The 144,179-nt window shown below is 46.2% G+C and overlaps 1 protein-coding gene across 1 annotated transcript; it reads left to right on the top strand.

Moving 5' to 3' along the window:
• Positions 1-28,485: 28,485 nt before the first annotated feature.
• Positions 28,486-84,954, top strand: LOC147663019 (uncharacterized). The gene is given in 4 exon segments (XM_086950730.1): positions 28,486-28,555; positions 54,852-56,127; positions 56,129-56,720; positions 81,984-84,954. Coding segments are annotated over 3 exon segments (3,435 nt in total). The 5' UTR covers positions 28,486-28,555; positions 54,852-54,882; the 3' UTR covers positions 83,582-84,954.
• The last annotated feature ends 59,225 nt before the right edge of the window (positions 84,955-144,179 follow it).

The following is a 144,179-nucleotide window of genomic DNA, read 5'->3' as shown; positions in this document are numbered from 1 at the left end:
TTATTCAAGACCTATGTAACTCTACATAGTATTTGCCAAATCTCTCGTCTATATGGTGCGGCTCATGTAGGGGTTTGTCATCTTCATCTAACTCTTCCAACAGAGCCACTACCTCTCTCCTAGGGCGCGCCAATGCCTCTAGCGTTGCCCCTGGGTGTTCCCCTTCTCGGTATGCTCTGGCTGCCGCATACTGTCCCCTATGCTGAAACTCCTGGGCTGCTATTTCATTGTACTCTTCTAGTCTAACCTTAACGTTTGTTTATCTCCCAATCATTGATCCGTTTCTAGTTCCGATATTTCTTTTTCTAGGAGTGTTCACCTACTCTGGAGGGATTTCAGTACCCCTGAGTGCTTTGATATAACCATACCCCCGATATAAACTTTGAATGTGTCCCAGACCATAGCAAATGTAGCCACCGAGCCTACATTGTCTGAGAAAATCTCAATTATTAGCTGGCTCAATTCCACTTTAAAGGCTGAGTCTAGGAGAGAGTACGGTGGGAATCGCCAAGTAAAGGCAGAGGTCTGGCATTGTCAGAGCTCCATGGTCAATATTACTGGCGAGTGATCCGAATATGTACGGGGGAGAGGTTCACGTTGGGTAACCCTAGGCACGAGGCTCTTAAAGATTAACCAATATTCTATCATAGTGGATATGTCATGTATGGTGGAATAGAGCATATACCCCCCCTTTTTTTTTTTTAGCAATGTCTCCATATATCCACCATTGCCAAACAGTCCATTATATCGGTGATGGTTTGTGCACCTGCTGCCGGTCTGCGGGTCGGGTCCATTGATCTATTCTTAGCAGGGTCCAGGAGGCAATTAAAGTAGCCCCCCCCCCCAAATCTGAGGCAGGCCATCGTCCTGGTGCAGGTAGGTGCCGAGTGTGTCGTGAAACTGCGGGTCATCATAGTTAGGACCGGAGAGTCCAACTGGCAGGACTGCTACGCCTTCCTTATAACAACGGGCCTCCACAATTCTACCGCTTGGGTCAATGCGTACATTTTTTATCGTCACACCTGCCTTATTGTCAGCTCAGATAAGGACCCCTCTAGGATGTGAGGTAAATCCAGATGTTGTCGTTTCGCCCCGTTTCTCATTCGCTCAAAGTCTGGTTGAACAAGGGTACCGCTCTAAATAGAGAGATCCTAAGGGATTGTATGGCTCTGGACCATGCCCACTACATTCCTTGGTTAAAATACATCCGGGATGGATATAAGAGTCTTGGTAGGGCGGATCTCTATAGTAATCCAAATTCAATAGAAAGAAAAGATCTTCTTAGGGCCAAGGAGACTTTTTTTGGACAGCGGCTGGTGAACAGGGAAGAGCGTGAGTTAATGAAGCCAAGTGTACGTAAATATACTATTCTTAAGACGTACCCACAATTGAACCGTATCTCCTAGGGCTTCCCAAAACGCATGACCGTTTTTTATTAACAAGATTCCGTTTGGATTTATTTCACCTTCTCCTCGCCCACCCGCGGGGGAGTCGAAAATGCGAGACTGTTGCCATGCAGTTGTGATGGCAAATCTGCTCAGGATATGACTTATTTTTTAATGTTTTGTAGGTATCATGAGGTGCCGAGGGAAATGTTTGTAATCCCCGTTTTAAAACAAAAAACTTTACGCAAGTGTGCCCTGCTTCTATCTCTTTGGCCATGCTTTCAGGGTCCACTTTATGGCACGTTCTTAGCTGCTTAAAGGTTGCAGTTAGGCTTAGATCTAGCTGCGTTTAAATTTCATGTATGAAGTAGTCCTGAAAGTGTGATCATTCTTGATTTTTATATATGATGTAGATACGTTTTAATGCCTGTTTTTTTTATCTACTTTATAATGAATTAAAATTATTTATTCAATGACATTCATGGACGGGATCTGTCCGCTACAATGTAACTTGAACTTTTATGGTTTTTATACAAAAGCTGAATAAAGTATTTTGATTGATTGAGAAGGGGTGGGAGCACACTGCTGACCTCCCAGCACAGTTCGCCCCTTAGCATTATGGTAAATGCAGTTTGCAGTGCGCGCTTACTTGGTATTTTGCTGGAGTGTTCCATCAAAGTTGGTGCAGATTAGTGTACTGTGACCTGTGAGGAACTTGGCGGCATTTCCATTAACCCCAGATGATTTTGAAGTAAGTTTGAACTGTGTACTGCATTTACCAGGATGCAGAGGGGTGACCTGTGCTGGGACTGTGAGGCAGTGTGCTCCCAAACCCCATTCTATTTTGATTCATTGATTGACTTTGCAGTCTACGTTGCGTCAATTCATCACTATTGGGGGCCGGTGCATCTCCTGTAATATTGCTCCATCTACACTGTAGCGTTTGAGATATTCTATCACCTTCCGTATTCTCCTACAGTCGTTCAACCCTCTAACATTCCTTGTGAGGAGTCTAATCTGCGGCTTTGTGTGTGGATCAATCATTCCTTTTCTTGTATCTTCAATGATCTCAGTGCTTTGTGTGCGGTGCAGTTACCAGGAGCCAAACTGTCAACATACACACTTCTACCGAACAAAACTAAAAAGATCATACAACCCCGTTATGGATCCCACCCACGCTATACATTCCCAAACTTTGCATAGCATCTCTGTGACCCCCACCGCCATATGTCCCTCCCAGTTACTTAAAAGTACTGTAAACTATACAAGGTGGTGCACACATGAGGGCGGGTGTTGCTCCGTCGGCACTCTTCCCTAATCCCAGCGTTCATTTAGACGCTATCTCTCAGGGGTCTTAACTTTCTGTGCACAAACAACATTGCTTGGTTCCACTTGTCAGCTAAGCATTAAGAACATCAAGGGCCAGTTTGGATAATCGAGTCCTCTCCCTTCAGAGGAGCTCTATCCCTGCCTCCCCGTCTCCATTGCACGCAAGTATGTCCATGCTCAGCATCTACATGTTCCGTACCATTTTACCAATAATCCATACGTGTAACTGCATAAGAAGGTCCAATCTTCTCCTCCCCACCAGGTGAACACTTTCACAGCCGTCTCTCAGCAAAGGATAAAACCATGGTGTGCTTACGATGTTTGCAGTGCGCTTAGCGCAGCTCCACATGCTGATCTCATATCCCCAATGTAGCAGGGGAGTTGGGGTGAGCTCTGATGATAACAACACCTTATTGCTCCTCTAGGTCCGGAGTGTCCTCATCTTCGTTCAAATTACCTTTGGGGAGGTCACTTTTGTCTTTAACTTTTCCTTTTTGCTTAAGGAACTGGAGTGCTGTCTTGGTATCAGTAAAAAAGAGAGTCATCCCTTCATTTACATTTCTGAGCTCAGAGGGATACATCATGCTGTATTCCAGCTTTAACTCTCGCAGCTTTCTCTTCACTGGCACAAACTGGCGGCAAGGTTCCTGCACTTGCGGCGTGAAGTCGGGATAAATGGATTACTTCATGTCCTCATGGCGCAGAGTCCGAATCTCTCTGGCCTTCTGCAGTGCACCATCCCGGTCCCTCTAACTTAAAAGTTTGGCAATTATTTGCGAGGGGCGGACCCCAGGACCGGCTTCAGGGACAAGGCACTGTGAGCCCGCTCCATACCAAAGATCTCTGGAAAAGTGTCTCTGCCCATTATGCTCACCAGTGTGCTTTCCACTAACTGCTCTATATTCATTATTTTAGCTGTTTCTGCAACTCCCACTATACGTATAGAGCACCGCCTAGAGTGTGCTTCTAGATCGTCTGTCTTTGCTTGCAGGGTGCAGAGTATTCCATCCATTACCTTGTTCCTAGTCACTCCTTCGTATCTTCCATGTCAGAGACTCTTCTTTCTACAGTGTCAAGTCTCTCTGCATGTTTGTCTAGTCTTTCCACCATTCTGTCCATATGGTTAGTAAGCGTGCCTATTTTCCCATCTATTTTTGTTGAACTGTGTTGCATGGCTACCAATATTTGTTTGAGATCAGCATCCACAGGAGGTCACTAACTTCAGGCCCGGAGTCAGCATCATCAGGTTCGGTGTCTCTGCTTTTTAGACGTTCGTGGCTCAAATTGTAACTTGGCCTGTGCCTTATCTGCTTTCCCCAGGCTGTTCCTCTGCCAATGGGCGTATGCTTGCTCAATCCACAGATCAGAAATTCTTGGCTGCAATTCTGAATTCTCCACGCACCTATGCAGTGCCCTGTGCAGAGGCACCGCACTCTCCAGTTTTTCCCACCTTGTACTTATCAGCCGCAGCGTTTTGCTCGTGGAGGGGCCAACTGCTCAATTCACTAAGCTTATGTCTGTCGTGTAGGTCTATTTTTTTGTTGTTGAAACTTTATTGATTTTCAACGACCTGTAATCACTACATCAGAATCAAACATAGACCGACATATCAATTTGGATCATCAGATATTAGTCAATACATTCAAAAGCGTTGCATAGGGAAAAAGGAAAAGGTCATGTTCATCATGTTGTTTTTTCTGGGCTCCCTCAAATACATCAAGCATTACATCCTACAAACCTCAGTGTTCACAATCCTTGGGCACATAAAGGGGAGGCAGTTAGTGCTCGCATAATACAGGTCTATGATCCAGTAGACATATATCTACTCTTATGTAGTCACCCATAGGCATATGGAAGGCCAGGATGACACTGTGTTACACCCTATTCCAAGGGGAATTACACCCACAGGTCTTCCTAGGGATCCATGTCTCTGTTTCCACACTTGTGTCTTCAGGAGTGTCTGAGGGCTGGTCAGCAAGGTAGGCCTTTAAATGATCCCAAATGCCTCTGGGGCGGGATGAAAATGGAAGTAGTTCAGCATAAGAACACAATTTTCTTGAGAATATGTGAGATCAGAGAGCCAGTCCTTAAACTTTGACGCTCTGCCCCTGCCCCGTCTGCAAGCGATACAGCGTTTAGCCATCAGCAAAGCAAGTGATATGAAGCGACGGTGGGGCTTCGCCACCAGTGCAGTGTAGCCCAGTAGTGCCGTCAGTGGAGCGGACTCTAAAGGATGGGCTGTCATCTGTGCTAGGGCCTCAAAAACCTGCCTTCAATACTCATTTACCCCTGAGCAATCCCAGGCCAGATGAAAGAAAATCTGCTCCTGCACATCTGCATCTGTCACAGCGGTCCGATTCCTTCAATTTATATTTATACATTTTGACTGGGGTATAATAGAGTCGGTTTAAACATTTTAAATGTGTAATACGCAGCCTGCTACTGGCCGAGATTTGCTCTGTTTGTAAACAACAATAATCCCACTGTTCATCTGTGAGCTCTAATCCTAGTTCTGTGTTCCAATGTGTATGAGCGGAGCAAGGGGCTGTTTCTCGTTGAATATGAATGGTATGATAAAGTCTGGAGACAACATGTCCCGGTGAAGCAGCTGCAAAACCATGTGCAGCGGGGCGAGCGTGGGAAGCTGGGAAATGTGTTGCACACCCTGCCTGAGCCACAAATAAAGGAATATGTCTAAGGGGGATGGACGATTATCAAGAAACATTTGCTCCTGCGAGTTAAACTTCCCATTGGAGTATGGGTCTCCCCAAGTTGCAATGTTCAGGCGTGTGAGTAGTTTGGGAAATCCCATCTCCTCTAATAGTAGCAAGAGTGGGTGATATACTAGGGGGAGTAAAGGTGAATAGAGCACTGTTCCACCGTGCATTGCAAGAATGCGGTGCCAGGCCTCTACCGTGCCTGTGAGCGTTGTGGACGTTTTGTCTCTGGGTTTTAGCATGGAATAAATCATGCCCTCGAGAGGGACAGGGTCAGCCAGCCAATGCTCTGCTACAACCTGCGGCATGTACGCAGGGGGATGGAACCAAAAATAAGCATAGTGTGCTTGTGCGCAGGTGTGGTATAATTCGAAATCAGGGACGTAAAAGCCCCCCTCTGCACTGGGCCTAATGAGTACATTCCATTGCAAGCGCAGCTGCTTGCCCCCACCCCGCCAAACCAGTCTGATCATTTCTGACTGCAGTGCCCTAAATAAATGCCTGCCTGGGTGGTATGGAACATTAAGAAATAAATATAGCAGTCGTGGGAGTACTATCATCTTTATCAGGGAGAGGCGACCAGCCATAGAAAGGGGCAGTGAGATCCATCTAGTCACGTTGCTACCAATGCGGTCGTGGGCAGTGCCGAAATTAAGTCGGTTTAATTCCTTACGATCTCTGGAGATATGTATCCCCAAGTACCTCAAATCCGAGTCGCACCACTCCAATGGGAAGTCCAAAGGGAATCGCATGGCAGCGGATGTGAGAGGGAAGACATCCGACCTTCCCCAGTTGATTTGTACCCCAGAAAGATCCCAAATACAAAAAATTCTCACAGAAGTGGATTTAAGTTGTTTTGGGGGTCTCCAACATATAGGGTGACATAGTCGGCATAGAGGGATATCAGTGTTTGCTGCAAGTTGCAACGTAACGCCTTGTCCTGATGAGGTTGCCGAAGCTTAGCAGCCAGGGGCTCAATTGCAAGGGGGGAAAAAGGAGGGAAAGAGGGCATCCCTGTCTGGTCCCCCTGGTTAAATAGAAAGCCATAGATATGTGGCCATTGATCATAACCCTGGCGGAAGAGAAATTATATAACAAGCAGATCCACAAGAGAAACAATGGACCGAAGCCCATGCTTTGCAGAACCTCCAATAAATAGTCAAAACGCCTTGGTGGCCGACAGAGCCAGATCATGGTCCACATTATGTAATATAGAAAAGAGTTAATGTAAGTTATATGTGGTTGAGCACCCTGGGATAAATCCCGACTGATCGGGGAGAACCAGCTTTTCCATGAGCGAGCTCAGGCGATTGGCAATGACTTTAGCGAGAATTTTCGCATTACAATTAATAAGTGACAGAGGTCTGTATGAGTCACAAGAAGCGGGCTACATTCCAGGATTAAGTAATGAGATAATGAGAGCCTCTCTCATGGAGGGGGGGAGCCTACCTTGCCCCAGGGCATCCTCAAATACCTCCTGGAGAATGGGAGCGAGGAGATAATGTACGCTTTGTAGAATTCAATGGGGAGCCCATCCGTGAGAAAGTGCCATCTTTCTTGCATAGGTATGCCCCCACTTTTCTCTGAACTGCTAATGTACTTTGACTGAGTGTGCCCTGGGTTCCTGCCAACCAGGTACCCAGGGCCTGTGTTCCTTCCCTAAAACTATGCTGAAACAAAAGACCCAATCGGCATCTCTGGCCACCTGTCAGCCCCTAGTAAATGGTACCCTAGGTACCCAGGGCATGGTGACCAGGGAAGACCACTGAGGGCCGCAGAACTTATTGTGCCACCCTCAGGGGCCCTGTACCCTGGCACCCACACACTGCCTTTGCAGGCTGAGTGCCTAAGTACAGAACTAAAACAAGAGTCAACATGGCACATGCCCACAGAACCCACTGCCCTGGCATACTTCAGGCACCCCTCTAGCTGGGTGCCCTATGCCAGAGGTGAGGGTACAGGTGCATGAGCCCTGTGCTCCTACAGTACCCAGGGCCATTCCTGGGCACTGTAAGTGCAGTGATGCCATTAAGAGTATATGGTGCTGGAAGGTCGACATTACGAACTCCACAACACCATAATGGCTACACTGAAGCCTGACAAGTTTGGTACCAAACTTCTCAGCACATTAAACCCGCACTGGTGCCAGTGTGGGATGTAATGTACAATACATCAGAGAGCATCTTAGAGATGCCCTCCAAAACGCGAACCTACAATCCACGTCTGGGCTGAGTGGCTGCAGAGGCTGCCACCCAGCAGACATGTTGCTGGACCCCTGGGTGGAGCGCCCCTCGCTCTCCTGGGCCTGCAACAATGCACATCCTGGGTGAGGTGCTATGTTTCCTCCCCCAGGATGGACAGGGGGAAGCTTCAAAGGCATGCCGCCTCTGAGAGCTTCTCCAGACCATTTGCTGTACCCAGCAACTGGCCCCCACCAGTGCTGCCCCCACACTGGCGTGAAAAACTACGTCAGGAAGAAGGGGGTGCCAACCGTTGCCAACTCCACCCCTCAGGTGGAGGAGACGAGGTGAAGCACGACCACGCGCTCCGGCCATCTTGTAGATGGGGAGCCCTGCCCAATCCCAGCTAGGCTCCTGCCCCCTCCCACAGGAGAGGAGCAGGCTAGGGGGTGTACTCACCCCAGGACAGGGACCCATTGGTCCCTGCCCTTGCCCTATCTGTGACACCCCTAAATTTAGTATTGAGGGGCTCCCTGAACCTTCCTTGCTCAGATCCCGATACAAAAAGAAGAAAGAAGATCAAGAAGAAGAAGACCTGCCGTGCAGCTGATAACAATAGGACGACAACAACTGACTTGGCCCCAGCCCTACCGGCCTATCAATCCTGGAACCTGCTCCTGCCTAATCCCGGCGACCTGCGCGGACAGCAACCTTGGGACACCCAGAGAACCTGCCCGCCTTGACCCTCTTAAAGACTGGGACTCCCATCAGCAGAGGCTCTGCTGCAACAACCCACCTGGTGCCAGCCAGGAAGCTCCGGACCAGCCCACTCTGCACCTGCCGAGCCCTGGCCGGGCCCAACCGAACCAAGACCACGAGGACGTACCCCCGACGACTGGGACCCGAAGTCCAGTGCCCAAAGACCCTCCTCGACTAACCAGGCGACGCCTGCAGACCTACAAGACCTGAAGATTCTGTGGCCTGAAAACCTAAGTCCAAGATCTGTGTAAGAGGACCCAATAAATCTAGTACTTTATCCTGGCAGGAATGCCATGCTCTGTCAATTCCTTTCTTTGGGTCCTTAGCATACTTCTTAAGGTACGTGACCATGGTAGGGTCAACCTCCGGGGTGTCAGCCAAATTGTCGGCCAGATCAGGACGAGGGCACTCAGACCTTAGATGAGCTCTGAAATTTTTTTCAAAGGGCCGGCGAAGGGCAGTCTCGGCGAGGACACTCAACATCCTGTGATTCTGGGCAAATCACTTAATCTCCCCGTGCCTAACAAAAATGAATGTGTCCATCTGTAAAGAAACTGGTGCTCATGTAAAGCGCTCTGATACCCGATGTCGCGGGTCAAGTTCGCGCTATATAAAACTCTAAAAAAAAAAAAAAATCCACGACAGCCGGGGACGGTAGCCATGAAGACAAGTTTGGATGAATGATGTCTGAAGGCTCAAAAGTGAGAAGGGGAGGATGCATTGGAGCATCAACATAATGTTCCTTACGAGCCTTCTTGGAGGGCAGAGGATCAACCTGATCCGAGGATGAAGAGGAATGGGCATCATCAGTGTCAGTATCATGAACCTGGGACGTGGAAGCCTGCACTGAGGACTTGGCAGATGACTGCTCAGAAGACAAGGATCTCGCCAACCTTTGAAAATCTGATTTATGGGGGTTTGAGGGAGACTTGGACGAAACACGGGAAGTTGGCAACCAACCCTGCTGCTGGGGGTACTTGGACAAATGACGCTTCAATGGAGTTATTGCTCGAACCAGCGCCTTATTAACTGACTGTTGGACCCCCTAAACCAGAGCCTCAACCAAATTGTGCTCAATAGAGCCAGAGGCGTCATCCTCATAATAATAGTCATCCTCCTCATAATATTCAGCCATAGTCGCACCAAAACTGCGACAATAATGCCCACAGAGGAGACTGAAAAACCTTGGTGGCCAAAGGCACAATGCAGGGGGAGTGGAAAACCCCAAAGCAAGCCAAGAAACACACACAGGCAAAACCTGTCTAACATTGCAGAATAAAACGTGGAGGGAGGGCTTGCTCAGACTAGCCACTCTAGGCAAAGCCTATAATGGTTAAACAGCCCAAACCTGATATTTTCTGGGTAGGGCGTAAATTAGGGCAAGCTGCAGGCTGTGGGCTCTTGTGGGGGTGAACGCCGTGTCAAAATATTTTCCGGTGCCGACAAAAGCCGAAATAAACACCGGAAAATGGTCACCGCGCATGCGCGGTCTTGCCGCCTGTCAGCACACAAAAGGAAAAGCACTTGCGCACCGTGCGCGAGCTCCCCTGCCCCGGTATCTCCCGCTCCACACAAAACAAGGAAATGTGGGCGCGTAGCGCCTGCACCTAGGAGGCGAACACACGCTCCCAAAGCAGTACAACTACAAAGAACCAAAACTACCCGCCGAAGGAAAAAGGCGAAAGTCGGCAGAAGCAGCAGTAATAAAGCGCCAGCAAGGCGGTAACAAAGCACGCTGAAAACTCAGCAAAATACAGGTACAATGGCAAATCTAACAACCACATAGAAGAATGATAAATGTAGAAAGGCACTTAACTGGCTGCCGAGCAGCAAAGAAAGAGGATTTGGTATTCTCTATGGCACCTTTTATACCAGTGACTCTATGATATGTCATGTGATACCCAAAGATTCATGGGTATTGTACTTTTATTTTTTATATGCTGTTTTTCTATTGGCTGCTGAGCATTTCTAATAAAGAAATGAGAAAGCATAATCGGAGCCTCCTGTCCTGACATAGAATTGGAAAATCCAGGCTTCCGTAAGGTCTCTGCCAAAGCCTTGACCGGTCTCTCTTCCTCACCGTAGCGTCAAGCCACCCAATACTTTCCCCTGAATTTTGTCTCCCTGTCTGCTGTGTCTGCGTAGTCCGAGAGTTTATCCCGTAGTTCACTCTGTGTTCTGCCATCAGCGCCCTGTAAAAGTCTAGTCTCTACGCCCTTAAGGTCCCTATCCAATGTCTGTAAAAGTCAGTTATTTCTTGACCTAATTCATCAGGAAACACTGCATTGAGCAGCGTGAGAGGCGACAACCTCCAGCTTGTGCGTGGAAGGTCCCCCCCAGAGGGGAGATCGTCATTCTTACAGGAGAGTGGTCAGATAAGGTGCGGGTCAATTGCGTGACTGAGAGCAGTGCAGGTACAAGGCCTCGAGATATGAGACAATACTCCAGTCAAGCCCAGGAGGCAGAGTGTGCTGTGAAATGTGTGCTATTATTTATTGAGGACTTTTTGTGCTCTAGTATAGTGATGATGTGCGGGATTAGACCTATCTCTGACAGGATTCAGAGCAACGTTGAAACCCCCACCCCATATTATGTGAGTGGAGCCTATTTCTTCCCCACAGCACGGTAAAGAAGTCTGGGGCATCAATGTTAGGGCCATAACAGCACGCCAGGGTGACCAAATAGGGCCCAGTCTTACCCATACTATGCAGTAGCGTCCCTGTTGATCGCTTGCCCTGCCAGCGACTACAAAAGGGTTGTTCTTCTTTATGAGTATGGCCGACCCCCTAGACTATGAGGAGTAGCATGAAAATGTTCGGTGATCCGCCCATTTGGATGCAAAGGTGTGGTTGTGGTGAGGGTTGAGATGGGTTTCTTGGAGCATGACAATTTGTGTCTGATGGCGGTTTAAATATGACAAAACCCTCCGGCACTTTCTCGGGTCACTCAGCCCCCTAACATTCCAGGTAAGGATTTTTAGACCTTGGTGATGCAATGAATTAGCCATTCAAAAACGTAAAAATGAATGTTCGTCGCATTGAGAATCTAAACTTTATCTCTCTGATATGGCATGTCTCTAGAAGAACCCCTATTAACAACCCTTTTCCCCCCTCCCAAGAAAGCATCCAAAACATGCCAGTAAGTACATTTCCTCCCCCCTCCCAATATGACATAACTTCTGCAGATTAATCTGTGACAAGAGCCAACGGGGGTACACCCTTTATGGGGAACTTCCAGGGGCAAGCACGATTCCTCCCCGCCCTCAGAGAGGTAGGACGATGGAGCGATCATGTCTCTCGAGGGCGAGGGTACTCGGTTTGTGGAGTAGCTTGCCCTTGTACCATGTAAGCCTGAGAATTCCCATCAGGTGGGCAATTCTTCCTGTGCAGTTCATCCGGTTCATCAGTTATAGCAGGAGGGTTCAGTTCCCCGGGAGTCATGAGAACTTTGGTTACGTGTCACTCCTAGCAGTTAGCCTGTGTCTTCAGGATTTTTGCTAGGAGACATGTCCGGCGTAGAGGAAGTGTTATTTTGTTGTTTCAATCGTTTCAGGAAGTCATATACCTGCTGCGGATTGGTGAAAAAGGATTGCGTGCCCTGGTGTGTGACTCGTAGCTCCGCAGAGTAGTGAAGAGCATATTCTATCTTGGCCTGGCACAACTTCTGTTTTGGCGGGATTAAACTTGCTTCGTTCCTCCTGCACTGCACTCATGAAATCTGGGTAGATCGTAAATTTGTTACCTTCTTAAACAAGTTAGCACTTTTCCCGTGCTATTTTAAGGACAACATTTTAGGGTGTGGGGTGCCTCCCGGTGGCGGCCTGGGGCCGAGGGTTCGATGCACCCTTTCGACGATAAAATGGGAGGATAAGAATGTAGAACAATTGTGTTTGTCAGCAGCCTCTCAATGTACACTTCCATTCTGCCCGTGTTTGTACTCTCTGGAATTCCCAGGACGCGTATATTATTCTTGGGACTGCGCGCCTCCAGGTCCTCATTCTTTGCAGCAATTATCTTGAGTAATGTATCCATCTGCGCCACATGGGTTTACATACTGGAGGTACTGTCTTCCACATCTGAAACTCGGCGCTCAGTTTCTTTAATGCCTTCATCGTGTCCTTCCAGCTTGTGGATAATTGCAAAAACAACAGTTGATGGACAGAATGCAGAACAATGTCATACATTCACCCCAGTACAGAGATCTGGGCCTAAATCCATCGTTTTTTTACTCACCACCCCAGTTCAGACATGGCCATATGCAAATCAGCCATGACCCTGTGCCTCATGGGAACAGTCCTGCCCGAACTGCCAAGCCTTGACCCTGTGCCTCATGTCCAGCCCGAACTGCCAAGCCGTGTCTTCCCTGGACCGGAATCAAGCATCCTAGGACCGGGTTTCTGACTATCAGCCATCTTCAGCCAGGATAGCTTGACTCCAGTGGCGTGGAGAGCACAGTACTCGCGTCTGAGCATACCCGTCCCACTCGGGGTCACAAATACAAAAACAACAGTTGATGGACAGAATGCAGAACAATGTCATACATTCACCCCAGTACAGAGATCTGGGCCTAAATCCATTGTTTTTTGCTTACCACACCACCCCAGTTCAGACATGGCCATATGCAAATCAGCCTTGACCCTGTGCCTCATGGGAACAGTCCAGCCCGAACTGCCAAGCCATGTGTTCCCTGACCAGAATCAAGCATCCTAGGTTTGCTTACGCGCTCCGTCCATCATCCCCTTTAGTATCGCTTTGTTTGCCCTAAGTTGGCAGGGTATTTCCAGACGTGGGTTCCATGCTTACTCTACTACTTGATTCAAGATAGCCTGGCTGATGAGGATTATGAATCCGAAACCGGTCCCAGGATGCTTGTTTCCGGTCCAGGGAAGACATGGCTTGGCAGTTCGGGATGGACTGTTCCCATGAGGCACAGGGTCAGACTGATTCGCATATGGCCATGTCTGAACTGGGGTGGTGGAGTGAGCTAAAGAATGGTGATGGATTAAACCAATGTCAGTTGACGGGGGTGAGTGTTTGATTTGCTCAAGCGCTCCGTCCATCATCCCCTTTGGTATCAGCTTGTGGACAAGAGCATCCATACGACTAGTCATGGCATCCATTTTGCCTGCAAATGGTGGTGAGGCTCTGGCACACCTCTATTAGCAAAGATTTCATATCGTCCTCCGGTGGGGAGGGCGCTCTCTGCGCGGCTTCCTCCGTACTCCCCCTGACATGTTCCTGCTGAGTACGACCCACCTTTTTAGCTTCAAAAGTCAGGCGGGGTTGCCTGGTGTCTGCCTTCCCCACTTGTATCATTCATTATCTCTGTGTAATCCGTTTTTGTGATGTAAAGTGCTCTGAGATCCTACGTTAGTATAAATAGCGCTATAAAAGAAAGTAGAAAATGCCCTTACATTCTTCTAATGGGACATAATAGGTAACTGGAGAGCTGAGACCGCTGCCTTAACCTTAGTATACCGAACTCAATGTCTTCGCTTCTTTGTGTCCTTAAGTCCTATGCATTATTAATCGTTGAACAGATCAGATCCCGGGATTGTTGCGGGTGGGGGGATGTTAAAGTACACGGTTGTTCTAATGTCAATATGAAAATGAGACTGCTGTTATCTTTTATATTCACAATGCAGGACACATATTTATCATTTTGTTGAATTGAGACGCTGCCGGACCTTAGGTTGTCGGCTGGAAGGCTGAGTTAAAGTACTTAGCTGTATATACCTTGGACTACTCCGCGGCCGGCCCTTTAGGGTTGTAGGCCTACTGCTGTGTTCTTGCAATTTGGTACAATAAAGGTCTTAAAAAAAAAAAAAGGTCTACCATCCCAGTCTACCAGATAATTGGAAAATCCATTCTTGGCATATGCCATATTTCATTTTACCACGTGAAGTGAAGTGAAAAATAACCACAGTCTTGACAAATTCCTAGATTTACAGATTCACGTAAATCTGGGAATGCATCAAAACCCATGGGAACACCCACTGCAGCGCCCATGGAACGCCCCCCTGACGCAGTGTAAGGAAACGCAGCGTCTTGCGCTGCCCTACACCATACCCACTAGACCATGGAAAGCCACGGAGAGTGCCTTTGCGTAGCCTCACAGATATGGGTCTGGACTCTGCGCTGCCAGAGCGTCACGAAAAGTGGCTTTGCGTAGCCTCGCAGATATGGGTCTGCACTCTACGCTGCCAGAGCATCATGAAATGTGGCTCTGCGTAGCCTGGCAGATATGGGTCCACACTCTACGCTGCCATAGCGTCATGAAAAGAGCCTTTGCGTAGCCTTTCAGATATGGATCCGCACTCTGCACTGCCGGACCGTCACGAAAAGTGGCTTTAGGTAACCTGGCAGATATGGGTCTGCACTCTGTGCTGCCAGAGCATCATGAAAAGTGGCTCTGCGTAGCCTCGCAGATATGGGTCTGCACTCTGCGCTGCGAGAGCATCATGAAAAGTGGCTCTGCGTAGCCTGGCAGATATGGGTCCACACTCTACGCTGCCATAGCGTCATGAAAAGAGCCTTTGCGTAGCCTTTCAGATTGGATCCGCACTCTGCACTGCCGGACCGTCACGAAAAGTGGCTTTGCGTAGCCTGGCAGATATGGGTCTGCACTCTGTGCTGCCAGAGCATCATGAAAAGTGGCTCTGCGTAGCCTCGCAGATATGGGTCTGCACTCTGCGCTGCGAGAGCATCATGAAAAGTGGCTCTGCGTAGCCTGGCAGATATGGGTCTGCACTCTGCGCTGCCAGAGCATCATGTAAAGTGGCTTTGCGTAGCCTGGCAGATATGGGTCTGCCCTCTACGCTGCAGGAGCGTCATGAAAGGTGGCTTTGCGTAGCCTCGCAGATATGGGTCTGCACTCTGCGCTGCCAGAGCATCATGTAAAGTGGCTTTGCATAGCCTGGCAGATATGGGTCTGCCCTCTACGCTGCAGGAGCGTCATGAAAGGTGGCTTTGCGTAGCCTCGCAGATATGGGTTTGCACTCTGCGCTGCCAGAGCATCATGTAAAGTGGCTTTGCGTAGCCTGGCAGATATGGGTCTGCCCTCTACGCTGCAGGAGCGTCATGAAAGGTGGCTTTGCGTAGCCTCGCAGATATGGGTCTGCACTCTGCGCTGCCGGAGCGTCATGAAAAGTGGCTTTGTGTAGCGTCGCAGATATGGGTCTGCACTCTGCACTGCCAGAGCATCATGAAAAGTGGCTTTGCGTAACCTGGCAGATATGGGCCTGCACTCTGCGCTGCCAGAGCATCATGTAAAGTGGCTTTGCGTAGCCTGGCAGATATGGGTCTGCACTCTGCGCTGCCAGAGCATCATGTAAAGTGGCTTTGCGTAGCCTGGCAGATATGGGTTTGCACTCTGCGCTGCCGGAGCGTCATGAAAGTTGGCTTTGCGTAGCCTGGCAGATATGGGTCTGCACTCTGTGCTGCCAGAGTGTCATGTAAAGTGGCTTTGCGTAGCCTCGCAGATATGGGTCTGCACTCTGCGCTGCCGGACCACAATGAAAAGTGGCTTTGCATAGCCTCGCAGATATGGGTTTGCACTCTGCGCTGCCAGAGCATCATGTAAAGTGGCTTTGCGTAGCTTGGCAGATATGGGTCTGCACTCTGCGCTGCCGGACCACAATGAAAAGTGGCTTTGCGTCGCCTCGCAGATATGGGTTTGCACTCTGCGCTGCCAGAGCGTCATGAAAAGTGGCTCTGCGTAGCCTCGCAGATATGGGTTTGCACTCTGCGCTGCCAGAGCATCATGTAAAGTGGCTTTGCGTAGCTTGGCAGATATGGGTCTGCACTCTGCGCTGCCGGACCACAATGAAAAGTGGCTTTGCATAGCCTCGCAGATATGGGTTTGCACTCTGCGCTGCCAGAGCATCATGAAAAGTGGCTCTGCGTAGCCTCGCAGATATGGGTCTGCACTCTGCACTGCCAGAGCATCATGAAAGGTGGCTTTGCGTAGCCTGGCAGATATGGGTCTGCACTCTGCGCTGCCAGAGCATCATGAAAGGTGGCTTTGCGTAGCCTGGCAGATATGGGTCTGCACTCTGCACTGCCAGAGCATCATGAAAGGTGGCTTTGCGTAGCCTGGCAGATATGGGTCTGCACTCTGCGCTGCCGGACTACCATGAAAAGTGGATTACGTAGCCTGGCAAATTTGGGTCTGCAATCTGCGATGCCGGAGCGTCATGAAAGGTGGCTTTGCATAGCCCCACAGATATGGGTCTGCACTCTGCGCTGCGGGAGCGTCATGAAAGGTGGCTTTGCGTAGCCTCGCAGATGTGGGTGTGCACTCTGCGCTGCCAGACACGAACGCCTGTAAAAGCTTTGAAGGACAGGACTCTCTGTCTTGCTCATCATAAACACCCAACCACAGTCTGAGCTCACCCAGACCTGAGGGGGACAGCTTCACAATTTGTAATACATTAGAGTCATATGCTGTATGACAATAAAGACACTGAAACACATCATCTGAAAAGACTAAATTCTCTTAGAAAATACAAGATGGATGAAAGCATGTGAAATGTGAACGCTGGCGGCCTGCTGATTCTGAAGCTTCCAAAGTCAGTGGGTCAGTCTCCAATGCCACATCCTCTGCCATCAGTTAAGAGAGTGACACCTGAACTCAATGTACTGACTGGCCTTCTTCCAGTGAAGGATGGGCCGCAGCCCATGAGGAAGTGTCCTGTCTGAGGCAGCAGCAGAACAATCTTGATTTCTCCCACAATTCTTATTCACCCATAACGGAAAATACTGGGTCTTGACAAACAGCAAGGGGCAGCGGATGGACATGAGCTACTGTAAAAGCTTTGATGGACATGAGCTCCTGTAAATGCTTTGATGGACATGAGCGCCTATAATAGCTTTGATTGAAATAAACTCCTGTAAAAGCTTTAATGGACATGAGCTCCTGTAAAAGCTTTGATGGACATGAACTCCTGTAAATGCTTTGATGGACATGAGCGCCTGTAAAAGCTTTGATGGACTTGTGCTCCTGTAAATGTTTTGATGGACATGAGCTCCTGTAAAAGCTTTGATGCACATGACCTCCTCTAAAAGCTTTGATGGAAATGAGCTCCTGTAAAAGCTTTGATAGACATAAACTCCTGTAAAAGCTTTGATGGACATGAGCGCCTGTAAAAGCTTTGATGGACATTAGCTCCTGTAAAAGCTTTGATGGACCTGAGCTCCTGTAAAAGCTTTGATGGGCGTGAGCTCCTGTAAAAGCTTTGATGGGCATGAGCGCCTGTAAATGTTTTGATGGACCTGAGCTCCTGTAAAAGCTTTGATGGACGTGAGCTCCTGTAAAAGCTTTGATGGACATGAGCGCCTGTAAAAGCGTTGATGGACATGAGCTCCTGTAAAAGCTTTGATGGACATGAGCGCTTGTTAAAGCTTTGATGAACATGAGCTCCTGTAAAAGCTTTGATGGACATGAGATCCTGTAAAAGCTTTGATGGACATGAGCTCCTGTAAAAGCTTTGATGGACATGTGATCCTGTAAAAGCTTTGATGAACATGAGGTCCTGTAAAAGCTTTGATGGACATAAGCTCCTGTAAAAGCTTTGATGGACATGAGCGCTTGTTAAGCTTTGATGGACATGAGGTCCTGTAAAAGCTTTGATGGACATGAGCTCCTGTAAAAGCTTTGCTGGACATGAGGTCCTGTAAAAGCTTTGATGGACATGAGCTCCTGTAAAAGCTTTGATGGACATGAGCTCCTGTAAAAGCTTTGATGGACATGAGGTCCTGTAAAAGCTTTGATGGACATGAGCTCCTGTAAAAGCTTTGATGGACATGTGATCCTGTAAAAGCTTTGATGAACATGAGCTCCTGTAAAAGCTTTGATAGACATGAGCGCTTGTTAAAGCTTTGATGGACATGAGGTCCTGTAAAAGCTTTGATGGACATGAGCTCCTGTAAAAGCTTTGCTGGACATGAGGTCCTGTAAAAGCTTTGATGGACATGAGCTCCTGTAAAAGCTTTGATGGAAATGAGCTCCTGTCAAGCTTTGATGGGCATGAGCGCTTGTTAAAGCTTTGATGGACATGAGCTCTTGTAAAAGCTTTGATGTACATGAGCGCCTGTAAAAGCTTTGATGGACATGAGCGTCTGTAAAAGCTTTGATGGACATGAGCTCCTGTAAAAGCTTTGATGGACATAAGCACCTGTAAAAGCTTTGATGAACCTGAACGCCTGTAAAAGCTTTGATGGACATGAGCTCCTGTAAAAGCTTTGATGGACATAAGCACCTGTAAAAGCTTTGATGGACATGAGCGTCTGTAAAGCTTTGATGGACATGAGCTTCTGTAAAAGCTTTGATGGACATGAGCTTCTGTGAAAGCTTTGATGGACATGAGCTCCTGTAAAAGCTTTGATGGACATGAGCTCCTGTGAAAGCTTCGATGGACATGAGCGCCTGTAAAGCTTTGATGGACATGAGCGCCTGTAAAAGCTTTGATGGACATGAGCGCCTGTAAAAGCTTTGATGGACATGAGCGCCTGTAAAAGCTTTGATGGACATGAGCTCCTGTAAAAGCTTTACCGCTTCAGGGCTCAGAGAGCACCCCAAGACTGAGGGCGGTCTGCCAGATAACACATCTGTCTTCGAATTGGAGGGGGTCACAATTATTAAGGTATGCAGGGGATGCTGAAACACTCCAAGGGATACAGGTAATGCGCTGGTGATTCGACCTTTGGGTGCTATACAAATTATGGACTGTGTGATGATTTCAGGAAAATCCACAGTACAAAAATGGCCCACCAGTCCTTGAAACAGGCTCACAAGCAGAAAGGTAGAGGTACAGCTGAAGGGGTTACGAGACCTGGACGTCAGAACAGAGGTCCGACTACCTGTCAGGTGGCAACACCCGGATGCCTCCAGATAATTGTAGAAGTATTTCCAGCGAGACAGGCAGGCAACACCTCCATGTGTTTTGCGCAATGTAGCTGGCACGCCTGGGGCTTTCTCAAGGCAATGAGAGAAACGATGAATAGTCTGGTTCATAGTACACATCACACAAAGGAATCTAAATAACATTCTCTGTAATCATTCCATATACTGCATGTCTCTTGCTTGAATTACTCTCATAAGCAGCCAACACCATGGATCTCATATTGACCTGCGGGACCAGCCCTGGCGCTGCCGCACTGTCCTACAGGCCGGTCCATCCCTTGACTAGAGGTGTGAACACAGCATGTGCTCAGGGTCAGAGACACTTTGATTATTGTTTTTGGACATGTGCGCCAGAACCAATGCACATATATTGTTACAAGCTGGGCCCTGAAGACGTTTCCAATGCAACCCAGCCACCTCTATGGGCCTAGCTCAGACTGCAATAGGATTAAACAAATGAGCGCTGGCTGCACTCAAGCCTCAATGAAAGCAAAGCACCTTCAGAAATGCTAAAAAAGTGTGACACATGGATTTTAGTTCAGGAATGTGGTGAGATGCACTAAAATGTGCTACACTAAATTTAATTTACCCTCGGGTACTGGGACCCTCGCCAAGCCGTTTTAACTCACACTTCATTTTACACCTCACACTGCACTCTCAGTAAAATACCAGCTCCGCTGTAATCAGGCGTCGCAGCACACCCGGGACACATTAGGTGTCACTGGGTGGGCCCGATGATGAAGCATGCCACCAACCAGGTTGGTGGGTGAGGGCTTCATGAACTCACCAACGAGGTGCCCATGACAAATCTAATCAGAGTCCTAACAATATTGGTCATATTTAAGCTAGTCTTTTTTGATAACACTAATAAAGATTCTTGACATAGAATATTCTGTCAACGGTTTATTCAGTGAAGAATAATATAATTTTTTTTATAATTGAGCTCTGTGTGTGGCTTGATCATTTATATGTACCCAGGCTGGGGAGGAGGCTACTACTGGTGACAAGACAGGGGATACATAACCCGAAGAACAAGCGTGCTCCCCCAGAGAGTTTGCCGAGGTTAGCAAACTGCTTATGCGTGCCACCCATGACTCAGTCGAATAGAAGATCGACGATTGGCGGATGTAGAGTCAAAGGGCCGCTCCAGCCAGAGCAAAGCTGTCGAAGGAGACAAAGGAAATTTAGATATCCTCGGCCAGACACCTGCTCTTAAGGCTGTGAAAGAGATACCGCACACAAATGCATAAGTCCTTTGAACATTAACTCTAAATGCAGCAGTAACCACGTACAGAGAAGCCGAAAAAGCAACAGCAGTCCAGTGCTGGGAAGCGCTAGCAGAGTGTGACGGGGTGGCGGACGCTGGGGATGTTGATGATATTGTACCAGCGAACTGGTGGTCTACTCTGCCACTGACCCCCCTCTCTGTTGTCCCTGCACAGACTAATGCCTCTGCTGACGTACCACGGACTGGTGGACTGCCATGCAACGGACTCCTCCTCCTGTTGTACAAACGCTCGAAGAGAGACAGGGTGAATGGGATGCGACGGAGGCCGACAGCATTTGGAACTTTACCCCGATAAAAGAACGCGGTCCCTTTAACCCGGGACCTCGAGCCGGCGAGGCCACGCCCCCTTCGAGCGTGGAAGAGTCAAAACCAGGAAGTGAGAGGGAGAGGACGGACGGCGTTTCCCTGGAGGCGGAAGGAGTTTTGGAGTGGAGACGGAGAGTAGTGGAGTCGAGTAGCCGAAGAAGAGAAGAGGACGGGGAGAGCCCAGCTGACCTCGTCAAGCCAGGAGGCCACCGATTTGGCGCACCGCCCTGCCACGGTCCCACGGGAGGAGCGTGGCTGGACAAGGTACGGGGTGCAGTGGCGGGCTGGGTGGGGCGGAGTGACCCGACGAAACCTCGAGACCCAGTGTAAATTTGTACAGTCTGATAGTCCCTCCCCTCACGAGCACTACGGACGGCTGTAAATAAATGAGCACTTGGTTTCCCTCACTCCCTGGTCCCCTGCAAGTCCAACACGGACGCCCCAGTGACTGTTCCTTTCTCTCTTTCTTTTGCCGGGATATCTCTGGACGAGGTCACGAGTCAGCACTACAGGGAGACGACATCCTATACCCCATACCGGAGAGGGAGCTACTCGACCAGTCCTCGGCCCGCTTCATTCTGGATAACTCAGTCTTCACAAGAGGTGTCAGGACGGAGACCTCTGAATTCGCAAGACTGAGAGCGACCACCAAAAGGCGCAAAGCTTATCTGAAAATAAAACCTTCCCTTAGAGCATTATTCCCTGACTCTGTCTCTTTGGATCCGACCCCCATTGTTTTTGACACACCCTCCCCTGGGCTCCCCGACACTGCCCCTTTACACAGAGAAAATAGTCACACATTGAGAATCGCTAAAGGAAGCGACAACCAGGACAAGGAAGCGCTAAAAGACAAATAGCCAGATACTGAGAAAACGGTAAAGGCAGTGGAAACCAAGTTAAATGCAGAAAACTGAGAATGCAGTGGCGTAACACAGGGCCCCCACGCTCCAGGGGCCCCTCTCACTTTATCAAGGAGAATCACCGACTGAGATTCCTCCGGGACTAAAGCCCTCATGCGCAGGGTGTCGGCGGCCTACTCAGTGGAAGGGAGACGTTTCTTCTGTTCCGGGATTCCAGGGGTTAACAGGAGGTGGATGGAGTTCAGGCTGGGCGAGGTGAGATCAGTATTGCTCGGAAGTGCACCCTTTCTACCCCAGAACACTGGGGAAGAAACCTGTAGGATATCCGAAAAACTCGTGCAGAATCAAAAATTAGCTAGCATTCGCGCCAAGAATTTTCAATTCTATTAAGGACACGGAGGCAAGGATTATGCTTCTCTTTCTTATATTTGCTACTCACAGCAGCCAATGAAAAACGTTTTGTATGCAAATAAAACTACATTTCCCATGATGCTTGTACATACATCACATCCTGTATTGCCCAATTGTACCCTGTGTCTCCTCCTCTTTCTTTGCTCGAACTTATATAGTCCACACATTAATAAATCCAGTCCAATCCACGGAATAAGAGTCTCAATAAACATCCTTCAACATGGAAGAACCATCTTCGACTGGAAAGATTACGTCTTCTAAGCCAGAAGAACACCTGCTCCTTCATCTTTACTCGAAGCTGAAAGAAATGAGAAAGGAAAAAAAAAACGTAACTTCTGCTGATACAGAGTATGAAGGACATGCGGGTGGGTAATTATTACCAATAATGTAATAAACCGGGTGGGATAATCCTCACCTCCGTGTCCTTAATAGAATTGAAAATTCTTGGCGCGAATGCTAGCTAATTTTTGATTCTATTACAGGACCGGGGGCTTCGTATTATGCTAGTTTAACACTTATAATACACAATAACCTTTATATCACCCACCGATGTGTAATAATTGGTGAAACAGAAAATCAGAAATCGAGACCTTGAGGCGTTTGAACAATCAGAAATAATCATATAACATTGCAAACCATGACATCATGGGCAGAATGACCAGACATTTGGTATGAAATTATGCCCTGGCCTAATCGTCCTCAATCATGTGGTTAGTATAGTCGCTGGCACATGTTAAAAGATTTTTGGTCACACAACCAACCATTAATATATCTTGGATCCTGAAGCAACTAGAACAGAATGTGCCCCAAACATTTAGTGTAGAAATCCCTGCTGCCTTTATATCAGACTTCAGCCAGTGGCTATTGAGACCGCAGTAACAGGTTATAAGTAGGACCTCTTGAAAATTTTAAAAACAATAAACCCATAATTTGTAGCTGGAAAGCTTGCTATGTAGTAGAGCCTGATAAGTTGTGATCCTGGTATAAAGTGAAATGAAAAACCTTGTTTGAAATGATTACCGTACCTGCAAGAATCCAGTGGTGTTACCTGCTGCCAGAACTGCGACAGGTAGAAAGGCCTAGAGTCACCGCATGACCCGGAATCTAAACCTGGGAGTATGTATGAATAGGCCCTTATAAATAAGGGAAGCTAGAGAAAAAACCCATCCCCTAGAGTAATATTCTGATCTGGGAGGGAGGTAATGGAATACCTGACGAGAAAGATTGGAAAACACTAGCCGAAAATAAACGATCCAACGGCTGTTGTAAGGTAGAGCGAAAACCAATATGTACAACATTTTTTGGTAGAAGATCCGCCGTCATGCGGGGAAAAATAACCCCACAGTAGAGTCACGTGTGATGTATCTATCTGCTAACATGGCCTTTCCACGTTGAAAAAATCGCAAAGGACAGAAGAACCTGGAGTTATAAGAGAGTGCCTGCAACGCAGGTAAGCGCCTGGCAAGTTTCTGTCATTATCGGGAAACCTTGAAGCCAAAAGGAGATTACTTACTTGATGGCGGACATGCAAGAAGCCCCAGTAATCTCGTGAAAAGATACAAAGCACCCGAGCAGGACACAACCCTTGGCCCTGGGTGTTGAAGTCAGCATGGAGGTCTTCACACATCAGAAATGCTAGGATCCGTTTCTGCTGACAGTGAAGGTGTAATAATAATAATTCACATTTGAAAAACGCGAACGATCACTCGTAAGGGTCTCGAAATGTAGGGGTCGTCAGGAAGATTAAGCAAGCTATTGCCCCGAGTCACATGGTGCCGGGCTAATCTGGCGCCGAGGACCGAACCGTGATCCCCAGATTCCAGCGTCAGTCGGATTGGCGCCACACCCCTTGCCAGTGTAAGGCATTGGAAGGGTGTCTGAGGGAATAGGAGTTGGCCCCTCAATTAGTAGGAAGATCAGGCACCTTTAATTCGGTGGTAGTTCCGGTTACAAATACATTGTGAAAATGTCAGAAAACTAATGAAAACGAACTTAATAATACCAGTACATCAACAAGTCCCCGAAGGGCTCTTGCACGGAGAGCTCCTGAGTGCGCTCCAAGGGGGATACATGAAGGATTGCACCATCAGAGAGTGCCAGATAACGAGGTACCGTTTGGAGGACGAACCTCCTGAGGCAACGGGGAACTGAAGTGGAGCTGGAACCAGCCATGATATTGTGCACTCCCGAAAAGGGACAGAAAGCTGAAAATCCCTGAAGCAGAAGGGATTATAGTCGAAAATGGTCATAAGAAAGTGCAAAAGTAAAGGACTGTTATTATGACGTATCCTTGTGAATCCAGGGGAATGCTAAAGCTGCCCATATACACTAGACACTTTTGTAACAAACCTAATGGTGAACTACCACCCATTTGACATGGTGAAATTATCTACTTACAGAGAAAAATGATTTGCATCTCTTGGAGATGGGGCGAAAAAAGAACCCAAAAAACGTATTGTGTTCACTGCAACCCGCGGAGCCACCGGGGAGACTAAACCAGCTAGCACGAATGTTCTGGAAAAATCCTTCTCATAAAGATCTAGAATCAGGAGGGAGTGGATGTCAACGGTAGGAAGACCAACCTTGGCATTAGAAGAAAAGAAAAAGATAAAAAATAAAAGAAAAACGAAATAAGAAACAAGAAACAAGACAAAAAACAACGCCCAAAGAATATGCGTAAATAATAATGATGGGCGGTCATGGGGCTTACTACCCCGTGCTGGGGACTGAATACCTGGGGCCCTGGTGACCGACACTGGGACGGAAAATCCCGATTGGCACCGAGTGCATTCTGGGGCGAACGCTCCCTTATGTACGTTTCATCCTCCTTGTATCTCACCCTGCCTGTGTATGGGTGTCTGAATGTAATATTGTAGTGCAAGGCACCAGTCACGGAGGAGTAAGAGGGGGAGCGAACCCTTTGCACACTAGAAGTGAAATAATAAAATATATCTGGCTCCTCAGCAAAGCTGTAGTCCAATTTATTCCAGCCCCCAAGGGCGTCAGAGCCATGTCAAGTTATAAGGAGCGTGTGCGCAGTCCGAGAGCCCTCCTGTTGTTACAGCCTGGAAGGCGTAAGTCAAAATCGCTCCGTCTGAACATGAGGCATTAGGAGCCTAGGAGCAAGTTGGGAACGCGTGCGAAGGGTGTAATCCAAACTGATATGAAGTGAAGGTCAGTGGATTACGCCCCCCGGAGCGTCATGTAAATGTAAATGTAAATGTACATGTATTTATATAGCGCAAATCGCCCACATCGCAGGCATCTATGCGCTTGCTTAGGGAACCCGTCTTGGTATTCCCCTGTGAGATACCCCGGCAGGGTATCCACAAGGTGAAAGCCAGGCATCCCGCCGCGAGGGGCCATTGTGGAGATTAAGCAAGCTATTGCCCAGAGTCGCAGAGTGTGAACCCGTGAGTCGAGTAGGCACCGGAGCGAGAATTATCGAGTCCGTGGAATTATTTTTTTTAATTTTTTTTTTTAAAACCTTTATTGGTAGGACGCACATTACACAGCGTCTGCCTACAACCCATTCGGGCCGGCCGCTATGACACAAGGATAAAGAGAAAACAAGAGGGCAGTACGCCTTCGAAGCAATCAAGGAGCGTGCATTATCATACTGTACATGATACCATGGATAAAAGGATAAGAGAGGTTTAATTTTATAATTTTGTCGAGTGCGATTATACGAAACAATAAGGAGAGTTAGAGCTAATCACTGACCAGGGGAGCCATCATCAGACCCATAGCGCCTGGAGGGAAGCATGAAGGAGGAAGGCATATATCAAAAACACAGTTTCTCCTCCTCGAGGTAACAGAACAAGCCACTATGCCAAGCTAAGTTACAATATAATAAACTCCCCGCTAGCATCAAACCCCGACCCCAAAATAGAAGAAACGGAGTTTAGGAAAAGGAAAAGAGAGAGAAGAAAGAGAAAGAGGGCCATAGAGACAAAGAAGAAACATAAAACACAACCCATCCCCCCACCCTGCATACCAGCGGAAGGCCACGGCCCACCCCCCCCCATTAGGCATGCCTGTCGCCCCAAGAGACCCCCAAGTGGGAAAAAGCGGAGAGAGTCCGTGGAATTATTGAGCCCAACCCCCGTCGGGGCAGGGAATTGAACCCTGGTCCAGGGCCGATCTCAGCTTCCGGGTCTGCCGCCTCTAACCCCTGAGCCACACTTCTCCACTTCTCATTGCCTCTATTCCGCACTCAGCCACTAGGGAAGGCTTTTGGCGGGTAAACGCGAAACTGCGCCATCACAGGAAGTATTCCCTGAAATACACATGGACATATATGTGAAATTACTAGTTTGGAACCATATAGTACATACCTGCATACCTGGTATTAGTAAGATACCTAACCACTACCCGACAGTGGCTTAGTAGTAACGCTGGAACTCCAGCTCGGTGCCTTGCTCTCTTGGATTGCGTGCGCAGTTGGGCCAATACATGTAGAGTCAATATATACGGTGAGAGCACGCCATCTCCACTCCCACGGGAGCGTCTACAGGCTGTGTGACCGGAAGGGTTAACCGTTTCGTGTTAGGACACATAATCATCTATTAGGCAGTTGCCAAATGAAGCATATAATGTAAACTGCGCAGGTATTGCAACCTGATGCGCACATTGCTAAAACCCAACCGGTCAAGGAACATTTCAATCACCTCGCCTGCGGGCGAAAACAATTCCTAGCTGGAACGCTTAATAACCGTGAGCAACTAAGCGAACAGTAAATACCACAATAAACTACAAGATCCTTACTAGAAGAGTTGGAAATAAATATGAATACATATAACAGATCCGTCCTGCCTTTATTGCAAAAGGTATAATACATATGAATAATAGAATAAGTCCTCAAGAGAGGATCTCTTGCTGAGCAAGCGCAATCGTAATATGAAAGCAGAGACATCGACACCCGAAGCACTGTACATCCAATTCTAAAGGAGGCAGAGCTAGCCTTCATACCACGTGCTTCCAAAGGAAGTCGACTAGATGGCCGTGTAGACCACAGTGAGAGAATACGTAACCCGCCTAGCGGGGCGCGGACAAGCAACACCTGAACACTGAAAAAACATGCCGCCAAAGACAGCGCAATATCACAAGATCACGGAAGGCTTTGTAATATTTTATGAGGCTGGAAGTTCTAAAACATGAATAGCGCCCGCCAGAGGCGGGAGAAGGGGCTTCTCGCTCTCGCCCGAGCGTCCCAAAACAAGTCGGCACAGCCACCTTAAAATAAATACTTTATAAGGGGGACAATTAAGGGCCCTAGCGCAACTGGCAGGAAGCATACGAGTTCAGCGGGGGAATTATTATGAGCGCGGGGGCCGCCCGCATGACACCTTAGCTCCGCTCTCCGCGAGAGCCTCCTGAGGTAATCGCTCCCGGCTGGAGCTCATCAGCATGCCCAAAGCCGAAGGCCAACAGGAAATCAGCGTTATGCACACGTTACACTCGCAACAGCAGAATGTTGAAACACAGTGCGATGCTGCGCTAGCGTAAAACAGTATCAGTGGATATTATTGCCAATGAAGCAGTAGCGCGCCACGCGCGGCTCAACCAGAATTACTAGCAAAGTGCGCTTACAAACACATAACAGCAGAGTTTAAAAAGTAGCATTATCTACGTGTAAGCATAGGCATACAACATAATCATCACATCTCAATGAACAATTAAGTAAGGCAAAATCATATTATAGTCGAGCACTTAACTTTCTGCGTGAGCAGCAAAGAAAGAGGAGGAGACACAGGGTACAACAGCTCTTATTGGGCTATACAGGATGTGATGTATGTACAAGCATCATGGGAAATGTAGTTTTATTTGCATACAAAACGTTTTTCATTGGCTGCTGTGAGTAGCAAATATAAGAAAGAGAAGCATAATACGAAGCCTCCGGTCCTGTAATAGAATCAGTGAAGGCTGGGCCTGGCAGGACTCACTGCTGATGCTGACTCTGCCACCAATGACCCAGAGACTATTCCCACTCACAGGAAGAGAAGAGCTCCGCAGCCTCTGCTGCTTGTGCTGTCGCTGCCGCCGCTGACCCGGAGACTATTCACACTCTTAGGAAGAAGCCCTGCAGCCTCCGCTGCTCGTGCTGGCGCTGCCGCCGCTGACCCGGATGTTCTTATCTACAACGGCCATGGAGAGGCTCAGTCTGCTGCAGGTGTTGACTTTGACACAGGTGACCCGGACACAATCACGCTGACAGGAAGAGAGGAATCAGCCTCCACTGCTGGTGCTGACTTTGCCACAAATGACCCCACTCTGTCACACCCACAGACCTGAGGAGAGCTCATCAGTCGCTGCCGCCGCTCACCCGGAAGTAGATATTTCTGAGAGGGCTCGGCAGCATCGGCTCTGACCCGGAAGTGAAGGCGATCGTGAACTCTCTTCAGGATGAGAAGAGAAGGTGAGACTGCGGGGGGGGGGGCGAGAGGAGGGGTGAAGAGGGGGCAGAGAAGAGGCAAGGGGAAGGTGACAGAGGAGGGGGCAGAAGAAGGGGGATGAGGAAGGAGGGGGAGGGGGTCAGAGGAAGGAGGGGGAGGGGGGCAGAGGGCAGTGGAGGTGGATGGGGGGCAGAAGAGAAGGATGAGAGGCGGCAGAGGGGGGCAGAGAGGAGGGGGCAAGGGGGGCGAGCAGGATGCAGAGAGGAGGGGGGCAAGAGGGGGGTCAGAGAGGAGGGGGTCAGAGGAGGGGAATGAGGGGGCGAGGGGAGGGGTGAGGGAGGGAGGGGGCAGAGGAGGGAGGGGGACAGAGGAGGGGGCAGAGGAAGGGGGCAAGGAGGAGAGGGGGAGGGTGGAGGGGGCAAGGAGGAGAGGGGGAGGGTGGAGGGGAGGGGGGCAAGGAGGAGAGGGGAGGGTGGAGGGGACGGGGGCAAGGGGAGAGGGCAGAGTAGGAGGGCGAGGAGGGGGAGGGGACAGAGGAGGCGGGGCGAGTGGAGTGAGGGGGCAGAGGAGAGGGGGCGAGGGGAGGGGGCAGAGGAGGAGAGGGAGGGGAAAGGGGTAGAGGAGGAGGGGTCATAGGAAGAGGGTGAGGAGGAGGAGGGGCAGGGGAGGGGGCAGAAGAGGGGGGTGAGGAGGGGGGCAGAGGACAGGGCAGGGGGCAGAGGGGATAGGAGCGAGGGGAGGGGGCAGAAGAGCGGGGAGGGGGAAGAGAGAGGGGGGCAGAGGAAAAGGGTGAGGAGGGGGAGGGGAGGGGGCAGAAGCGGGGGGAGGAGGGGGCAGAGGAGAGGGGAGAGGAGCGAGGGGAGGGGGGCAGAGGGGAGGGGGCAGAGGAGAGGGGGACGAGGGGAGGGGGCAGAAGAGATGGGGTGCAGGGGGAGGGGGGCGAGGGTAGGGGGCAGAGGAGAAAGGGGCAAGGGGAGGGGGCAGAGGAGATGGGTTGCAGGGGGAGGGGGGCGAGGGTAGGGGGCAGAGGAGAAAGGGGCAAGGGGAGGGGGCAGAGGAGAGGGGGAGCGAGGGAAGGGGGCAGAGGAGAGGGGGAACACGGGGAGGGGGGCAGAGGAGAGGGGGGCAGAGGAGAGGGGGGCGAGGGGAGGGGGGCACAGGAGGGGGGTGAGGGTGGGGGCTGAAGAGAGGAGGTCTGGTGGGGAGGAGGAGGTCGAGAGGAGGGGGCAGAGGAGGGTGGAGGAAGGGGTGGCAGAGCTGTGGGGAGCAGAGAAGGAAGAGGGGGCGAGGGGTAGAGGAGGAGAAGAGAGGGCCCACGGCTGAGGCTGCGAAGAAGAGAGGGCAAAGGAAGAGAGCTGGTCAGTCTCAGACGTGCCGCGAAGCCTTGGCCTCCATCGTCCATCAGCGTCACCTAGAGCCCTGACTCTACAGGCCTCCTGCCTCCTTCTTGCTCTCTTCCATCGCTTCTCTTTGCCTCTCTGCTCACAGCTGGGCCCTCCCTTGTTGTATTTGTCTCTCTAGTGTCTCTTCCTCCCATGCTTCTCTTGGCCTCGCTGCTCACAGCTGGGCCCTCCCTTGTTGTATTTGTCTCTCGTGTCTCTTCCATCACTTCTCTTGGCCTCTCTGCTCACAACTGGACACTCCTTGTTGCATTTGTCTCTCTAATGTCTGTTCTTCGGCTCACCTGGTGCTTTGATCAGAATCCATTGATGCTTTCAGGAGGATGTGAGAAGGGATGGCTGTGTCTTTGTGGAAGCAGTTAATGGCAGGGTTGAAGGCTTCACCTTTCTGCACAACTCTCTGTGCCAGTCATGGTGTACGAGCTCTAACTCCTCAAAACAGCTCTCCCAGGTTAGGATTTCTGGGGTGGGGGGGCTGCTCTCACTGTATGTCCTATCAAGAGTGATTGCAGCTGTAAGTTCAGTTTGATGCACCTGGAAACTTCACAACCCTAGAACAGTTGGACAATCCTTGGAACAAGCATTGCTGTTATCCTTGGAGTCGCACATATCGGGTAGTACTGCAAGCTGACAGAAATGATATTGGATTCAACCCAGATCTGTGACTGGGGGTGAGTGACTGAAAAGTTTCAGCGCTCGGTCCATCATCTCCTTGTGTTTTATTAGTTCGACCTAAGTTGGCAGGGTATGCCCAGACGTGGGTCCCTTGCTCACTTTGGCACTGGATTCAAGCTAGACTGGCTGATGAAGGGTGATACCCAGAAACCGGTCCCAGGATGCTTGTTTCCGGTTCAGGGAAGACCTGGCTTGGCAGTTCGGTCTGGACTGTTCCCATCCATAAGGCATAGGGTCAAGACTGATTTGCATATATCTGGGTGTGAACTGGGGTGCCGAAGTGAGCTAAAGAATGATGATGGATTCAACCCAGATCTCCGACTGGGGGTGAGTGTCTGAAAAGTTTACTCTTTAATCACGCGCACGCTTTGTTTGGGGCGGAAATGAACTAGCAATCTGCACCATTTTGGCCTTGATTACATTATTTGCTGCCCTTACTCAGAGCCCAAGGGAGCGGCAGACAGAGCCCTATTGTGAGTGGAGGACTCTTGTCATTTTGTGCCCAACTCACTTGGTTATGTGATGTTTAATAATTGTTATATATGTTATATATGACTCCCTTCAGTTAGCCATGGGTCGTTAAATAACAGCACATTGCTTTATATTTTTGCACCTATACTAACAGTGCTTAAACCCAAACTAAACCCAAACTACACGTCCCAGAATGCTATGTTTCCTTGCTGAAATTTAGGACTTTACGGTGCACTGTGCAATGGGGTCACTTTGTGACCTTGTTATAGTACATCAAAGATTCAATCTGGTCTCAGTGTGTGGGTTTAAACTCCTTTATATTGGGAAAGGATCCAGAAATATCTCATTTGCGGTTCTTACTTGTTTTCACAAATACATGTTCAGACCTTGTACTTCAATTCTTTTTTTTTAATTTGGGGGAGATTATCACTTTAATGGATTAACAGTTGTGCTAGAAGGAAACAAAAGCGTATTTTTACAGAAAAATATTAGTTTCATCTTTTTAATACATTTCTAAGCGCTTTTGCTCACAGTTATATACATTGAAATCTTTGATTTCCAAACTTTGTTCTCCAAAGTATTGTGAGGGTTTTATCGAAGCACATTTATAAAGCACAGCTAATTTCCCAATAGGGTATCCAGGCACTGGTAGCCATGCTGCTCGGGTGAATTAATTCAACAACCAGGCCTTGAGTCCCTCCCTGAATGGAGGTTGAGGTCGGAGGTGGAGGGGGAGGCTGTTCTAGGACTTCGCCGCGAGGTAGGAGAAGGAGCGTCCTCTATTGTTGCTTCAGCAGACGCGGAGTGGTGTGAGACAGGGAGATGGAACGCAGATGTCTGAAGGGTTGATGGAACCTTAGGTGGTGGTTGATATAAGCTGGTCCTTGGTTTTGCACAGCTTTGTAGTTGGGGGTCAGCGTCCTGATTTGGCACCTTTTGTGGACGAGGAGCCAGTGGAGATTCTTGAGCTGTGGGGTAATGTGGGTATGTCTGGGGAGGTAGATGCTGAGCTTAGCCGCTGAGTTCTGTATGGTCTGCAATCCATCAATCAATCAATCATAGCACTTGTATAGCGCACTACTCACCCAGAAGGGTCTCAAGGCGCTTGGGGGAGGGGATCTGCTACTGCTCGAACTGCCACATCTTGAGTTGTCTCCTGAAGGCGAGGTGGTCCTGGGTCAGCCGAAGGTGGATGAGGAGGGAGTTCCATGTCTTGGCCGCCAGGTAGGAGAAGGATCTGCCTCTGCCGGTGGCTCTTCGGATGCGTGGTACGGCGGCGAGGACAAGGCTGGTAGACCGTAGCTAGCGGGTGGGCGTGTAGAAAGTCAGGCGGTCGTTGAGGTACTTGGGGCCCAGGTCATGGAGAGACTTGTGTGCGTGGGTGAGGAGCCTGAACGTGATCCTCTTGTTGACGGGGAGCCAGTGCAGGTCCCTCAGGTGGCCGGAGATGTGGCTGCGTCGGGGGATGTCCAGAATGAGTCGGCCGGAGGCGTTCTGGATGCGTTGGAGTCTTTTCCGTAGCTTGGCCGTGGTTCCGGCGTAGAGGGTGTTTCCGTAGTCCAGTCGGCTTGTGACGAGGGCCTGGGTGACCGTCTTCCTGGTTTCGGTCGGGATCCATCGGAAGATCTTGCGAAGGGTGTGAACGCATGATGAGGAGACGGCATTGACTTGTCTGGTCATCGAGAGGGAGGAGTCCAGGATGAAGCCTAGGTTGCGTGCGTGGTCTGTTGGCTTGGGAGCGGTGCCCAGGGGCCACCAGGAGTCGTCCCAGGCGGAGGGCGATGGTCCCAGGATGAGGACTTCCGTCTTGTCTGAGTTCAGTTTCAGGCGGCTGTTCTTCATCCACTCGGCGACGTCTTTCATCCCTTCGTGTAGGCTGGTTCTGGCGGTGTCGGGGTCTCTGGTGAGGGAGAGGATCAGCTGGGTGTCGTCGGCGTAGGAGATGATGTTGAGGTTGTGTTGGCGTGCAATGGCAGCAAGAGGTCTCATGTAGACGTTTAAGAGGGTGGGACTGAGTGATGATCCTTGCGGGACGCCGCAGATGACTTCGGTGGCCTCGGATCGAAATGGGGGGAGGCAGTCTCTCTGTGTCTGCAGTCTCTTCAGGGTGTGTGTGGTAATTCCTGCATAGGGTGTTGCCGTAGTCCAGGCAGCTAGTAACGAGGGGTTGAGTGATAGTGCGTCTGGTGCTGATTGGGAGACATTGGAAGATCTTTCATAGCATGCAAAGAGTGAAGTAGCAGGCGGAGGAGACTGCGTTTATGTGGTTTTTTTGGGTGAGTTTGTCCAGGAGGATGTAGAGGTTCCGGGCATGGGTGAGGCTCCTAGTTCAGCAAACCACCCAAGAGTCGTTCCATGAGTAGGTGTTGTTCTTGAAGATCAGTTCTTCTGTTTTTTTTGTGTTGAGTTTGATGCAGTTGTTTTGCATTCAGTTGGCGACGTTTGTTAAAACTAGCATATGAAACTATACCTTACCGTTCATTGAGATATTAAGGGTTTGTAGAACCCCGGGCAACATATTTGGGGATCCCTATTTGGAATACATTTGAATTTATTACCACTTTTAGGTTCAATTGAAGTCCCTATGATGCCAAAAAAAGATTGAATCATGTTAAACCTTCGAACCCGGGCCGGCAAAAGCATCTAAAAGCCCAAGCTGGCTATAGTCCACCAGCCAAGTACTATCAAAAGAAGCTTGAACAAATATTAATAAAGATATATTTATTTTTGAGTTTGGTTCTAGATCTTTTACTTGCAAAAACATTTTAAGTGGATATCCAGCCAGCTTGTTATTCCCATTGCAGGGAAACCTGCTACGTTTAGTGGACTAGTGCATAATATTACAATAAAAAGACATATGCATGTAGCACTTGAAATTGTAGCTTTAGTTGCAGAAAATGTGTTACCGTAAATATTGCCCTTTCACCATTGCATTCCTGCTGCAGCAGCGAAAAATCAAAGCACTGCTCTGAGGATTTTCACAGTCCCATCTAATAACTTTCTCTTTATTTCTCTTCCACTGCATTGTCCAACTTCACTTCTATATATGTGTAAACCTCTCCAGCTCGTCAGGTACCTGTGAGCCTCCTGAGTAAGATAATGGGACCGGCCAGGATACAAGAGATGCACTGAGACTTAAAGAGAACAGTTGAGCGAGAGACATGAAGTAGAGGTGGAAGGGAGAGACTGAAATGATGTAGAAAGATATGTCAGGTGGAGAGAGGAAAAGAATATAGAAAAATGGTGAGGTAGCCGGAAGGAAAGATGAAGAGTGATGGATGGAGGAAGATGTGAAAGAGAGGTAGAGAAATAGGTAGAGTTTAGAGTGAGGTAAGGAGAAGGTAATGTAGAGAGGCAGAAGAGGACAATATTCCAAGGGGGGGAGGTGATGAGAGAGAGAGGTAATGTAGATAAAAGGTGAATTAGAGAGAGGTAAAAGCAGCAAGAAGTGGACGATGCACGATATAGAGTGCAAAATGGAAAGGGGTAGAGCACAACATTTCAGGTAAGGACAGTAGAAAGGGGTGAAGTGTCGAGAGAGGAATCCTCTGTAGAGCGAATCGAGGAATTTGAAAACGTATATGAACTAGAGAAAGAGAGGTAATGTTAACAAGCATTAGAAATGCAATAGGTCTCGGATTTATTTGAGTTAGAGGTAATGGCATTGTAAATGGCAATGTCTTTTATCCATGTGTTATGGAGTGTATGCATGTGGTGTGTAGTAGAAATATGTGGGTTGGATTGGAATTGTATCAATGGTGGCATGCTGCCCTTTAGATGAATATGTTTAAAAGTGAAGTGCACCATACTGCGATTGCTACAATAGTTTATTGTGGATGCGTTAACAATTGATGTGTGCACTGATGGCTGTTGGTGTGTGTTGCTGTAGAAATTGTTCACTGATGGCTGGTGGTGTGTGTGCTTGGTGGAAGTGTGCACTGCTGGCTGGAGGTGTGTGTGCTTGGTGGAAGCGTGCACTGACGGCTGGTGGTGTGTGTGCCTGGTAAAAGCGTGCACTGACGGCTGGTGGTGTGTGTGCCTGGTAAAAGCGTGCACTGACAGCTAGTGGTAAGTGCGCCTGGTGAAAGTGTGCACTGATGGCTGGTGGTATGTGTGTGATTGATGAAAGCGTGCACTGATGTTTGGTGTTGTGTGCCTGGTGGAAGCCTGCACTGACGCCGGGTGGTGTTTGTGCCCGGTGAAAGCATGCACTGATGGCTGGTGGTGTTTGTGTCTGGTGAAAGCGTGCACTGATGGCTGGTGGTGTGTGGTTGTGTGTGTGTGGTGAGTGTGTGGTGGTGAGTGTGTGGTGTCTGCACTCAACAGCACTGCACTCAACAGCACTGCACTCAACAGCACTGCACTCAGCAGCACACAGCACTCAACAGCACACAGCACTCAACAGCACACAGCACTCTGCACTCAACAGCACACAGCACTCTGCACTCAACAGCACACATAACTCTGCTCTCAACAGCACCCTGCACTCTGCTCTCAACAGCACTCTGCACTCACTCTGCACGCACTCTGCACGCATTCACTCACACTCTGCAGTGTAAATCTTCCGGGCTTTTGAGGGTTGGCAAAGTGAGTGCCATAACACTGGATAATAAATACAATAACTGTGGTTAGAAGCAGCATGTGTGTGGAACGAGGCGCTACACAAAAATAAACTATTTATTGCAAGTATATAAACAATAACATTTTGACTGTCAGTGTAAGTCTCTTGCTGGAACTACAGTCCCAACAAAAAATAAACCTTTCGGCAGTTAAAAGTCTCATCTGCGTCTAGCTTGCTTTCTTTGACCAGACACACGTTTTTCAGACACACGTTTTTTGGATCCTATTGAGTTATCCCCTCTGCTCGTGAACATTGTAAATTGTACCCTCTCTTCTCTGAGTGCTACTATGTCCTGTATTTTTCTTCTTCATAAATGTCTTTATTGTTATCACTGTGCTGCTCTCTGCAAATGTATAAAGCGCTCTGATACCCGTCAAGTTTGCGCTATTAAAAAACTATCAAATAAATAAATACTTGCATGAAGCCATGTTTTAAATCTAGTGTCCGAGATATATTTTGTTAAGTTAATTTCGGGAAAAACATTACGAGTCATTGCCTGTGGGAGTTCTTTTAATCTTGGCGAAGCAAAGCTGCACCATGCCACATCTTGAGAGACGGGAGTGACATGCAGCATACGTTATGTTGTTATGTTAGTATGAATTTGTAGAGCGCACGTTCACCCTGGGGTTTCTTGGTGCTGTGTACCGCTAGGGAACCCGTCCTGGCTTTCCCTGTGAGATGGTCCCTATTGGGCATCCCCAAGGTGAAGCCAGGCATCCCCGGCAGCGAGGGGTCCGTTGTGGAGATTAAGCAAGCTATTGCCCAGAGTTGCAGCGTGGGACCCATGGTTAGAGAGGCACCAAGGCGAGATTTATCGAGCCCGCTGACATTGGTTCCGTACCCTGCCGCGTCACGAATTGAACCCTGGTCCCGGGCCGACCTCTGCTTCTGGGTCTGCCGCCTCTAACCGGTGAGCCACACTTCTCCACATACAAACTATATACTGTGGTTTAACTAAGCAAAGGACGGGTGCTGGGGGTGAAATGTGCTGAGAGATTTTTATTATGACGAAAAGAAAGGACAAGACATTAGGAAACATCTGGACAATTTATCTTGCAAATCTAGGCCGATACACTAATGGTCTGTAACGTTACTCAAAGCTCCAGTACAAACAAGAATGTTCCACTCATAAGCCAGCTCTTCAAAGGCCAACACTTACACATGAAAGGATGCAGACGAACGCGCGCCCACCAAACTCACTGCAGACTGGTGTACGCGCCCCGACCATCTGGATTCTATTACCGCGGCACCCTGACAGCTCGTAATTGAAAACGTATTACACTCCCCTGCGCATAACCGCACAGAATATGCAGGAAGTGCCGAACCTGAAATCCATATGGCCTATTGCGTGAAGGCTACTACAAACACAGCACCGCGAGGACCAATTACCATGCAGATGGCAAAAAAAAGTACTGAAAAATCTCGCGCACTGAGGAATTTTTACTACACTATTCTGAGCCCCTTAACAAAACGGCTCGGAGCTTCACCCCACTTCTGACGAAGTGGTGACGTAGGCCGAGCCCTAAAAAGGCAATATCGAGTTTTGGGAAAATTAAAGAGGAAGAGACAGTTAGGTAGAGCGATCCCTATAGATAACGTTTGAGAGAGATAGTTGAGATGGAGGGAGTGAGGTGAAATGGAGAAGGAGGTCCAGAGAATGATGTGTGTTTGAGTGAAAGAGCGAGTGAGTGAGGGAGAGAGAAAGAGAGAAAAGTTAATGGTTTTGAGGTAGCGCAATTGAGGTAGCCAGAAACAAGTAATATATTTAGAGAGGTGAAGGAAAGGGAACAGAGGTAGAGGGTGAGAAAGAAAGGTGGAGATAGAAGGCAGTGAACTAATAATGAGTTACATTTAAAATGTATGTTTAGTGAGTGAGGGATTGGTGGGGCAGAGAGAGGTGAGGCAGAGAGAAATGAGCTAGAAAGGAGAGGAGAATTGTGAGGCACAGAAAGGTATGAGAGAGAAGGTAGGATAGGTTAGGTAAAAGGACGTGAAGAGAGGATGGAGGTAAGGTAAAGCCAGAGATGAGTTTGTGTGAGAAGGGAAATAGAAGGAGGAGAGATATAGGGATGTAATAGAGAAACAAAATAAGTGTGGTACAGAGATAGGGATGAGGAAGAGGGAAATGAGTAAGAGAGCAGGGTTAAGAGTGATAGATAAATATGTAGGTACAGAAACTGAAAGAGAGGCAAGGGCATGAGAGAGAGGTATAGAAAGATGGACCAGAGTGAGGTATAGTGGATGAGAGGTGAGGTAGAGGAAGCTGAGGTAAAGAGATCAGAGATAAAAGAGAGGGTGGAGGTACATAGAGAAGTAGAGATAGGTTAAGTGGGACAGTGAGGTGAAGTGCGGAGAGCGTGATGAAACACACTCATTGTAATTGCCACCAGCTGACGGAGAATGTGAGGGTTAAGACTAGGCAGACCATGCATGCACAAGAGAAAGTGAGGGTTGAAGCTGGGTAGACCAAGCATGTACAAGAGAATGTGAGGGTTGAAGCTGGGCATACCAAGCATGCACATGAGAATGTGAGGGTTGAAGCTGGGCATACCAAGCATGCACAATAGAATGTGAGGGTTAAGGATGGGCAGACCACGCATGCACTCGTACGGAGCAGATTTATTATTTTTTAGTGCACCGCAGTGCAGCAGTTAGGTTCAGCGCTGTGACGTGCGAGGGGGAGAAAGTAGCGCTGAGCCAGATTTATGAAATACAGCACGCTGCTGCTCACTACCCCTGCACTAGTACGCAGTCTACCTAGTGCCACACAAAACTTTTACACCATAGGCCAGAGGTGTGTGTGCTGTGTAGCGTAGAATTTGTACTGGAAACACACTTACAGTACAAAATCCTATACATAGAGTAATCCTTAAACACTCCAGAGTTTGTGTTTGTGCTGTGAAGTGCAGGGCAGGTGGTGTTTGTGCTGTAAAGTGCTGCACAGATTGTGTTTGAGCTGTGAAGTGCAGGGCAGGTGGTGTTTGTGCTGTAAAGTGCTGCACAGATTGTGTTTGAGCTGTGAAGTGCAGGGCAGGTGGTGTTTGTGCTGTGAAGTGCTGCACAGATTGTGTTTGTGCTGTGAAGTGCAGGGCAGGCTGTGTTTGTGCTGTGAAGTGCAGGGCAGGTTGTGCTTGAGCTGTGAAGTGCAGGGCAGGTTGTGTTTGAGCTGTGAAGTGCAGGGTAGGTTGTGTTTTGAGCTGTGAAGTGCAGGGCAGGTTGTGTTTGACTGTGAAGTGCAGGGCAGGCTGTGTTTGTGCTGTGGTGTGCTGCGCACATGCAATGGGTGGTGTGTTTGAAGAAGTGTCAGTTTTTCTGTGTTGTGATTAATCAAAGAGAACTAGCTATGTCTGTATGCTATGTGTCTGCATGGTACACCATTTGGTTTAGTGTGAAGGCCCTCACCCACCAACCTAGTTGGTGGCATACTCCATCATCGGGCCCCACCCAAGGCACCGAGTTCGCCTCAGGTGTGCTGCGAAGCCAGATTACTGCGGAGCGGGTTTTTTGGAAGGTGAGTGTGCTGTGCAGGTGTGTTGTGTGAGGTTTTAAAATTCTCTCCTTGGGGTCCCTAACGGTTACTTCATTGGTGGGCCCCAGGCAGAGCTAGCTTGGGACGTGTAGGGGTTGACTTATGGTCCCCCACGTCCAGTGTGCTGTAAAGTGCAGGTCAGGTTGTGTTTGTGATGTAGTGTGCTGCGCAATGTGTGGTGTGTTTGAAGAAGTGACAGTTTTTCTGTGTTATCACCTGCTTCAGTGGCTTTTTTAACATAAAATTCACAGACCCTCAGTACTCTCACAACACGATATTGAAGCGTTGTACATTTTTCCATATTTCCGTGCGTTGCTAATATATGAAGTATTGCGTGTTCATGGTGGTGATAGAAAGGAGGAGTTTATTTCGTACAGAATGCTCCACCCACAGATCTGCCTCCTCCTCAGATACTGATACCTTCCAACTCCCTCAACAGCATTCCACATTGGGTGTCGCCTCAGAGACTCTGGGATGTCACAGCTCTGTTTGAAGAGACTGCAAGAACTTTGTCTGAGGATTAAGCCGTGATTATTTGAGGTGTTACATGTGATTGTGCAGATCTGTGCCCACCCTGTGCCTGCCCTGTGTGTAGATCTCTGGGAGCTGTGAATGGCCTGGACGAAGCCTAATCTTTCAATACAAAATGTATGGAAGTGATTTGTGTGTGCGAGACAGTGTGTATGTGCTTGTTTGTGATTGGTCCTCTTGGGTGGATTGAATCTATATGAGTGTGTAAGCAACTGATCCGTCTGATTACTTATTTCCAGTGTGAGTGTGTAGGTCTTTGTGCCTGGAGATCAATTGTATTTCACGTGTGTGTGTGCACGGCAGAGCACAATGCCTGTGTAATTGTGCAGCATTGAAGATGTGGTTAAGAGATATCTAGTTTGTTACATTAATCCATTTATAAATGAGGTGTGAGGCTGTACAAGTGAGAGTTGGAGTTTGTGTCACATCAGTGAGTACAGAATTGAACGGAGTTTTTAAAGAGCAATTTTTTCTGTGTGCGTGTTTGTTGTAAACGTTTTGCATGTGTGTTGCAAGCATTTTGCCAAAGACAAGCCTGTCTGCTGCCAGCCACACCTGGCTGCATCCGCTGGGACCAGGAATCACATAGTATACTCAATATTTTTCATCTTCAGCATAAGATCAATTGTCTTTCAGGTACACAGATTTTAGTATCCCCCCCATGCTTGTCTCAACTTTAGAAACACATGGTCTGTATGCCAGCCACACACATTACAAATTACTCAAACTGAAGGTGTAGATCTGCTTCCCTTTCTCAATTTTGGAATTGATGACGACAACTCGGACCCTAAAGATAATTAATTTGCTGAGTTAATGGTGTTATTGAGTTTACACCAACACATTACATGCTCAGGTCACATAAAACGAAATCCCTTTCTACGCGTATAATTTGAATCGACCCAATATAATCATCCCTCCTTGCTTACAGTCCGGTCAGTATTTGATCAGCGTTGTATTCCGGTAGATTTTTCTAACGTAATCCACAAGCAGGAAATGAAACCATACACACATGGCGATACATTAATACAGAGCCAGTGTTATTAACACTTTCAAAGCCCTCCCCCCTCTTCCCATCAATTGAAGACATTCTCCCCAAAGAAAAATAATCCTCTCTGTGGCTCAGACATGCTAGTGACCCACACCCTCCAAATCAAACAGCGTGTTATAAACCGCACCAGACCAGTGCCCTGGTACAAGCCAGAGTTAAAGGAGGCGAAACCTGGCTTGCGTCGACACTGGCGGGAAAGGGATGATGAAGAGAGCAAAATCAAATTTAAAATTGAGCTTGAGTAATATAAAGACAAAACCGCTCATGCAAAGCCCTTTTAATAGGCAAATGATAAAAATACTTTTTTAATATCCTGAATGATTGGTCCCTGAATCCTATCGAGGCATTCTGTGACAATCTAAATACTTTTTTTAAAATTCAAATCGTTTTTATTTGGAAAAAGAAATAGAAGAAAGACAAGACAATAAAGTATAATAAAAATACAATAAAATACAATAAATGCAATAATAAGGCAAAAGGAAGTGATTGCATTGAATCATGTAATAAGTTGGAATGAGTTGCATACATATTTGAACAGAATTACAGACATACCTAATACTGAATACTAATAAAATCATAAAAAATGCAAATGAACAAACGTTGCACAGTTAAGACATATACAATTGCATATACAGTGTATATATCTATATGTATATATGTGTCTAGGGTCTTGTGAAGAAGTGTGGCTCAATGGTTAGAGCAGCAGACCCTGATGCAGAGGTCTGGCCCGGACCTTCTGTTCAATTCCCGCCTCAGCGGGTCTTGGGCTCAATTTCCCCGGACCTGATAATTCTCGCCTTGGTGCCTATTCTAAGCATGGGTCCCACTCTGCAACTCTGGGTAATAGCTTGCTTAATCTCCACAACAGCCCCAACAGCTCTGGGATGCATGGCTTCACCTTGGGGGTGCCCAGGAGTGGGCACTTCACAGGGAAAGGCCAGGAAGGGTTCCACAGCGGTATGTGTACAGCGCCTTGAGACCCCTTCGGGGGTGATACGTGCGCTATATAAGCACTACATTTACATTTACATTTTACATTTGTGGTACTAGCATCTATAGACGCCTCACCGTTCAGATTGTCTGTGGGTATATTGACTTGAAATTGGTATTTGATTACTGCCGACATGGTGTGTGATATAGATTCTGCACCAACACACCTACGGCAGATCAAATGAAAAGGAGGAGGCATCAAGCGATTTCCATAGCTTCTTATGAGAAACGCGCCCTGGGGAGGAGTGTAGGGCCGGGTTATCAGCCCCTCTTAAAAAGGACAACCATTCTTGCCACATTTTGAACGACACTTCGGAGGCGTTCTTCCACTTACATAATACCACTTTGCATGCTAGAGTAAGAAATAAATCAAGGAGCTGTCGGTCGGTAGCAATTGTCAATTTCGGGTCAAGCACTCCTAGTAGGACATAAGAAAATTCCCTTGTGGGCTTGATACCGAAAACATGTTCTATGCATTCAAAGATTTTTTCGAAATAATTCCCCAAGGAGGGGCAATTAAAAAGCATATGGGCCAGGTCTCCTACTCCTGAGTCACAATTCCAACACTTAGGGTCGTCTTTTTGGTGAAGTATAAAAAGCTTCTCTGGTGTCCAGTAAGTTCTATTGATTATCATGTTTTTAGTTTGTGCCAGTATAGGAGAGACCTTGTTCCTGAAGGCAGTGGTGTGAATAATATCCCAATCAAATGTCAGGCCCGTTACATTGGGCTCTGTTTCCCTTCTTATCTCATTTCGTCTATGTGTTTTCTGGGGATGGGGAGAAGAAGTTTGTAAACCTTTGAGACAAAATGCCCCGCCACTCTGATACGGGTGATGATGTTCCAAAGCCAAGGAACAAGCGCTTTTAATTTCAGAAAGTCATAAAAATCTATTGGCGAGAGACCATGTGTGGCTTGAACTGAAGAAAACGGTAGTGGGTTGCTTCTTTCATACAGATCACGCACTAGGTTGATGCCTTTTTTAGACCAGTGTACCCATTGGAGAGGTTCTCCATTGATTTTTAGCATGGGATTATTCCATAAGGCAATGGAGGTGGATTTCTTGAGCTTTAGGCCCATATGATGTGATTGGTCGAGTTTCAGAAGGGCCCGTCTCGTGTTCAGTAAGATGTATTTCGAATGGGGCAGATGTGAGAGGTCCATGGTGAGTAGGGCCGAGAGGGGAATACTACCAATGACGGCTCTTTCAATATCTAGCCACAGTGGGGTGTAGGCTAAGTCGTCGCATAACCATTGGGCACCCTGTTTACATAGGAACGCAGTTTGGTAATGCCTGAAGTTTAGGAGGCCCAGGCCGCCTCTTTCTTTAGCTAGTTGTAGCTTTTTCATTGATATCCTAGGCTTCTTCCCTTGCCACAAAAATTTACCAAATAGCTCATCCACCTTATGTAGGAAGTCGTCTGAAAAGGTCATTAGTAACATACTTGCCAAGTAGTTTACCAAGGGGGTTACCATCATTTTCAGGGTTTCAGCCCTACACCACCAGGATAAATATTTAGGAGACCCAACCGTCAAGTAATTTGGAGATTTTCTTCAGTAGTATATTTTCGTTAGTTCTTAATGTGGATATTAGGTCCCTATCAAAATCCAAACCTAAATATTTGAAGCAGCCTGGCTGCCATGTCAGGCCAGAATCCCCTAGAATCTCTTTATTCCCTAGGTTGTTTAGTAGTTTGACTTCTGTTTTGTCTTTGTTTAATTTATATCCAGAGACCTTGGAAAACTCCTCAATAGTAGTGAGGAGGGCCGGTATAGCCTCCTCCGCCTTCTCTGATACGACTAAGACGTCATCCGCATAGGCCGTTATTTTTATAGTGCATTCATTAAAAGGAATGCCTGATATATCTTTGTTGTGCCTAATATGGTGTAGGAATGATTCAATGGCCAGTAAGAACAGTGATGGGGCGAGAGGCCATCCCTGTCTGGTTCCCTGGTGTAGACGGAACGATGATGAGAACGACCCCCCCGCTCTGACCCTTGCTGATGGACAGAAATAAAGGGACATGATCATCCTTATAAATGATGGTCCCAGGCTACATTTATTTAGAACAGCCTCCAGATACATCTAGTCCACTTTATCAAATGCCTTCTCGGCATCGAGTGTGATTGCTGCTGTAGGGGTACGCTTTCTCCAGCACATGTGCTAGAGTCCTGGTGTTATCGCTGGACAGCCTGTACTTCAAAAACCCTGCTTGAGATGGGTGTATGAGTTTGGGTAAAAGTCTCTGGAGGCGGTCGGCTAAAATTGAGGCTAAAAGCTTACAATCCAAATTAATAAGTGAGATGGGCCTATAGTTCTTGGGCAATGTTGGATCCTTCCCATCTTTAGGTAAGACCGCAATGATGGCCTCTGATAGTGCTCCCTTTGTCTCTCCTGTCTCATTGATCTCCCGAAACAAGGAGTGGTTGTGATACTACGGAGGAGAATCATTTATAGAATCTGGCAGAAAACCCATCGGGTCCCGGGGCCTTCCCACATTTTAGCGATTTCATGGCTTTCTCAACTTCTAGGCTCGTAATTGGACTATTAATGTCTGCTTGCTCTTCCGAGGAGAGAGACGGTAGCATGCATTCACTTAAGTAATCTTTGATCTTGTTGCCTTCGACTTCCGTGTTTTTAGCGTAAAGACGTTCATAGAAATCTTTGAATATCTCTGTAATTTTAATAGGATCGGAGTGGGCTACACCAAACTGGTCCACAATAGAGTTTATCGTGTTTTTCTGTACTTTGAATTTAAGGTAGGCTGCTAGACTTTTCCCAGCTTTATTTGACTCACATAGTTTAAACCGTTTTCTCCTGTTCAGCCTGCTCTCTCACTCACTATTTTATTGTACTCGTATTTTTTGTTGGCCAGCTTATTAAGTGTTTCGTCTTTCCTATCTAGCAGATGCCTAGCTTCCAAGATATATATTTATTTTTTTAGGTTTTCTAGCTTCCTAGCGTGTTTTTGTTCCTGTCAGATTTAATCTTAATAATGACCCCTCTAATTGTACTTTTTAAAGCCTCCCACCGAGTCAAGTCAGTGGTGTCACCTCCAGTGTTGTGCTCCAGATACTCTCTGAAGGCCGTTTCAATGGCTGCTAGATGTTGATCTTGTTCGAGGACTTCATCGTTAAGGCGCCAAAGAGTTTGGCGGGTAGATGGTTTTAAATCAGAGATGGTTAGTGTGATGCAGGAGTGGTCGGATAGAACTCTCGGTTCTATCGATTTATCTTCTATTCTGGGAACAGCGTTCTTTGTAATAAATAAATAGTCAATTCGAGAGAATGAGTCTTGAGGGAAAGAGTAAAATGTGAATTCCCTCCCAACAGGATTATGCAACCGCCATGGGTCTACTAGATGGAATCGGTCACAGAAGTTGAGGAAGGCCTTATGTGATTTGTTACTGCGAAAAGAACATCGGGAGTCCCTGCCTAGGGTCGGGTCAAAGGGGAAGTTAAAGTCTCCTGCGAGAATATGGACTGCCGAGTCTGGGAGGCTGTCAAATTGTTTTGCTAGGTCTGACCAGAATTTCAAGTCACATGTGTTTGGAGCATAGACGTTTGTAACAAAAAATTCCGTATTATCTTTTTGTAGTTTGGTTGCGACCCACCTCCCTTTGGAATCAGCCATGGAGGAAAGCAAATCAACATTGGATTTTTTGGCTATCATAGTTACTACCCCGTTTTTTTTTCCGAAGGCTTCCGAGCCAGTAACCTCGGGGAAGAATTTATTCCTAAGTGTGTGAAATTGTTTAGCATCTAGTTTGGAATCCTGTAGTAATGCAATATCACGTTTTTGTCTGCGTAGGTAACCTAGGAATTTCTGGCGTTTGACTGGCTTATTAAGACCTTTGATATTGAGGGAAAGAACTTTCAGGTGTCCTACCTTTAATAACCCGAGGGGTGTATTAATTGTGGGTGTAGACATGAGCATACGTTAGACGATTCATTACATCCAAATAAATCATGTTAACCAGGCTCCCATGTGGAGTGGTATCCATATCATCTAAAGTCTGAGAACGCTTGTGATTGGTCAGCTTGAGACCCTTCGGTCTGAGTATGAAGATCTTGATAACATTCGCAATGAGCGCAACATGCCTTACAGAGTAAGAAAAAATGACTTCTGAGCATTTGAAGTGTTTGCACCCTGACACTGTTATGCAACAAATAATAAAAGCAAAATCAGAGACAAAGACAAGGACAAGGAAGAAAAGAAAAACCAGAACCCTCCAATACCCCCCCTCACCCTCCCTCTCCCTTCCCTCCCTGCTTCCCCCTCCCAACCCACCCACCCCACCCGAACATTGCCGTTAGGCATGGTGACTAGGAGAACAACAGCGTTGTCCCTCCCATGGCCTTACACTCACAGTGTGTTAAGAATTAGGAACATTAGCTAACATATGCGTACATTCCAGAATTATCCTGAACCACGGGTAGTGTTAGACACTGTAGTAGGCACCTTTCTAATGCAGTAAAGGCTATTTCAATCGCCATAGTAACGACAATGTGAGGTCAGTGTGTTTAACTTCAAGTGTGTAACTTCTGAAATAACTGCAAACAAGGTCTAACATTACCCACGTAAACGGCATGAGTGGGTTAAATGGCTTAGATGACACGGTTGGTGACTTTGAATAGCGTGACGAGTAATTTACGTTTCATTACAATAACAATGACATCAGAGCACCATGCAAACAGGTATTCGGCAGGCAACCCTGTTCTAACACTTCTAGCAGTTTTAGCAGTGAAAACAGTTAGAGCTTTTGACCCTTGTGCGTGGAGCCTGGTGCCACGGAACTATACCATTAACTATACCATTAAAGCATACAGAAAAAGGATATTCATATATAACCTGAAGCTGACGCAGCCTCAGAGTTCGCCGTTGGTGTGTCCATATTTAGTTCTTCCTGATCATCTAGAAACTTTTTGAGCCTTTGTGGATCCGTAAAGACCTGAGGAGTCCCCTTGATGAAAACTCGGAATTTTGATGGACCTATGAACCCAAATTGGTGGCACAAGGACCTTAGCTGTGGGCGGAGAGCAAGAAAGGCCTTCCGTATATCAGCTGTTTCTTTACTGTAGTCCTGTGAGAAATAGATCTTGTTCGACTTCCATAGTATATGGTTGTTTTTCCTGACGAAGGTTAGTATCTGCTCTACGTGTTGGTATCTCAAGGGTTTGCAGACGTGGGTCTTGGGCCTTTTTGAGATTTTGTGATCCTACCCGGCACTCTATGTGCTCTGTTATGTTATGTTATGTTATGTTATGTTATGTTAGTGCTATTTGTATTGCGCACGGCTGCTCCAGCGAAGGAGCGTCCCGGCGCACCGACAAGGTGGCGAACACAACACAACTGGGGAACAGAAATAATTATTAAGAAAATGGGGAGTGAAGGATTTAACAAAGCTCAGAAAATAAATGGGTTTTAGCGGCCTTGCGGAAGGAGAGCAGGTCACCAAAGGTCCGGAGTTTCAAAGGGAGAGCGTTCCAGAGTGCGGCTGCCCGCACCTTAAAAGAGCGACCCCCCACCCGACTGAGTTTGAACCGAGGGGCTACCGCTAATTCTTGGTCTAGCGAGCGCAGAGTGCGGCCCGGGATGTAAGGGCGCAAGAGTTGGTGCAGTAAGGGAGGTGATAGGCCCTTCAGAATTTTGAAGGAAAGACACAAAACTTTAAAGTGGATCCGCTGCCTAACGGGTAACCAATGCAAGGCTCGCAAAGATGGACCGGCCGAGCAAAACCTAGGAAGACCTACGATCGCTCTGGCCGCAGCGTTCTGCACTCTTTGAAGTCGGGTTAACTCAGCCTGGTTTAATCCTATAAAAAGGGAGCTGGCATAGTCCAACCGCGCCAAAACCGTTGCTTGCACCACCAATTGACGAGTTGCGGCATCGAAGTATTTAAGGGCAGGGCGCAGATTGCGCAGGATGCCGAAGCAGCAAGCCGCCGTCCTTTTGGTGTGGCCAACGAAGTTGAGGGAAGGGTCCAGCCAAACACCAAGGTTTTTGATCTCCGCAACCGGAGTGGGGGTCGGCCCCAGCTCAGAGGGCCACCAAGTATCTCCCCATAGGTCCGTCCGCTTCCCAAAGATCATCACCTCCGTTTTTTGGGCGTTTAGTTGGAGACAGTTGGACGTCATCCAACCAGCCACCGCCCTGAGTCCTTCTCTGAATCTTGGGGCATCCACCCCAGAGTCCCCGCTGATCGTGACCGCTAGCTGGGTGTCATCTGCGTACGACACCATGGTCATACCACAGAGCTTCACAACCTCAGCCAGCGGCCTCACGTAGATGTTAAACAACGTGGGGCTCAGCGAGGAACCCTGTGGGACCCCAAGAGACAGAGGATGACATTTGGACTGGTAGGGCGGGGACGCCACACAGAAGGAACGATCCCTGAGAAACGAACGGAACCACTGGTGTGCAGTGCCGATCACCCCTATCTCCTCAAGACGTTGCAGGAGAATGTCATGGGAGACCGTGTCAAAGGCGGCGCTTAGGTCTAACAAAACAAGCGCCGCCGTTTGACCTGCATCCAGAACTACCCGAAGGTGCTCGACCATAGATAACAGTGCTGTCTCCGTACTGTGGCCAGCCCAAAAACCATTCTGGGTGTCGTCCAGAATGTTGGCACGCAACAGATGACCAGTGAGGGCGGTGTTGACATGCGCCTCCGCGAGTTTGGCTGGCCACGGGAGAAGCGAAATCGGGCGGTAGTTCTCCGATTTTGTAGGGTCGAGAGATGGTTTTTTCAAAATGGGCATTACTACCGACAGCTTCCATTTCAAAGGCACCTGGCCTGATGATAGCGACGTGTTGATTAAGTCGCAAACCGGGCGAGCAAAAACCTGGTCTCTGAACATAGGTGGCTTGAGCGGGTCGTCCGGCGACCCCGACTTAACTCGGAGAGCCAAGGCCGTGTAAGACTCCAAAGAGAGAGAGGGGAGAGAGTCTAGCACCACCTGATCCAACCGGATGGGAGGCCCCATACTGGTTTGTGCAGTGGAGGAGGGGAAGGCCCTATATATGGTCTGGACCTTCTCCAGGAAGAAAGCCGCCAGCGCTTCACAATGAGTATTGGAGCTGATGGAGTTACCGGCCGGCTTCCTTGCCACAAGGTCTTTAAGGGCCTTAAAGATGGTTTTAACAGGATTCCCACTATACCGAAACTCCAGAGCGTAGTATTCAGCCCGGGTTCTACAAACCGCGCGGTGATAAGACTTGACCGCAGCCATATACAGGGTTTTTTTGCTGCTGTCATACCTCTTCCTCCAGTCTCTCTCTGCACGTCTGCAGACACTTTTCAGAGCCCTCAGATTGCCATCATACCAGGGACTGGGGGCGCGGGAGCCACACTTACTGGAAACCATCGGGATAAGGGAGTCGAGGGCCCTGGTTACCCATCCGCAGAAATGGTCATAACCAGACTCCACGTTCTCTACTGCACCCAGTGGGTCGTCAGTGAGAAGGCGGTGGAGATCTTCCACCTTTAATTTGCTCCAGCGCCGTCTGGGCATGGCTCGCAGTGGCACCTTAAGTGGGGCTTCATCAAGAGGACAGTGAATGGTCACGAGTGAGTGGTCTGACCAGGTCAAGGGGAGGGGGGGGCACTGTAACCCCTTCTAAGTTAGAAAAAAAGGGGTCCAGAGTGTGGCCACCACTATGAGAGGGGTCCGAGACCAGCTGGAACAATTGAAGGGCCTCAAAGTCCGCCACCATCCCTCCCACAGAAGAAAGACACAAAGTGTCAAAATGGAGATTCAAGTCACCAATGATAGAAAAATTGGCAGACCCTACTGCTAGTGAACTAACCGCCTCAGGGAGAGCCTCTCGAAATGCCACTGAGCTACCAGGTGGACGGTAAATCAGCAATCCTGACAAGGTAAAATGCGGAGTAACCGCAACCTTGAACAGGGCGCTTTCGCAGCCCGTGATGTTCTGCACACTCCAGGCGCAAGAATAGCACGATTTAACAGCAAGAGCGACGCCACCCCCTCTCGAAGAGCGGTTGAGCGTGTAGATGGAATACTCAACGGGGAACGCCAGATTCAATACCGTAGAATCGGTGTCTTGCAGCCATGTCTCTGTCAGACAAAAGATGTCAGGGGGGTCATTGTTTGTCGAATTCAAGCAGCTGGTTAAATGTGAGGTTGGTCGCTTGAGAGAACCACGATTCCAGAAAGGAGACGCATGATCCTTGGGTTTCCTCTGAACCTTCCGGAATGCCGAAGATGCGAAGATTGCCTCTTCCATTCCTGTCTTCCAACTCGGACAGCCTTCTTGTCGTTTGCTCCGAGGTTATGGTGAGGCGTTTAAGGGCCTGCAAGTCTTTACTTCAATGTCCTCCAGATGGCTGATTCTTGCTTCCGTTTCAGTGAGTCTAGAATTAGTGTCCCTTATAACCTGTCTGATGGCTGCGACTTCTTCTTTCGTGGATCTCGCCAGATCACGCACTTTTTCTAATTTGCTTAGTAAAATGTCCATCGTGTCATTGACATCTTTGACATCTTTCCTGCCTTTGAGGGGCGACACTGGGTTCGGCGGGTCAGCCTAGAGTCTCTTGAGGTTTTTTGTCGTGTCTTTGTCCCCCATGGTAAGGCTTGCCGTGAGTATACAGGTATGTTAAATCCTTCAGTGGTGCCCCCTTTTGGCGTCGTGGTAGACAATGATGGTACCAAGGGTTACTAATGATCAGGACACAGGGGTTGCCCGTGGGTACTGTCCAGTTACTGTCCGGCTACTGACCAGTTACGAGGCAGCCCAGAGATCAGCTCTACGTGCGGTATTGGCGTTTGTGAAGGCTAGACATAGTCGGATTGTCTGCCTATGTTGCTGCCCATGGATCAGTGAGTTCATATTTCCCCATTCGTTTGCTCCTTCTATTCGGTGTCTGTTAAGGCTTACCACTGATCAGGGCACAGAAGTTAGCATTGTTATCAAGTCATAGTTGTGTGAGTTACAGGAACTTGTGTCTGGGCATTTTACCGTTTTATCCGCCTTCGCGATGCTCAGTACAGTAGTGCCTAAACATAAATGCTTAATGATGACTGTGGCTGTGGTTATATTGATAGTGCAGTATGTTTTAATAAAGCTTATCCCTTAGTGATGCTTCTCCACTAATAAAAACCATCGATGTTTGGGTCTTTATTACACATCTGAGTGTATCGCTAGTGATGATTAATTTATTCTACGTGCCTTCATGAGTGTACCTACGCGTCATTTATCGTCCTCCCATTCGTCTCGCCGGCCGTTGGCTTAGTAGCTGGAGAGGTGCCCGAATTCTGCCAATTGCGCCGAGAGACGTCGAGTTGTATATTAAATGCGCAGGCGCCTTGCAGTGAATTGAGATGTATGGCCGTCCGCCATTTTGAAAGAACATCAGGCCATCTTTCTGAGAGTTTAAGGACACGCAGCCTGGGGGTTAAAGATTGCACACTTTCAGGCGGAACGGGTTTTGCCGAGTGTACCGAGGGTTTGCAGTATTCTTGTAGTGGCAATGAAGCCCAGAAATAAATGCCAGTATTAGATTCAGTATCCCGCTAATGATAGGTCCAACACAGTGAAACCGCCAGTTTTAGATATTAGGGGTTCCAGGCTTTGGTGTAAGTATTGCTCAGGGGACACCAAGTAAAAAACAAAAAAAAACTATACTCTCTGTGTCAGCACCAGTTTTACAGAAGTCCCCTCTGCCGATGGGCTGTGTTTAGCATTCTCTTATAATGCGGCCAATGTGCAGCGACACATGCTTGCGCCCGCCATTTTAAGCGCCGTGTGTTGTGCAGCCCAGGGCTTCAGCGTCCGAGGTCTCTGAGGCTGTGAAATTACATTTGAATCGAGGTAGCTACTCACTCGGGGGCCTCGGAAGCCCAGTTGCAGGTTCTAGTTCAGGGGTACAGGCTCCCGCTCCGTCCCGGTTTGATTTCGGCTTTGGCACAGGTCCGCTGGTTTCCCGCTCCTCTTTCCACTGCAGGTCGCGGCCAGGGCTATATTACTTTCCGCCACCTAGGCACTCCGTAGCTTCCCCAAAGTCCGGCATATAGTCGCTCCCGATCCACAAAGCTGTCGCTGGGACCAGATTTTACACGGGGCAAGGGTTCCCAAAATCACATTGAAGCTGTGACCACGGGAGGAGAGAGTCACTACGCCGCCATTACTCCCGGCGTCCAAACCACGCCCCCACAATCTAAATACTTAACAAAAAAATTCTATTAAAGATAGTATAAACAAACACAGCAGCAGTAATTCTAAAGTTAAGTCTGAAAGAACTCAACTACCTTGTCCTCGTTTGAAGAAATAAACAAGCTCATGAATTTATGATCAAGGTCAAATCCGGGTCACCAATGACCTTGCCCTCCAGAAGTCATAGAATCTCTGACCTCAGCAATCAATCAATCAGCATTTGTAAAGTGAACCCCTAATAGTATCTGGGCGCTGAGGGTGCTGTGTATCCGTCGAAAAGCCAGGTCTTGAGCAATCCCCTGCAGAGCATTTTCATCAATTCAGCAGCTCAAGCGATCGTTCCAAGCGCGTTTCAAAATGCTGTGGAGCTTACGTTACTGAAAAACCAGGGAGAAGTCCCGGATATAACAAAGAATTATAGGGCAATACCTCTGCTCCCCTAACCTGCGAAAACTATTGGTCAGAGACCTGTCTTCAAGAGGTTCCATGGTTTATAAATACATCAGCTCTTAGATAATGCTTATCAATGGAATGTCAGCCTCACCACTCCAGTCTCAAAATATGATGCAATGTGATGATTACTTGATGAGGCTGAATCAGCTAAAACTGAATATTGACAAAACTGAGATTGTAATTCAAAAGAATAAGACCAACGTTTGGAACCAACTTTACTCGCCAACAAAAATTAGATTGTTACTGGAGCCTAAACCCACAGCTAAAAGCCTCTGAGTGATAATTGATAGTATTTTTAGCAAGAACCAGCAGGAGCAGTAGGATCTAAATGCAGATTTATACTGAAACTACTTGTGAAAATAACCCCCCTTCTCCCACTTTAGGCAAGAAAAGCAATAGTGGTGGCCGCAGTCCTATCTAGATCGCCTTATGCCAACCAAGTATATGTAAGATTACCCAGTATAACCATTCATAGACTACAAGTAATTCACAGCGACGCAGCTTGTTTACTACATCATCTACAGAGGTGGACACACGTCACACCTATTAACACCAAGACGCCCCAAGGCATTCGCGCTCTCTACAAGTCCTTAAATCAAATGAATCAAAATAGCAAATGCAGTCTAAGACCCTATGCCTCAGGCCAGGTGGAAATGCGTACACCCGTACAAAACCAGAGATCGCCTCACTTGAATTTACTATCTATTCCGGTGGACGCAGCTTTGGTACAAGCTCCTTCCCAGGTTTGGTACAAGCTCCTTCCAATCGGATTTCTCTCCCTGTGAAATCCATTTTGGATCTAACTTCAAGTGTTTTTCCAGAAATCTAAAAAAAAATAAGCCTACTCATCCTACATTCTTACCTGGTCTGATTCGTTGTCTCCACTTTTATGTATTTCTGATTCAGATCCAAGAAACCTCCGATTGAGCATACGCTCTACATATGCAATAACATAACAAGCATTTTGTAGATCCTGTAGAGGTTTGGTATGTTGGCGCGTGCTTCAGTCACTGAACTGAATATTGCAAAAGACAGCTGTTATTATTATTAATTGTGTTTTGTTAAGCGCATCCTATCCGGAGGCCTCGTAGCGCTATATTGTCTGAGTTAAGGGTGGGCTAAGATAGCCGAGTTAGATGAAGAGGAGAGTTTTCAGATCCTTCCGGAATTTCAGCAGATTAGATTCGCTGCGAAGAGTATCAGGCAAGGAATTCCAAGCCTTGGCGGCATTCCAAGAGAAGGATCGACCACCCCATCTGGCCCGTTTGGTTTTATTTATTGTAGCTAGGAAAGCAGTGCTGGATCTCCAGGATCTATGAGGGAGATAAGGGGTCGCCAAGGAGCAGATCATAGATGGGGCGGTCTTCCACATGGCTTTGTGCATAATGCACATAGATTTGAATAGGACTCTGGCCTTAATGGGTAGCCAATGAAGCTTCTTCAAGGCTGCTGTGCCAGATTCTCGCCTGCTAAGGCCTAGGAGGAGGCGGGCAGCTGCGTTTTGAGTAGTCTGGAGTTTCCTTGTGGTAGAGATAGGAGCTCCTAGATATAAAGAGTTTCCATAGTCCAATCGGGATAGGATGATGGCTTGCACCATCATTCTGCGTGCTTGGAAGGGCAAAAGTGGCAGCACCTTCCTGAGCATCCGCATCAGGCCAAAGCAGGTGGCGGACAGGACAGTTGCTTGTTGTTTAAAATTTAAATTAGAGTCCAGCCATATGCCCAGGCTTTTTATTTGGGTTTTTGGTTGGGGCGGGTTTCCCATGCATGGGGGCCACTCTAGCATAGGACTAGGGATGAGTGAATTGCCCAGAATCATGAGCTCTGTTTTCTCACCATTGAGCTTCAAGTGTGAGAAAGTCATCCACTGATTTACTAATACCAGACATTTAGTGAGGTTAGGGGGGGAAGTGTTGGACTGATTCAATGATACAACCAGTTGCGTATCGTCGGCGTAGGTTACTATGTCTAGTCCAAACGAATGCACAATGTCAGCAAGAGGTTGTAGATAAACATTGAAAAGGGTAGGGCTCAGAGATGAGCCCTGTGGGACACCTTGTTCAAGGGGCCAAATTTTTGAGTGGGTGTTGCTCTCTACTACCTCAAAGGAACAATTCTCCAGGAAGGACTGAAGCCAGTGTATGGCCCTTAGGTTGTTACAGTATTCAATTTTTTTCATAAAAGTGTGCAATTTGAGCATACAAAGGAACACACATAGTGTTGGAAATGCATTTCAAATCAGTGCCTTTCATAATATATGAGCTATGTTATGGATATTGTTAAATTTTAATGATTTAATTTTTTTCTGGTTTTAGAAATTCGCAATTTCCTCTGATCACACTCGGGTTGGTGAGACAGGAAGGAGTATTTTGACATAGTTGTTCTGTGATAACGTGTTGTCTTTTCTCTTTTCCTCTCTTCTGCAGACACTTGAGACTTGAACATCAATTTACCAGAATGGGGAGAAGACGGGCTCCAGGAAAGAAAGCAAAAGCGCAGGGTTTACATGAATCTGCAAGAGCCACAGTCCCATCTTTACCTCTTCATGACGTCTCAGCTTCAAGATCGCGAAATGATGCTCAGAGGGACCAAGAGCTGAAATCGCTTTCGGAGGACCTGCCCCACATTATCCTTTTATCCATGTTGGAGGAGTTGGAAGCCAAACTGGATAACTTGGTGAATTCTGTGGAGGACGTACCTTCTAGAGTTGCTGGGCTGATTAAGAAAATCTGGATAGAAAAGGATCCAGGTTCCCTAGATAATGGTGCAGTGTCTTTGCAGATGGTCTGTCCGGCGAGCATTAGAGATTGTGCTGTTAGCTGGTCTCCTGCGACACCTCAACCTGATAGGCCAGGTGGACCGAGCTTGTGTCGTCAGCCGGTGTTCTGTGATGGGCATGCACCAAAGCAGGACTGTATGCTCTCTTCTCCGACCGATATTCAAGGGCGTCCAGAGGAGCCAAACCTTTGTCTACAGACAATGTTTCTACATCGATGTGACCCACAGAAGGACCAGTGCGTGCAACCTGGGTTTCCAGATGTAAACGAGTTGCAGCAGGACGAGTGCATGCAGCCTGGTTTTCCAGATGTACACGAGTCGCAGCAGGACCAGTGCATGCAAACTGGGTTTCCAGATGTACACGAGTCGCAGCAGGACCAGTGCATGCAACCTGGGTTTCCAGATGTACACAAGTCCAAGCGAGACCAGTGCCTGCAACCTGGGTTTCCAGATGTACACAAATCGAAGCAAGACCGGTGCATGCAAACTGTGTTTCCAGATGGAAATGGAGTACAGCAATATTGTACTGTACCCAGGTGCCCTCAGACAGATCCTCCAGGCAGATCACTGGAGGCAAAGCGGTGTATTCACTTAGAATTTATTGATGGACAGAGAACAGAGCAAGACCACAGCATACAATCGGCGTTCCCAGAAAAGAGGGAACCAGATGAGCCCCTGAAGCAAGAACCATCCCCATTGTCTGATAATAGCTGGGACCAGCAACAGAACCTCTGCCCGCACTCTCTATTTCCTGAAGGAAACGAACCACAGCAAAACCACCCTATACAACCCGCGCTGCCAGGTGGGACGGAACCTGATGATCCCTTGGAGGAAGAATTGGTGTGTTTTGATTTCCAAGATCCCCAGGAGAACCACAGCCTACAACCCGTGTCACCTGATGGGATGTCATCAGATGAACACTTAAGAGTCTGGGCTATTGTCCTTTGATGAGTTGGGGTCACAACAAACCCAGTGCCTACAGCAACACCTATGCTTGAAGCAGGAGCTTCCTTATGCGAAGGATCCAAACGTAAACTACGAGCTTGAATCTATGCGCCCTGAAACACAGGAACGAGAGCAGAAAGACAAGCTAGAACAGACCTGTGCAGATGCACATGGTTCAGATCAGAACAACACGGTGAAACCACTGCACACTGCTGCACTGGATCGAGAGAGAGAGTCGGTGCTTCCTGAAGCACAAAAAACAGATCAGAACAAAACGGTGGAACCACTGCACACAGAGGAGCAGGATTCAAATGTGAACTACAAGCTAGAACCAGCCTGTACTGATGCACAGGGCTCAGATCAGAGCTACATACTCGAACCACTGCATCCTGAATCACAGCATCAACATCAGAACTGCAAGGCAGAACTGCTCTGTCCTGAAGAGCGGGGTCAGCCTGTGCCCCCATCATGCGTTGAACTGGATACAAATACTGCAGATGAAGACACCCCCTCAGACTCAATGGAGACAGGACCAACACAGTCACATTTATTGCCGTCCAAAGCCACCCCAGGTATGTGTTTCGCTATACATGGACACGCGGAGTGCACGAACACATGTAACCTCTTCAAAATGCATATGGGCAGATTTTAGAAAGTCTCTGTGGGGATTAATATGGTTTGGGTTGAACCCACTTAGTGATACTGACCTCCAGAGAAGGAGTACACAGGGTGCTGATGTGTCCCTGCATTCTTTGCCTCTGTTTCCACACAGGACTGCATCCTTCCTGTGCAGATACAGGCCTGGTTATGGGACTCTGCATGAGACAAATACGCCAGTAGCTCTCGCCCTTCCTTGTTCGTCTCCATTCCAGGCTGAGGAACTGGAAATAGCGCTATTCATGGGAGGAGTTACTGGCCGGAATCAAACGTAATAGTCGGAAGCAAGTGATGTGGTGTTTATTGAGAATAGCAGACATGCACAGTCTAGAGAGGGAAGTGTTTCCTGTTGCACAGTTACATTGGGTAAGACTCAGTCGTCTCCAGTTCCTGATATAATAATCCTAGTCTGTAATCGGCCTCAACAGCAGGGCCGACCAGGGATGTTCTTGTCACTGCAGGGTTCTCCACGGGTGCACACATCCTCATGATCGACAGATACACAAAGTGATTTGTTATGTGACTTGTGAGCTCACCCACCCACCTTCTAGCTCAGTACCAGGTGTGCTATGAATGGTTTTAAGGGAAGATAAAAGTAGTGATGATCTCCCTACAGCAGCATCCTGCCTCTAGCAAACTCTTTAACTATGTAAAATGTCATCGCTTCATCTCATGTAAAATGCTGAGTTAGGGTTTGCACACCCGTAGTGAGAGTTATGGATTGTGGTTCTAACTATAACTTGCATATTGCAGTGGTATTATCAGTTTTAAGTGTTATCTATAAATACACTTTCCCCTTGTTTTTTAAGCGAATTTTAAAGTTTTTTTTATTTTAAATATCCATTAAGGTGTTTTAACAAAACCAACTATAATTTCACTTTAACCTTATTCAGTGAAAATATATTAAGGATAAAGTACCTCCGGCCACACATTATAAGGATATTGCATGTCAGTGAGGAGTTCCATAACTATATAGAGGATCGCGGCCGAAGGCAGAGTTACTTTATAAGGTTATGGGACTCCTAGGTGACTTGCAGTAATCTTATAATGTGTGCCAGGTGGTACTTTATCTCATATAATATATGTTCACACCATCACCTTTCCCACAAACCACTTAAAACCTTGTTGCGTAGCTCTTTCATATGAAAGAGCAAACATGTTTGCAAACATGAAGAATAAAAATAAAGCCTCTAGTGCAGAATTAAACACATCAAAAACATGTGGGATATTAGAAACAGTTTAATACAAGTCATAAAAAAAGCTGCAGTACCTCGGAACATGCAGAAAGATTCCACGATTCCACCTTTCCTCTTATCTAAGGAGTTGAATAAATAAGCTTGTTCTTTCTGCTTGTCACAGTATGCTAGCAAAATATAGCAGAAGAAAGAAAATCAACGTTCCATTTGTTGGTTTAAACAGCTGGTTCAATCATGTTTTGTTAGACCTGGCATCATTGGCGTGGGTCTCCCTTCCACTTTTCGCTTCCTATCTTTTATGTTGGCTGGATTTAGAGGCTCTGGGCGGCGTGCCTCTACAGCACGAATGCTCCTGTGTAAAGATGACTGTATGAATTAGGATAACCATAATGCCTAGGTCTGTATAGCATATTCTCATAGCGAGTTAACCTCAATTTCACTGTTACTATCGTGAAGCTATCCGTTCTCATAGGCCAGAATGGGCAGGTTGACGATTATCTTCTATAATCCTGTCTAACCCCCAGAACCTGATAGTAACTTCGAGTTTGATATGTTTATGCTCAGGACATTGAGGTACACCTTTTAGTAAGAACCATTTATATATCCCATGTTCGAAAATGGCTCTTCTGGAAACGTTGTATTTTCTTGCCTGATCTTTCCTGTAGGCTTTGCTAGTATGTGGCCGTCTGGTTTTGGAGCAGCAGGGCCAGCTGGGTCAGACCTGGCTGGAGAGAGAGAGATCGGTATTCAGAGCATGGGGAGGGTGACTCTTTGATCTGAGCAAGGCTGTGCCTGGAAGGTGAATGATGGCTCCACCCCCTGCATCCTGCCATTCTGAAAGGGCAGGGCGTTACCTCGTAAACCAAGTGCTCCCCGACCCCACCATACTGGTTCTGACTGGATTGAGTGATTTGTGGCTTTAGAGAACAAAGACTTTTTAGGTACAAAACGCTGCGCTGGAACCTTGTCCAGGTGTTTTCCTTCTGGATGTCAAGACGAAACTCTTTCCAAGTGAACAGAGGAAAGGACTTTTGAAACTTTCACCAAGCTTGCTGAAGAAACTACCTGAGGGCCTGAATCGAGAGCGCCTCCTGCCAAAGGAGGACATTATACTTCACCACGTCAGCTGTCAGAATTCCTGTTCGAGGAATTATGCTTGTAGGTGAGGCCTCTTTGGAGCAATCCGGATCCTCTAGTTCTACTGTGAGGAATGCGGACTGGGAGCCTTCACTGAATCTGTGTGGGCCGCTGCAGCTAAGAGAGAGCTGTCGTCGCTGAGAGCCCGCCTGAATTTGAACCTTCAGAACATTTGCTGAACCTATGTGGCCCCCTGCAGCTAAGAGAGCACTGTAGCCGCTGAGTGCCCACCGTTGTGCCAGCCTGGTCGAGACCATCCTTTGCCTTGTGGGCCGCCGTAGCTAAGAGAGAGCTGCTGCCCCGTAGTGCCCACACCTTCGCAAACTTTGTAACATTGTGATTCGTCCTGTGGGCTGCCTAAGCTAAGCGAGAGCTGCTGCCACTGAGTGCCCGCACTTTTACCAACTTTGAATTATCGTGATTCGTCCTGTGGGCCGCCATAGCTAAGAGAGCTGCTGCCGCTGAGCGCCCGCACGTTTGCCAATGTTGCCTCATCGTGATTTGTCCGCTGGGCTGTCGCAGCGAAAGGGAGAGCTGCCGCCGTTGTGTGCCCGCATTCTTTGTTAATAGTACGTATAAATTTGTTTAAGGTTTAAATGGGGTTCGAAAATCCCTTTTGTTAAGCTTTAAGCCATAATTATGCAGGAGAGTTTGAAGATTATTTTTATCCCTCTCACATATGAAATTTCAGCTGAGACGTTCCCACCACACAGAAAGGGAAACTGACATGATGCAGATGGCTCAACTATTCTGCTGCATATCGCCTCAGTGTGCAGCCGGTAACTCGGGCAAGAACTAAGGTACAACCCTCCACGTTAAGTTCGTCGGATACGTCTCCTTACCTCGATTGGTGTTAGCAGGAACCGTCCGCCTGGTCTCCCCGGTCTCCAGAGTCGGTATGGAGACTGTGGCGTGATGGTTGTATTTATACGTGTGGCGATTGCTTTTAAGTGAATAATCGCTCACACCTGATAATGTTTAGGCTGTAATTCATACGCTAGACGCGCCATTTTGGTAGTTTTTAGTACTCCACTAGTTCGATAGCTATCCCCATGCAAAGACGGACTAATTTCATGGAAACTTGTGTTAAAATGGAAGCGCCATATTTGTAGGCTAGCTGGTAAAGGGATACACTCGTTTGCAGCCTTTGCCGATTGTGGACATCAATCTAAGGGTGCCCCGTATTCCGAATTTTAGTGAGGCCCCGATATTGGTGATTTAGAGAGCGGGATCTCGATGGTGTTGAATAAAGTTCTGATGCCTTAAATAATGGCCTACATATAAAAATGTTTAGGCTGTGGTGCACGAAATCAGCGCGCCATTTTGCTCGTGCTACGTTACCACAGGGTTGAGCAGCGGTTGTCAAAGGGGGTAGGCCACTTGCCCTGACTGAGGAAGAAGGGTACCTATTTGGACATTGGCGCCAGCCATTGCCAACTAGAGACCCCCATTTCTAACATGTTTCAGGACCTGACCTGCCCTTCACCCTGTCTGCTGGCTCTTGCAGCAGGCATTGACCTCGGAACTCGACGGTAATAACTTATAATAGTCGAGTTCTAATGTCTTTTCTTTTTAATCAGCGACTTGCTGCTGATTATAAAGAAATTAGGGCGAGTCGCAAATCCCAGCGTACAACATTGTCTCGGGCAATGGGGTCGCAAATTGCATGCTTCATGAATATTAATGAGTCTGTCGCAATTTACGACGCCTCTAGGAATGGCTGGCACTCCCAGGGATGGCGGCCTGCTGGGGTCAGCAGACCAACATGTCTGGGACTGCTTTGTCAACAAAGCAGTTTTTTAAACAAATGCAGCCCGCGTTCCTTAAAGGAAAACTGGATGCATTTAAAAAAGGAAAATAAACTTTTCAATTTCTCTGGGACCACTTCCTGCCCTTAAAAAATATTTGTGCATCCATTCACAAAGGGGAAGGGGTCCCTTGGTGACCCCTTCCCGTTTGCGAGTGCTTTACGGTGCTTTGCGGTCGCACAACATTCATGTAATGTAATGTAATGTAATGTAATGTAAAAATTACTTATAAAGCGCGGCATACACCGGACGGTTTCTTGGCGCTGTTCACTAAATTCGGTGGGAGGCAGAGGGGGGGCGGGAGGGTGAGAAAAGCCTATGAATAGACACTACGGAAGAGGTGGGTTTTAAGGAGAGACCTAAATTGAAGGTGGGAGCGAGAGAGTCTAAGTTCCAATGGGAGAGAGTTCCAAAATGAGGGGCCAGAAAAGAAAATCTGAGACCTCCATGTTTCTTGCGCCTGTATCTAGGTGCCTGGAGGAGTGCTTGGTCAGAGGATCGGAGGTGCCTGGAGGGGACATAGCGATGTAGGAGGGAAGAGATGAAGGAAGGGCCGATGCCGGCCAAAGATTTATGAGTAAGACAGCCAAGTTTGAACTTGCAGCGCTCTGATACAGGAAGCCATTTATACTTGGGTTTTAGACTCGCTATTAGGAAGGAACTCCCTTGGCACCGCCCTTCCTAACCCCATTTTGCGAGCCGCTAATCGAGTAGCGGCTCGCGAAATAGGGTTAGTACATTGGGCAGACCTATTTTGGGCCAAAATCCCCTTTGCAACCGCAAATTACAGTCGTACATCTGGCCCTATGAGACTGCCTTTTATACAGGGATTAGAGAATCCCATGTAATATAAATATAGGAACATATAATAACTTTGGGACAGTGCAGTGAATCTGCACAAAACTATTTGGGTTTGTCTTGGCTAGTTTTATGCATGTCTGTCAAGTGGGTGGCCAAGTGCCATTTTCCATTTAATTCCCATTGAAAAAGCTATTAATAGATCTACAGAAAAAAGTCTGAACGAAATTGCAACAAACGTTACTCATAAAATCCATCAGTTATGTCTGTGAAGTTGAGCATTTGAAAAGTGTGTTTTTTGTGGACTTCAAATCAAGCCACGAGTCCAGTGGTTCCCAAAATTTTTTGACCTGTGGATCCCTTGAAAAAATAGCCAGTTGGCCGTGGCTCCCAATCATGACACTTTTTCTTTAACAGTGGGGGAAGAGGTGTGGGGGGGCAGTGGGGGTATGCTTAACCTCTGGTGTACTTCCAGTTTTCTGCCAGAAGGGCAGCAGTATCCAGAGGTGCTGGGGCACTAGAGGGGTGCTGATGTCGAAGCTCCGAATACTGCCAAGCCAGAGAGGCGCCACCCTTGATGGCGGCCATGGCTGCTGAAATACTAGAGAAGAGAGATTCGGCTGTGCTGGATTAGGTGGAACCTCAGAGTGCTGAGGCTGTGTACAGCAGTGCAGGCTTAGGTGACGGTTTTGGGGGCTGCAGTGCCTGAGAACTGCTGACCTGGGTGAGGGTTTGGGGTTCTGCAGTGCTAGAGAGGACCCGCATAAGGTGATGATTAGGGTTGCTAAAGTGATATAGGGAGGTGCTGGCTTGGGTGAAAGTTCAGGGTGCTTCAGCGCTGGGAGGTGCCGCACAAGGTGATTTCTAGGGGACTGCAGCGCTGGAGAAGTCCTGGCCCGGTTGAGAGTTCAGGTGAGGATGTAGCAGTGCAAGAGGTGCCAGCCTGTGTGGGTGTTTTATCAAGGGTTCTGCAGCGAGAGATGATGGCTGGGGTGAGGACTAGGGGTGCCATAGCGTCACTCAGACCATGGCCACCCCGGGTCGAGGGCTAGGAGGGCTAGGAGCGCTGCAGCACCAGAGGCCCATACAGAACCTGGGCAGGTAAGGGCATAAAATCCTGCAACGCCGGAGAGGTGCTGGGTGGGTGAGGGCTCAGAGTGCCCCAGAGCTGGGGCTGCTGTGCCTGTCTTCATGTCAGTGCATGGAGGGGTCAAAGACGCTCCTGTTTTTCTCTGCTGTGGTAATCAGGATTCGGCCATCACAAGTTACCGGCTGAATGGACAGAATAATCTCCTGTTTGTGGTTACCCGTCCCCCAGCATTTTTACGCGCTAAAAATGGTGAAGTCTCTGGGTTAGAAATCGGATGAAAATGGAGAATTGCCACATAAATGTGTGCGCCGCAATAATAGCAATTCCTGAAGTAAATCCCCATTTTCAAGGTCAATGTCAAAATATCAGTATTTCCAAAAATGACACAATTATTAACAACAATAAGAATTTTATTTTGGAGCGGAAATACCGAATCAACATCCTTGCCCTCCTCGTTTTATATATCACTTGCATGTTAAACATTCAAACAAAATATACATATGTCCGCTTTGAGCCCAGCTTTTAGCGGAAGTTAACATACCAGGACCTGGTAAGACTGGTAGTGTTATGTTTACTTTTACCAGGTGAACCAGACAAGACTCTGCGCTGCCTTTTGTCCCAAATAACAAGCCAGCGCTCCCGATACCAAAACAGAGCCTGCTCTGGCCGGAGGTGCTTCACACCTCCTCCAGGACAGCAGGGTCTCCCTGGGTGGGAAGCTTCAAAGGAAATGCTGCCTTTTAAATCCAATCCAGGAACCTTCAGACAGTGACTGAGGTAAAGCCCTCTTTCCTCCACTTTTGGCGGGAGGAAAGGTGGGAAAATTAGTTAGGTGAGGAGGAGGGTCCCCACGTAGCCTACACCACCTTTAGGGCAGGGCAGGTGAGGTGAACCTCTCTCCTGAAATTCCACCATCTTGAGATGGTGAGAAAACCTCCTATCGGGGCCAGGGTGGTTGTCACTAGAGAGTGTAGAAACTCTAAACGTAAGTAGCCTATTGGCTACCAACTACCTCCCCTTGTAAATCCCCCTAATTCAGTATTTAGGTGGAACCCCGAGACCTGAACAGCCGATTCAACGGGCAAGAGAAGACCACGGCAAAGAAGACCCGCCAATCGAGGACCGAAGCCCTGCTGCAGAAGAAAAATGCGCCAAACCCTGCATGCTGCCATAAGGACTCTATAATCGCTGATGAGGTATCATCCTGAAACCTGAAAGGACTCCAAGAACTCTGGAGCACCTCCAGCCTGTGGGAAATCGCCCTGAAGCTACCTTTGAGTAAAAGTATCGCTCTCCTGCACACCGCAGGCACTGATCCCATGTGCCCGGTTGGTTGACCTGCTGCTCCCTGACTACCTCAACGCAGGTCTGCCTCCCTACCAAGTTTGGAAGCTCCAGGACATATCGCAGCCATGGCGCACCAATCCTTGGGGTACCGGAGAGAAGAGGTGTCCACTCTGAACTCGTAAAGTACCAGAAGCAAGCACCCATCAAGGGACGCCAAGATACCCAGGCCGACTTCCTGAATGGCTCAACTGTCCTGAGATCGCCTCTCCAAGTTGTCTGATCCTGACTGCGAGGACCTCCAGATGCACTATGCCTGGCTGACATGATTGCTCTGCACCCGGTTTCAGCAGCTACCAACTAGCCCTGCTCCTGTAGTTCACAGACCCTTGCGACCTCCTCCGTCTAAGGAGAACCACCGGACTTACCTGGAGTCCATCTGTGCAGTGGTTTTTCAAGTGGGCCCCCTTCGTTTTCAGCACCACTGCTCCTGGATGATCCAGGACGCTACCGTACTTCTGTTGCTGGTCCCAACCTTGATCTACAACGTGAAGGGGAGCTTCATGAAAGCGTTGACTCAATTTCTGTCCAATATTCTGCCTTTTCCCCATTGTTTCTTGTGGTACGTAATTGCGCATAGAATTTAATAATAATAGTCTTTAAAGAACTGTCTTTACGGTCTTAAAAATTATATGAAAATCAATGTTATTTTTACAAATTGGTCTTGACTTTATTCTCGTGTGTGTCTCATTTATTGCCTCTGTGAGTACAACAAATGCCTTTTGGGCATCTCTTGCACTCTACATAGTGTGCTTCATTTTAGTACATTTTACAGAGAGGCGGTTTCCCACAGCAAGGTCTGTGAAGCCCAATAGAGTGTGCGCAAATTCCTAAACATTTTTTAAAAAGTTGAAAGAAGCCTGGCCCTGTAGTGAATCCCCCTGTTATGTTATGTTAGCAAGTTTTGTAGAGCGCAAAGCTGCCTCAGCAAAGAGGCGTCCCAGCGCTGAAGCAGAAACATGGAGGCTGGTGGCAAAAGAGAGACACTAAAGCGAAGGGAAAAGGTGAGTTTTGATGGCCTTACGGAAGGCCAGATAATTATTCATGGCACGGATGGATAGTGGCAGAGTGCTCCAAAGTTTGGCAGCCATTAAACGAAAGGAGCGCCCGCCCGATCGTGCCCTCCTCATTCGGGGGCACAGACACCAGGTGTTAGCCAAGATATTGACAGTATCCACCAGCGCCACCCTAAACACTTTAGAAGGTCCAGGCGGACGGTATATCAGTAGCCCTGACATGGTGTATCAGGCGTCAAGTGAGAGCCCAAGGCGTGCGCACTCACATCAACCAGAGTCTCTTTACCAAAGGTACAGGTATTGCAAGATTTAAAGACCACTGTGATACCACCCCCTCTAGACTCTCTATTGAGGGTCACAATGTTAAAGCTCTGAGGGAGGGCCAAACCTAGCACAGACTCCGATTCAGCAGTGAAGTAGTGTGGCTCACTGGTTAGAGGCGGCAGACCCGAGAGCAGATGACGGCCCGGGACCAGGGTTCGATTCCCGGCGCGGCAGGTTTCTGGACCAGGGTCAGCGGACTCGATAATTCTCTCGCCTCGGTGCCCACTCTGATCAGCGATCACACTCGGCAACTCTGGGCATTAGCTTGCCTCATCTTCACTAACGGCCCCACCAGACCGCCGGGGATGCCTGGTCTCACCCTGGAGATACCCATTAAGGGACCATCTCTCAGGGAAGCCAGGAAGGGTTTCGCAGCGGTCGAAGCGCCTTGGGACCCTACGGGTAAGTAGTGCGCTATATAAATGCCTATACATACATACATACAGATAACCAAGTCTCAGTTAAGAAAAGAGCATCATGATATTCCTCAAATAGCAGATCATAGACATCGGAGTGATGTTTGACTAAGGAACGACAGTTGAGGCTTAAAAGTTTGATGTTATTATTAAAACATGAAGGAGGAGGGGTAAGGTCAGTGTCCAGGAATTAAACCCACAGTTTAAGCAACAAAAAGGGCTCTCTGGAAGTAAGCATAAAGTGTGATTCCAGGGGCGCAAAGCATTCCTAATAGCCAGGAGATTACCCGAGGAATAGGTAAGCTTACCTTTGGTAAAACCGGCAGCATGTCTGGTGTCTGGCACCATCCAGGCGTGGACGGGCGCAGATGGGATTGCCTTAGGCGCGTCTTTGGCACGCCAGCGGAACGCCCGCTGCACGGTCGCGGTCTCCTCATCTGAAGTATGGGAGATCGCAGGGCTAGTCCCGCCGCCCAGAGCCCATCCTGAAATGCGTAGGCCCGCTGGACAGAGACGTAGAGGGAGCCTGCCTTAGACACAATTCGCGAAGCTGCGGTGGACCAGGACGGGGCCCGACAATAATGAGCAAGATAAAGAATAATAAAAAGGTAATCCTCACACACACCAATAAAACATCAATTAGTTTTAAGAAAAATCATACACTAAAAAACACTTTAAAAACGTCCATAGTACAAAAAGAGATACACAGCCTCCCCAGGCACAGCTGAACGCCTGTACCTGGTTGTAGTTGGCCGCTGGGAACTGTTACATGTGTATATTATGGAAACGGGAAACAAAACACTGAAAACAAGCATTGGCAAAGCCAATAGGTCTCACTTATACAAGAGCTATTGACATTGGCAATTCATTTTAGCCATTATGTACATCAGTGTGGCTACTTTTCGGCATGGCTAAAAGTTTGTGGCTTGGCGTGGGGTAGATTAGGATATATTGGAGTCAAGTGAGGTAGAGTTGAATGTGGTAGATTGGTGTGGAGGTAGATTGGGTGGATTGAGGTAGATTAGAGTGGGGGAATTGGGTAAATGAGTGTTATGGATTGGAGTGGGTATATTGAAATGGGGGAGTGGGGTACATTGGTGTGGAGTGAGGTGGGGTAGATTGGAGTAGTTTAGATTGGGGAAGAGTGGATAGGAGTGGAGTAGACTCAGGTGGATTGAGGTAGATTAGAATAGAGTGTGGTAGACTGGAATGGAGTAGATTGGAGTGTGGTATATTGGGGTTGATTGGAGTGGGGTAAATTGGATTGGAGTTGTATAGAGTGGTGTGTGGTAAACTGGGAAGGGGGTGGGGTAGATTGGGTTAGGGTGGGATGGATTGGGTCGGGTGGGGTAGAATGGAGTTGAGTAGATTGGGGAAGATTTGAGTGGGGCAGATTGAACTCTGTTAGTTTGGAGTGGAGTGAGGTAGGGTAGATTGAAGTGGGGTGGAGCGGGTTAGATTGGACTGGAGTGGGGTGGATTTGAGTGGTATGTGGTAGATTGGAGTGAAGTGTGATAAATTGGGAAGAGGGAAATAGAGTGTGGTAGAGTGGGGCTGTTTGGAGTGGGGTAGATTGGAGTGTAGTTGGATGGAGTGGTCTCATGTTGAGTAGATTGGAAGGAGGTGGGGTAGATTGGAGTGGGTTAGATTGGTTCTGGGTGCAATAAATTGGGATGGATTAGATTTGAGAGGGGTATGTTGGCGTGGGGCATATTGGATGGAGTAGATTTGAATAGGGTAGTTTGGGGTGGAGTGGAGTTGGGTAGATTATAGTGGCGTGGAATGGGTTAGATTGGACTGGAGTGGAGTAGACTTGGGTAGAGTGAAGTGGGGTAGATTGGAGTGGGGTGCAGTAGATTTGAGAGGGGAGGTTGTAGTGGGCCACATTGAATGGAGTAGATTGCCATAGGATAGTTTGGGGTAGAGTGGGGTAGGGTAGATTGGAGTGGAGTGGTATGGAGTGGGTTAGATCGGACTGGAGTGGGTAGATTTGGGTAGAGTGAAGTAGGGTAGATTGGGGTGAGGTGGAGTGGATTTGGATACAGTGGAGTGGAGTGGAGTGGAGTGGTGTGGGGAAGATTAGTGTAGGGAGCGACCTGCCTCTTGGGAGGCCACACTGCTGTGCTTCATGCTGCCCCCCCTTGTCACCTGGAAGAGGCACTAACTTGCAGCCCTTGCCCTTGTGCTCCTTTGGGGTAGACCCTTCCTGACCTGGGGATGCTGCGGTCCGTCTATGAGCATAACATTGCTGGCCTGAGCTGCTGGGGTCGGGAGGCCTCCCCACCACTGATCATCTACGTGTGCTGCTCCTTTGGACTACTGTATACCTGGGAGCCCTCCCTGTATTTGGACGACAAAAGGACCCCACTTATTGATGGAGGTGAGCCCCTGCAAGGTGCATAACCAGGGCCTATCACCTGCCACTGCCTCCAGCGAGGCCCTTTTGATCGCACAACACTTGCTTACCTGACTGCCGGAGGTGTTGACTTTACGACGGAGCCGCGGCACACCCTTTGCACTGCCTCACCTTACACTCCTCTCACATGGTGGCTAGCAAGGGAAAGAAGGACTGCTCAGCCAAGGGCTTGCTCCTCAAGGCCTCCAGCTCTCATGCCGAGGGCTCTATGCCAGCCCCTGCTCCGTCTGTCTCCACGGACGCCAGTGACGCTGAGGCCCGCTTACTCATTCCTTTATAGAATTGCTTTTCGCTCCCCTCCGTGAGGACCTAAAAGCCATGAGGAAGGAGGTCTCAGGATCCCAGAGAGGTGAGGCGAGATGTAGATGCGCTGGGGACAGGGTAGACACACTGGACGCATGTGACACAAGTAGGGACGAGGAGATCGAAGACTTCCACCTGGACCTTCAGGTGCATGCCAAAGATTTGGACAATCGCTCCCGACGTAATAACATTCGCATCAGGGGGATCCCAAATGGAAGAGAGGGCCTGAAGAACACCTCTTTTGTGAGTGACCTCTTCCGGTCGATTTATAGAGGCCCCCTGCAACTTTGAGATTGATCTTGACTGCATTCACTGCGCTAGTCGAAAAAGGCCCACCCAGCACCCCCTGCTGACATCCTCAACTGTGTCCATGATTTCCAGCTGAAAGAGCGCGTTCTTAAAAAGGTCACGGACAGTAGCCGGTAAAGTTCCAGGGACACAAACCTACTTTGTACCAAGACCTCACATAGTCCACTCTTCAAATAAGCATTGACATAGCCAATAGGTCTCACCTTTGGGACCTTATAAGTGTTTAGCCATGCAACACTTGATGTTGTTGCAGCAAGGATATTGTGCTGGATAACTAAACACTTATAAGGTCCCAAAGGTGAGACGTATTGGCTTTGCCAATGCTTGTTTAATAGTATATCTCACCATGTAGTTTCCAGTACACTGATTCATGCACATAAATTCACTGAGCAAGGTAACCACCGTTCCTGTCCTTAGCCCATAGGTTTGCTGCACCACAAAGAACTCATGAGGATGGAAAGATTTTATAGACATCATGCATGATGGCCATGCCAGAAATAGGTTAAACGGATAATTTGGAGTTGTTGATTCCACCACAACAAAAAGAAGTGGAAGGCTCCAGCGAGCCCTCCTGTCCATAACCTCACTAGGTCTCTGTGATAAGACATAGACATAGAGTAAGGAATGACATTGTGAGTCTATAAGGGAAGATGCTCATAGTCTTGATGTGAGTTGTCACTAAACTCCTACCATTAATGAAGAAAGGGATTCACAAGAACAAACACGTTTTTTTTAAGGGTACCTTTAGCTTACATTTAGAAGCTTGCCATGAGCAACAAGGGAACCTTTCTGGGAAATATGTGTGACATAAACCAACCGAACAACAATGAAGGTCCAGAAATGAAGAACACAACGTCCAAATGAATAAAAATAAAAGACCAGGCTTGAATAAGCAAAATAGCCTAATAATGAACACATTTGTCAAGGCTTTCGTTAAATATGAATTCTTGAAAAATGTTAATGTGACTCATGAAAGTTTCAATGGTAACTAGAGATAGAGATGAGGTTATGCCAACCTTTGAGGGCACACTTTGAGCTTGTATTCAAGGCTTATGGTCGTCAAGTGTTTCCCCTTCGGGCTTGAAAGGTTCATCTGGAAAACATTCTGTTGCAATCAAGGGAATGCATCAGCTGAGGCTGCTTTGAAGACTGTTGCACAAGATTCATAGACTCAAGATAAACTATTTTCACAAGGACTATGGAATCTTTCAATTGGCATGCCTCAGTGCGACATCACTGGATGTGATTCAGGCCTTTTAACGTTCTATTCTCCTTTCAAGAGGTCTGTTCAAAACATTAATTGTGATGTTTTGGGCATGTCGTTTAGACAGAGATTCAGTAGGGACTAGGACGGATTGACCTTTATTTTCACCAACTAGTGAAGTAGTGAATCTTTTGACTTTTACCGCGTTAAGGCGTCACTTGAGTGCCTGTGTTTCCAACAAAGATTTTGAAAGCAGATGGGTTTTGACGTTAATTGCTTACCTGACTGCTGGCTGCCATCAGCTCCATATACAGGGCGAAGAGGAGGGGAAACAGCAGACAGCCCTGTCTCGTATCTCTATGGATTGGGAAGGGGCAGAGGTATAACCATTCACTCGAACTGTTGCAGAGGGCTGTGTGCACCTGCTCAAGACCCACGGACTAAACCGATTAGGAAATCCAAAGTGCGAAGGGTTTCTCTCAGGTAGGGCCAATGAACCCTATTGAAAGCCTTTTCTGCGTCAATAGATCAAAAGCATGCATTCTGTATCAAAGCGTTGTGCCTTATTGATAATATGGAGTAGCCTCTTCATAATGTCGCCACATTTGTCATTAAGGACAAACCCCACTTGGTCTGGATCTATCAAGCCAGGCAGAAGAGGGGTCCATCTTGAGACCAAGATCCCCATGAACAGTTTAAGGTCAACTTTCAATAAGGAAATCGGCCTATAAGAGGCCAAGTGAAGTTTGTCCTTGCCATTCTTAGGTATGATGACGATAGAAGCCCCCCGCATGGTCGGAGGGAGCAGGGAGCAAATCCCAACAGCATTGTAGACTCTGGTGAGTATGGGAGACAGGATGGCACAAAAGGTCTTATAAAAAAGCATGGAGAACCCGTCTGGCCCTGAGGATTTAAGCAGCTTTTGCTGGAAGATAGCAGACACCACTTCCTCAACTCGTATATGGGAGTTGAGAGTCACAGCCTGATCGAGTGCTGGTCTGGTGGTAGCGGCTTCACGGAGGTAACAGGTAAGATCTCCCGGGGTGAGTGCCTGCGCCTCATAGAGGTCTGCGTAATATTGGTGGAATGTTTCGGCTATATACAGGTCCTCAGTCTACTCCGTCCCAGTCGAACCGACCACCGAGACTCTGGATGACTGCCCTTGGGCAATACCCTATTGGCTTGCAGCCTCCCATATCTATTACCCAGGACATGAAATGTGTGTCACATTCAGAGCACCGCGTGTTCTGCTCTGTCTAAGTCAATGCTGGGCAGCTGAGTGTGCGCAGCCTCGAGCTTTTGCCAGATCCGGGGGCACCATCCATTGAGGGACATGCTTCAGTTCTTGGACCTGTTGAGAGAGTTGGCCCCGCTTGTCCCTGCTTATCTTATTATCAGCTGAGGTAAGCGTGATAATCCCCCCCCCCCATCCCCCCCCCCATCACTGCCTTCAGGGTTTCCCAGAGAGTGGTGATCGAGGTCCGGGATTGTCATTAGTGTCAAGGAAGTCCCTGAGCGCCGTGGTAATCTGCTGGACTACAGCAGGGCGATGCAAGAGCGTGTCCGGGAGATGCCAAGTCTTGGGTGGAAGGCGGGTGGATGGAAGAGAAACATGAGAACAACCGCTGCATGGTCAGACAGTGAACGAGGCAATTTTTTGTCAATTTAGGTATGGGATATGATACCAGAGGGGTCCAGGAAGTAATCTATTCTTGCATACGTCTTATGGGAGTGGGAGTAAATGTGTGCTGGGGTGAATGGCCTTCCAGATGTCTATCAGGTCCATCTCTTCCAGCTTTTGTGTCCGTTCCCGTGAGCGAGCCCCAGACTGTCCCTGACGTTGACCCGAGCAGTCCATTGCGTTATCGATGGCAATGTTAAGGTCGCCCTCCATCAGCAATAGTCGATGTGTCAACCTAGTTAACTCGGCCACCGCCCAGCACAAAAAGCTCTCCTGACGACCATTTGGGGCAAACAGTGAGCCCACATGGGGGTGTGTTATCCCGGCAAAAATGAGTAGGCTAATAACCTGCCCCAGATTTCTACCTGTTTCGGACCAATCTTCCAGGGAAGGCGGAGGACATAAGGATGGTCACCCCGCTGACTTGATGGAATAGGAAGAGCAGAGCTGGTGGGCGAACGCCCTGGAGTGGAGCCTATAGGTGTCGCTAGCTTGGAAGAAGCATATGTGGGCCTCAGAATGCTCCAGGTAAGAGAGGATGGCGCGCCTATTGAGATGGTTGTTGAGACCCTCACATTTAGTGTGATGATCTGAAGATGGGGAGCCATTGAAGGGACTATAATGTGAATCTAGAGGCAATTGTAATCTTGGGTGAGGGGGAGTGTGGTAGCCCGTGAGTCAAGTGGCACCGTGGTGTAGCTGTTTGGGAACTGCCCGGGGGAACCCAGGAGTGGAGGGAGACACAACATCCCAATACAAACCTAACAAATGTTCAACACAATGAAGTAAACCTTATCAATGTCCTGGGCAAGAAGCACCATGAGCGAGAGGTGAAAGAGGCACTGACACCGCACCTCGCACCCCCAACCCGCCAGGGCCCACCACCCATTCAGAAAGATAGAGATAAGGCTGGAAGGAGAGCAGACTCATATCAAAAACAGTGATCAGGAAATCTGACAAGAATCAGAGCTATGCTGGGTCAGAGGAATCCTCACCGAGGGATGCCAACACCGCCCGGCGCTCTCTGCCATTGACGGACCCGAGCAGGGGAGCGACCTATGGTCTTCTAGTCTACCCACCCCCCAGCCAGAGGGGACAGCTTCGGGGATTCAGCCGGAATGTCCAACAGCTGGCAGGCCTCCTTGGGTGAGCAAAGGTGGTGGATCATTCCATGTAATCAGATGATCAAGCGGAAGGGATGACCCCACGAGTAGGGAACTCCGATGGTGCGGAGATGGAACGTAATCGGCCGCAATGCCCTTCTTTTCAGGTATCGCATGAGCCAGCGCATGTGCTGCGCTGACGAGATATTTGGTGTGTGGGCTTCAAAAAGCCGACCACAGCTTTTTGTCTGGGATTGAGAATGTAGTTATGCAATCAGTTACGAGCAGAGCCGCAATCTGGCTTTCCTCTCTCGTCATGGTGCGCGCACATCGCACACTACTCGCCAGCCTGCTTTCACTTTTGATGTCGCGCGCGCGTGCACCACTCGCATGTTTTTTAATTTTCTTTTAGCGTAGGCGAACGCACACAACTCCCGGCCTTGTTTTCGAGCACGCATGCACCACTCGTGTGCTTGTTTCCCTGATGCCCTGCTCTGCTGTGTCCTTTTTAAGAGTGTCTCTCCTCGTTTGGCAGTGTAATCACCTGGTGTCAGGACTCAAGTAGTGTCTCCTCTAACGAGTGATGCCCCGGCTGTCTCTCTCCTTGTGATGTCATAAGTTTCTGTCTCCTCCCTGGCCGTCTCTCTGTAGTAGTCATTTGCCTCTCTGGTGTTGTTGTATTTTTTATCGTCTCTGCATCCCTGGCTGTCTCGCTCCTTTCAGGTATATATATGCTCTCCGTCTTTCCTCCCTCTGTCTCTCTTCTGCTGCCCTGTCTCTCTCTCTCTTCTTTGTTTACCCGTATCATAGAGGGTGTTGGTGGGTCATTCAGCAGTCTGACAAATGTAGGTCCATAGGTATAGTGGTGACTTGTTTGCCGGCTTATCCGCAGAAGCTGTGACAGTGAGAGACACGTTATTCTCTTCTTAGATGAATAAAGAGAACTGCTTTCTTTCAACATTTTTTGAAAAAGTGTTGGGGTCGGAGGTGATATCCAGCCTTCTACGCCACTCCTGGGACATTATGCTAGGTGAATCCCTACCATACGAGCAGTTGAATTATTTGAAATTTGGTGTGCATAAGAATTCATATACCTGAAGTTGTTCCCTCATGTATTTTTCCTTTGATTGGATGTAACATCTGCCGGCATAAAACATTCTACATGCTGCTAGAACAGTGTTTCCCTCATTGTTCAAATGGAACATTTTAACCCTTTGGCAGGAGGGAGTTGGGATTTGCCAAACCTTAGTTACTTGCACAGTACAAGCTGACTGTAGTATCTAGTTGCGCTTGAGGTAGAAGACCATACAGTAGGATTATTCTGCTCAGCCAAACATATCTCATGTGACATTTGTGTTCTACAAAAGTCTTAGCCTGCAGCTGCCCCCGCCCTACAATTTAATGTACATAAAATCATAAATTCTGGACTGGTAGTGACTGCAGAGGTCCGTTATTTTAGAATCTTTTCAAATTTGGGGTCCATACTCTGAATTCAGATGTTAATGATTTTATTCTGATAAAAGGGTTATGAGATGTATATTGTTTTAATATTGTATTTAAAGATTGAGAGCCTTATGACACCTCTACGCTCACAGAGACCAATTTAGGAAGCGTATTTGGTCAGCTAGTGACCCGTTTTCTTCCCCAGCATCAAAAGGTTCCTGTACAGTAGAGGAATGAAATGGGAGGAGATTTCATCAGCAGAAACGAACTTTTCCCTCATTGCTCACATAGCACTAGTTGGGTATTGTATTTCATGAACCCCAGGAGCCATCTTGATTGTTCAGCAGAGATGTGTGTAATTTATATGAGGTGCAGAAAGGTGGGATCATTGTCTAATAGGGGCCTTGATCTGAGAAGGAGGTCACTGCCACCTTGTTTTGACTGCACATGATGATTAGCCTCTTGGCTGCTATGGTTTTTCCCCTCCTGTGCTGACTATTGATGATTCCCTTTATTCATGACGAGCTCAGCTCGTCATCAGCACAGCTCAACCGTGCCTCATGACGAGCTGAGCTCGTCATGAGCATCGAAGGGGTTAAAACGTTCTCAGCCAGAATACGGGGATGGCATCACAATTTCGGAAAGGGGGAGTGTGTCACTCACAAGGACCATCTAGGGATTATTGTAGGAGTTTCTACAAAGTGTCGGTCATGAGCACGAAAAGTAAGCCATGGTACAAGGCCGAGGGACACAATGTCCTGTCTCCACAGAATAAGAAAACGTGTTACAGATAAGGACTGTCATTTCCACACGAAGGTAAATGTGCCGCCATTGGACAGATATGCATAGACTGTAGTAAAGCGAATCATTTTGTGACAACTTCCAACGCGAAGGTAAAAGTAAGTGCATTGCGGCGTGAAGACAAAATGGCTGAACAAACGCTACATCAGTGACATTCGACGTACTCCCGGTCACACCAATTGAGGCAAATCGACGCAAAATGAAGTTGATAATCGTCTAAATCATCGAAAAAGAATTCCTCCGTGTCTGTTTACAATGAGAGGGACAATGATAATTGTGCAATATTAATGTTTACTGCAAAAAGGCATGCACATATGGGGCTAGTGGAATGTGAGAAAAAATCCAAAGTGTAGGCAATTCGACATGAAGACAGCTGTGCGTCAATAAATATTATGCCGCTGGAGATGTATAGCAAATTATCTCTGGTACCACAACTTACGAATTCAAAGACTAAAGTATACTCATGGTCTGCCTCAACGCCCTTCAAAAGTCAAACAAAAAATTTGTAGCCATAATGAAACTTAAGAAAACTGTAGTGAATGTGCCTATTCATGTACTTCAAGGAACAGCTTCAAGTGTTTGTTTGCTGAGTTTCCATAGTGCTGCTGATATGGGACTGATATCAGTGAACTACACTATAAATGCTCCTCAAGAAATTGTAAGTCAATTTCCTTCATTATTTCATGGGTCGAGAAAAGTCAAACACTGAAAGTAAGATTACACATAAATGAGAATTTTCATCAAAAACATAGACGAGTTGCGTTTCACTTACAAGAAGCTGTTGAAAAGGAACTTCATTTTTTACTTATACATGGCATCATTCAATGCTCCATTTGTACGACACCATGGCTTTCGCCCATTGTAACAGTGCCTAAAAGAGACAGGGAAGGAGCTGTACGCATAAGTACTGTTGACATGCGTCAGGCCAACAAAACAACTGAGCGAGAGCAACCTCACAGTCTGCACATTGCTGATATAATAACTCAATTGAATGGCACAGAGTTCTTCTCTCGACTCAACCTAAATAAAGGATCTTACCATTTGGAACTTGAAGAAACATCTAGATACGTTGTAACCTTTTCTACGCATATTGGTTTGTTTTGCTACAAGCGATGGAGTTTTGGTATATCCTCTGCTGCAGAACTTTTCCAAGTCGTCATTTGACTTATCATATAGCTTGTAGTAAATGCATTTAACTATAGTGATATATTGGTATCGTGGGGCTGCACAGAAAGAGCATTACAAAGCTCTCATGCAAGTATGTCGTTTGCTGAATGATGCAGCCTTAACTCTGAATGCATTGTCTACTGCAAATCCCCCAGAAGGCATTTATATGATACAGTAATATCTTGAAATGGTCAATTACTGTTCTAGATACATACAAGACTTTGCTATGGTCATTGCAACAGAACTAACCAAAATGTATGCGTCTTTTCATTGGTCACGTGAGTGTGAGAAGAGCATCCAAAAAATAAAAAAAGCCATTGAGAACACCATTGAAATGCCCGACTTTAGATCCCAAACTCCATACAGAGGTTGTAGTTGATGCTAGCCCTGTTGGGTTAGGCACAATCCTTGCACAGCACAACAGACCGCCAAATGCCAGGAGACATATTGTGGTACATGCCAATAAGAGCTAGTCACAAACTGAACGTGCTTACTCGCACCCTGAGAAAGAAGGCTTGGGCTTGTGAATAATTTCCATGTGTTTGTGTATGGAAAGCACTTCACATTAGTGGCTGATCACCAAGCATTGTTGATGGTATTTGGCAATCCCACAGCAAAAATGCCTCCTAGAATTGAGCGCTGGGGTTTGAGGTCACAAGAATTACAACTGAACGATTCTTCATCGTCCAGGGAAAGATCAGAAACTGGATGAATATGCCCTGGTACCCCATGTAAGACAGTGGAGGATTACATCCAATTTATTGTGAAATCGAGCACACCAACTGCCATGTCTTTAGAGCAAATGGTCACTGCCACGAGCCAAGGTAGTTGCATGTCAAAATTAAAAGTTGTGGAACCAGTATTCTAGACCTCTCACTAATGACAGCGAGTATATGAAGTTCTGAAATGTAAGAGATGAACTTTCAGTAACGCAGGAAGGCCTCATTCTGCAAGGTACACAGATTGTTATTCACCAAAGTCTCTGACAACAAGTAGTCGAATTTGCCCAAGAAGGAGATCGAGGAATAGTTGCCTCTAAGAGAGCTGTCCGTGATCGAGTCTGGTTTCCGTAACTTGTCGAAAGGGTCAAAAAAGAATTGAAGACTTGTCACATATGCAACTGTCTTTCATCTCAAGTTAGTCAGCAACCTTTGATTATGTCAGAATTGCCACATCATGCTTGGGAGAGAATTGCTATTTTTTTTTTTTTGGCCCTCTGGATAATGGACATAATCTTCTAGTTATTGTTGATCAATACTCCCATTTCCCATTGGTAGAAGACCTTTCATCCACTACACATGAGCAGGGTTATTCAAAAACTAGATGGCATCTTTGCGTCATGACTTGTACCTGCAATCCTAAAATCTGACAACGACCCACCTTTTAATGGTCAAGAATTCAAAAACGTTCTAAATCACCTCAAGATAAAGAATGTAAAAAAACACTCCCCTTTGACCCCAGGCCAATGGTCTGGTAGAACGCCTCAGGAGTACTCTAAAGAAGGCTGTTCAGCATTCTGCATTGGGGAAGTTTGAACTCGAAGGTGTTTTGAACACTATTCTATGAGATTACCGTTTGACCCCTGCACTCAACCACGGAGGAAACCCCTGCAACTATCATGTTTGGAAGAGTCATGACAACCAAGCTTTCCCAATGGAAGGGGCTGGGTGTGACGGGGGATACATCTGCATGCTAATACTCTTCTTGGGCTGGGAGAGAGGTGATTCACACTTACATTTGAATAGGTTGTGTCCTGCCCTCACTCAAAGGGCTGATTTACCTCCTACTGATCGTCTGGATCCAGGAATGGGCTGCAAGGGACTGTTGCACACTTCTGAGGGTTCATTTGAAGTCACCCCTTAATCAAAGACATTTTTGAGTAAATGTACTGGAGCTCTGATCCCATGTTTTTAGACACTGTTGGCTCTACAAACTTCTCATTGCCATGAGGACTGCTGTGCTGCCAGGAGCAACCACCATTTCGACTAACTGCCTTGTTGTGTTGACCTGCTGCTGCTGGGCTGCAGGAGGGACTGCCAATTTGCAACCTAACTGTATGCGCTGTCTGCTGCCTGCCACCTCCTTTTGTGCCCTGGAGTGCTCTCCAAGGGTTTGTTTGCTTGCCCCCTTTTCTCTCGAAATCTCAGGGCCATCAAAGACCTTGTTGCCTCTTTTCTCCAAGACTTCTGCTGGGTGAGCCCATTTTACAAGGGCTAGCATGTCGCCAGTGCTCCCTTCTGCACCAAGGTAAAACTTTGTGCATTACAGAACAGTGCATTATGGGACTACAGTGCAGCGCTCTGACCAGGGGAGTGCCTTTGTGCATTCTAGGGAAGTGTTCCGTGGTTTATAAACCAGCATGTGGTGAGCGTTTTTTCTCTAGCGAGAACAGCGTTGTTTCGCCTGGAGGCATTACCAGAGAAACAAACCCGTCCTTGAGCCAGCGTGCTCGCTGCAGCTGAATTGTATTGAGAACCTCACCCCCGGAGTCTGGCAAGATATCACCACCATCAGATGCCACCAAGAACAAACTAGTGTGGCCCCTCTGGTTGTGAGACTCGAGGAACAGCCCCTTGAAGACCTGTACTGCTCTGAGTTGGTACAGTGCAGCGTCTAAGGCTGCAGAGCTACTGGAGCTCTACATACCCTTCAAGGCAGGCGTTTTAACGACACGTTGTTCTGTAACATGTTGCGGGCCAGCACTCTGAGGCTCATTCCAGCCAGCCTCGCCCTCTGGTTTTAACGCATATACTGCACGAAGCTCCCAACGTCAGGTCCCACTCCCAAGACATGACAACATTGTTAGCAAGTTACAGATGCCCTGGGGACAGTGACCCTGCACCCACAAAGGTACTGTGAGGTGGGTTGGGTCCAGAAGAGTGGTTAAGCCGCCCTGCTCCCCTTCACGGGTGGCTTGGTTTCACTTGGGCAAAGAGACGCGCTTCAAACGTCCCCGGCAGGTTCTAAGTTCGCAAGAGCGTGAGGGGCATGTCTTGTTCAGCATTGTCTCTGCTCTGGAGATGACCTCAAGAATGGTGCAGGGCCGTCCATAGAGGAGAACTGCTGGAAGACTCAAGCTCTATTGCTGTTTAGCGTTTAGTAGGTGCTCCTGCGCCCTATGTTTGGTTTCTAAATGCAATCACTTCAACCACGTTCACTACAGTTACCGTATGAAGTGTAATAGGAGCGCAGGTGCGCTGTGACCCATGTTTTCATAGTAATTTGTGTTTTTCTCTGTCAAACCTGCATTATTTGCACTAATGGTGTGATTTTAGTAATTTTGGTCTTGTTTGATTACAATATAGAATTCATTTTTACATAATCCTGCGTGGATTCCCTTTAGTGGTTTACTCACTGTGTTGCTGCACGAGTGTGTTGCACAAATGCTCTGCACATTGCATCTTTAAACTAGCCTTACTGCTCTGCGCCAAGCTACCAGAGGGTGAGCGCAGATTATCTCAGGTGTGTATCTGGCTTACACTGACTAGAGTGGTGGATTCTGCCTGGCTTAGGTGCCTACCCTAGCCAACCAGAAACCCCAAGGCCAACAGTGGTTCTTGTGAATCACTTGATTTCCCAGCATGCCCCTGCTGCAGGACTAGGTCAACGCACTTTGTGTAGGAGGACTAGCCACCATTTGTGTAGCTTTTTCTATTTTTACACAATTTGAAGCTTTGGGGGAGTATCGCATTAATAAAAGAAAAACTGACATCATAATTTGCGGTAATACAAATCCGGATTTGCATCCAGATATTCAGAGATGTATTAACAATAAACCCAAAAGATATCTAGGGGTATATTTTACATCCTCAGTACGTGATCTATATATGCTGAATTTTGAACCCTTAATTCGGAAAGTGCGTGATATCCCTCTAAGGTGGGAAGCACTGCCTTTATCCATTCTAGGCCGCGTGGCATTAATTAAAATGTCAATACTCCCTCTATTCAATTTTTTGTTTTCTACCATCTCCTGTTCCCTTCCAGGCTATTTTTTTTCAAAGATTGAATCCCTTTTTTCAGCCTTCATTTGGGCCAAAAAGACCCCACGAATAGCTATAGAAACCGTATATGCAGATAAGGAACACGGCGGATTGGGTCTACCAAATTTGAAAGATTATTACTATGCATATTTTGCACAGTATCTCTCGAGATTTAAATATCCAGCATTTAGAGATGCATTATTTATTAATTTCTTTTTTGATTTAATCTGTAAAGAAACAAAGATACTTTCTCCACTCGCAATTTTTAAATCACCCAAATTAGTCAGATATAAGACTTTGCGTTGGTTTCTCAAAAAGCGAGATGTTATGCTGAAAAGGTACTCACTTTCTCTCCTGACCTTAGTAACTCCATAAAGAGAGGCTGTCTTTGGAATGGGGACCAGATTAGAACCCGATATTATACGCACTTAGGCGAGATATGTGTTCATTAATTTATCTAAGTTTATTAAAAATGGAATTTGGTTGACTCATGACGAGATGTCTTTGTTAATACGTGGAAATTTTCTCCTTATGGGCTCATACGCAGTACTTTATAGGTTAATGGGTTATATAGACATAACAAAGATAAGCCAAATCTCTAATCTAACGAATGATCTTTTTTGGTCCCCAGTATTTAAGAGGGCGGGAGTATGGAAGAAAAAATTGGCGCAAAGTAGGGAGGAAGATTTAAGTGCCAAAGCGATTAAAAAATGGCAAAAGCACGAAAGCTTCACTTAAAGGAAATAAACTGGAAAACCCTATATAAATTAAACTTTACGGTTCTTAGAGGTGCCAATTGGAGACGTATGCTTTTTCTTTAGCAAATGGCTGTTGTATTGTACGCCTGCAGTCATGTAAAAAATGTATAGTAATACGTCGTCTACTTGCTTTAGATGCACCCAACCGGATTTGCCTAATTGGTCACATATCATTGTCTTTTGCCCTAAAATTAAGGTTTTTTGGGAAAATATGTTTTTTATATTGCCTCAATATTTACATTTTACGATTGTTAGTTATAATAATTTAATTATACTTGGGGTTGATCCAGAGCTTAATTTGGAAGATTCCTTAGTTAAGCTTTTGTATATCATTGTTGCAATTGCCAGATCTTTGATTCTTAAATATTAGAAAACAGAAATAATTCCAACAGTAAATGAGTGTTTCCAAAAAATCAAGAGAGTCAGGAGCAGTGAATATTTGTATGCAAAAAGGATGGGAGCATTGCGTAAATTTACCAAAATCTGGAAAGATTATTTTGATTGAGAAAAATGTTCAGTACTGGATATATGGAATATCATGTTTATGCTTAAATATACATTCTTTATGCATTCTGTACTTATTTTGGGCAATTTCAATGTATCCTTGTTCATTATGTTCAGATTTAGCTGTGGGATTGTGAAATCTTCTTTTTTTTTCTCTTCGATATTTTGCAATCATTATGCTATTAAATCTTTGCCAAGAACTCAATAAAAATATATTTTTTTTAAAAACATTTGTGTCTCAAAGGGAAGTATGACTCTTTTTCCTAGAACATCATTTTTTTCCCTGAATTGTAACTGTTCACTTTTCCATATTATATCAATGCAGATCTTTCAAGAAATATTTTCTTCATGTAATTTTCAATGTTTTTTCTATTTTGCAGAACAACAATCACATCTAGAAAATATGAATGGGAAAGAAAGCCACAAAGGTTCCGGAGGCAAGATGAATTTTACTCGAAATATCTACTTAAGGAAACGGCGCAGAATGCACATGAAGGAGAGACGCTTTGCTTGTAATGTGTGTGAGGAAGGATTTATCAATGAGACACTTCTTGTGAGGCACAAAAAAGGACATACCAGCCTCAGGCCATATCACTGCGAAACGTGTAAAAAGTGTTTCACTCAAAAGGGAACTTTTTTACAGCATCAAAGAACACACACTGGAGAGAGGCCATATCACTGTACTGTATGTTCCAAGAGCTTCCCTCGAAAGAAAATTGTTCATGAGCATCAATGCATACACTCAGGAGAAAAGCCTTATCACTGCACCATGTGTGAGAAGAGCTTCAGTCAAAAGGCAAATCTTCTTCAGCACCAAAGAAAACACACAGGGGAGAAACCTTATCACTGCACCATGTGTGAGAAGAGCTTCAGTCAAAAGGCAAATCTTCTTCAGCACGAAAGAAAACACACAGGGGAGAAACCTTATCACTGCACCATGTGTGAGAAGAGCTTCAGTCAAAAGGCAAATCTTCTTCAGCACCAAAGAAAACACACAGGGGAGAAACCTTATCATTGCACTGTGTGTTCCAAAACCTTTTCTCAGAAGGGGAACCTTGTACTGCATCAAAGAACACACACAGGAGAGCGGCCTTATCACTGCACTCTGTGTTCCAAGCGCTTTGCTGATAAGGGAACCTTTGTACGGCATCAAAGAACACACACAGGAGAGAGGCCTTATCACTGCACTTTGTGTTCCAAGCGCTTTGCTGATAAGAGATCCCTTCTCCAGCATCAAATTGTACACACAGGAGAGCAGCCTTATCACTGCACTGTGTGTTCCAAAACCTTTTCTCAGAAGGCACACCTTGTACTGCATCAAAGAACTCACACAGGAGAGCGGCCTTATCACTGCACTCTGTGTTCCAAGCGCTTTGCTGATAAGAGATCCCTTCTCCGGCATCAAATTGTACACACAGGAGAGCAGCCTTATCACTGCACTGTGTGTTCCAAAACCTTTTCTCAGAAGGCACACCTTGTACTGCATCAAAGAACTCACACAGGAGAGCGGCCTTATCACTGCACTCTGTGTTCCAAGCGCTTTGCAGATAAGGGATCCCTTGTACGGCATCAAAGAACACACACAGGAGAGAGGCCTTATCACTGCACAAAGTGTGCCAAGCGCTTTGCATATCAGGGATCCCTAATACGGCATCAAAGCATACACACATGAGAGAAGCCTTTTCACTGCACTGTGTGCGAGAAGAGCTTAAATCAAAAGTCAAGTCTCGTAACACCAAACACACTGGAGAGAAACCTTATCACTGCAAAGTGTCTTACAAGCTCTTTTCATCAAAGTGCACACACAGGAGAGCTGCCCTATCACTGCACAGTGTGTGAGAAGAGCTTAACTGGTAAGGCACATCTTATACGGCTCCGAAGTTTACACTCCAGTGAGAGGCCTCATCACTGCACTGGGTGTGAGAAGAGCTTTACTCAAAAAGGTACATATGCAACGGCACCAAATAATACACACTAAACAGAACCCTATCACAGTTTATGCCAGGAACTTCACTCAAAACGAACGTTTCTACAACACCAATTAATACAAACAAGATACATCCATTTTCACTGTAACAATCTTATGTCCTGCTTACCCAAAAGTAGGATTTACTAGAATGTTGTAACTTAGTGAGGGCTTATAGTCTTACATTCCTAATGGCCAGTGTTCTCAGTAGGGAGCGTGCATTTAGTGTAATAACCCTGAGTGCGCAAACTCCGTTGCGAAGCGCATACACTTCAAATATCACTGAGGCACCATTTGCAGCTCTTGCTTTTAAAAAGCGAGCAGCATAGAAAAAAAGATCTCTTGCGTGAAGGAGCACAGAGAGCAGATCTTGGGCCTAGCAACATACCACCGTGGAAGTGGGGAGAACGAGCAGCATGGCTCTTAAACTGCAGTGTATCGGGTCACCAGTTGTGCAGCATGTTTCTTCTTCGCATGCTGTTTGCTGCACTAGTTTCTGAGAGAGGCTGCAGGGCTTTACAGGCAGCAGTGGCTGTCCGGGCATGATCCGCGCCTTGCAGATTAATTTATTTTAAAAGTCCATCCACTAATTAGTATTGTTCGGTATTTAGGGGAACGATGTACGGCATACTGATGTTTAAGTCCCAGCTCAAAGTGTTCAAAAGGCATGCACTTCGTGCATAATGGAAGTCATTTCTGACCCTGCCGCAAGCATGCTAAGGCATATGTGCCCCCAGTGACACAGCATCATTAAGATGAGCCATTTCCCGGCCTAGACCTGGGCTCTGTAATTGCAGCTCTGGTCACCTGTGAAGCGTGATTGCGAGCAGCCGTACAACAATGTAAGGAGACTATGATCGGTAACCAATCTCATCCTTGTGTTATTCCTTTATAAATGTGCTGAGTCTGTCTCACTGCTAGTTGATTCTATTGTACCAACAGATTATAGGATTAATTTAAAGGGTTCATTTACCACCTCTCTCACGCCATTACATGAGGGCACAGCCGCAACGCTATCACGCCGTCTTACAAAACACACACTAAACTACTACTTACATGTCACAACAACTTTTAGCTCACAGCTAGGGCTCTCAGCACAGCCCCCTATTCACAGATGCCAAAGTCCCAACAAATCGAAGCCCGATGCTCCTCTGTAGCGCACAGAGGTACTCGCCTCTCGGAACGGACTGGCTTCCATCTTCAGGCCAGGTGCTGGTCGCTCTTTGTAGTGCCTGATTACCGTTGGAGTTGCAGAAAGAAAAGTGGGCTCTTTTCCCTTTCCTTCATACCGTTTACCACATATGTTTAAGAGTTAGTAGTTCAACTATGGTTATTGCAGATGTATGTAGACATATTTTCCTTAATAAATCCTGCTGTATCTTGCATTACAATGGGTTCGAGTCAGCATTCTGTGCATTTAAGATCCCCTCCTATAGGGCTCACATTTATGTTTTTTGTCACTCTATAAGCTCTACAGCGCTCAGGCTTCGGTAGTGAAGAGTGCTGCCGCAACCAACTGAAAAGCAGCTAACCCAATGAGCAGCCCCTTATCTATGAGTGCCGCCAGGTATAACTTGATTTACCTCTTGTAAGGAGTAAATACTGTGTCCAGACTGATTTTAAAAATTTCTTTTTTCATCCCAGTCCTTTTTTGCTTTCCTCATTCGAAGAATGCAAAATAAAACAAGACTTAGGGCAGGATGTACTAGCATCAGGAATACCGATTTCCTATTTGCGATTCTCTATGAGTCGCAATTTGGAAATCGGAATTCCTAATGTATGAAAGCAACTCTTTTGAGTTTCATTAGCAATTGCTAGCGAGATTCAAAAATACCTACCTCATGCATATTAGTGAGGTAGGTCGCAATTTGAGACCCATTAGGAATCACAACCATCACAAAGATGGCAGCCTGTTACGGTCAGCAGACCACCATGTCTATGATTGGGTTTTACTAAAGCAATCTGTTTATTTTTTTTTAATGCAGCCCAATTTCCTTAAAGGAAAATGGGATGCATTTAAAAAGAAAAAAAATAAGCTTTTCTGTTTTAATTTTCTAAGAGTAGACAGTGGGGGCCGTGGGACAGCCGCCTGCTCTTAAAAATATTTGTTTTCCATTCTTCAAAGGACCCCTACCTATTTGCAAATGGGTTACCACCTCCTTCAGGGAGTCAGTAAAATTTGACCTTAATTTGGTCGCAAAACTTTCATACAGACATTCAGATTCAGTAATTGGAAGAAATGCAGTGAACACGCCCCTTTTAAATACCAAATCGCAAACACTAATTGCAAGTAGGTAGCGTGTTACTGAATCACAATTTGTATTTGGTGCATTTGTAAAAGCATTTTTGTGGTTGGGCGTTTCTGACTGCAAAAATGCTTTGTACAAGTGGCCCCTAATGATTTACTCCCCCAGCAGCAGAACTAGCCAATAGGGCACTAAACTAATGGTGCAGCGCCAGCTTTGCACGTGTGCAGCAAAAGCGGTGGCATGAGCACTGGCACAGGTTTGTTTTTTTAAAACAAATGAATCACTGCAAGCATTCATTTATTTGTGCTCCTCATGATTGCAGATATCTCTTTCAGTCTTAGGCTTGGAGATAATATTTTGATTGAAGTCCATGTTCGTGTTTTCCCAGCGGACGGCAGATGCTCCTGCTGTTCTTGGTCCATTCACCACACACTCCTGCTGGTGCTTGCTGACTCTTCATGCTTCTGTGCGCTTTACCATTGGTGCAGCAGGTGCAGTGGCACGGAGCCCAGGGCTGTGAGGGGCCAGTGGAACCTTGTAAATTACTGTATATTAGCAGCCCAACAACAGTCAAATTGGTGATTTTCTTTGATTGCACCTGAGCTCATGGCATCCTGGTCTTTCCACAAATATGCATAAACCCGAGCTGGGCATCACTGCTAGCGCTGATGGAGGGCTGTACGCTTTGGAAGGAGAGTCGATCTCTCAGGACCATGCTCAGATAAAATGATCATTATTACGACTCACTGCACTGTGACGCCTGAGCAGAAGGAACCCTTCGTCTACCTCTTCTTGGTTCATGCAGGACTTCATTCTGCCTAAAATAAGTTTCCAGTAAGATTCATTTAACAACACAGTTTGCTTCCTAAATGCAACAGCAAAGTTAGATTTTAGAGGGATGAACAGCACATAGGATTATACCTGCAAGCGTTTTGGAAATACAAACAGACACACACACACACGCATCAACCCTTTTAAGAATATCCACACCTTATGTCCATTATACTCAGGGAGGGGACGCCTTCACAAAAGAAGGGTGTTGCATCTTAAAAGGCTTCAAGCCTGTGCTCTGCATGCTGCAGATTTCCGCAGTGGATGCGTTAACCATCTGCGCTACCTTACATGCTTACTAAGACACAGGAACAATGCTGTATGTGTGTCAATTGTAACTGAGGATCAACAAACGTTTTGGTTTAGAGGGCCGCCTTAACCTTTTTGTTTAGTAGTAGTGCATTTCATGTTCACTGTGCTGCGGCTCATCATTAACAGTCCACCGAAAAGAAAATACACTGGATGGTGGCCATAGGTGACTGGATGGCCACCAATTGTCTGAAGCTTAATTCAGAAAAGACCGAAGTGGTCATTTTTGGTCACCTTTCTCCTGGCTGGTCATCAGTCTGGTGGCCTACATCTTTCGGAACGCCTCCTAGCCCATCTCTTTAAGTCAGGAATCTTGGCGTCACCTTCGATATGGGTCTTAACTTCATGGCGCATGCCAATAAAATTGCAGCCACGGCTCACATGAAACTTAAAATGATAAGGAAAATCCTACCTTTTCTACCGGATTCAGTCAGGAAAACTCTGATAAGTTCATTGGTGTTGTCCGCCTTGGATTATTGTAACGCCCTCTTCCTTCATACCCAAAATCGAGTGACAAACAAGATGCATTCAATTCAAAACGCAGCAGCCCGGCTGCTTTCGGGACTTCCAAAATTTGCACCTGTCTCCAACACCATCAGGAAACTTCATTGGCTCCAGATACGCAGTCGAATTAAGTTCAAATCGCTGTGTATTGTCTACAAGGCACTTAACAATCAAGGCCCCCACTTTCTTAAACATAATCTTGTACATTACATACCAACTTGTGCTCTCCGCTCCACCCATCACAATCATCTAGTAGTACCACGCACTAGAACAGTCACCTGGGGCGATAGACGCTTTTTGGTTGCCGCCCCAAAACTCTGGAATTCCCTACCCTCTTACATCAAGACTAGTCCATCCCTGCTAATATTCCGTAAACAACTCAAGACTTGGTTGTTTGACCAATAGTTAGGAAGGTTCCGTTGGTTCTCCTGGATGTTGACCTATGCCCTCAGCCAGCGCCGAGACGCCTACGGGTATTCGCCGCGCTTTAAAAATTACAATAAATAAATAAATGCGTGACACGTTATTTCATCCTGCTTTACCTTAGAGGATTTGTGTTTCCAAATGTTGTGTAGTAGTATAGTATGCAACACATGACACATGTGCAGTGTATACTGTAAACTGTGCTGCATCCCGGTGTTCTATTGAGTAGAAATTGTGGGTGTGTGATTATGATGGGATGTGATTGACCGCTCTGGATTTGCTCAGGAATATTCCTCCGATTCCCAACCTTTACTTTGTAAAAAAGATCTCCCATCTTTGTTACCCCTTGCGTTTGCAGGGCAGTTTTCGTATTTGTTTCCAGTACTAACGAGAGCCATGTGCACCATTCCAGTTTAACATGCGGGAATACAAGAGTGTGCCCCTTGTTTATCTCACAAGCTCCACTGTGCATGTGATGTAGTGTTCATTAGATCAAAGACTCCAATTTGGCAGGTTGCAGCCTTGAAAGTTTCTGTGGGAGTGTGTGGGGGTGTGCGTCGTCTCTCTCCAAGCACTGATTAGGCAGATCGTGTGGGCCATGAATCCAGAAGTAGGTGAAGGAGCTTTGCACCACTTTATAGTACAATTCTAGGTCTGGCGCATTAAGACCCCCCATGTCATAAGGTAGAGTGAGGACCTCCCACCGAACCTTTGGCTGCTTTCCCGTCCATGCTAATTTAGTAGGAAAACTGCATAATGTCGCAAAAATCGCTTTAGGCAGAATAGGTATGTTCAGAAACAGAAACCTAGGGAGGACTACCATTTCCATAAGAGATATGCGCCCAATGAGAGAGAGTGGTAGTTTGACCCAGCGGTTCACATCTTCTAACATTTGTATTGCCTTACCGTAGTTCTCAAGTATGACTATTGCTGGTTCTGTATGAATCTGCATTCCCAAATACCGTACTGCTTCTGTCGTCTATCGTAAGGGGAATTCCAATACTGGTGGTGTCGTGGATGGGGGTAAGTGGAAAAATGATGGACTTATCCCAGTTAACCTTTAGCTATGAAAGACCCCCAAATCGTACCACTTCTCTTAACATAAGCGTAAGATTCTTCCCTGGTTCCCGAACATACAGCAACATGTTGTCAGCGTATGCTGATATGACTAGTCTGTATCTCGGGGATCGCAGCCCTCTGTGACCATGATATTCTCGGAGCGCGCACGCCAGCAGCTCCACTATAAGAGCGTATAGCAGGGGCAATAGTGGGCAGCCCTAACGGGTGCCTCTTGTAATCAGACTTTGGGACGTGGTTATTGCACCAATATGAATACGTGACACCTGTTTGTTGTGAAGTGTCCTAACCAATTGTTGAAATACTTCTCCCACTCCAATCCGTCTCAAGTTTGCACTCATTAATACCCACTCGACTGAGTCAAACACCTCTTTGGCATCCAAAAAGACTGCTGCCTCTTCTGTTTCGGGATCCAGTACCTGTACTGCTCCCAGCAGCGCCCTAAGATTAGTATGCAGACTCCGAACCAGGACAAATCCCGACTGCTCTGGCCCCACCACCTTTGCTAATATCAACGCCAGTCTTTTGGCAAGTACTTTACCGTATATATTTGCGTCAACATTTAATAACGATAAAGGCCCACAGGAGGAGCAGGCAATGGGAGGTTTACCAGGTTTAGGTATTGCAACTATAAGGGCCTCGCGCATCAAAGGGGTATTATTCCGGTCTGTACCATTTATTCATAGAGCCTGACTAAGTGTGGTATCAGGACATCTTGATATGCTTTATAAAAAGCCACAATTAGGACATCCATCCCCGGCGCTTTCCCATATTTCATACCCGCTGGTGCGGCACGGATCTCCTCCGGTTCCAGCGGAGCCTTCAGATGCTCCCTCGTCATTTTAATGTGCTCTATATAGTCATTCATGGCTGCCTCATCTGGGGTTATTTATGACATATTGAACTCAGCATAGTATTTGCCAAATCTCTCGGCTATATGGTTCGGCTCATGTAGGGGTTTGTCATCTTCATCTAACACGTCCAAAAGAGTCTCTACCTCTCTCCTAGGGCGCATCTTTGCCCCTAGCATTGCCCCTGGGTGTTTCCCTTCTCCTTATGCTCTGGCTACCACATACAGTCCCATATGCTGAAACTCCTAGGCTGCTATTTCATTGTACTCTTCTAGTATAACCTGGATGTACCTTAACGTTTGTTTATCTCCCAACCACTGATGTTCCGTTTCTAGCTTCGATATTTCTTTTTCTAGGAGTGTTCACCTCCTCCGGAGGGATTTTAGTACCCCTAAGTGCTTTGATATAACCATACCCCCGATATAAACTTTGAATGTTTCCCAGACTTCAGCAAATGTATCCACAGAGCCTACATTGTCTGAGAAAAACTCGCTTATTAGCTGGCTCAATTCCACTTTAAAGGCGGAGTCTAGGAGAGAGTACAGTGGGAATCGCCAAGTAAAGGCAGAGGTCTGGCATTGTCAGAGCTCCATGGTCAATATCACTGGCGAGTGATCCGAATATGTATGGGGGAGAGGTTCACGTTGGGTAACCTTAGGGACTAGGCTCTTAACCCCTTCGCTGCGGCGGCTATTCCGCCGCAGCGCTAAGGGGGAGGCGGGGCCGCGCGGCGGTCCCGAGCTCGTGACGGAACCGCTCCGTCCCAGCCCTAAGGTGAACTGTGCTTGTGACGGAACGGTTCCGTCACGGACCCGCCCGCCCATTAGAACGTTAGCGCAGGCGCGGAATTCGCGCCGCGCAGGCGCAGCGATCGGGCCGTGACGGAACTGTTCCGTCACCAGCACAGCCCACCCGAGGCTCGTGACGGAATGGTTCCGTCACGAGCATTGGAGGGGTTAAAGATTGACCAATAATCTATCCTAGTGGGTATGTCATGTACGGTGGAATAGTGCATATGCCCGCCCCCAGTATTTGAGCAATGTCTCCATATATCCACTATTCCCAAGCAGTCCATTATATCTGTGATAGTTTTTGCAGTCTCTGCGGGTCGGGGTAATAGATCTATCCTTAGCAGGTTCCAGGAGACAATTAAAGTAGCCCCCCCCCCCCCAAATCCGAGGCAGGCCATCGTTCTGGTGCAGGTAGGCGCCGATGGTGTGGTAAAACTGTGGGTCATCATAGTTAGGACCGAAGAGTCCAATCAACAGGACTGCCACGCCTTCCTTATAACAACGGGCCACCACAAATCTACCACTTGGATTAATGCGTACATTTTCTATCGTCACACCTGCCTTATTTTCAGCCCAGATGAGGACTCCCCTAGGATGTGAGGTAAATCCAGATGCAATAAATTGACATGTACTCATTTCGCCCTGTTTCTCATTGGCTCAAAGTCTGGTTGAACAAGGGTACCACCCTAAATAGAGAAAGCCTAAGGGATTGTACGGCTCTGGACCATGCCCACTACATTCCTTGGTTAAAATACATCCAGGATGGATAAAAGACTCCTGGTAGGGCCGATCTCTATAGTAATCCGAATTCAAAGAAAGAAAATATCTTTTTGGGCCAAGGAGACTTTTTTTAGACAGCGGCTGGTGAACAGGGAAGAGCGTGAGTTAATGAATCCCAGTGTACGTCAATATATTATTCTTAAGACGTCCCCACAATAGAACCGTATCTCGTAGTCTTCCCAAAACGCATAACCATTTTTTATTAACTGCTTAACCACTGTGGCAATTCCGCAGCGGTTTTGCGTAGTGGGCGCGGCGGCGGCGGCCAACGGACGTGCGCAGCACTATGAAGGTAGTGCGCTCGATGGCCATTGGCCAACGCCAGCAGCGAAGAGGTTATCAAGATTACGTTTTGATTTATTTCACCTTCTCCTCGCCCACCCGTGGGGGAGTAAAAAAGGCGAGACTCTGTTGCCATGTGGTTGCGATGGCAAATCCCCTAAGGATATTACTCATTTTTAGGTCAAGCAGACCTACATTCAATGCGTAAGCATTGATTGCGTCTGCTTCAGACCTATTGTCACCCGTATTTAGGAATGAAGACACGACTCAGATGCACGCTTTTGCAGTCTCAGTTTTGACCACGGGAGCGCGCTTCTGAGCCGCGCTTGCGCAGACTAACTCGCTTCCCTCGCATGCATTAACGGCGCACACACACAGACACAGCCAGCCCCCACCCCTTTGCACGCACACACACACACAGGCGCGCGCACACATACACACGCTGCCGCCCCCCACCCCCTGCACACACACACACACAGACATGCACGCATACACACGCCGCTGCCACCCTCTACCCCCCCCACACACACACACACACCACCCCCCTTACAACTAAGCCTTACTCACCGCATCGCTGCAACTCCGTTCTGACTTCTGCAGCCACCGCGGGGCATCAACTCCGTGGGCGCGGGCTTCGCGGAAAACGGAAGTCCCGCCCCCCGACAGGCGTGACGCTCCCGAACTTCCGTTATCAGGATGCGCACGCTCGCAGCTTGTTTTTGTTGCAGTCATGTCTCGTGGTCCTAGGGCTATGTGGGAGTACTGAGGGGATCGGGACACGCGCATTCACCACGTCCAGTTACGCGCTGTGCCCATCTCCTATCTCCCTTCTCGCTACAGCATGCACACGGTACGTGACAATGGCGAGGCGGACAGCACCTCACTCTTTCACTATTACACACGCTGCTGTACAAGTGCACGCTGACAATTCCCGGACCCAACAATATACGGTCCTTAACAACAGTGAGGCGGGCAGCGCTTAACGCTTTCACTATCACATTGCCAGCAGTCCCACTCACCGGGCTGCTGTGCATAGACTCCGTTCCTCTACTCCCTTGCGCCCACGCTCTCTATTTACCATGCACTCAAGTATTGCCAGAAACACTGTGTTTGCTTGAAAACTCTATGCTTCTCACCGTCGTACACAATCGCAAGATGTCCTGCACGCTCACTACCTTACCCTCTAACCCGGACTTGCCCACTCACTTTCTCTGCTCTACTTCTCACAAATTGCTTTCCAAATCAGCATGCCGCTCTCCACACGCTTGTAGTATGCCAAGCTCTGCAGTGAACTCTCACACTGTGCCTTGCACTGTCTTAGCCTCTCACATTCGCCGCCGTGCATATTTATAATACAGTACTTGTTTGTTTTATTTTCATTTCGCGGCCGATTTATTTTTTTGGGCGGCCGCCAACGCTTGTTTGACTCGTTTTCCCGAGGGAAGGAGCAATAAATCAGCGACTATGGTGGTTTGGGGCATTTCCGCTCCAATCTTTGCGTTGATTTTTAATTTTGTCACACCGTGTGTGCAGTACATTCAACTAACCTGTGTGGAAACTAAATACCTAGTTGTACATGTTCTTCCTTAAAACAAATTCCTTTTTTACAGACTAAACGAAGGTACATAAAATGCTGTTTAAAGTGTCTAAATATTGAAGTATATCCTGTGCGCAGCGCACTGTTCCAGTATGTAAAGATATTTCTGTGTTTAGACTGTTTTAACGGATTTGATTTTCTTTTCTTAACGGTTCTGCCTATTTTAGCGAAGTCGACCTATGCTTCTTTTTAAGACATTGTTAAGAAGTAGCCACAGCAGAAAGGCAGTTTGTCTTGCAACAAAACAATATAAAACAAAGTCTAGACACATGTCGGCTGGTTGCATAAAAAAATAATTTGGTTATTAAGTCCAAAGCATTGCGAGCAGTTCAATAAATCTATTCAATTTTGCGCATTTCAAAATGTAAATTGCATCTTTCCTTGCTCTCGGTTTTAGTTACTTTTATTTTTCGATTGTTCCCCTTCCAAAGAGTTTGCTTTACATGCTCATGTATAATCCGCACATACCAGGGTAATCAATCGTACGCTAGTGTTTTCCACCTCCCATATGCCTGTGATGATGACAGTTATATCAAGAATGGCCATAATATTTCATTAATTGGGTACCATTGTGCCACTGCCACCATGCCAGGCATGCTCATTTTATTATAGGAATGCTATGCAATAAGCTTGCTGTGCCCTGTAGCACATTATGCCAGCAGTGGGCCCCATAATTCCACAGATGCAGGACATACATAAGTCAAGAAACACTACCTGTATTCCATGGACTAGATATTGCCAGTGATGGGTTCCATTATTCCAAGTAGGAGCATAGTTCCAGCATGACCACCTTTATCCCTGGGGTGCCCTCATCCAGCAGGACGTGTACAGACTTTTTACAAATTAATACTGTTCTACCAGGGTTTGGCTCATTCTTCCCATAAGCATTCATAGTCTGCCTAGAGGTCTCCCAATTAAACCATGGGTGCTCCAAAACAAGTTATAAAAACCTGCAGTCTGCCAAGAATTGTGACCATTATGCCAGTAGCACCCCCATCATAATAGAAGTGCCTGCTCTTAGTAAATACTAACTTTGCCTCAGGGGTGGCACCACGGATGCCATAGTTGGCTTCCGCATGCTTTGTCTGGAGGTAAAAGTAAATTTTATCTGACATCACACGAGGCGCAGATGCACTTACACATAGATGCGCATGCGCGCTTCCACGCGTAGATACACTCATTCATGAGCACACACAAAACACACACTCCCTCCCAGTGCAGCAGCCTCTTGGGATCCTGCCATTATAGACCCTAAACTGATACAACCAAGCATGACAATGTACATCCAGCAGTATATGGCCAATTGGTTAAAGAAACCCGATTATGATTGGTCATTTGTTTCGGACACTGCATTGTCAATCAGGCTGCAACTGTGACAATGGTCACGTAAATACAACACATATTGCAATACAAATGCTTTAGGTGTCAAATTTGCGAAAGTTATAACTATTGGCATTGTAAATGACAAAGCTATTAATTTCGCTATTTTCAAAACAAACACATAAATAAAAAATGTGTCATTTACAATACCAATCGCTCAAACTTTCCTAATGCGAGACCTATTGCATTGCAAATGCTTGTTTAATGTTTTGTAGTTATTATGAGGTGCCGAGGGAAATGTTTGTAATCCCCGTTTTAAAACAAGCTAACTTTACGCAAGTGTGCCCTGCTTTTACCTTTTTAGCCATGCTTTCGGGGTCCACTTTATGGCACGTTCTTAGCTTTTTAAAGGTAACAGTTAGGCTTAGATCTAGCTGCGACTTCATTTCATATATGATGTAGTCCTGAAAGTGTTATCATTCTTGATTTTTGTATATGATGTAGATACGTTTTTATGTACTTTTTTTTATCTACTTTATAATGAATTGTAACCATTGACCAAAGATAATTATGGACGGGATCCGGACGCTACAATGTAACTTGGACTTTTATGTTTTTTATACAAAAGCTGAATTAAGTATTCTGATTGATTGATTGATTGATTGACCTTGCAATCTACGTTGCGTCAATTCATCACTATTGGGGGCGGTGCATCTCCTGTAATATTGCTCCATCTACACTGTAGCGTTTCAGATATTCTATCACCTTCCGTATTATCCTGTGGTCATTCAACCCTCTAAAATTCCATGTATGGAGTCTAATCTGTGGCTTTGTGTGTGCATCAATCATTCCTTTTCTTGTATCTTCCATGATCTCAGTGCTTTGTGTGCTGGGCAGTTAGGACGGCCCGGGACCAGGGTTCGATTCCCGGCGCGGCAGGTTTCTGGACCAGGGTCAGCGGACTCGATAATTCTCTCGCCTCGGTGCCCACTCTGATCAGCGATCACACTCTGCAACTCTGGGCATTAGCTTGCCTCATCTTCACTAACGGCCCCACCAGACCGCCGGGGATGCCTGGTCTCACCCTGGAGATACCCATTAAGGGACCATCTCTCAGGGAAGCCAGGAAGGATTTCGCAGCGGTCGAAGCGCCTTGGGACCCTACGGGTAAGTAGTGCGCTCTATAAATGCCTATACATACATTTTACCTAACAAAACTAAATAGACAATAACAACCCCGTTATGGATCCCACCCACGCTATACATTCCCAACCTTTTCATAACATCTCTACGACCCCCCATCCCCCACCAAATGTCCTTCCCGGTAACTTAAAAGTACTGTAAACTATACAAGGTGGTGCACACATGAGGGCGGGTGTTGCTCCGTCTCCACTCTTCCCTAATCCCAGCCTTCATGTAGACGCTATCTATCAAGGTTTTTAACTTTGTGTGCACAAACAACATTGCTTGGTTCCACTTGTTAGCTAAGCGTTAAGAACATCAAGGGCCAGTTTAGATAATCGAGTCCTTTCCCTTCAGAGGAGTTCTATCCTTGCCTCCTCGTCTCCATTGCACCCAAGTATAACCATGCGCAGCATCTACATGGTTCCGTACCATCTTACTAATAATCTGTACATGTAGATGCATAAGAAGTTCCAATCTTCTCCTCCCCACTAGGTGAACACTTTCACAGCCGTCTCTCAGCAAAGGATAAAACCATGGAGTGCTGACATTGTTTGCAGTGCGCTTCGCTCAGTGCCACATGGTGATCTCATATCCCAAACTTAGCAGGGGAGTTGGGGGCAGCTCTGATGTTACCATCAACTCATTGCTCCTCTAGGTCCGGAGCGTCATTATCTTCATTCAAATTACCTTTGGTGAGGTCACTTTTGTCTTTAACTTTTCCTTTTTGCTTAAGGAACTGGAGTGCTGTCTTGGGATCCATAAAGAAGAGAGTCTTCCCCTCATTTACATTTCTGAGCTTAGCGGGATACATCATGCTATAGATATATGTGTATATATATAACTCTCGCAGCTTTCTCTTCACTGGTGCAAACTGGCAGCAAGGTTCCTGCACTTGCTGCGTCAAGTCGGGATGAATAGATTACTTCATGCCCTCATGGCGCAGTGTCCGAATCTCTCTGGCCTTCTGCAGTGCTGCATCCCGATCCCTATAGTTTTTTGTATTTAAATCTTTTTATTGAAACATAACAGCTCCATCAAAATACACATCAGATAGCAGTGGAAGTTCATTGGTAAAGTTACAATACACAGATACAAAAACCGTTTGGCGAAATCCATTCTGGCCTACCCCCACAGCGTACCCCTTGCGGAATTAAATATTCTATGCGTAGGCACCCTTACCCTCCCTGTCTAGACCCCCCTCCCCGATCTGTGCCCCTACCCATCCCTCCACCCCCTCCCTGCTTCGTGACCATTCCCTCTTGCAACCGTGAGTGGGTGGTCCCCCAGAGAGTGGGGTTCATTAAATTCACGCAGAGCGTGTCGACCAGAGGGGAAATTCCAATAAGGGCCTCCCTCAAACCCAGTGGTGATCCATCTGGGGTATTCAGCCAGTCCCCCCTGTATCGTCTCCATGCCAGCCATATCTTCTCCCATTTCTTGGGGCAGCCCCGGCTATTATAAATAACTTTCTCTGCCCTTTGGCACCAGTCCAGGTCCCGCTCCCATTCATCCACCGTTGATGACAGGTCACTTCCCCCAGAGCCGGGCTATGTTCCTCTTGGCCACCATACTTGCAAGAGCTAGCCATATCTTGCCCCACTTGGGCCCGGTAACGTCACTCGTCACCCCCAGAACGTGCCATCGGGCCTCCAGCAGCACCTCTGCCCCAATCACTTCTTCTATGATTTCTTTCAGTCTAACCCAATACGTGCGGATTTTGGGGCAGTCCCATAGAATATGAAAGAAGGTGCCCTCCTCCCCGCAACCCCATAAGCAGAATTGTGAAGCCGCAAACCCCATCTTATATTGCACCATCCGTGGGGTGTAAGACCTCATCGTCTTCCAATAGGCCAAGATCCAACTCCCATTTTTCCCTCAATGGTCCCAGTGTGTCCGGAAGGTTATTAATGAGCTTTTTATAGGTAAGGGAGATAGCTTTATCAATCATAGGGTCAAACAGTAGCCTATCCTCCAGTGGGACATACTCAGGTAGTTGTTTCACCTGCGTCAGATGTGCGTGTAAAGCGTGTTTTATTTGTTGGTAGTGCAAGAATTCACCATCACCCATATGGAACTCCGTCTGTAGGGTCGCGAAATCCACCAATTTTCCCCTCTTCCATACGTCCCCCAGCGTGTCTATGCCTATCAGACAAATAATTTACTCTTAATTTCTATGCAGGTAAGTACTTAATCAATAATAACTCAATCGGAAATGAAAGAAAACAGCGTCCGTGGTGTTAGAGTTCTTAGGGGTTTTATTCCTTAAAAAGGAATGGTCAAGACCAAATTATCATGTTCCGAACACCACACAGGGTGTCAGAAGGGATAGAGCGCGCTACATTTTATTAACAGTACATAGCTTATATACTTATTTTGCATCATTGGAAACAGTATAGAAGGCGTAACAGCAGAGAGAAGACAAGATAACAGTATACACGTGGTACATGTGCGTAATCAAGAGACGTGAACTAGAGGTGTGTTCTAGAAACGTCACAGGTAGGTGTCACCAAAGGGGTGGCACCAACAGAAAATGTTGCAATGTCAGCAGAAATCGGAAACTTGGATGCGCGCGCAGCTGCATGACGTGTGCATGACATGGAGTCGGAGGGTGCTGGGGACTTGACATTTGCACTGACGGAAAGAGACAGAAGTCTGGCATGTCAGATCAACTTGTGCTTCTATCATATCTGATATCTGATGTTTAGGAACTAAGCTATCTGGGCGGAAAGGTCTCTGGGGCAGAAGCTATTCTATACTGACTGTGAGTGCGTGTATAAGCGCCTGAATGTCTGTAAGAGAAAAGTGGGGCACGGGGCCTTCCAGGGGAGCATGGCAACAGAAGCTATGAATTACTTGAATTAGTTGCATAGAGACAGGTCGGCCCTTTGGCCCTGTAGCTGAGGAAGGATGTTTACTGGAGCTAGCAGGCAGGAATGTATTTTCGGGGAGGGAAACAGATAACTCGAAGGTTATAGTCAATCTTGGCAGGCAGCAGGCTGAGCCGAGCGCGAGGGGCCGCGCTGAAAGTAAGTCAGAGTTCACGAGTACAGGGGCTGCCTGGGCAGAGATTCTCGGAGTCAGAAGCCAGAAAAGAGGTTCGGTGGCAGAGATTCAGGGCCTACTTCAGCCAGAGCTGAAAAACGTAGGAGTACACTACAAAAAGACGTTGGCATAGCATACTTAGGAACGGACCACTCAACCCATTCATGGTGGGTCTGAAAGAGGACATGTTAACGGTGGACGCAAATGTATTTGCGTCTTCATAGCTGGCACAGGAGGGAAGTTACATGCACTTTAACTCGTACATGGAGACGGTGGGGTACTCGCTAGGGAACACAACTCGACCATAAAATTCATATTTCCTCATTCCCTCCTTGTTCCCTACGGACCCTTCATGAAATATCGATCCTCATGAATCGATCAGTTTGTTCTTGTAACATTATATGTTCATCTTTCTTTCTTTGACGATTTGAGAGACAACTGGAATGTTCAATGCAGGAAGTGGCACACAGTCCACATATTGCCGGTCCACATTGTAGACACAGGCAGCAACTGAATACTATGACTAGGCCAAAGCCTAGGAAGGATAGGATCTTCCATCCCCAAGCTGTTAACGTTGTCCAGAACCAACCAGACCAAGTCCAGGTGCCTGGATTCTGATGTATCTGATTTGCAATTTTATGCAGACGGGTAATAGCTTGATAGACAGATGGTGCATTTTGTGGGATGAAAACGCAGCAACTTGACCCGATGACCTTACAGGCTCCACCTCTATCTGCCAAGATGACGTCAATAACAAGACGATTTTGAAGGACAACAACCCGCATAGCAGATTGCTCCTCTGTTAAGTTACCTAAGGCGGAGGCAGTTTCATGTACTACTGCTTCAAGTGTTCTAGTTAATCTACGTATTAATTTACTGTTTTGGACAGGTCCTAGAAAGAAAAAGAATCCTTTATTGAAATCAGTGTACTGTTCCCATGCCGTTTCTGTGTAGTCGACAAGTGGGATATCTCTTCTGGATCTATTCTTGACTAGATTCGTGTTTCTATGGTAATCAGGGGGAGCTAGAAAAACAGGTGGCAGAAGGAATGCAATATAACGGGTACCATCCCAGTCTGGAGGCAGACGTATGTATGCGGTATGACCACAAACAAAATAAGAGTGACTGATAGCTTTGAAAGACGATTTACCCTGATCACTGAATTCGACCACAGTAGTGCATTTACTATGACCTACGTGTACTGAACCTTTCTTTCGGACACACAATTCACCTGTGACTGGTAATACTAACATATGGGGCAGAACTGGAGCGGCTTCGGATTCAACAGTAAGGATCATGAGACTAATTGTGTAGTTACCTAATCCATATACTTCATTTTCTAGATCAGTTCCTATTCGAGTAGGGAGTCCCTCCTTGTCAGGGTAACAGACATCTAACAGAACTGAGTTCAAGTTTCCCCAAACCCAGCCTCCATCGAAAACAGCAATATCAGGATCTAAGGAATTAATTATTTTAAACCATGCACCACAGGAGCCATTGTGAGTGAACGGGTACGGAAAGAGGGGCAGAGCTCCCTTGTAATTCTGGTAGGGAGGGAGTCGGCCACATATCCAGCAGTCTGTAGCATTATTTGTCTGATGAGAGTGGTGTAACATACTAATGAATGTGTTGTTACGCAGCGCAAGTCTGTAAGAGAGTTCATGTGCAGGTAATTCACTAAAAGTGTGTTCAGCAGATACATTGTAAGCATATTGTTCACGCCTGAAAATAGGCCAATAGATGGGTAGCAGAATGCTGGCAATAATAATTAGAACACTTAAGAAAAACATTATTAACAACGTCACTATACAGTGACTACGCAGGGATTTGCAGTATGTACGTTTCTTTGCTTCTCTCTCTCTCTCTCTATCTCGATCTAGGGGATACATGTCAGAAACTATTTAACCGATTCACCTAGGGGAGGACTTAAACAATTAAACTGTCTGACTTGCTAGATCGGAGTTTCATACGATATTGTTCTTGGGGAGTCTTTTCTCGTTCGGTAACGGTAAAGTCACTTTGTTTTATACAGTCTTTAGTGGGGGTGGACGAGTCAGAGTCCTGTTTTAGTTCGTTTTTTAGTTCATTGCAAAGCTTGATGTGACTCGTGTGGACCCACCCCTTTCTCCCCTCTATCTTCACGGCGGTCCTCGTGGTGAGAAGAACGGTCTTCGGGGACTTCCGGCGGGGCTCCAGCGGACTTTTCCGGTCGAAATTCCGGACGAGTACCAGATCCCCAGGACGGACCTCGTGCGGCTTTACATCAGTGTTGTCAGGGAAAGCTGCGGCAACCTGTGAACGACATGATTGGAGTGCAGACATCAAGGAGGCAAGGTAATCTGTCAACATATTGCAATCAACATCAGTGATTTTCTTCGGAATGGGCGTCCCCCACATATTCGGTGGTCTGCCAAAGACCACTTCGTACGGGGATAGCCCTGATCTCGAGTGGGCGACCATTCTCATGTAGAATAGTGCCACGGGCAGGGCGACTATCCAGTCGACCCCTTTGTCCTGACAGATCTTTGCAAGACGTAATTTTAGTGTCTGATTATGCCTTTCTACAAGGCCTGCTGCTTCGGGATGTCGGACACAATGGAACTTCCACTGGTATCCTAGCAGTAGAGAAACTTCTTTCATTAATGCAGATGAGAATGGCTGACCGTTATCTGAGTATACGACACGAGGCAAGCCGTATCGTGGGAAGAATTCACGAACCAGCTGCTTGGCAGTGGTCGGAGCAGTGTAATCTGATACTGGGTATGCTTCGGTCCAGCGGGACAGAGCACAGACAACTACGAGAACATATTTAAAACTTCGACAGCGGTCCATCTGGATATAATCCATCTGGAGGACTTCAAAAGGGTGATCGGGAGGATGAAATCCACCTTGCTCTACAGGGACGCTTTTACCTGGATTGAACTGACAACAGATCATGCAAGTACGCACTTTCTGTTTTGCTGCTGCTCGTAAGTGTTTGTTGTACCAGAGGTTCTGTAGACTGTCTAACATCGCTTTCTCTCCTAGATGTGCCGGGCTATGTGCTGTATTTATCATGACTTGAACCATTGAGTCAGGGAGAAACCATATAGATTTTTCCTTCGTTATCCAACCTTGATCTGTCTGAATCCCTCCTAGTTCAGTCCATTTCTTTATTTCATCTGGAGTAGCATGTGTCTGGATATCAATTACGTCTAGGGCGGGATCTCTAACTGTCATACACTTTGTCGGTACTATTGTCTTTGTCACATCAGTAATCTGGGTGTGAGTCAGTGCTGTATGTTTTGCTGTCTGGTCTGCCAGGTCGTTACCCTGGGACACAGAATCTGTAACTTTAGTATGTGCTTTACACTTCATGACTGATATGCCCGAAGGCAAATGTATTTGAATTTGAATTTGAATTTGAATTTGAATTTTGAATTTGAATTTAAAAGCATTTGTTTAGCGCGCTTATACCCAGCGGTTTCATGGCGCTGAAGGAGCTATTACCAGCAACAGCAACAACAGGGACAGATTAGGCATCAAAAGCTCTGGAAAAGAGGAAGGTTTTGAGATTCTTCCGGAACTCCAAATAGGAGGTTGCGGATCTAAGGGTCATAGGGAGGGAGTTCCAGAAGACAGGTGCGAGGACCGCAAATTTCGCCCCGCCTGCTTTCTTTTTCTTAAAGCGAGGGGTGGCCAGGAGTGCCATGTGGGTAGAGCGGAGTTCTCTGCCCGGAAGGTAAGATTTGATGGCCGAGCACATAAACTCGGGGGCAGTGCCCATTCTAGCCTGGAAGGTGAGGCAACCTAGTTTAAATAAGGCCCGCTCCCTCACAGGTAGCCAGTGCAATGATTTCAGCAGTGGGGTTGCTCGATGGTATTTGGGCAGCCCATGGATCAGGCGGGCAGCCTGATTTTGCACTAGCTGCAATCGGTGTATGGCATAGGCCGGTGCGCCGTTGTAGATTATGTTCCCATAATCGAGGCGCGAGAGCACCATTGCCATCACAATTATTTTCAGTGCCGGAAGGGAAAAGAAGCGGGATATCTTTCTAATTATCCGGAGGGAAAAGATGCAGGAGGAGACCACTGAGCTCACCTGGGGGTTTACAGATAATTGGGGATTGAGAAAGATACCAAGGGTTTTAACTTTAGGGACCGGGAGGGGGGGGACACCAAGTGAAGGGGGCCAGAACGAAGGGGACCAGGGACTGCAACCACCTCCTGTCAAGACCAACTCTGTCTTGTCAGGGTTGAGTTTGAGGTGGTTGCTGTTCATCCAATCTTGGATGAATAACATGACGGTTTGAAAGTTTTGAACAGAGGAAGCAGAGTGAGAGAGATTAAAGATAAGCTGGAGGTCATCGGCGTAATTAAACACCGTGACCTCAAGCTGCTGTAGTGAAGAGATAAGGGGGTAGATATATAAATTAAACAAAAGGGGGGATAAGGAGGAACCCTGAGGGACGCCACACTCCACCTTTCGTGAGGAGGCAGTAAAACCAGTGAGATGAACAGCCTGTGCCCTGTCACACAGGAAGGAATTAAGCCAGGAGAGGGCAGAGCCCTCTATGCCCGCCGCCTTGACACGAGTGAGAAGGATGGAGTGATCCACCGTGTCAAAAGCGGCGGACAGGTCCAAAAGAACAAGGGCTTGCGGGAGGTTGATGTCAATACCCTCGCGGAGTCTGTCCATCACTGAGATCACCACCTTCTCTGTGGAGTGCAGAGGTCGGAAGCCCGCCTGGCAAGGGGAGAGGCACTGATTTGCCTCCACATAAGTGCTCAGGGTACTCGTGACGTGGGTTTCTAAGACCTTTCCCAAATAGGGTAGGAGGGAAATGGGGCGGTAATTGGCAGGGGACAGGGGATCAGCGCCATTTTTTTTTAAAATCGGGATAATGACTGCTGATTTGTGGGAGGGAGGAACCACACCATTGCTTAGTGAGTCATTAAGGAACGTAAGAGGAGGGGTGGGACAGGCCGAGAAGATCTCTCTTAAAACATGGGCGGGACCAAAATCCAAAGGGGAACCCGACTTCACCCGTCGAAGGAGGGGAAGGAGGGAGTCCTTGGTCAGCAGTGGAATGCTAGCCAGTTTGGAAATAGAAGGGGGAGGGGATGGGTTAACAAAGGTTAGAGAAGGAGGTGGTATATTGATTTTTATCTGTGCGACCTTCTCAATGAAAAATTCGTTCAGCGAATCGCAGAGATGTTGAGAGGGAGGGACTGTTGTCGTGACTCTGTTGGATGCTGCCAGTTCATGGACGGTAGCAAAAATCTCTTTGGATTGGGACTCTGCCGCTAAAATCCTTCCTGAGTAGTATTCTGTTTTAGCCTCAAGAATGCCTTTTTTGTAAATCTGTAAGGCAGAGTGGTATGCGGCTTTCAGTGAGGGGCTGTAGGCTCTCCTCCAAGCTCCCTCAGCTCTTCGTGCCGCTAGTTTTTTCACCTTAAGGTCAGAGTGGAACCACCTATTTGCTGCATGGGCTCGCTTGACCGTAATCCGCCTCAGGGGAGCGAAATCGTCACCCGATTTAATCAGCCAATTATTGATGGATTCCAATTGGGCTGAGGCTGCAAGGCCTGAAAGGTCAGGGCTGGACTCGGACAAGGACGAGCAGAGAGACGGCATGTCTGCTTTGCCCCATTTCCTAATCCAAGTGTTCTTGGGGAGCAGGGGCTTAGCCTCAGGGGATAGTGCAAGGGAAAAGGAAATGAGGGAGTGGTCCGACCAGAGGCAGGGGGAAATGGTGGGGGGCGTTGTGGGGACATTTAGGGCCCAGATTTGGTCCAGTGCATGACCATGAGTATGAGTGGGGCTATGAATGTGAGGTACAAAGTTAAGGCTAGTCATAAGGTCAGTAAAATCTTTGGAGTAAGAGGTTTCGGCGGGATCGTTGGGCCAGTAATTAAAGTCCCCTAGGACTAAGACTGATGAATTATTTATCACCAGTGTCGCCAGGAGATCTTGAAAATTAGAAATAAAGGATGAGGTGGTTTGAGGAGGGCGGTAAACAAGGACGCAGGTCAAAGGGGTTTGGTAAGAAGTCGAGCGTGCTACCAAGTAGTCAACTTCAGGGATTATAGGAAAGGGAAGGGTCTGAAAGTGCAGGTCAGCACGAGCTATCAAGGCTACTCCTCCGCCCAACTTGCCCTCAGGCCGATCTGCTCGAATGGCAGAATGTGAGGGGGGCAATGCAGCTAGGACATTGCTTCTAACAGTGCTTGAATGAGGGGACCGTGTTGAATCTTGGCCCCATGAGAGGTCAGGAAACCTCGTTCTTGCCAGAGGACTCCGAAGTCGTGTACAACTCCGAATGCATAACGTGAATCTGTGTATATGTTAACATTTCTGTTTTTGGCTAGAATACAAGCTCGGGTCAGAGCGATGAGCTCTGCTGCTTGAGCAGACAGTGTGTCAATACGATGTGTTTCTTTAACTTCAGTTTCAGTGGTCACGGCATACGCGGCCACTAATTCTCCTGTACTTGTTCTCATGCATGAACCGTCCACATAAAGTGTCAGGTCTGGATTTGTCAATGGAACATCTGTTAAATCTCGTCTAGGCTTTGTTACTGCATTAATGATTTCTATACAATCATGTGGGGCTGGATCCGTCATAACTGTTGGTAACAGTGTTGCGGGGTTCAAGATACTGCAGCGTCTGATTTCTATGTGTGGCTGGAATAGTGTTAATTCATAACCTGTCAGTCGTGCTATAGTCAAGTGTTGAGTCTGGGTTCTGTTTAACAAAACCTCTACAGAATGTGGTACTTGAACTGTTAACTGATGACCTAAAACAATTGAATCACTCTGTCGGATTGCTAACGCTGTTGCTGCTACAGATTTTAAGCACGCAGGGAGTGCCTGGGCTACTGAATCCAATGTACTTGAAAAATAAGCGCAAGGCTTATGTGAACCTGCTTGATCTTGGGTGAGGACAGACAACGCTGTACCATCACGTTCTGTAACGAAAAGTGTAAACGGTTTGCTGTAACATGGTGTCGCTAAAACTGGTGCTTGACATAAGGCTTTCTTTAATTCTTCAAAAGCTTGTGTGTGTTCCTGAGTCCAAGGGAGGGCAGTCGAAGTTGCTGCCTCCTGTGTCGTTAACTGAATGAGTGGTTTAGCTAGAAATGCATACTGGGGAATCCATTGTCTGCAGTACGAGGTGAGGCCTATGAAGGCCCGCACTTCCTTTTGTGTCTGGGGTTGCGGCATGTTTACAATTAACTGAATGCGATCGGGAGTGAGCTGTCTCCCCACTTTGGACAGCAAGTGACCCAAGTACACAACTTGCTGAACACAGAATTGTAGCTTCGAAGGAGACACCTTGTGCCCCTTGTCGGCCAGGAAATGTAAAACTGTCAGTGATGCTTCTTCACATTCGGGCTCACTTCGTGCGGTGATCAGCAGATCATCGACGTATTGCAGTAAAGCGGTGTTAACTGGCATTTGAATGCAGTCTAGTTGTCTTTTCAGTGCTTGACTATAGATGCTGGGGCTTTCTGTGAATCCTTGAGGTGCGCGCGAAAATTTGAAACTGCGTCCATTTAAACTGAATCCGAAGAGATATTGGCTCTCTGGATCAATAGGCACGCTGAAGAAGGCGTTCTTGAGATCAATTACAGTAAAGAACGTTGCTTCTGAATCAATGGCAGCCAATAGGGATGAGATATCGGGGACCACAGGATACTGTGGAATAATGCATTTATTTAATTCTCGAAGATCAATCACCAGCCGATATACTGGCGGTGCATTGGGATCTGTACGTTTAAGAATCGGAATGATGGGTGAATTACAGATATTGGAGTCGGTCTCGACGAACACTCCTTGGGCAATGAGCTCGTCAATGATTTTCAGTAAAGCCACTACAGCATCGGGTGGTAACTTGTATTGTCTGATTCGGGGTAATACAACACCTGTTTTGAGTGTAACACGGTATGGTGTGATATGCATGCAGCCTACATCAGTTGGGCCTTTTGCCCACAAGTAATCTGGTACATTTTTCAATCTGACATCGAATTCTCGCAAAACATAATGACCCTTGAAATCCCGCAGAAAGAGTCTAACCCCCTCCGGGGAACAGCATATTATAGCTCCTAGAGCCTTCAATGTTTTAATTCCTAACAGATTTTCTGGACATGATTTCGTGAGTAACAGGTCTGTAACACGTGATAATGGACCCACAGCCAGGGGAACTGGTTCTGATACCTCATTTACAATAGGCTGTCCTGAAAAACCCAGGGAAACATTCTGTGAGCCTGAGAGGGGTGCCCCTGGAACTTCATCATGACTGATTGTAGTGCGACTTGCCCCTGTGTCAATTAAAAACTTTCTGTCTTTTCCCAATACTTGACTGTGTACATAAGGACCTTCTTGATCTACAGGAATCTCAATAAGAGGCAAGCCACCTTCCCTCTCTAGGCTGTTTCATGTATATCGTGAATATTCGGGGTAAGCGGACTGGGCATATTGGTACATCTGCTGTGAAACTTGCTGAGTTGCAGCAATGGGCTGTGGCTGTGGTACTGCTACGGTCTGTGCTGGAGTCGAGGAAGCATGCATAGGCTGTGTACTCTGTGTATTCTGTGAAGACTGATGCTGGTTATGGTCTTGTCTAGGCGGATGCGGTCTTTCCTTAGTTTTACCTGTCGCTATGTTATGTTTCAGGACTGGGCATTCGTGTACGTAGTGACCTGGCTGCTTGCAATAATTGCATGTCCCTTTAACGGGAGCTGCAGTGTGACTGGTCTGGGTCGTACCCTTTCTGTGACCATCGGATGGGACCGTCTCAGCTACTAACATTTTCATCTTTGTGTCTTTCATGCGTTTTTGTTCCTGATCTTGTTCTTCTCTTATTCTGTTCTGATGATATTGTAACATTTGTAACATCTGTGATGGCGTATTTGCTTGCCATGTACTCTCAACCTTGTATACACGGTTTTTAACTAACGGTAGGGAATTCTCGACTAACTTTGATACAAAAAGATGCGGGTACGACTCGCTACTTGGCTGGAGGCCACTATTAATAATGAAACATTTCTCGAATCTTGAATAGAAGTCACTAGTATCTTCATCATGTTTCTGTTTACAGGACGAGATGGCGTCCCAATCTTCCTTTCTAGTTGTCAATAATCTGGGCAGGACCTGTACTATCAAACCTGGTAATGCTTTAGTTTTGTCCCCAAGGCCTAACCCTGGGACCCGTTTCTTTTCTTCGTCCTCTATTTCTGCCCAGGCAATCTTTGTGTCTCCCACCTCCCATTCCTTTTCCTTTAATTTCTCGAAGATACCCGTGGGTAATAGTACCTTTAACATTTTCATGATATCATCATACGTGTAATCCCCCATTAGTAACATGTCTTTAAGCTCTCTATGAAAACCTGCAGGGTCTTTATCATGGCATGGTACTAGTTTCTTCATTTCTAACAGTTCTAATTTAGTCAGAGGCGTGTGTACATACACGCGTTTCAAGGTTTTATCCTCACCCATAACAGGGTGCACTTCTCGTAAGGGGTTCTGACTTTCAATACTACCCCCGCATTGCATGTGGTACATTTTCCTTTCTAGAGGTGGGACGGGAACATATTCAGAGCTTACAAAGGTATCATATCTATGTCGTTGTTCTAGAATTATTTGAATTAATTTGGTACTTAAGCCTCTCCATCTATCCATCAGTAGTGCTTCTAGTGTTTCATGTAAGGGACCGGGATCAGAGTAATGTTTTCTGTATTTGATAAGAAGGTGCTGAATCATGTATACACCTGCTAATTTCTGTTCGTCGGGGGAGAGGTTCAGAAATGTCTGTGCCACTGTGTCATCATTATATATGTCTGCATTTTCGGCCCATGATACAGCTGATCGGGCTAGTTCTTGTTCATCCATAGAATTGAGTACATGGTACCCAACTCGATCTCGAAGCCTTTTATCAGTTTCCTGGAACTGATGCTCAGCAGAATTCGGATTTGTCAAGGCAGAGAAGAAAACTCTCTTGCTCTCTGGACGGATACCCTTCCTAAGGTAAGTTCCCTTACCTACATATGCTATGGTGCCTACATTTCTTTCGGATTCTTCCTGTTCTTCTTCCTCCTCGGAGGAAGCCTCTTCTTTCTCTTTCTCGTGTACTGCTATCACTGCTTTCCTAATCTTCCTGTACATAGAGGCTATGCAAGTCCCCTTGTCGTGTTTTCCTTCAGCTATATTTTGACCCCACTTGTTCAATGCATCTAATTCACTCTGATCTGTTCCGGGCCTGTCTCGTTCTCTTATCAGACAATTTATGAAAAATCGTAGTATCAGTGCTTGCATGTCAACTTTCTGTTTCTCCATGGCATCCTTAATACTGTCGGGGTCTTTTCCTGTCTGAACAAACTCATATATTCTATCTAGACGCTCCTTCATTCCTACATAGCATAGCAAGTTATCAGTAGCAGATCTTAACCGTAATGATGCCAATATCATTAAATCGTCTTTTCCGGGTACTGGATCATATCTGCAAACTGACATGTTTTCTTTTAATGCGTCAAGGCGGGATGAATTAGAGGAGTGGGGAGACCTGTACGTAAGAGGACTCTGCATACCTCTGAGATTGAATCTGTGAGTTGGTGGCGGGGTCTGAGGACCCGCGGTCGCACCTCCTGAAGCGGAAGCTTGTGCATTACCTCCCTGTGGAGTCTGTATCTGAACTTGAACTTGTCGTTTAGGTGGATCAGACAAACGTGGTTTCGGTAGGTCAGTTTTGAGTACGGGAAGCGGCGGGGCTGGCGGGACAGGAGAAGTCTGTTGTGGAACTGGCGAGGCATGATCTGGGGGCGGGGTGCCGCTCCCGTCCCTGTCGGTAGGCAGGGCACGAACAGGCAAGTTGGTGTAAGCTGGAGCTACATCTTCTAGATAGGAATTTAGGAATATGTCTTTAGTAGTCTTATGCATTGCTTTAGTTGGAACTAATGGCGACGGCAAATTTTTCGGTATTTCTGAAATGGCGTCAAGTGTACCCTCGGCCATAAGATACATGCCGTTTACTTGGCTATTTCGGATGCGATCTATTTGTTCTGATTTTACTCGGATTCCTTCAATAACTAGTTCGTTTTCTCGAGCTTTTTCTGATTCTCTAAGTCTGTCTTCTCTACGAAGTGCTCTTTCAGCACGTTTATGTGATTCCTTACGCCAAAATTCTATGGCATCTTTCTGAGACTGTCTGGCTTTCTTTTTCCGTAATGCCTCTTCTACCTTCATGATGCACTCGGCATCCCATGTTCCATTAACTGGCCATCTGTGTCTCTCTTCTAGGTGCTTTGTATAATCGGTCCATAATTCTAGATACAATATGGCATCTATGCCATGCTTATTATACATAAAATTGCCTGGAGTGTCCCTAGGAGGGATAGGAATTTCTTCCTCTAGCATCCCTTTCCTAGTTCCTATCTGCTTTAACTTGTTGAAAAACGGCATTCTGCTTACTTGATACTGAAATGCGCAATCCTTGATACTTAATTCTGAATGTAACTAGTTATACAAGAAACAGAATAATGCACAAAAACAGTCACATTCATACCACGACATTAATCACACAAAAACATTTAAGACATAGATGACTACCCCACTATACTGGATGTACTGCTCAACAGTACAGATACACTGGTGTAACAGTGCAAAAATTCAGAAATTCGGAATACTAGATATACTGCTCAACAGTACAGATACACTGCCCAAAAACAGTGCAGACCGGACTTGTGTACCCAAACCCGTCTAGATACGACCCAGCAATGGTACTCACCGGGAAGCACGGAAACAGAAGGCCTCGGAAAACTCGACTGGACTCGACTCGATACTTCGGAAAACTTCGGAAAACTTCGGAAAACTTCGGAAAACTTCGGAAACCTGGTGGGCCTCTTGACACCTCGGACCTTGCTTCTTTCGGCTGGGCTCTGGTCGGGATCCTCCGCACTCCTCACCGCCTCGTCTGGGTACTGATCGCAGTCTTCGTCACCTCCGTGGGTCAGAGGGAGATGCAGGAAATCCTGCCGATACGCGTATGTTCCGGCTAACTAACGGCAGGGGACACAGGTTGCAACGCACCAACCGGCGCGTGAGGTGGGGGAGGGGTCCCTATTCGGGCGCCAAAATGATGTAAATAAATAATTTACTCTTAATTTCTATGCAGGTAAGTACTTAATCAATAATAACTCAATCGGAAATGAAAGAAAACAGAGTCCGTGGTGTTAGAGTTTTTAGGGGTTTTATTCCTTAAAAAGGAATGGTCAAGACCAAATTATCATGTTCCGAACACCACACAGGGTGTCAGAAGGGATAGAGCGCGCTACATTTTATTAACAGTACATAGCTTATATACTTATTTTGCATCATTGGAAACAGTATAGAAGGCGTAACAGCAGAGAGAAGACAAGATAACAGTATACACGTGGTACATGTGCGTAATCAAGAGGCGTGAACTAGAGGTGTGTTCTAGAAACTTCACAGGTAGGTGTCACCAAAGGGGTGGCACCAACAGAAAATGTTGCAATGTCAGCAGAAATCGGAAACTTGGATGCGCGCGCAGCTGCATGACGTGTGCATGACATGGAGTCGGAGGGTGCTGGGGACTTGACATTTGCACTGACGGAAAGAGACAGAAGTCTGGCATGTCAGATCAACTTGTGCTTCTATCATATCTGATATCTGATGTTTAGGAACTAAGCTATCTGGGCGGAAAGGTCTCTGGGGCAGAAGCTATTCTATACTGACTGTGAGTGCGTGTATAAGCGCCTGAATGTCTGTAAGAGAAAAGTGGGGCACGGGGCCTTCCAGGGGAGCATGGCAACAGAAGCTATGAATTACTTGAATTAGTTGCATAGAGACAGGTCGGCCCTTTGGCCCTGTAGCTGAGGAAGGATGTTTACTGGAGCTAGCAGGCAGGAATGTATTTTCGGGGAGGGAAACAGATAACTCGAAGGTTATAGTCAATCTTGGCAGGCAGCAGGCTGAGCCGAGCGCGAGGGGCCGCGCTGAAAGTAAGTCAGAGTTCACGAGTACAGGGGCTGCCTGGGCAGAGATTCTCGGAGTCAGAAGCCAGAAAAGAGGTTCGGTGGCAGAGATTCAGGGCCTACTTCAGCCAGAGCTGAAAAACGTAGGAGTACACTACAAAAAGACGTTGGCATAGCATACTTAGGAACGGACCACTCAACCCATTCATGGTGGGTCTGAAAGAGGACATGTTAACGGTGGACGCAAATGTATTTGCGTCTTCATAGCTGGCACAGGAGGGAAGTTACATGCACTTTAACTCGTACATGGAGACGGTGGGGTACTCGCGAGGGAACACAACTCGACCATAAAATTCATATTTCCTCAGGCGCAGATCTCGTAGCTTCACAACCTCCCGAAGGAAGTCGCCTTTCCACAAAGGCATATGGTCTGTAAGTTTCGCCTCCCACCTCAGCAACTTCGTTGCCCATTTCCACACCCCTACCACCACCGCTGTCTGGGGAGGCAAGGTCTGGCTGCTTCTGGTATAGAGCTGCCAAGTAGGATTCTTCCCCCAGGGCCATATGCGGGTTTGACCAGCTGTGTCGCCCAGTAGTATAGACGAATGTTGGGCACCGCCAGCCCTCCCTCATATGGTCCCCGCTGCAGTTTTTAAGAGCTATTCTCGGGCACCTTCCACTCCACAATAAAGAGCGTTGCTCTGGCTCCACTGTTTTAAAGATGCGCTCCGGGATCGGGAATGGCGAGCTCTGCAGTACATAGAGCAACCGAGGCAGGGCCATCATTTTGAATAATACGGCACGTCCCATTAGAGAGACCGGGAGGGTCCTCCAGTGCATCACGTCACTGTGAAGGCAATTTTCAACCAAATTTTGAAATGCACCACTCGGGTAAAGTGACTCGCCACTAAGCTTAGATGGTAAAGTTCATGAACAAATAATGGTTCCAGATGAAAAACGCTGAATCTGTAGTTGCAAAAGAGTTCTTTTAATATGCCAAGAGAAACCAGCCAACGCGTTTCGTTCCGTCAGGCGGAACTTCTTCAGGGCGCAATAATGTTCAAGAAGGCAGGGGTATATTCCAATTCAGAGTGTCAGTTTGAGAAAGGAACCAAATCCTTCTTTGTAATTGTAAAATGGGTAGAGTAGAAATTTCCGGCAATATTTCCAAATATGATCTTCACCTTTTATGTTCAAGAAATGTGGTTCTCAAACAGACGCTCTCATATCCTCATACAGATTTCTGACGTATTACGTGTTCCACTGGGCCCAATTATTGGCCTTCGAATGGTGTGACTTGCACTTTATTTGCACCGTCTCGTGTTCTATTCCAGCGGTCCTCAATTGACTCCAGATTTGTAGTCACTTCAAGGTAATTACCTTTCGGGGTCGTATCTGTCCCCCCAGTTGGCGTGTCTGCGGTCCGCGCGCCAAAACCTTCCCGGCAAGTTATGGCAGGTTATTAAAAGTACTGTAAACTATATTATAAGGGTAAAAATGTTGAAAACCGAAATATATAAATTACTATTCCAACTTCGGGTAAGTGCTGCAGTAGAAAAAGTGCTGCTTAGCCTAAAACTAAAACATTATATTCCTCGTGGAGAAGTGTGGCTCAGGGGTTAGAGGCGGCAGACCCGGAAGCTGAGATGGGCCCTGGACCAGGGTTCAATTCCCCGCCTCGGCGGGTCTTGGGCTAAAAATTCCACGGACTCGATAATTCTCGCTCCGGTGCCTCCTCGACTCACGGGTTCACACTCTGCGACTCTGGGCAATAGCTTGCTTAATCTCCACAACGGCCCCTCGCGGCGGGATGCCTGGCTTTCACCTTGTGGATACCCTGCCAGGATATCTCACAGGGGAATACCAGGACGGGTTCCCTAAGCAAGCGCCAGGACACCCACTGCGGTAGCTGTGCGCTATATAAGCTCAAATATATTTACATTTACATACATCCAAATAAGCACTGCAGTATAAAAAGTGCAAGATAAAATAGAGGTATTAATTAGTTTTCAAAATCCGGGTAAGTGCTGCAGTAGCGAAAGTGCAGGATAGTATCGAGGTATAAATTACTATTCCAACTCCGGATAAGTGCTGCAGTAGGGAAAGTGCAGAATAGAACAGAGGTATATTTTTCGATTCTATCATCTTTTAAACATTTTCTAAATATCACTGAACATCAATAAAACTAATAATAAATAGAAAACATGTAAACAATTTACTTTTAAGAGTCCTAATTAATCAGAAAGCATAAGTCCCATTTTCTTTACCATTTATTATTTCCAGTTTACTAGCCACCAAAACGAATATCCTGAAAAACAACAGCTGAAGGAAAGAACCAGATCAAATACACGTTTCAAGTGAAAAAAAACTCCAATTTTAAAAGTAAGTGAAATCCATCATAAATAATAAATATAACAATATAAAATGCATTTAAATTGCAAGCAACAGAAGACATATTGCTGAAATATATAAACAAATAAAATATAAGTAAAAAATACTATTCCAATTCTAAGTAAGTGCTGCATTAGGGAAAGTGCTGGATAGTATAGAGGTATAAAGTGCTATTGAAACTCCAAATAAGTGCTGCAGTTGGGGAAAGTGCTGGATAGTCTAGAGATGTAAATTAGTATTCCAACTCCGGGTAAGTGCTGCAGTAGGGAAAGTGCTGGACAGTCTAGAGGTGTAAATTACTATTCCAACTCCAGATAAGTGCTGCAGTAGGGAAAGTGCTGGATAGTCTAGAGATGTAAATTACTATAACAACTCCGGGTAAGTGCTGCAGTAAGGAAAGTGCTGGATAGTCTAGAAGTGTAAATTACTATTCCAACTCCAGGTAAGTGCTGCAGTAAGGAAAGTGCTGGATAGTCTAGAGGTGTAAATTACTATTCCAACTCCGGTGAAGTGCTGCAGTAGGGAAAGTGCTGGATAGTCTAGAGATATAAATTACTATTCCAACTCCAGGTAAGTGCTGCAATAGAGAAAGTGCAGGATAGTATAGAGGTATAAATTACTATTCCAACTCCGAGTAAGTGCTGCAGTAGGAAAAGTGCAGGATAGTCTATAAATGTAAATTACTATTCCAACTCCAGGTAAGTGCTGCAGTAGGGAAAGTGCTGGATAGTCTAGAGTAATTGCCGGATAGTCTAGAGGAATAAATTACTATTCCAACTCAAGGTAAGTGTTGCAGTAGAGAAAATGCTAGATAGAATACAGGTATAATTTTCAAATCAAACGTCTTTTAAAAATTTTGTTACTCTATAATTGAACATCAATTGAATGTATATTAAATTGAAAATCATGTAAACATTGTTCTTTTAAATAGTCGCTTTCTTCAGAAATCATAAGTCACAATTTTTTAATCATAAAATTTTTTCCAGAGTACAACCCACCCAAAGCAATATCTTCAAAACCAACAGCTGAAGCAAAAAACTAGATCAAAAACACATTTCAACTGAAAAAAGCTCCAATTTCAAAAGTAAGTGTAATTCCAAATAAACTATACACATAAGAATAGAGCATGAGTGAAAATTGTAAATATAAATTACTAAGTAAAAGAAAGTAGCTACCCAGAAAAAACACAATTAAAAGCTACAGAAGGTATAAAGCTAGACAATGTAAACGTATAAGTTTATATATAAGTTCTGCATAACTGCTACAATCAAAAAAGTGCTGGATAGTAAAGAGGTTTTAAATTCTATTCCAAATCTGAGTAAGTGCTGCAGTAGGGAAAGTGCTGGATAGTCTAGAGGTATAAATTACTATTCCAACTCCAGGTAAGTGCTGCAGTAGGGAAAGTGCTGGATAGTCTAGAGGTATAAATTACTATTCCAACTCCGAGTAAGTGCTGCAGTAGGGAAAGTGCTGGATAGTATAGAGGTATGAATTACTATTCCAACTCCGGGTAAGTGCTGCAGTAGAGAAAGTGTAGGATAGTATTGAAGTATATATTACTATTCCAACTCAGGCGAAGTGCTGCAGTAGGGAAAGTGCTGAATAGTCTAGATGTGTAAATTACTATTCCAACACCAGGCAAGTGCAGCAGTAGGGAAAGTGCTTGATAGTCTAGAGGTGTAAATTACTATTCCAACTCCGGATAAGTGCAGCAGTAGGGAAAGTGCTGGATAGTCTAGAGGTGTAAATTACTATTCCAATTCCGGATAAGTGCTGCAGTAGGGAAAGTTCTGGATAGTCTAGAGGTGTAAATTACTATTCCAACTCCAGATAAGTGCTGCAGTAGGGAAAGTGCTGGATAGTCTAGAGGTGTAAATTACTATTCCAACTCCAGATAAGTGCTGCAGTAGGGAAAGTGCTGGATAGTGTAGAGGTGTAAATTACTATTCCAACTCCGGGTAAGTGCTGCAGTAGGGAAAGTGCTGGATAGTCTAGAGGTTTAAATTACTATTCCAACTCCAGGTAAGTGCTGCAGTAGGGAAAGTGCTGGATAGTCTAGAGGTGTAAATTACTATTCCAACTTCGGATAAGTGCTGCAAAAGGGAAAGTGCTGGACAGTCTAGAGGTGTAAATTACTATTCCAACTCCAGGTAAGTGCAGTAGTAGGGAAAGTGCTGGATAGTCTAGAGGTGTAAATTACTATTCCAACTCCGGATAAGTGCTGCAGTAGGGAAAGTGCTGGATAGTCTAAAGGTATAAATTACTATTCCAACTCAGGCGAAGTGCTGCAGTAGGGAAAGTGCTGAATAGTCTAGATGTGTAAATTACTATTCCAACACCAGGCAAGTGCAGCAGTAGGTAAAGTGCTTGATAGTCTAGAGGTGTAAATTACTATTCCAACTCCGGATAAATGCTGCAGTAGGGAAAGTGCTGGATAGTCTAGAAGTTTAAATTACTATTCGAACTCCGGGTAAGTGCCGCAGTAGGGAAATAGATGGATTGTCTAGAGGTGTAAATTACTATTCCAACTCCAGGTAGGTGCTGCAGTAGGGAAAGTGCTGGATAGTCTAGAGGTGTAAATTACTATTCCAACTCCGGATAAGTGCTGCAGTAGGGAAAGTGCTGGATAGTCTAGAGGTGTAAATTACTATTCCAACTCCGGATAAGTGCTGCAGTAGGGAAAGTGCTGGATAGTATAGAGGTATGAATTACTATTCCAACTCTGGGTAAGTGCTGCAGTAGGGAAAGTGCAGGATAGTGTAGAGGTGTAAATTACTATTCCAAGTCCAAGTAAGTGCTGCAGTAGGGAAAGTGCTGGATAGTCTAGAAGTGTAAATTACTATTCCAACTCCAGGTAAGTGCTGCAGTTGCGAAAATGCTGGATAGTCTACAGGTGTAAATTAGCATTCCAACTCCAGGTAAGTGGTGCAGTAGGGAAAGTGCTGGATAGTCTACAGGTGTAAATTAGCATTCCAACTCCAGGTAAGTGTTGCAGTAGGGAAAGTGCAGGATAATATAGAGGTATAAAATACTATTCCAACTCAAAGTAAGTGCTACATTAGGGAAAGTGCTGGATAGTTCAGTACTAAAGATACCAGCAATTGTATGAATATATTGTGCAGTAATGTAACAAAAATGGCATATATTAAACATAACATATTTGTAAATGCTACAAAAATTACAATTATGAAATAATATTCAAAAAATTAATATCATTTATTTTTCTTTTCAGACAATGTCTACACATCCTACCGCTAACTATATCAAGTCCAGGAAAGGAAATCGACTCCTTAATCATGCAGGTTACATTTATTGTAAGGAAAGGATAAGTTTTCCACGGAATCATTGGAGATGCGTGCAATACTTTACAACCCGTTGCAGCGGCAGAGCGCTTACGGTCGATGACATTATTGTAAGAACAACCGACCATAACCACTCTGCCTCTGCAATGGAAGTTGATGTAAGAGAAACAGTAAATGAGATGAAAGTTATTGCAAGCACCTCCAATGATTCCACTGGATCAATTTTGAGAGAGGTTGCTCAGCATGTCCCTACCCATGTTGCTAGTAATATGCCTACCATTCATAATTTGCGTAGAATTATACAACGTCCAAAGCAGGCAAGTAATACTCAAATTAGTACTCCACATAGCTTTTCTGATATCAATATTCCGCACGAACTTACTATTTCTTTTGCTAATGAACCTTTCCTTCTGCATGATAATGAAAACCCTCTAAAGCGTATCCTAATTTTTAGTACTCCCCGCAACCTTTTAAAGCTTGAGAGTAGTGAAATTTGGATGATGGATGGAACGTTTAAAAGCACGCCCCATCCATTCACCCAAATTTATACTATACACGCAAAAATAAACAATAGTGTAATACCCCTAGTGTATAGTTTGCTGCCTGATAAGACTTCTGCAACTTACACAGAATTTTTAACTGTGATTAAATCTAAAACTAACCAAAGCCCTAGGAAAATAATAATGGATTTTGAATTGAGCATGATCAATGTGATCAACAAAATGTACACGGATACCCAAATTCAGGGGTGTTTTTTCCATTTTTCCCAGGCATTCTGGCGTAAATTACAGAAAACACCCTTAGTTACAGAATACTCAACAGACAGGAAACTTCAAGTCGAATTAAAAAAACTAACAGCTCTTTGTTTTGTCCCTCCCGAAAGTGTAGATGAGTACTACACTGCCATTACAGAATCAGAATATTATTTAACAAACGAAGATAAATTGGCACCAATTCTAAATTATATGGAAGACACATGGATTGGACACCTAGGCAGATCGGGTCGCAGGAGGAAGCCACGTTTCCATGTGGAGTGGTGGAACTGTTATTCGAGTTGCCTACAGGGAGAGGCTAAAACAAATAATGCCATTGAGGGATGGCATAACTCCTTCAATCATGTAATTGGAAAACCCCACCCGAATTTCTATTCATTTCTTGAAACTTTGAAGAAGGAGCAAAGTTTTCAAGAAATGAGATTATCACAAACTCTCACAGGTAGTCTAAACTCACGGATTACTCAAAGAACTAAGGAAATGTCTGAACGACTATTGGGACTTATACAACAGTTTTCGTTGTGTGTGGCTCTAGATTACCTTGAGAATCTTGCTAACATCCTTTCTTTTTAAACACATATTGACATTACTTACCTGCTTTGCTCTAAATTTACTCCCTTTCTAATTTTAATTGGCATAAAAAAAATTTTTTTTTAAAAATTCTAAATTATATGTTGGGTCACCAATCTTTTTAATAATTTTTATTTTTCACAAGTTGATTTTTTTTAACAATTTCTTAATCATCCCCTTATAAACAAAAATATTTTTTTTCCTTTTCAAAATAAAAATATTTGTTTATTTTGAAAATATTATTAGGGAACAAAATGTTTTGCATTATTGCTAATCTTTTCCACATTACATTGCAAATGTTGTAAATGCATTTTTCATAGCTTATACTCTTCTTCTTTGCAATCTACACCGTACAAATGTTGATAAAACTATTTCTTAAAGCAGTAACTTGATATTCCTATGATATTACCGATAAACACAAATTATTTCAGATTATTTTTTTAAAAAATAGTTTAAAACAATCTTCAAAGATTTTGAACAAAACCTCATTTTTTTTTGTGCCATTGTAGCCTTTTTTTAACCAAAATAAAGTCAAGCTTCACCTAATTTCTCGGCAAAGAATGAAAAACAATTCGACCTTTCATATATACAATCTTATTTAAGAATAAATTACCAATGCATAAAAATGAACAGAACAAAAAATTAGCAAAATGTGTTTTTTTTCCAAAATGTAGTAACTCAAATATAATCCATAAATATATACTTCTGCTTTTTTTTCTAAAAAGAGTGATAAACAATTCGGCCTTTCATAATAATTTTTTATCCAAATTATACAACAATTCCAAACAAAACTAAATTATCATTTTTCACAAATCACGAAAACACCATGGAATATATCCCTGTTTACTTTCGATTTATGTTTTATCAACAATTACGTAAAACTAACTTTCTCAAACATCGTTTCGCAAAACTTGCATACCAAAAGATTTCCATTTATTTATACATACAGTGTAAATCACTTAGTCTGCATTAAATACAACTAATTCTTCTTAATTTAAAGTTTCCAATCTTCCCCCACCCTCCGACCCAACATAGGCATATTCTAGAAATACGGGTATCGACATGTCTTCTTATTTACATTTTTTAAAAATCGAGCAACCTCTACTTATCCTTTCCTTACAATAAATGTTAATCTTTTTATCTGTAAAATTATTATTTAAAGTTTAAGTTGTTTCCTACCTGGACGTAGATCAGCTTCCAGCTGCTTCCTGCTCCGATCCTCCACAAAATGGCCGATGACGCTCACGTAAACGTCATGACGTCAAAATGTGCTGCAACGATAAAGAAAGGACTAATGTACATTTAGATATAATACATATATAGTAATAAAGTTATTTTTTATATATATTTTTCTATTATGTATATAAATGTACAAAAATATGCATTAATTTAATAAAAATTGGATGTTTTTTCAAAGTTATTTGTCAATACAGAAATAAAAACTAAACTGATTTAATTACTGATTTATTGTTATTTTTTAAAATTACATTTTTTAATTTCAAAACCAATTTCATTTAAATTAACTACTTTCATTACTTACCTGTTTACTTCTTAATTTTCCCTTATTTTCCGAATCTTTCCTGTGCTTTCCTTTTCTATTATTCCATACCGCCATACACATATCTTGAAATCATGAAAATAAATGAAGGACAAATGTATCCATTGAAAACAATAGAAAACCGTGGGAACCATAATTTTGAAAAGTGTAAAACAAATATATTCTCAATGTAATAATTTTTAAAATATAAACTAAATATTTTAAAAATAATATTTTTTATCCTTTAAATTCAAATAATATATATTGATTTTTTATAAATATAAAATAGTTGTAAAGTTCCATATTTTCTAAATAAATATTTTAACAAAACAAATCAATATATTACATCAAACTTATAACAAAATTTCCATTTATTTTTAATTACATATATATTATACTTATTTTTAAACATTTAATAAATATATATAATAGAGTTGTATAGTACCCAAAAATACTATTAATAATAATGTAATATATATTATTACTATAGTAGCCTTTTTTATTTACTTAAATACTCTTTTAAAAAACTAATATTAAATTAATGTATGGAATTTTTTTTAATTTTTTAAAATATTATAGTCCCTTATAAATTAAATAAATAAATAATCTTTTAAAATACATTTAAAATAGTATCCAATATAATACTCAAATTAATAAATTAATACATTAATACTTCAAAAATAAAATAGGAAATTGTAATTGAAAAATAGTCATATTTAGTACTTAAAAATTAATACTATTATACCCTTTTTCTAAATTATATTTTATTAAGTCCCCTTTTTTATTAAAAATAATATATAAATTAAAAATATATAAATAACTTCAATAGTATCCAAGTTAATACTCTAATAAATAAAGAAATTAATACTACAAATTTAAAAAATAACATTGTTATATTAAAAAATAGTATTATTTATTATTAAAAATATTTGAAATAATAAAAAAAAATATATAAATTCTATAGTACCCAAATTAATACTCTAATTAATAAATTATTGATTTAAAACTTAAAAATAACATATTAAATAGTAATAGTAAAGAATAGTAATATATATTAATAAAACATTAATACTATAATACCCTTTAAAAAAAAAAAATATTACATATAATTATATCAATAAAACCCAAATATTATATTACAAATAATTATATCAATAAAATCCAAATATATCATCAAAAATGCGTTGTAAAAGTACCTGCGTTGTAAAAGTACTAGCGTTGTAACAGTATGAGTTATAAAAGTATGCGTTGTAACAGTATTTGCGTTGTAAAAGATCCGTTGTAATGGTATTGCGTTGTAAAAAATGCGTTGTAACAGTTGTATACCACTCCACCATTTGCCTTGATCTGGAGCAGCGTCCCATTATGAAAGAGTACTTCCAAGAGACTCAACCGGGGTCTCACTGCCCGTACGGTATAGGAGTAACAGCAAATAATGTTCGGGCCTTCAAATCTGTCCCTCGCAGGACCCCCACACATTCTGAGACCCCCATCCCTCAGTGACCCTGTAGGACCAGTATCAATAGCCCCCGTATACATTACATGTCCACGATTTCCGGCCAGTCCAAACCAATGTATTCCTTCTTGTCACCCCAGGTCCGGAGACGCGGAAAGGCTGCGGGTCCTCCGCCTGTTCGCTTGGTGCTGGCTCTCCTGTCTTCGTCGTGCTCACCCCGCTGATCCCACAAATGAGGCCGGAGACTGGGGCGCCGCGCTTCTCCAACTTCCCCCACACTCCGGGCCTCTCTGCTGCTGGCCACGCTCTTCAAGCCAGGTATGTACCTTCAGGTGGTGGAGAAAAAGGATTTCCCTTCCGCCAAGACCTTGAGCCACGCCGGGAAGAACATCATGTCTTGACTCCGCGTTCCCAGAGTTCCCTCTTGGCGGCGTCAAACGAACGGCGCTCCTGCTGGACCTTAAGTGTGAAGTCTGGGAAGAAACGTATCCTCGCGTTGTCCATACGAACGTCCCCATGTTGCCAGGCCACCTTTAGGATTGCATCCCTGTCTCTGTAGTTGAGAATCCGCGCGATGATGGTGCGCGGTGGGGGCCCCGGGCGTGGCGGCGGGATCGGTGCCCTATGTGCCCGCTCTATGACGAAGAATTTAGACAGTCTTTTGGGGTGCAGGCGGTTTAAAATGAGATTTTCCAAAAACAGTTCCATGCTAGCCCCTTCCATTTTCTCCGGCACTCCCACCACCCGCAGGTAGTTCCTTCGAGCCCTCCCTTCCTGGTCCTCCAGCCGGGCCACCATCTGTCTCTGTTGGTGTATGAGCTGTTGGACCTGTTGTTGTAACTTCTTGGTAGCACCATGTAGTTCTGTAATGGCAGTGGCGTTCTGTGTGGCTTTCTTGGACGTCTTGTTCAAGTCCGCCCATTGAAGCGTCAGTTCGATAGACATGATTTTATCTATTTTGGTCTCCAGAGTGGTGCCTAAAGATTGTATGACCTACATTATGGAAGACAGGGCTGGCTCACGGGGCTCCTCCGAAGTCCCGGAGTGGGGTTGGGCTCCCCCTCCTTGTTCCGCCGCGTAGTTGTCCATAGTGTTGGATACGGTCACCGTGGACTTCTTGTTTCTCATGGCAGTGCGTGATATAGGGCGCATGCCACTGGGCCCTCCGTCCTCCGTCCGCACTCCACCTCGCTCGGGAAAGGCAGGGGTGGCCCCCGTCAGTTCAGCACAAGCCCACTGATGCCGGCTGGCCCGTCTGCCAATCGTTTGTGCCGCCCGGTGGGGACCCCACACCTCTCCCAGCGGTCCGCCGTCTGTTGTCGCCCCTGGCCTCGGCACCGTGGTCACCAAGGGCCTCTGCCGCTGCTACCTCCACTAATTAGTGCGCCCCGCTACCTCCATATCCTGGGCCTGCAGACAAGGATTCTTAGTCCTCTCCGCCGCCTTGTTCCACCACGTGGTAGGGGCGCCGCCATACTGGCCTGCCTTCTCTGCATCCACTCCCCGGGGGACCAGCCCACTCACTGCAGCACCGGAGGGAGCAGCACACCACACCGGCACACACCAGGGGGGCAGGGGTTCCAAATGCCTTGTCCTACTCTGGGGATCACCACTACGTCGCGTCCCCTCCCTGTGTCGTGTGCCACTCGGCCGCCCTCCTGCGCTCCCGCGGAGGCCAGCTCTCCACTCGAGGCCTGTGCTTCACTGGCAGGCCTCCACCGCTTAGGCCGCAGCATGCCCACACTCACCGATCCCCGGTACTCGGCTTCCCGGGGTCGGATCCGGATAGAAAACACACCGTTGTGTGTCGGAGTATGTCAACTCTCCGATCCCGGTGTGCAGCGTGATGGATCCACAGGATCGATGTCGGATTTCAGGGGTCTTCAGGTATGCCGCCGGTGCGCCGCGGGATTATGCGGCCATCTTGGTCGCTGCCAAGCCATGCCCCCCTCCCTGGTCCCTATAGTTTAAAAGTTTGGTAATTATTTAATTATTGGGTATGGGGCGGCCCCCTGGACCGGCTTCGGGGCCAAGGCACATTGAGCCCACTCCATACTAAAGATCTCTGAAAAAGTGTCCCTGCCCATTATGCTCACCAGTGTGCTTTCCACAAATTCCTCTATATTCATTATATTGGCTGTTTCCGCAACGCCCACTATACGTATATTGCACCGCCTAGAGTGTGCTTCTAGATCCTCTGTCTTTGCTTGCAGGGTGTGGAGTATTCCATCCATTACCTTGTTCTTAGTCACTTCTTCGCTGATCGTATCTTCCATGTCAGAGACTCTTCTTTCTACAGTGTCAAGTCTCTCTGCATGTTTTGTCTAGTCTTTCCACCATTCTGTCCATACGGTTAGTAAGCGTGCCTATTTTCCCATCTATTTTTGTTGAACTGTGTTGCATGGCTCCCAATATTTGTTTGAGATCTGCATCCGCAGGAGGTCACTAACTTCAGGCCTGGAGCCAGCAGCATCAGGTTCGGTGTATCTGCTTTTTAGACTTTTGTGGTTCAAATTGCAACTTGGCCTGTGCCTTATCTGCTTTCCCCAGGCTGTTCCTCTGTCATTTATCATAAAGTAAAGATTGAGACCCTGTCCGGCTGGACATGTCTAAACTAATATAGAATCCACTGTGTCTATATTTATTTGTTTTTGAACATCCCCTGTGTACGGGACCACTGTTGTTTGAAAAATTATGTTCCTCTGCCACTTGGGGTATGTTTGCTCAATCCACAGATCAGAAATTCCGGGCTGCAATTCTGGTTTCTCCACGCATCCATGCAGTGCCCTTTGCAGACGCAATGTACTCTCCAGTTATTTTCCCACCTTGTACCTATCAGCCACAGCGTGTAGCGTAGTGCGTGGAGGGACCAACTGCTCAATTCACTAAGCATATGTCTGTTGTGTAGGGCTATGCCTGCGATCCGTGCCCTGCTTATACTCCGATGTTGGTTCTACCGATACTCACAGACCGCACTGCATGGGATTTCTCCTTTGCATCCATATCTCCTGGGTCGCGTGTCTCTTGGGGTACTTTGGAGCCTACAGGATCACTCCAGGTGGCTCCTCACTTCGTGGCGATGCCTTACATGATCTATTTCTCAGACCACACTTCACTGCCCGCAATGACTTCCTGGCCGCTGTTTCACGTGGCAGAGTTGCTCTAACTAATCTTTCAGCTGCACACAGTCTTCCTGTCCGTGTGCCTCTCCAGCTGCCCGCTCTGACTGAGCCCTCAGGTCGACTCCCACAGAAACACAGTCGCGAGTTACCATTGACTTATAATGGGAACGTAAAAGTTACAAAGTTAAAGATTTAGGACACTTCCGGATGGACTACAACAAAACCACTTTAAAGTAGGACACTTCGAGAGTCAAGATCCACAGGAGCACCGGAGTACTCGTGTTACCTCAACCGGGGAAGCCGGGTGCATAGGTGCCTTTTGATGTTGGGTTTTGCCGATTGTTTCAATGGAGATCTGCAAAGAAGTGCTGCAGGCAACCAGATGAAAAGTGTCCGGGTGGATGGAGGAACTGAAGAACCTGAAAGCAGAGGGGACAGAGTCTGGGTCACTAGCCACTGACCAGGAAGAAACCAGAAAGGAACCAGGCAATGTCGAGTCGATTTCAGGTGAAGAGGTGAAGCTTGTCTCTGCAGCCACGAGGACCAGGAGGCGTCAACGATGACCAGGAGCTGGGTTCGAGCTGCCCATGAAGGATCTAGTTGTCTGCTGCATCAGTATCCGGATTGGACCCAACACGCCTTGGCAAACGCAACCCATGCAGGAAGTGAAGATTGGCTTCGAGTCAGACCAGCAAGGTCTGGGGAGCTTCTCCTTTGGAGGGAAGCTGGAGCAAGCCTGGAGCAACTAGGCCCATGGTGTAAACTCAAAAGAAGTCTTCAGAGGGCTAACTAGCCAGCGGGCTAGCAACCGGGAAGACGCATTGAGCTGAAATGCAGGAGCAGGCCCCACGCGGCACTCATGGAGTGTGGAGGGCTGAGCTTTGGTGCAAATGGCGCTCGGGTCTGGGGCTTCTTGTACCCCACTGCACAACTGCGAGTTACCTCGGGAGTCGATGAAGTTAGCAAAATGCAGGAAATCCAGGGTGTCTGGTCCCACGTCTCTCGTGTCTGTCACGGGTCTCAGCTTTGCTGTAGAGGTGCATCAGAGTCAGAGAAGTCTGGAAGTCCAGTTCCTGTGTCACTGAGTCTTCGTGTTCCAGTAGGAACATCGACAAAGCAAACTCGCAAATTACTGGTGGTGCCGGTTTGCACAGGATGGTCACTCCTTGACCACAAGGGAGATGTCTTCAGTCTTCTAGTCGAAATAGAACGTCGAAGGTCCAAGAGTTTCATATATGAGTTTCGTTCCAGAATAATCTAAAGTCCTGGGAACACAACTCCTATCTTTATACTGATTTTAGGGGCTGGATTACCAGCTAGGTCCCTCCTATGAGTGGACCTGGGAAGGGGTGGTGAAGAAACTCAAGTCTTCATTCTCAGGGGTCTCACTAATGCAAAAGAAGAATCTGACACAGAAGCTGGAATATAAAGAGAACATTTTTATTAAACTCAAATGAGTGAAACTACGTCACACAGAAGCCGTAGGAACTGAACCAGGCAGTCCAAAGAGTACAGAACACAGAGGCCTTTTATATGTTTAGGGTTACAAACTCAGCATAAAAATAAGGGGCTGTCCTAGCTTATACAAACATGCAAAAATGCCTAACATGGACATGCAAGATCTGCAAAATATTAGCCAATAGGAAAACATTCAAAACAAGGCATCATGTAACCAGAACATCCCCCTTGAGTCGTGCTTTTGCCCAACCCATAAGTCAATCAATTATACCACCTACAGGTCAATCAGTAATGGCAGAACATGTTTGCGTGCTTCAAAGGAAAAGATTATGGAATAGGAAAACACAGGGAGAGAATAGCGAAGGCCAAAAGATAAGATACAGCCCGAGAAGAATGCTAAAAGCTAACAGATAGTTGATACAGGGATTAGGTGGTCCAGACAAGAATTAGTTAGGCCAGCTGGTGTCTGAGATGGGTTTCAAGACAAGGACAGAGGGGGTTTTCAACACGTTGCAGTCCAAAGGGCAGAAACACTTCGTGAATCATGCAGCCTGTGTAAAGGCAACACAAAATGGAGTTGAATGTAAAATGGAGTCAAAATTAAGGAACATCAGACCCTCCTTTTGCCATTACACAGGCAAATCCTAATTCATTGCTAGGAAAGCATTTTACTCATTTTATAAAAACAGGAATATGTAAGCTATCAGCATGAATACAAAGAGAACAAAGCATTTAACATTTAGATAGCAAAAGACAGTTATGACCACTATTACAAACAGGTTTATCATTTTTTTTCACAACCCTAGGCAAAAGCAAATCCTAAAATTATCTAGTAACATTTTTTAGGGCTCCTATGCATTTCAGAAACCTATTATATATTCAGGTGGAACAGTGGTGAACCTTATCAATGCTCTCAGATGAAAAGGGATACTCTTCCACAGGGAATGGACTTTATTCTGCTTTTACTAAACAGAATACTACTTTAAAACAATGCCAGCAAAACAACAAGAATCAGTCTCCTAACACCCATTTTATGCAATCGCACGGAAACCACTTGTGCAACCAACTATGCCCAGAGTCCGTTCAAGCCTCTCTGGCAGGCTTCTATCGTCCATCAAATCTGCTCCCATTGTTGCATGGGCCTCTTGGTTCAGGCCTCCCATTAAAAAAAATAGTGTTTCTCAGTATCCGTTGGAGTGCCCTCCTGGCAAACACTCACAGCTCATTTGAAAGTCTCAATGTCTCAAGGCAGTGCACCAATATCTCTCCTCTGCCGCAGGCACTACAGATAGTGTGCTCTTCATTGATCAAGGGCACAGATCATCCTATGCAGATCCGGGTCTACATTCTCAGGCTCCAACACTCATTACTCAGTGTCAGTGTCAGAGAACGCTCAGGCTGCTCTTTCATGGGCACCATAATGTAGTGCCTTTCTCCAATCAAAACTCAGGCCAAGGGGCTCAAGGGACTGCACACTGTCAGAGGTTACCAGCACATGACAGGTGGAAAAACTGAAGCCTCAAAACAACAAGAATCCTTCTCTTTCACTCTTTTGCACTCAAATTCTGGTTCTGTGATGTCCAATGCCGTCTGATGGAGCAAGTGCGATGCTTTAGAGATACCATTGATGGCGCGCTGGCGATCGCTATCCAGCCTTGCTTCTTTTCTGGGTGCTGGGACTAGTGACGTAGGAAATGTGACACAGTTGTTAGTTTCCTTCAATTCAGTACAGAAACAGTTCATTGTATAACAAGGGGGCTGCAAGCAGGTGGCCTGCAATCTTCAAAGGAGTGGTCATACGCCATGGGAATACAAAGACAAAGGCAGTAGGCAAAACAGTGCCTCTAGCCTCTTCAATTGTGGTAGCATATCCTCTACCATCTAAGGGTAGATAGTGACATGGGAATTCTATCTGAATGGATGTCCTCACGCATGGTGACATCGTCTAATGGGGTAAACATATTTTTTATCTCAATGATTACATATAGGTGTTCCCTAATTCCTTATCTAGAACACCTAAAAAGAGAAATTGCATAATACAGATTATCAGGGACATGTAGATACCTCCCTTTTAATAACTGTGCATCAAGTGCACTATGCAATACAAAGGCTAATGATCAAAAATGTGGAAACAAAAGACAAGAACTAGAGAGTCCTGGAATTTCCATGATTTGGAACACATCTCATCCACCAAAAATTAAAGAAGCAGGAACAAAAGTGTAAAAATCCAAATTAAAATAGTCATTGAAAATTTGTCATGTTCAAAAAAAATAAATGTAAGGTATCTCCTATTGAGATGGGAAACTTTTCTTACTATAGTATTGAGTCAGTTAACCAGTCCATCACTACCCTGACAGTCAGACTGGAAAATATCAAAGTAGGCCTATGAAAATTCTTAAAAACCAGCCTGGTCATACAAAAGGGACTTATGCATAATATGGGGGTTCCTAGTACATTACTGCAATCTGGAAGTGTGAACCTGAACAATACACCAACAATAATAAAAGCTTACTGGTGAAAGGAATATGGAACAGAGAAATGGGACTAGGTCACAGCTAAAATCCCCAATAGCTAGACACGATGCGACATCGGTCAGGGGAGAAGTAACAAAAGAAAAATCCATAGGAAGATCAAGGAATTACTTGGGTGAACAAAAATCAAAAATAGTTCAGAAAAGTTAGCTCTACCGCTGGCCGCTAAACCATATACGGTAACCTCAGCTAATGTTCCAGTTCCTTCTTCAGGGAAAAAAAATGAAACCTTGTTTCCTTTATGGTACAAATCCATACACTACTTAGGAAGCAGAACAAAACTGACTAATGTAATATAGAAATTAGGTCACCATGTACAAGAGTCACAGATGTATAATTTATCCTTACGTCCAATCAGGATACATACATCTAGGGCTGCCTGTTCCTTAAGGGAAGGGGGCAGTAACTTGACTAACAGCAGGTGACACACTTTGATCCTGTATATCTCTTTTTTTTATTTTTCTTCAAATATCATTATAGCCAAATTTGACATACACTGATGAAGTGTTGTCTGTCTTGTTTTCAGTATGAAAATATCATATCTATGAAATTTAGTGTCAGAGCAAATCTACCCAACTGTTGTGCAGCGATATGCATCGTCATGTATATCCCTTCACAACACAGGTAAACTTGTAATAGTATCAAAAGCAGCAACATAAAACAAAAACATGCAAAAAATAAAAAAACGCACATGTCAAGCCATCAGATATACTTGCTGTATATCAAGCACAAAAAGCATCGACAAAACAATAGCATATATAAATGAGCGGTGACGCACAACACCATGTCATGTACTTTATGCACTGTGAACCTGCAGCCCAAAACCCAATATTCGGGCCTGCTTAATTTGTCAGGTTTAAAATCCTCACCCTTCTTTTGACAGCAGATCACCAGTTAGTGGAGATTTGGCTGTCAAATACAACTTACTGTGTCTCTTCTGACACACAGGACCAGCGGGAACAATTCATAAAAGGATAAAATGCAAAAATATGTAAAACGCTAGAACATTTCTTTTCAAAAGAAGTCATAATAATAAAAAAACACATCTGTTTTCAACATACTGCTGACACTGCACATAACACACAAAATATAAACTGTAACCAACCATCATTTGAAAACATGCTAACCTCCTTAACTTTGACTTTCCAAAAACTTTCACAGACACTCTGCGTGTCCCGTGCGCCAACACCCTTTGAGGCCCTGCTTTTCCAAGCAATCATTTCTCCATCTGTTTACACTTACTCCTAACTCCCACCTTACTGACCTTAAGGTCAACACCTGCCTTGCGGGCTCCTCAGCCCTCTCCCTCTTCCTTACTCTAAGGCTGACAAAGACAAAAAGCCTTCCCAACTCTTTCTAACCTGCAATAACCAACCCTATTTAAAAACACATGATATATATATTACTCCTGTTAGGGGCTACAATTTATTTCTATACTTAGATTATTAAAACAGTTACTGTGAATAATTCGCAGAACATAATAACACACATACCAGTTTTTAGAACAAATACTTGTTTGCAATGGCACTCATTTCATCAACCTCAAATGGATGAACCTCAGTAAGTCCAGCGAAAGTTAAAACCTTCCACCCTGATATTAAACTCAAACCTCTGTACCGGGTACATTGGCTCACTGAGCCATTTAAAAGCAAACCCAAATGGGAACAACCTGCAAATTTGTATTATACCTAAAGGTATGCATTTACTGAAGCCTAAAGCACTTTAAAGCTATTGTAAATGGCAAGAATGCCCCCATTTTATCCAAATTCGACTTTGATATTTGGGGCACTTAAAAATAAATATCCTATAATTGTGATCCATATTAATCTTCCTCAAAATGTTCTTTACAAATTACAGAGATTGGACATTAGACATATCTCATGCAAATCCTTATAAAATGAGTTTTTTAAGCCTGCGCTAAGTGAAATTCCATATGCTAATGTCCTCATTATGCAGTGCAACACAACTTAAATTAAATTATAATGCTAGGAGGTCACAGTATGAGCATTAAGCTTCATGAATAGTAAAAAACGAATTTTGTAGCACTTATTTTTCATAATTATTTTTCATAATTAATAATTATTTGTAATAAACCCAATCATTTTTGATAATTCCACATATTGAGGTTCTGTAGTTCCTCGAGTCTGACTTCATTTTTTTCCTGTTCTGTGTCACCATTTTGCGCCTTCCTCCACGCAGGCCTGCAAAGATAGCCTGGCGAAAAAGGTGGCCTGGCCTCCCCAGTTCATGTACACATTAACTAGGTTTACTCTGAAATGAACTGTAAGAAACCGACCTCTTCACCTGAAACTGACCTCGCAAAGCCAATCTCCCTGATTGATCTTTATCTGAGATTGCCAATCAATGTTCAAGGCATCGTTAACTTTTTAGTTTCCTTGCACATGCCTTATCTTGTTCAGCATCTGTTACTGTTTCTTTTTTTTAAAATGTTTCTTCATTACATAGGTTAATTATTATTTAGCAACAGACCCAAGAATATACTTACAGAAATACTTAAAGAGAGGAAAACCCTGAATTGAAATGTCTTCCTATAATACAAAATAAGGAACCTTAGTTTTGGAGCCTTTTTAAAACGACATTCTGAAATGCAAAGATTCACCCGTGCAACTGAGGGCGAAGTCCTGGCTTGAGTAAATATTCCTGTTTATTCTGTGACCTACAAAGGCAACAGCTATTTGCTCAGAGGTAATAAAAGTTCTCCTCTCAGTATTAACATGAGCATGGTGACAGTCTTTTTCAAACTAAGACACATCAATGCGTGTTCTATAATATGCGTCTGAGTTCAGCAAAAAATTTACTTCAGCTGAAGAATTTGCTTGTTAATATCTAACACAATGTATGTAAGTAAAAAAAATACTATATGTTTATTTTTCTACAAAATACACAATTTCAATTTTGAGGCTTATTTTATTCCTAGTGAATGTGAATTTAACTTTTAGTTTTTAAGCACTTAGACATTTTGCCTAATAGACTGAAAACATCAAGAAAAAACACAAACAGACATTGAGCTCATTTCAGACATAAACAGAAAGGGGTCAAACACTCAGGACATACAATACGGTGCGCTTTAGCCATTTATTTCGTGAATAGCGCCATCGCTATTCACTTACAGAAATTGCACTAATGGGAAAACCACATAGACATCTAAACACACATTTAACCCACAAATCAATACTCAGAACAAAAACAAAGGACAGCTCACATATGGCCGAGATACCCGCCACCCCCTCTCAACACAATCCCCAAGGATGGGAAACCGGAAACAGATCTGAACTTTTAGAAGACGGGAGGGAGTGACCCTCCCGGCCGTATTTATTAAAATATGAAACAAAATTAAAACATTAAAATAACAGTTTCATATTATGTACAATTTCATTTCCACATTGCGATGTTTGGCTAACCTTAACATAGTCTCTAATACAAAGGTTCTCCTAGCCGAACTAACATCCTACAACACCTCTAACTTGAAATTTTGAAATTGTACATCCTAACGTTTAAGGGCCAACGGCAAGGTCGTAACCGGTGTCAAGATCCCTAACCAGAAATATCCCCCCCACTTGTGAGGGGCGACCGCACCGAGGTGTACCTCGAGTGCAACTACCAATTTCCCTTGACTTGACGGGGGCCCCAATAAACTCGACGCCACTTAAAGGTCGTCCGAGGACTCGTGTGAGGAATCTAGAAGGTAGCGTAGACCCCCCCCCAAACCCCACACATCTTACCACATCTGCCGTCGCAGATGTCTTGGCCCCGGGAAATTCTCCGGGAGGGGGCTGTAGCCCCCCCTACCCAGGAAGGGGCCTTGACCGCCTTTCCTTTCCTTTCGGCGTCCCATCCTTAGAAGGGACCGCCTTCCCCGTTGAGGGGCCAATGGCCACCTCCTTCGAGCGCTCCCATCCGTAATGGGTGACGCCCACTCATAGGGATCTACCAATTAGTGCTCACCGATCATGACCTTACCGCCCGACCAAAATAAATACGACAGTTCTAAGCTAAAAAGAATTCTAAACCAAATGACTAAATGACTTAAAAGACAGTCAAAAGCAACAATTTTATTAAAACATGCTACTGATCAATACTACTAAACATGCTACTGATCAACACTAGAGCAAGATCACTTTATTTGCAAAACATACCACCAATTGACCATATCTTTATTACATATTCAATGTTTATCACGATAATAATCCGACCTGCAAAAAAGGAGTTACCACATCAAACTTTATTCAAGACAATTCGCTGTCTTCAGGGGCTGGTGGGTGGGTCAAAATTGGCTCTTCGTTCCGTCTCGAGCTCACGTGCAGCGAGGTGGTGCAGCTTCAGAGCACAGGAACAAGAGGATGCTTCCTTGGCTTGCTGCTCCTTTTATCCGTCTTCAGGGCGGGCGTAAACCCGCCCCGGCCTGTCCCGAGGGCGTGGCCCGGCTGCGTCAGTGTCTAGGCCGGCCTACTCCAGGGCGGGAAAAAGGCGCGCCCCGGCTACGCCGCTTCGGGCATACCAGCCGAGACTCGCCTCCCGCCCAAGATGGCTTCCCGGGGGGATCGTGGTACTCGGCCATACGTTCGGGGGGACCGAATGGTCGCCCCTTTCCATATGGCCGAGATACCCGCCACCCCCTCTCAACACAATCCCCAAGGATGGGAAACCGGAAACAGATCTGAACTTTTGGAAGACGGGAGGGAGTGACCCTCCCGGCCGTATTTATTAAAATATGAAACAAAATTAAAACATTAAAATAACAGTTTCATATTATGTACAATTTCATTTCCACATTGCGATGTTTGGCTAACCTTAACATAGTCTCTAATACAAAGGTTCTCCTAGCCGAACTAACATCCTACAACACCTCTAACTTGAAATTTTGAAATTGTACATCCTAACGTTTAAGGGCCAACGGCAAGGTCGTAACCGGTGTCAAGATCCCTAACCAGAAATATCCCCCCCACTTGTGAGGGGCGACCGCACCGAGGTGTACCTCGAGTGCAACTACCAATTTCCCTTGACTTGACGGGGGCCCCAATAAACTCGACGCCACTTAAAGGTCGTCCGAGGACTCGTGTGAGGAATCTAGAAGGTAGCGTAGACCCCCCCCCAAACCCCACACATCTTACCACATCTGCCGTCGCAGATGTCTTGGCCCCGGGAAATTCTCCGGGAGGGGGCTGTAGCCCCCCCTACCCAGGAAGGGGCCTTGACCGCCTTTCCTTTCCTTTCGGCGTCCCATCCTTAGAAGGGACCGCCTTCCCCGTTGAGGGGCCAATGGCCACCTCCTTCGAGCGCTCCCATCCGTAATGGGTGACGCCCACTCATAGGGATCTACCAATTAGTGCTCACCGATCATGACCTTACTGCCACAGGCCGGATAGTTGACCGGCTATCCGGACCCCCCACAACACTCCTACCTAAAGGTCATGTCTTAAAGTCTTTAGCCAAGCTATACAGTCTCCTATGAGTAACTCGTTCCCCACCCGGGACAAATGAACACCATCCCCCAAATACATACTGTCGCCAGTAATACAACCATGCGAAATAGAATGCAGTGTATTGGAACGGAACAATCTACTCACTTTGTTATTAATTTTTCTTACTGAATGATTCAGAGCAGAAACAGAAATAGCCCCCCGCCACACTTTTCGTGGGATCATATGTGACCATGCAATCGTGCACCCTGGAACTCTCCTCGCCAACCAACTTACAGTGGAAAGCATCGCCTCAAGAAGAAGTCGTCTACCAGTGGTGACCAAATCATTGCCCCCAAGATGTACTATGACTATAGACGGCGGTGACCTCGTCCGCCCTAGCAAGCCCTCAAAAAATGATTGAAACTGGTCAATACAGAGTCCGCCCTTTCCGTAGAAGGACATACTGTACCCGTATTCCCCAGCCACGTGATTCATGTCACCTGCTTTGAATACGTCCGCGGCTCGCCTCACGTATGAGTGGCCCACGACCCACACCTCCTTTTTCACAGCCGGTGAAGTATGACCGCTGGCCCGGTGATGAGTCGACTGAACAGTCCGCCCCGCCTCGTAAGCTTGCGCAACTGAAACCAAACAAAAACAAGAAGCGTGAGTACATCGTTACAGCTTCACAACATGTGCAACCGCACATACCTCTTATAACAATCGGAGGACCAACGCCCCACACGTTTAATTTGTTCAACATTCAGACCCCTGGCCGTAGCCTCTGTAGCGGCCCCTATCCGAAAGGAATGGGTCCCAAACTCGCTCGGGTTCAAGCCCGCAGCCGTAATCGACATCGCACGCACCCGCTGAAACTGAAACCTCGTCAGTGGGGTGGCGTCAGCGTGTCTCAACAATGTCCCCCCCCATGATGCCACCCTCTGTGCTAAATACTCCTCTACACAGCTCACCGGGCACATGGATGACCCGGGGATCCTTCGTATCATTATGCAGTCCCCCATTGAACCCTGATCGGTCTTGGACTTGACAAATGAGACAGTCATCGTCTCGCCCCTGATTCGGACATGCTCTCGGCACAGTCCCCCCCTGGTATCCTGCTTGTTCCTTGCCACTAATTCGCTTACCCGCATAGCCCCATGGAATGCTAGCACAAAAGCGGCTCGGAATAACACTGCTTCATCCTGGGATGAACATGTTGCAGGAAGTACAGATAACAACAAAGCCAACCTATCCAGACCTATCGGGCGCCTATCATCTACTCTGCGACCCTCAAGGCGTTGCCACCCGCGTAGCGCCTTTTGCACCACGAAAGACGCTGTCGGGTCCTGGATCCCATGAGCCCTAGCCACAAAGGAAATGGCGGCCCGATGCCTCTGGGCCGTAGCCACTGATTTGCCTGCCTGACGTAAATACAGCAGGAAGTTCACTACCCCCTCCTCCTGGCCCCAAAGCTCCCCTCTAGCTGCCCCCAAAAAGGCCCAATAGGAACGGAACGCCCCTTCGTATGCCTTCCTCGTCCTGGGTGCTAAACTCTCTCCCACGAGGTTCTGTAGTTCGGGGCACCGAGAGACCAGAGAGCTTCGGGAAAGGGTGCTGCCACCGGGTCCGCTGTGGGCAGAAATCCCCAGAAGGCCTGCATACGAAAACGAGAAAGCGCATCAGCCGCCTGGTTCATCACCCCCGGGACATGTCTTGCCTTAAATAGGACATTCAATTGCATACACAATAACACAATCTCCTTGAGCAATCTCAGGACCCATTTGCATCGTGCTGCCTGGCTATTGATACACTCAACCACGGTCATGTTATCGGACCAAAATACCACAGAGTGATCTCTGAACCCCTCGGGCCAAGTTCTCAGGGCCACCAGAATGGGAAAAAGTTCTAGGAAAGCAATGTTGCTTGTCAGACCATTATCATGCCACCATTGAGGCCATTTTTGTGCCGACCATTGAGTGCCGAATATGGCACCAAAACCAATGCTCCCTGCTGAGTCCGTCCACAGCCCCAGCTCTTCGGAGGACACGGCCGGTTTGTTCCAGACAATTCGGCCATTGAAATCCGCCAGAAATGCCAACCAAATGCGCATGTCCTGGCGAACCTCAGCCGAGAGCCGTGTGCGGTGATGACCCTCCTTCAGGCCGACCATGGCTTGAGCGATCGAGCGAGAAAAAGGGCGGGCCATCGGTATAACTCTTAGGGCAAAATTCAACTGGCCCACTAATTGCTGTAATTGATGTAGCCTAACCTTAGACTCATTTATACACATTTGCAGGGATGCCCTGAATTTTAACACTTTGTCCCCTGGTAAACGAAAACAACCTTCCTCGGAATCCAGCTCGATCCCCAGAAACTCGAGGCAAGTCGAGGGACCCACAGTCTTACCTGGTGCCAATGGCACGCCAAAATGATTCATCAGAACACAAAATTCAGTCAAAGCCTGTCCACATTCGGGATCCCCGGCTGCCCCCAGAAACAAAAAGTCATCAAGATAATGCATCACATTTTGAAACCCCGTTTTCCTCGTGAAGACCCATTGTAGGAAGCAACTGAACTTTTCAAAATAGGCACAAGATATAGAGCACCCCATCGGCATACACCTATCCATGTAATAATGACCCTGAAACATGAAACCAAGAAGACGCTGATCGTCTGGATGTACCGGGAGCAACCGGAACGCTGACTCGATATCAGATTTTGCCATCAGCGCACCGTGCCCCAGGCGATTCAAAATGGCTACGGCCTCATCGAAGGATGCGTACCGTACCGAACACACTTCCGGGTCTATCGCATCGTTCACTGAAAGACCCCGTGGGGCTGATAAATTATGTATCAGCTGAAACTCACCCGGGTCCTTCTTGGGAACCACCCCTAAAGGGGAACAAACAAAGTTAGCAACTGGTGGCACATTAAATGGACCGGCGACTCGGCCTCGAGCCACCTCCTTCCTGATCTTTTCCTGTACCACAGTCGTATGCTGTAAGACCGATATCTGATTTTTACATTGTGGCATACCCTGAAACTCTCCCACTGGGATGCGGAAACCGTATGAAAATCCGTTGCGCAACACCCCAGCGGAAGCGTGATCCGGGTAATCGCTGAGCCAAGGAATCATTGCCATGGTATCAATCGGGGTAGGTAAAGGCGCCCCTCGGACTATGTCAGACCTGTTTGGCGCCTCCTCTACCCCCGTTATCACCCGTTTTGGCTCTGCACATGGACTCAGGGTGGGACGATTGCCCACACCCCCCACATTCGTGCCTAAATTTGCATGACCCCTGGGGCCTAGAACATTTCCCCCTGTTAAAGTTCCAACAAACCCCCCTCTTATTTGCATTGCCGGCTGGCCTCGAGTGATTGTCGTTACTTGTACCTGATCGAAAGGGCGTCCCCGCATAATGGCGGGAGGATTCCCCAACGTTACTTCCTATCAATGGCACCTTTAACATACCGGAGTCCTCCATATTGGACCAAGACACAGAATCATAACAGTCCCAAGTTAAGTTTTTATCATGTTCTTTCGCTTTTCTGAAGACATTGTCGTAACAAAACCAATGATTGCCCTCGTGAGATACGGAGTACCCCATGATCCGTGACTGATAAATCGGCAGTTCGGGCAGCAATTCGGGCCTACGTTCACCCAAGATGGATGTAAAAACCCCCCATGCCTTGCCCCAATTACCAATGTTTTCATTTACCTTAAAGGCGGCCATCTTTGCGCGCCAAACACTTGGGTGCATGAGCTCTTTCTGGCTTTTAACATGCTCCATTTCATAATGATCAGTTAACAACGAGAAGATGTTTACATATTCCCCTGCCCATATCTTCTCCTTAATCGCCAGAGGGACATGTTGACCCAATTTTTCCCGCCGAGAGGGTGCTGACTCAACCCTCGCAATCGGCAATGGCCGCTTACCTGAACCGGAAGCTGTATCTGCGACTGGAACTGATGGCGATGGTGCCGCCGTCGCTTCCCTTGTTTCCCGCAGTTGCCTCATCAGCACCTGCGCGTCGTCAGCCGTGGCGCCCTTGTTACCTATACCCAACCACGCTGCTAATTGAGCTGCCAGCTCGGGCGGCATATCCTCCCCGGACACAGGGGTGACCACCACGGGAATCGGATTCCCTCCTTCTGGCACGGGAGTTGGTGCCTCAAGCGGGGCTTCGAGTGGGGGACAGGGAAGTGGATTGTCTCCCCCAGCTGCTCCCCTTCTGGGCCTCTTGCCTTTTCCTCCTGGTGCTGCCCCCGCCAGAGGACGTTTCGGGCCCCCTTCCTCGTCTTTCTCCGCCATTCGCTTCTTTAAATCGGTCACCTCTTTCATGAGAACACGGCATTCTCTCGATAGAGTATCTGGAAAACAAACAAGAAAGATTACAACGCTCAAAATTGGCTCTTCGTTCCATCTCGAGCTCACGTGCAGCGAGGTGGTGCAGCTTCAGAGCACAGGAACAAGAGGATGCTTCCTTGGCTTGCTGCTCCTTTTATCCGTCTTCAGGGCGGGCGTAAACCCGCCCCGGCCTGTCCCGAGGGCGTGGCCCGGCTGCGTCAGTGTCTAGGCCGGCCTACTCCAGGGCGGGAAAAAGGCGCGCCCCGGCTACGCCGCTTCGGGCATACCAGCCGAGACTCGCCTCCCGCCCAAGATGGCTTCCCGGGGGGATCGTGGTACTCGGCCATACGTTCGGGGGGACCGAATGGTCGCCCCTTTCCAGACTGTACTTAAAGCAAACCATTTGTAAATACTAGTTGTAAGTCATATTTACAAGAAACGCTTCTCAATAGTGTTCCAAAAGACTGCAAAAACAGCCCAACAGATTGATGTATATCCAAGAAGTGAAAATACACTCAATTCACTAGCTTTGGCTAGCAGAACACCAAAAATCGCTCTGCATATCTTCATTCATAAAATTGCACAGAACAAAGGATCCTTGTATGTATTATGTCCATATTTTAATTCCCTGGGGATACAGAATAACCAAGGAAGAAATATGCTTGTATACCTAAACCTAACTAGGTATTCCTTCTAGGAGAACCGGCTAATTAATTTCACATCACACTATGGTACCTTCCAAATAAAGCAACACATTCTTTGATGTGAGCTTGAAACAGGCCTGCCAAAAATATTGCAGAATATACAATATTATAATCAATGTACTTTTCGTACGTGCACCGTTCAACAAAACCAGATAGAGAAAAATCTCCTCATTGCCTGCCTACCCAAAGAGCAATTCGCATATACAAACCTAAACAAATCCAAAGTTGGCCAACACAAATTCCAAAATTCCAAAGCTCCGGAAAGCGTTACTAAACTACCTTACTTTTACCAATCAAAAGGTTATCCAAATTCTAACTGCCAAGTTCTAAATGACCTAACGGTCTCTCTTTTAGAATACTCACGGCAAAAAGGTTCTCAGTCAGGAGTGACATCATGTGGAGGATCAAAATAAGGAAGATCAGAAATATACTGGGCTGCAAAGACAAAGAATCTCCAGAATCCTTGTGCACAGAGTAGTAGAGTCCTGTCCTGTCCCCCTTGGTAGATTTCAGTCTCCTGACAAGATCACTCCTTCAGTAAGTCACTTCTCTGATGAAGCCCACGTTGGCCGCGCCATTTGAAGAAGCTCAAGTCTTGATCCTCAGGGGTCTCACTAATACAAAAGAAGAATCTGACACAGAAGCTGGAATATAAAGAGAACATTTTTATTAAACTCAAATGAGTGAAACTACGTCACACAGAAACCGTAGGAACTGAACCAGGCAGTCCAAAGAGTACTGAACACAGAGGCCTTTTATATGCTTAGGGTTACAAACTCAGCATAAAAATAAGGGGCAGTCCTAGCTTATACAAACATGCAAAAATGCCTAACATGGACATGCAAGATCTGCAAAACATTCAAAACAAGGCATCATGTAACCAGAACATCCCCCTTGAGTCGTGCTTTTGCCCAACCCATAAGTCAATCAATTACACCACCTACATGGCAATCAGTAATGGCAGAACATGCTTGTGTGCTTCAAAGGAAAAGGTTATGAAATAGGAAAACACAGGGAGAGAATAGCGAAGGCCAAAAGATAAGATACAGCATGAGAAGAATGCTAGAAGCTAACAGATAGTTGATACAGGGATTAGGTGGTCCAGATAAGAATTAGTAATAATAATAATATTTATTGTATAGTTAGTAAAAACCATTACAAAATGTGAATGCAGCAACATTAAAACACACGAAAATTTACACTGCTGAGTGAGTAAAAAATGTTATAAAAATGAGAGCGTCTTTCGGGTTAATAAAGTAAATGTGTTCAGGGCTCAAGACTTCGCCAGTTTTTTTGCTTTTTCTCGAAATTGTCAATGAATTTGATTGCCCTGCAAATGATAAGAATTAGTTAGGCCAGCTGGTGTCTGAGATGGGTTTCAAGACAAGGACAGAGGGGGTTTTCAACACGTTGCAGTCGAAAGGGCAGAAACTCTTCGTGAATCATGCAGCCTGTGTAAAGGCAACACAACATGGAGTTGAATGTAAAATGGAGTCAAAATTAAGGAACCTCAGTGGTTACACCCCTTTCCTTTTGTCCAGTTTCGCGCCAGAGCGGAGCTGGAGTGCCCCAGTAACTGGTTTGAACCAGGCTATGCATGGAGCACCTTGTGTGCCCCAGGCAGTGTCTGGAAAAGCATCTTTCCATTCAACCCACCCTGCCCCAATACACTACAGCCTGTCTGGGAAGGTGCTAGCGACAGGAAACCTATTGTCCAGGCCTCCCTTGCTGGAGTTTCGTCCAGCTGCAGGAGGTCAGACTCGTGTCTGTGGCAGCAGCATACATTTTGTGATGCTGAGGCTCTGTTTAACTTTAACCGGGTAAAGCAGTAACTACATGTCTTCTCCCTCTAGAAGGGTGGAATGCTACCCCCGCTGCCAGGACTGACAATGGGTGGGGGGGGGATGGGTGGTAGTATTCCAAATTGTTTGACACCTTACACGACATGTTTGATAAAGCCAAACCAAAGTTAGCATTAACCGCAAGGATTATAATGCACTTAAGAGTATAGGGTATGGCTATATCATAGAACAGCTGTAAGGAGATGGTTCCGAAAGCTGCAGAGGGGCTCAGCTCATGCTAGGGCACCCTCGCACATAAAACCAAGCACTCTGCATCCAGGATTGTTAAGGCCTGCCATAGGAGTGACTTATAGGTTACTATGTGTCTATATAGAAGGTAGATATAGATATACTATATCTAAGTAAGGGGTGATTACATCACCTTACCCAAGCTGAGTGATCAGCCTGTGGTGTCAGTTTAGAAGGCCAGTCAGGGGTGGCATAATACATGCTGCAGCCCCTGGTAGGCCTTGGATAGACCTATGCCCTGGGTACCTATGGTACACTATACAGGGGCTCACAAAGGTGACCCAATACCCAATCTGGTATGTACCTAAAGTACATGGTATCAATTTAGAGAGAGAATAGCTGGGCTGTGGGGCTGATTAGCAGGCCCACAGCCACACTAAAGCCGAAAAAACAGAGAATCACAGCAAAAAGTGGGGGTGACCATAGGAAGAAGACCCTACTCTCCTACACTGAAAAATCCCCCTTTTCCCGTGTCAAAGACATAAACCATAGAGCCCTCCTAGTTTTCCCATGTGCCCAGATGAAATGATTACCTAAACCCTCCAAAATAATAAACCACGATTTTTGAAATTCCAAAGGGATAGTCCTAAACAAATACAGAATCTTAGGTAAAAGCATCATCTTAATGACATTGCACGATCCCACCAAAGAGAGATGTAGATTGTAGTAAACTACTTCTCTGTGGTGCTCTACTGATTAGAATGTTGATGACATCATAGAATGCCTGGGGTGACTCTCTGGCTCTTAACGTCAGTTGATCTACTCAGGCTGAGCTGATGACAACTAGCTCCTGGTGGGGTTTTACCTATCTTACTTGTGTACTTAATATCTTGGAAGGAACTTACATTAAAGGAACCTATATCTACAGAGGACTCCTGTACTTCCTTTACCACATAGATTATTTAACCTGTCAAAATCAGGCCTTGCTTTCCTGATAACCGGTTCGATATTTTTTCCCACCAACTTTTCTCAATCAGATGTAACCCGTATGCCTAAATATATTGCCGATTCTCCGACCCGGGTGTCCTCATAGATGGCAAACGGATTCTTTACTATTTGAGTTTTAGATCTATTAAGTGCAGATCCACTATATATGCCAAACTCTAATGCAATAGACGTGGTCTGAGGTGATGATAGCCACATCTTCGGCATAGGCAAGGATTTTAGATTCGACCCCCTGGCTTACTTCTGGGCAAATTTCCATATTGGACTCAAATAACCTTATTAGGGGTCCATATAAACAGCAAATAGTAGTGGTGAAGTCGTGTCCCTCTCTGTATATTAAAAGGGAGAGTGTAGTTCCCGTTTAACCTGAAGTGAGCAGTAGGTGCCACGTATAGCATTTGAATAGACTTGATAAACCCTTCCCCCAGCCCAAAATTCCCAGAGGAAATCCCAGGAGACCCTATCGAATGCCTTCTCGGCATCTAAACACATAACAGCCATAGTGTCTCCTGAGATCTCAATGCATCAAAGAGAGTGATCACCATACGCACATGTTGTGTGGTCCCCTGGCCCATTATAAAGCCGTGTTGAATAGTTCTTTTTAAAATCCTATTTAAATGCGTTGCCAAAACTTTAGAAAAAATGTTCACATCGCTATTCAACAGTTTGATCGGACGGTATGAGCCCGGCTCTCTGGCTGGTTTGCCTTTCTTCAGAAAGACCACAACGTCTGCTCCCGCCCAAGATTCAGGGACCGACCCACCCTTTTGGGCTTGCAGCATAACAGCTATAATAATATTCCGTCTGTCTCTCCTCCAACACAAATAGTAGTGGCTAGCGCTTCTTAGAGTTTAATTAGCTCTTCCTGAGCTAAAAGTGCCCGGAGTTGTTCCTTCTTTTGACGACGCAAGCTATAGCTTATTGTCTCTCCTCTTACTCCCGCTTTGAAAGTATCCCAAGCTATTCCACTACTGGTGCTCCCCCGACTAACATCCCCAAATTCCTTAATACACCCTTTCATAAATACAATATAATCTGAGTCGTATAGCAACCTCCGCTCAAAAGTCCATGCCACATTTTTCTTCTCTATGCTATTAGAATTAACAGTCAGAATTAGCGGGTTGTGGTCCGATATAACACGAGGATGCCTCTCTATACCAGAGTTAGTTATGAGTTGTTTTGAAATAAAAAAAGAATCCAGCAGTCAGGCCATTATTGCGCACTAGATTAGTAAGGGCATAACCAACCTTTTCCCCAAGTACGTTCTTCCTGGCATACCCCATCGTATGCCCAAACCATTAATATTAAAATCCCCACAGATAATGATCGGGGCGGGCCATATAGCCAGACTAAGATCTAAGGTTTCTAGGAGCTCCGTATCATCGCATATTGAGCCATATAGCGAGCATAGTGCAAATTTAAAATTACTGAACAGACATTCAATCACTACCCACCGACCCCATTGGTTTACGGACTTTCTGAGCACCCTAATGTCAGTCCTCCGTGTAAGAATTGCTACTCCTGGATTTTGAGAGCCCTGTGTGGTATAGGCCAGCAGTTTAAACCCGAGCTGTTCCATTATACGAGCTCAACTGCCCTCTATGTGTGTCTCCTGGACACAAAGAAAATCTATCCGTAGAGATTTCAGTCAAGTTCATATTTCAGCCAGGTTGCTACTTTATTTCTCTTAATCTGATAATTAAGCCCACAAATATTCACTGACAAGATCCATAAACTCATGTCTTAA

Source organism: Lissotriton vulgaris, unplaced genomic scaffold (assembly GCF_964263255.1).
Source record: "Lissotriton vulgaris unplaced genomic scaffold, aLisVul1.2 SCAFFOLD_1744, whole genome shotgun sequence".
NCBI classification, from domain to species: Eukaryota; Metazoa; Chordata; class Amphibia; order Caudata; family Salamandridae; genus Lissotriton; species Lissotriton vulgaris.
The sequence above is the reverse complement of the archived record's forward strand: the minus strand, read 5'-3'. Positions and strand labels throughout refer to the sequence as shown.